This window comes from Myotis nattereri (assembly GCF_964212035.1).
Source record: "Myotis nattereri genome assembly, chromosome: 2".
Lineage (NCBI taxonomy): Eukaryota > Metazoa > Chordata > Mammalia > Chiroptera > Vespertilionidae > Myotis > Myotis nattereri.
Window position 1 is genome coordinate 2,321,379 of NC_138076.1, and position 127,952 is coordinate 2,449,330.

The 127,952-nt window shown below is 56.6% G+C and overlaps 3 protein-coding genes and 2 long non-coding RNA genes across 9 annotated transcripts; 2 read left to right on the plus strand and 3 right to left on the minus strand.

The window, feature by feature from the left end:
- Positions 1-19,275: 19,275 nt before the first annotated feature.
- LOC308514782 lies at positions 19,276-22,817 on the minus strand. The gene is made up of 3 exons (XR_013995615.1): positions 22,610-22,817; positions 20,667-20,806; positions 19,276-20,229 (listed from the first exon to the last, which is right to left on the minus strand). It is a non-coding gene; the product is annotated as an uncharacterized lncRNA (long non-coding RNA).
- On the plus strand, positions 22,303-40,088 carry ERICH1 (glutamate rich 1). The gene is made up of 6 exons (XM_081085085.1): positions 22,303-22,364; positions 26,656-26,787; positions 30,710-30,877; positions 37,630-38,085; positions 39,092-39,283; positions 39,697-40,088. Exons 1-6 carry the CDS (start codon positions 22,343-22,345, stop codon positions 39,798-39,800), a joined length of 1,074 nt encoding a protein of 357 aa, XP_080941211.1. The 5' UTR covers positions 22,303-22,342; the 3' UTR covers positions 39,801-40,088.
- On the minus strand, positions 38,108-45,496 carry LOC308514783. The gene is made up of 3 exons (XR_013995616.1): positions 45,473-45,496; positions 38,243-38,354; positions 38,108-38,122 (listed from the first exon to the last, which is right to left on the minus strand). It is a non-coding gene; the product is annotated as an uncharacterized lncRNA (long non-coding RNA).
- Positions 45,497-49,120: 3,624 nt separating this feature from the next.
- On the plus strand, positions 49,121-65,148 carry TDRP (testis development related protein; the record flags this gene model as incomplete). 2 transcript variants are annotated; one of them, XM_081085087.1, is made up of 3 exons in its annotated part: positions 49,121-49,251; positions 62,520-62,617; positions 63,302-65,148. In XM_081085087.1, 3 exons carry the CDS (start codon positions 49,147-49,149, stop codon positions 63,642-63,644), a joined length of 546 nt encoding a protein of 181 aa, XP_080941213.1. In that variant the 3' UTR covers positions 63,645-65,148. The 2 variants fall into 2 exon arrangements, with proteins under 2 accessions (XP_080941213.1, XP_080941212.1); XM_081085086.1 differs by having other exon boundaries at positions 49,147-49,281.
- Positions 65,149-66,765: 1,617 nt separating this feature from the next.
- Positions 66,766-97,718, minus strand: FBXO25 (F-box protein 25). Of its 4 annotated transcripts, XM_081085081.1 has the most exons (12): positions 97,623-97,706; positions 96,460-96,543; positions 89,025-89,162; positions 85,530-85,633; positions 83,433-83,482; positions 80,703-80,795; positions 75,299-75,392; positions 73,641-73,825; positions 72,188-72,367; positions 70,008-70,151; positions 68,368-68,394; positions 66,766-67,516 (listed from the first exon to the last, which is right to left on the minus strand). In XM_081085081.1, the coding sequence occupies exons 3-12, from the start codon at positions 89,156-89,158 to the stop codon at positions 67,427-67,429; spliced, it is 1,101 nt and encodes a 366-aa protein (XP_080941207.1). In that variant the 5' UTR covers positions 89,159-89,162; positions 96,460-96,543; positions 97,623-97,706; the 3' UTR covers positions 66,766-67,426. The 4 variants fall into 4 exon arrangements, with proteins under 4 accessions (XP_080941207.1, XP_080941209.1, XP_080941208.1 ...); XM_081085083.1 differs by lacking the exon at positions 68,368-68,394 and having other exon boundaries at positions 97,623-97,718; XM_081085082.1 differs by lacking the exon at positions 96,460-96,543 and having other exon boundaries at positions 97,623-97,710.
- Positions 97,719-127,952: the final 30,234 nt, after the last annotated feature.

Here is a 127,952-nt window from a genome sequence, read left to right on the forward strand (position 1 = left end):
GGACCGGGCGCAGGAAGCCGGAGTCCTCTCCTCGCGAGCCAGGCTCCCCGAGCCACCCGGGTCCTGGGCCCGTCCCCGGAGCAGCTGCGCTGGTGGCACGCAGCGGGCCTCACCCACAGGGCCAGCCCCCGGGAGGCGGGCGCCCCCAGCCTCAGCGCTCCGGACGCAGCTCCGGGGTGTTTGCGCTGGAGCTGGACGGGCGCAGCCCCCGGAGCCGAGGGCGGCACTCCCTGCAGCGTTTCTCACCTGCCGTCGGTGAGCTCCTCACCTCGTGGCAGTGCCCCCATCTCCTAAGCTGAAGGTAACTGGCGGACGAGGAGAAACGTGAGGCAGAGGAAAGCGAGACCCGGTGGGAGGCCTCGGGACCGGGCAGCTCCGAGTTAGACAGAATGGGGAGCAGCGTTTTGTGCAGAGAATGTGCAGGACGCCCTCCTCTCTAAGAGATGCGCCTGCTCCCTGGGGTCAGGCCCCTCCACAGGAGGCAGGGATCCCGCTGAGAAGACGCTGAGCCGGGGCTGGGCACCCTCCTATGGCTTCACAGCCAGGAGCTCTGTGACCTGCCCTCGTCCTCACTCTCCTGCGGGAGGAGAAACTGAGGGGCCGAGGGGGGCGGGGGGGGGGGGGGCAGGAGGCCGCAAGTCCCAGAGCAGCGAGCGCCAACTCGGTGCCAGGAGGGCAGGGGCGCAGAGGAAGCACAGGCGGCCGCGGGCTCGTAGGCCAGGGCTCAGCGTGACAGCGAGGCCACCGGGCACCCCGCACAGCCCACCACCCGGCGGGAGCACCGAGCACGGGTGGCGTCGGTCACGCGCTCACTCGGCCTCGCTCAAGCGCACTGAAGGGAGTCCACGGAGAGGGAGACCAGAGGCCTCCCCGACATTCCTCCAAGGACGCGCTCCGCCCCAAACGCTGGGCAGGCTTACCGGCGGGAGGACGTGCTTGGGGAACACGGGTTAGACGGCGCGGGGGGTCATTTACCGAGGGCGTTCCTGCCTTCCTTCCGTGGGGCACAGTCACTGACCGCCGGGACTGACCCCCGAGGGATGACTGCCCAGAACTGGCCCTCCAGGACTGACCGCCAGGACTGACCCCCACGGCTGAGCTCCAGGAATGACTGCCCAGAACTGACCCCCAGGGATGACTCCCCGGGAATGAACCCCTCAGACTGACCATCCCGAGGTCTGGATGCCAACAGGACACGAACTAAACGAGACCCCATGGCTCGGCAGGACGGAGAGCCTGCTGACACTCACCAGCCTGGGGACTCCGTGACACAACAGGAAAGACTCTGTCCTGACATGGGGGGCCCGGTACCTGGACCCGCACCCAGGCCACCTCTCGCCCAGCACCTGGACCCGCACCCAGGCCACCCCTCCCCCAGCACCTGGACCCACACCCGGCCACCCCTCCCCCAGCACCTGGACCCACACCCAGGCCACCCCTCGCCCAGCACCTGGACCCGCACCCAGGCCACCCCTCCCCCGGCACCTGGACCCGCACCCAGGCCACCCCTCCCCCAGCACCTGGACCCACACCCGGCCACCCCTCGCCCAGCACCTGGACCCACACCCGGCCACCCCTCGCCCAGCACCTGGACCCGCACCCAGGCCACCCCTCGCCCAGCACCTGGACCTGCACCCAGGCCACCCCTCGCCCAGCACCTGGACCCACACCCGGCCACCCCTCCCCCAGTGCCTGGGCCAGCACCCAGGCCACCCCTCCCCCAGGGCCTGGACCCGCACCCAGGCCACCCCTCGTCCAGCGCCCACGGTCAGAGTCCCAGTCTGGGACCGGGAACGGGGAGCATCCTCGAGAGCACTGGCCCTGGGAGCTGGTGCAGGAAACCCCAGGAGGCAGTGGCGCCCTGTGACTCAGCTCGCGAGGGGACAGCGAATATAGAAACTGAACGGGCGGAGGCAGATGGCAGGCCGTGGACGGAGCAGGCAGGCGGCGCCTGTGGGTGCTCCGGGGGCTCGGCCACCAGATGCACACAAAGGAAGCCGGGCTGTTGCCACAGCAACCGTAGCCGAGGCCCAGGAAACAGGACCAGCACGCGGCTCCCCAGACACACGCGGGAGCCCGAGGGATGGGGAACAGGGAGACGCTGGTCGGGGCTCAGCTTCCTCCGCGTTCCCTGCACAGACTGCCTGCCGCTCCTCAGCGGGTGGCCGGGACAGAGGCCAGGGTTCCCGACAGAGCGCCCCCCAGGCGGGGGGGCGGGGGGGGCACACCGTCCCGCCCCCAAGCCCTGGGGAGGGGCTGGGGCCAGTGGCCATGCAGACTTCGCTGCTCTCCCCGACCTGGGCAAGGCTCCACGGAAAATCCCAGGACCCACCGTCTTCCCAGCGCACGTCCATCTTAAACACTCACACCAATTTTGCCTCTCTCTCCAAAGTATTTGAATGTTCTCCTTAACTGAGAAGGGCTTTCGGTGTGTGGTGTGTGTGTGTGTATTTCTCATTTTGAAGTCCTCATGTGAGAAACCCTGTGTCGCAGACAGACTGCTAGATTTAAACAAGAACCATCAGAAAGGGATTAAATCGCGTTGCAGGCCCTGGCCGGTGGCTCCTTGGTTAGAGCGCCGTCCCGATACACCTGGGCTGCGGGTTCCATCCCCGGTCATGGTCACGCACACACAGGAAGCGACCAGTGAGTGAATCGGTAAGTGGAACAACAAATGGATGTGTCTCACTCTCTCTCTCTCTCTAAAATCAACAAATTTTTTAAAAGACTGCTTTGCCATAAAAACGGGAAACATACTAGTACCTTATAAACACAGTTCTTTCTACAGTAAAAACAACCTGTGTGCGAACTAAACTCGCCGAGGAGCCGTGTGCTAAGGACAGGCGGTTTCAGGGGACAGGACCGTCGGGGGGCCAGGCGGGGGCCCTAGCTCACGGCCCGCACTGGGACCTCGGCCCGCCATTCAGGCCTCAGGGACTCAAGTCCACTCCACCTCCACAACGTGAGGAGGTGAGGAAATGACCGTCTCCCCCTCCCACCCTCACAGGGAAGTGGAGCTCAGGGAGTCAAGGTCACATCAAGGGCAGGCAGCCCGCGCCCTTCCCCACACACCCGCCATCGCGCCTGGCGGGGGCCCCAGCACCGTGGAGACAGAGCCTCGGGGAGACACAGCTGGGAAACCTGGCAAACACGCGAGAACAGCCCAGGCCTCGGTCGTGGTGTTTTTTAAACGTGCTTTTACTGATTTCAGAGAGAGAAAGGCAGAGGGAGACAGGAACATCCATGATGAGAGAGAATCGGGGATCGGCTGCCCCCTGCAGGCCCCCCACTGGGGATCGAGCCCCCAACCCCTGACCGGGAATCGAACCAGCAACCTCTCGGTTCCTGGGGAGACACTCAACCACAGAGCCACACCGGCCGGGTCTGGAAATGGCCTTTTGAAGGATGCTCACCGTGGGGTGAGTCCCCGTCTATCTGTTGTAGCTGCTCATTACATAACGGCTCGTTGGCTGGATTCAGACACCTTATGTAAGACGTCTTCTGCGTGTTAAGAACCGATACCTAGTTGCTACAGGGACCGCCAGAGCTTGGGCGGGACGCCTCTGGGAGTCGGCGGCAGTAGGAAGGGGTCCCGGGTCAGGCAGGAAGGAGAAATGGACATGGGCCACCACGGGGGCGGGTGGAGAACGCTCCAGGTGGGCAATGGGCACGTGCCAGCCCCGGGGCAAGGGGCGGGAGCCGGCCCAGGGACTGGCACACCAGGGGCCAGCGCTGCACACAGGCTCCACCCAGGGGAGCAACGTTTGGCAGCAGAGCTGGGGGGGGGGGGGAGGGGCAGGCGGCAGGGAGATCTGGGTCTGACAAAAGGCACAGAACGCAGCCTGCGGGGATGCGGGTGATGAAGGGCTCCAGAAGGTTCCCCAGCAGCTGCGTGTGGGAAGGCTCCTCGCCAGAGAGACTGGGGGCGGGGGCCCAGCTGAGCGCATGTTCTGCTAATTCGGGCGCAGGGGAGGGTGTGGCCGTGCCGGGTGCTCACGGGGGCGGGCGGGGCGGGGCGGGCGGGGTGATGCTGGGCCAGTCCTCCATCCCCACTGTCCACCGTGAGGCCTCACCCCACGGCGTGGCCACCTGAGCACTTCCAGGTGCACTGGCCTCGGTCCTGGGTGACACGTGACTGCGGGCGAGCTCTCCGGCCGCACGTGAACATGGATCCAGGGAGACGGACAGGCTACGCCCACCCTGGGCGTGAACCACAGGCCCGGTCCGGCAGACGACAGTTCACGAGTGTTTGTATCACACACGTGTCTTTAAATCCTCCCAAGTGCATAAGACTGTACCCATGCAAGCTCAACTCAAACCAGGATACGCGTCCGAGTTCCAACCCAGCGAGGCCCCGGCCGGGCGGCTCATTGGCTGCTGGCCCAGCGCCCAGGCACTCCCGTCGCCCGCCCTGTGGCCCACTCTGCTGCCTTCACTCCCACACACCTGCACCCTAACCCCCCTCACACCCCCCCCCGCCGCCGCCCCTCGTCACCCATCACTCACAGAACCAGCGCTTCTCCGCGGCAGGCATCACCCCGAATTAGAACCATCGTTTTAAAGGTGTTACCAACTCAACTGTTTGCCTGCTTATTTCGCGTTACCTTCCTCCCGGACGCACTTCTCATCCACCCAAACGTGAAGAACCCGGCACCATGCGGCCCACTGGGAGCTTACGGAGCAGCACATCACATGGACGGTTAGTCATCGGTCACGACCGCGACAGGTCTGTCCCCTCTTGCGGCCATCACGTGCACCAAACATTCACGTTCCCAAGCACCGGGTGGCCAGCGGCTCTCTGCGAATCCAGCCAGGGTGACCCAGACTGTTCCCCGTTGCCCAGAGGACGCGCCCGGCGGAGTGAGCCCGTGCCTCCTGGCCTGCACAACCCACCCGGCAGGCGTTGCCCGGGACGCCTTCATGGGCAGCCACGGAGGAAGCTGGGCCGCCACCCTTGCTCCTGACGGCATCGCACCCAGGTGGCGGGAGAGGACGTGCATCCCCGATGTCCACCAGGACCCTCCCTCCGTCTCGGGCCTGTGTGAGCCCCGAGGAGCTAAACCTGGGCGAGATCCAGGCGCCTCTGTGGGCGGGGCTGCCACCTGCCTGTGCTGCAGCCACGGGCTGGCCGTGACCCCAGGCCGCTCCATCCCCCGCCTCCCCCGCACCCCCGTCAGGGCTCCTGTGTCCTGTTTGCGAGAGGGGAGTGCCCGTACCTGACCCAGGCTTCCTTGTCTCCTCGCTGGTGGCATCACTGTGCCTGGTGTTGAATCGTGGGCCCTGAGCTGTGGCGAGCAGCTTCAGCGTTTGGACAGGTTCAAGCCTCAGACTAATGAGAGGGCACGGAACTCTCGTGGTATAGCCACGTGCAAGTCCCAGCCTGGAGGGCAGAACCCTCCCAGCACAATGACAGTCAAAGGCTACAGCTGTGAGCTTGACCTGATGGTCCGAACCTGTGGCCCCACGTGGCTGAGTGGTGTGGGCTGCGGGAGGTGCAGCAAGTAAACAAACCTTGATCAGGTGCATGTGACTGAGTGGATTCGAAACCCCCGAGAACGTTGTAAACATCTTGACCCGCCCTTGCTTTGCCTTGTGGGATCTGCTGTGAAATAAAGACTCGGCTTACAGGCCGTGGCGCTGTCTCCATCAGAGAGGAGCGTCCCCCCCAGACCCAGCGTTCTCCTCTTGTCTGTCTTTCCTCCATCCTTCACCGCCCCCTCTCAGGTTCGCCCATGGCTGTGCCGGCTCGGCACATATGGCGCCCAACGCCGAGCAGCCAGGCCAGGAAGGTGGACGGACGGGAGGCTGTCCTCTGAGCCACCACCGGCTGCCCAGTCCCCGAACTCCCGGAGCATGGGCCCCGCACATCCAGACAGATGCGGACACCGGGCCCGCTCTCCGCTGCAGCTGCTGGGCGCTGGGCCCTGCCCGCCTCTCTGCTGGTCCTGTGACCCCACCCCCAGCCCCACCCGGGGTTGTGCTCCTCAGCCAACTGGGACTCTCCTCAGGGGACAAGGACTGCCTCTCACTGCCCATTCTGACAGCCACCTGTGACCTGAGGGGGACACGCCAGCCCCGGGGGCAGCCAGCGGGTGGAGTGCGGAAGTCCCGGTCGGTGCCACGGCAACCACTCTGCCACCTCCCTGGGCGAACCCGCTGGGAGCCTGTGTCACAGCTCCCGTGACGGGACAGGAAAGTGCCCAGTGACGGTGCCGGCGCTGTGGGCAGGGCAGAGAGCCGCGCCCTGACTCTCCCCTCACCTGCGGGCGGGAGGAAGGGGGGGGCGGGCGGCGCCGGGGCTGGCCCAGTGCGGGTCCTGTCCGAACGTGGACGGCCGCCTGTCCTAAGCTAAGGGTCAAGCTGCCGCTTTAGGAGAAAACAAGAACCGTGAATAAATGTCAGTTGCAGCAGAAACGTGGAGAGTAGGAGAGGCACAGGAAACCAGGAAAAGGCAGACATTTTTAGCCCCATGAGTCACCTTTTTAATTCCTTCAACGGAAAACAACAAGGACTGACGGGGCCCTGGAGGTGGCCGAGCTGAGGAGTGAAGGGGAGGGGGCGACAGCCATGCGGACGCGTGTCCCAGGCACCTGGGACCCTGGCCTCGCCACCCGCCCACGTGGCCAGGGCCGGGCAGCAGGCCCTGGGGATGGTGGCTGTGAGGTGGAGCCGGCCGGCGACACCTGTTTGCTGCCGGGAGGACGGAGTTCGGGAAGAACGTCCGCTCACCTTCTCGGAGGAACCGGCTGGCCGGCCAGAGGTCTATTTCCGGCCTGGCCATTCTCAGACACTAAATTTAGCCTGAATTCCTTCTGTGAGAGGCTGGCCATTAACCTGTTGAAACAGGACATCTGCATTTGATTATGGAGTCGGAACACGGTGTCCGGTGACGGCTGTGAGCCCGTCCGTGGCCGGGCGGCCCATGCAGATGCCATCCGGGCCACGGGGATGACGGGAGGAAGCGCGCCAATAGGCTCCCGCGGCCGGGAGAGGGAGAGGTGGAAGATGGGTGGCCAGTGATCTTGTTGAAGTAACAACTCATTCGTGCCCTGGCCAGTGTGCTCAGTGGGTAGAGCTTCGGCCTTCGGACCGAGGGGTCTCAGGTTCGAGTCCCAGCCAAGGGCACAAACCTGGGTTGCAGATTTGATCCCAGGCTCTGGTCAGGGTGTGTTCAGGAGGCAACCAATCAATGTGTTTCTCTCACATCCATGTCTGTCTGTAGGTCTGTCTCCCTCCCTCCCTGCTTTCCACTCTCTCTAAAAATCAATGGGAAAAATATCTTTGGGTGAGGATTAACAAAATAACAGTAGTAATAATTTATAATAATAAAAGTGTAATATGCTAATTAGACCAGACGACCTTCCGGACAAAGCTGGATGGCGCAGGCCGAGCCCCTTGCACAAATTGGTGCATCAGGCCTCTAGGAATAAAACTCACTCAGTGGGTCAGACAGTGATTTCCATGGCTTTTGCTGTCCGTGAGTGATCCTGACCACGACACAGACTCATTGTCACTCCTGTTTTTCTCCTGGTCCACGTTCATGCGCGAAACTCAGGAGAAATCTTACATGGACGGGGACTGACCAGGCTCACCAGCTGCACCCCCAGTTCACTCGTGAGCAGGGAACACCTCCCCACGTTCCAGTTGGAGCTGAAGCTCCCCGCCTTGGCCCTGTTCTGCTCTGACACGGGCCCTGGCCTCTCCTGGGGCTGAGGAGAGCTGCGAGGGGATCAAATGTACCCGGGAGACAAGTTGCAACAAGTCTAACAACTGTGCCCCAGCCCGTGTGGCTCAGTGGATACAGCGTCAGCCTGGAGACTGAAGGGCCCCGGGGTCGATTCCCGGTCAAGAGCACACGCCTGGGTTGTGGGCTCCATCCCCAATGTGGGGCGTGCAGGAGGCAGCCGATCCATGATTCTCTCTCATCATGGATGTTTCGCTCTCTCTCCCTCTCCCTTCCTCTCTGAAGTCAGTATTTTTTTAAAGACAGTGTCACAACCAGAAGGCGCCTGGGAGCCACGGAAGGTCTGGGGCTGGACCGGGAGAAGGAACCGGCTGTGCAGTCCTGTCCCTGGGAAAGCATGGCGCCCACGGGAGGGTGAGGTCAGTCAGCCCAGACGGAGGTCCCACGTGCACGGCGATGAGCCTACGGCCCGACAGGAAAGCGCAAGGGACGGGCCTGGGTCCGGGCAGCGCGTCAGAACCACCGTGTGCGCAGACGCACAGCAGCAGGAGGCGTCCAGTCGTCGCTTCCTACACGTGTGTGCGAAAGTGTCTTCGTTAAAAAGCTCCGAGGGACTGCCGGGTGGTGCGGGGGTCACGCCTCTCACACTCACAGCTGGACGCCTGGGCTTTGCTGGGGGCCCGGGGGAGGGGCACAGGCTTGCCAAGCGGTGGTCACGGCCCTCGGCCCCCAGCCCCGAGCCTGCACGCCTCTGGCCAACGCGCCACGTGCCGGGAGCTCGCCGGCTCCGTGGAAGCTGACCCTCTGCGGCGAGGTCCCGGCTTCCTGCTCGTCTTCCTGGCTCCTCTCCACTTCCCCATCCGGTCCCCCCAGCGGGCTCTCCTGGCTGGCGTCGGCAGGGGCTTGCTTCTGGGACTGGGACCGGCCTGAGAAGCCCAGGGGTGAGGCCGGTGCCCGGAGCAATGGTTTATCATCCAGGCTCTGCGGGCCCTCCTGTGACCTTCAACCCGTTACCTGACCTCGAGTCCTGGCCCATAGTAAGTGCCCGGTGGACACTGGTTATTATTTAGGGGGGGAGGTGGCAACAAACATTGAAACATCAGCAAGTCCAGGGGGTGGGAGACGGGAGGGCGGGTGGGAAGAGATGCATAGAGAACTTGTATGCACATACGGACGTGACAACAGGGTGGTGAGGGCCTGGGGCTGGGCGGGGGGGGGGGGGCGGGGGGGGTGGAGGGGGTCAATGGGGAAAAGGGGACATAGGTAATACTTTCCACAAAAAAAGATTTAATAAGTAAATACATCCCATGGTACACTAGAGGGTAACTGGGGAGACGGGTGCTGGAGGGACAGAATGGCTCCCTGACATAGCACCACACCGCACACAGCACTGGACGCCAGCTCGGCGAGGAGAGAGGCCGAGGGGAGCTCCGAGGCTGCCGGGGAGGGGTCAGACGCCGCGGGGAGCTGGCCTTGACCGGGAGCGGGTGGAGGAGCCGCCAGGTTAAACAGGCCTCCCTCGGGCGGGACTCGCGTCCACCTTCCCTCTGTGCTGCCCGCCCAGGAGTTCCGGGAAGTGGGGCCCCGGGCATTCTGCTTGTGCCCTGCTCTCTCCACGCGGCATCGTCTGGACGCCTCTGCAGTATCGCACGTCCGACGTGCCTCCGTGGGACGCCTGTGGCCACATCACAGTGCACCTTCCCAACCCCCTGCGGCTGCTACTTCCCAATATTTCACCAGGAGACCACGCCGAGTGGACATCAGCTCAGCCGGTTTCCTGGAAACTCGTGGTTCTTTCCTGAGGACCCGTTCCCAGGCCTCGTTCACTGAGCGACGTGGCTCTTAATGAACTGCCATCGAAGAGCGCGCTCGTGGGCGGCCGGCCCGAGCAATCCGGTCTGGTCCGTGTAAGGACTGCGCTGCCGTCCTCCGCGACGGAGGGAAACGTTGAGTCTGTCTCCCTGACAACGGGGGGTGCGGGGGGGGGGGTGGGGGCCGCTTAGGCGCGGGTGCGGACATGGCGGTGGCAAGACAGGAGACGCAACCCTCAGCCGCTTGTGGAAACGGCTACCTCGTCACAGTGCGGACTCCACACGAAGTTTGTGACCGAGTCAGAAAGCAGACCTTCGGGAGTGTCTTCAGAAACGGCACACATTACAGAGAATGTCGGGAAACGGGAACTGTTTATGAAGAGCCAGAAGCTTCACGTTACCGGTCAATACCCAAGGCCCACGGCCCCGCGGCCCTGCCCGGGGTTCCTGTCCGGGCACCTCACACCCAACTAGCGAAGCCTGAGAAGTGGGGGGCACGGGAGGACGGGCCGCCAGGGCACCCCCAGTGTTGACGGGTGTGGATGCCCCTGTTCGTGGAGCAGCTACTGGTGTAACAGGACCCAAAACACTGCGGGGGAACCTGAGACCACGCATCCGCCCTGGTCACGGTCCGTCCTCAGCACCAAGGACAGCGCCTGCGCCTGCAGGAGGCCTGTCCACCGTGGCCCACAGGATGTCCCCCAGGGAGGCGGGGCCCAGGGACACTCACACCGGAGGGCTGGGAAACGGGCCGCAGTGGGAGTCGCAGCTCCACGAGGTGCAGAGGAATAAATGTGGGGACATGCAGGAAGGAAAAGCTGAACAGTGCACGCCAGGGCTGCACGCCCAAGTCGGGAAGGCAGAAGCACAATGGCCGCGAGAGGCCAGGCGGACACCAGGAGGGGCCACGGGATGAGGTGGTCAGGTCCGGGGAACCTGGAGCACCCAGCTAGGAGCTCGCAAGTTCACCAGGACAGACAGGCAGACAGAGGGGACTCCTGGGCCAGGACCCACGCACCAGCAAGACAAGGCCCCTCCCCCAAAAGCCGTCACTCTAAAAGGGGAAGCCAGCCTGGCAGTGTGGCTCAGTGGTTGAGCACCGACCTGTGAACTGGGAGGTCAGAGTTTGATTCCCGGTCAAGGCACAGGCCCGGGTTGTGGGCTCGATCCCCAGTAGGGGGCGTGCAGGAGGCAGCCAGTCGATGATGATGGTGATTCTCTCATCGTAGATGTTTCTATCTCTCTCCCCATCTCCCTCCCTCTCTGAAATCAATAAAAACATATTTTTAAAAAATAGAAGAAAAGGGGAAGCCAGGGAAGAGTGCACTACAGCTGGCGTGAGGCGTCACCATAGGTAAGAGCACAGAGAACGTCGCCACACTAAGCGCGAATGGGGGCGGCGGGGGGGGGGGGGCATAGGCAGCTCCTGAAGCCACTCTGAGGCTCACAGGACGGAGGCTTCTCCCTCAGTGCGGAGGGAGAGACGCAGGGGTGTGGGGACGGCTGCTGGCCGCGGCTCTCCCACCTCCACTCAGGCGCTGCCACACTCAGGACAAGAGGGACACCTGCTTCCTCGAAGCCGGGGCAGGGCCTTTCCTTAGAGCCTTGTGGGAAAGGAAGCTGCGTGGGGCCTAAGGACCCCGAGCTGTCCGCGGGACACACGCCGTGCGGCCCCGTGTGAGCGCCCTGCCCCGGCCGGGGTGGTGAGGCCTCCTCCCCACCCGGAGCCCAGCAGCGTGAAGTGAGCGCGGGGAGGAGGGAGGCCACTGGACTGGGGTGCATGCGCTGCTTCTGGTTTCTTTCAAACTCAGTTACAAGACTCCAGCCCTAAAACACGTCTGTGCCTGACCCTGTTGCTAGTACAAGGCCCGAGGGAGTCCATCGCAGGAGCATCTTCTAAACCCCAGCGAAGGGTCCGTGGGCCGGTGGGGGGGGGGGGCGCGCGGGTTCCTGTCTTGTGGTTGACTTGGCCTCTGGGGAGTCAAGATTTCATGCTCAAAGAACTGTGTTTACTCTCGTGGTTACCGGCCTTGTTTGCTTGAATAGTCCATTTCTCTTCTAATAACGTTCCTGCCCTTATCTTTTTGTTGTTGTCCTGTTTTTTTTTTTTTTTTTGGAGCAGGGGGTGGCGAGAGGGGGTTGTGGTTATGTCAAGTCAAAGTTTTTGGCAAGAAGTAGCAAAACGGACATAACAAGAGAAGACCAGGAACAATCCATCGCTAAGCTTTAAGGGAATGTGGAGAAGGGGCCCAGTTTGTTTCCTGGTGGTAAAAATAGTCCACATTTGTTGAGCATCTGCTATGGACGCGGTGGCCACGCTTCCCGCCTCGGTCCGTCGGAGCCCCGTGCAGCCCCGTCGAGAGAACACTGCGCCTGTCCCTCTCCTGGGGTTGACGGGACTGACATACTCTGAGGTCAAACAAGTGGCCGGGTGTGACCCGCCCCCCCCCCAGGCCCTGGGCGTCCAGCACCCGCCCCCGGGGGGCCTACCCCACGGAAGGAGGAAGCTGCTGGTGGGTGTCGTGCAAACGCAGGAGGAGACATTTTAACGAAGCGCAGGAGGCTCGTCTTCTGTTTCCTGGATTGACACATATGCCCGTGGGCCAGTGTTTTCTCTTCTGTGTCGAGCGTGGCACATTGTGCCAAAGACACAAAGGTTACTTTTGTTTTGGGGTGGGTTTTTTTTTGGTTAATCCTCACCCGAGGATATTTTTTCCATGGATTTTTAGAGTAGAAGAGAGAGGGAAAGACAGAGAAACATCGATGTGAGAGAAACACATTAACACATGGATTGGTTGCCTCCTGCATGAGCCCCAACCAGGGCCCGGGCCGGGGCAGAGCCTGCAACCAAGGTACACTCACTTGATTGGAACCGAACCCGGGACCCTTCAGTCCACAGGCCAACGCTCTATCCACTGAGCCACACTGGCTAGGGCACCTTTTCAACTTGAGCTACAATGTTATGGATGGGCTGGTTGCAGCTGTGTATTCCCTTTCAACGACATTTCATTTTGATTTTTTTTTTTCCTGTGGAGACACACAAAGGAACCCGGGACAAAAGCATCCCTGACGTCTCGCCCCACGAGAGCGTCAAGTGCAGATTCGTGGAGAAACACAGCCCTTCCATCCACTGGGTCGTCGGGGACAGAAAACTGGCTCACAGAGAGGCGTTTCTGGGTTCACACACGGAAAATCAACCCGCCATGACGGACGGTTTCGGGCCGGCCTGACAGGGCGTCAGCACCCTGCACTGGTGGACAGCGCCTGTTGTCCCCTCCCTTCCCAAGCCTTTCCCTCCTCCAAGCACAGGCAGGGCTGGGCTGGCTGAAATGTCAGCTCTTCGCTGACCGGAGCGCTCCTGAGAGAAGGCTGGGCTCCGGGACTCCTCTGAACACGGGGGGCCCCCCACAGCCACGCCTGCACGTGGGCTGGGGCAGCTCTCTGAGGACCTCAGTGCACAGTGACCCCGAGGGCGGGTGCGGGCCACGGTAAACGCCACAGGAGCCAGAAGACAGATGGCTCGGGAACAAACCTAACCGACTCCGGGCGGGAGAGCTGCAGCAGCCACCCCGGGGGGCTGTTCACTTCTGAGCACGGCAGCGGTGCCTTCGCGGAGGTCAGACATCGGAGAAATGGGCTGAAGTTGGGAGAATGGGGGCTGAGGAGAGGCCTGTCCATGCACCGAGGCCGGCGCCCAGAACAAGGACATGGAGGAGAGGGAGAACTGCGTTGACCCATGAACTCCAGCCGCCTCTGCCCAGGACGCGAACACGGACTCCACGCCCGACAGGTGGAGAGGTGGCTGTACAGGTGACTGCTCTCCTCCCAGCAGAGGCAGGTCTCCCCCCTGCACCCCGCACGCACCACGACCCCACCCCATGGATGCCAGAGCCCGCATGCTCAGCTCCCCGAGAACGCATGTATGTTTTCGTCATGGACACAATCGACCACGCTCCGCTCTGCACACAGAACACACTGGGGACGTTGGCGGCCAGCTAGGAGTGTGGTTACGGGATAAAAATAACTTGCAGGAGGAACTGCTTGATTAAGAGTGACTCCAAGCTACACGGGACACTCTGCCCACTAACTCCCTGCCCGGAACCTGTGATTCTCCCGAGGCCGCAGGCTGGCTGTGCGCTAAACACGCGCCCGTCTGCCAAAGGGTGAGTCACGGCCACGTCTACCGCATCCAGGGAGTGACCGGCACAGACACGCACGGGCGATGCCGAGTGCATGTCATTACTTTCCCTCTACAATCGACAGTCCAAGTGCACATCCTTCACCCCCGGGCTAGCTGAGGACGCGTGGCGTTTCCTGGCACGTGGCTATAAAGCATCGCGGCGTCTCTCCAGGTTCATCGCGTGGGCACATCGCGGAAGGTACTCTGGTCAAAAGCGAGAGCGTGATCCTCTAAAAGTACTAGAGCCCTGCCGGGCCAGCCCTGCTCGGAACCTGGGTGTGGGGACTCCGCTGCCACTCAGGTTTTGCAAAGCACTTTTTTTGCTTTTAATATTTCATTTGCAATTTCTACAATTTCAAAACTGGAACATGCAGAGGTAGGAGAAGCAATACATTGCTGTAACATGACAGATTTATGTCACAGGGAAGAAATCATCTAAATTATTTGCTTTCAAAGTTATTAAATCTTCCATATCACAAGTGACCCAAGGCCTAAGAAAATAGCATCAAAATCCCAGGCGGGGCAAATGCAGGCTTCCCTGTTCCACGGGAGGAATACAATAAGCCTATATAACACAGAGCTAATATGCTAATTAGACCGAACAGCAGAACGACTGTCCTATGACCTTCCAGACAAAGTCGGGGCTCCGAGGGCCGAGCCCCTTGCACGAACTTCATGCACCGGGCCTCTAGTTACTAAATAATACCAGGATGAACTCTGTTTCCTGTATGCACAACCATAAACACATAAAACAACTATAAACATTTAAAACAGCAGGAATACTGGTGAGTAGACACACGCTTGCGTCTGCCTCACGCCAAGCACGTCGGATGGGTAGGCTGAGGGGGCACAGGTTCCTGGAAGGAAGGTATTGGTGACAAACAGTAGGACCCGTTGGCTCAGAACACTTCTCCGGGAACCACCTTTGTGGTGAGAAAACCTTCATTTCAGTGACTTCCTCACTGTGGGTGGGTCAACGGTTTGTTTTGCTCACAAAGCGCTCACACCTTTTACCTCAAGTGGAATGTGCAGACTGGACGTGAGAGGGCTGACAGGCTTCTTAGCCAAAAGCAAGCCATTTCGCAGGAGAGCGGGTGAGAAGTGGGTTGGGGGGGGGGGAGTGGGGGGGTAATGCCAGGACCATGCAGCAGGGGTCTGGGGTGGTGATAGAAGAGGGGGTACTTGGGCCCAGCTGTTCTCACTTCTGGGGATCAGCGGCCCATCACGCTCCCAGCCAGGTGAGCCTGACCAGCAGCACCCCCCAGGCCCGCCAGCCAGGTTGCCAGAGGCGGGAGGTGAACCCTTCTAACCTGTTCTCTTTGGAGCCATGCAACGGTCAGGCCATCTAACAGGAAACGGCCCGCACCCTCCCGCTCTATCGGGCCAGATCCGTGAGTCACCCGGCGGTTTGCTGCTGGAAACTCCTGCTTAACTGGCGTTGTTTTAAACACCAGAGTTGCAACTTGACCTGCCATAAATCACCTTTTATTCCCTTCATCATTCCATCGTGTGTCTCCTTAATTACCCATGACCTTTCGCCAAGAACAGGAAGCACAATGGGAAAGGTATACCGCGCACTAACCTCAGGTCCACACAGTGTTCCTTCCCGGGGGAGGGGGTAAGGGAGGGAGAGGGGGAGGGGCGGGTCCGCCGCTGCGCTCAGACGCGGGGACAGCCCTCCTGGAGCGGTGCGCGGACCCCCCACACCGTGCGGAGACGCAGGGTGGCCCCCTAACATCCAGTACCCCGGAGCCGCCGCCGCACACAGGTCTTGAGCCCCTGGCTGCCGTCGGGGCTCCGGGAGGGCTCCTGGAGCGGGACGCTGGAGGCAAACCCTTGGCCCCAGACCCCGGTCCTGGCGGAGGCGCCTCCCTGCGCCCTGCCGCCCCCTGGCCCCGGGACCAGAGGCTCCTGCGCTCAGTCCCGGCTCCGGCTCCACCCGCAGAACCAGTGGCCGGAGGAAGACCCGCGGCCGAACGCTTCGTTCTCCATCCACGCGACAGAGCCGGTGGCTTCCAGTCCCGCATCCCAGCCCCGGAGCAGGGAGGCGCGGGCGGCCGGAGTTCGGTTCGCGGAGAAGTGCCGGGAGCCGGGGAAGGGCCGGCGCCGCCGAGTTTCCCGGGAATCGTCACCGGCTGCGCGCCCCCCGCACCGCCCCCCGCCCCGGCACCTGCCGCCCCTCCGCCTCCGAGGGTCTCCGCCGGCGCCCCTCCACCTCCCACTCCGCGCGGGGCCCCGCCGCGTCCCCTCCGCTCGCCCCGCGCCCCGCGCCCGCGCCCGCCACCCCCGCCCCCCGCCACCTGGCCGCCGGCCCCCGCCCGCGCGGCTGCGACAGTCACAGCCCCTCATTTCCGCGCGGCCGTCAGCGAGAGAGCCGAGCGCACAGCAGCCGCCGGGGGAGGTGGTGACGAGCCCCGCGCCGCGAGCGCTCGCTTAGCAACCGCCCGAAAAAGCCCCGCGCCGCTCACACCCGCCGCGGCCACCCCCTCGCGGCGCTCCGCCGCCCCGCCCGCCCGCCCGCCAGGCGCCCGGACCCGCGACCCCGCGACCCCCGCCGCCCCCGCGCGCAGCTCCGGCCGCCGCACCCCGTCCCTTCCCGCGGGTCCGCTCCCCCTGCGCCCCCCCCCTCGCCGGGTCCCTGCCGGGCCGAGCGCGTGGGTCACAGCTCCGCGCCCCCCGGGGCCCACGGTCCGGGAGGCCGCCCGCCCAGCCCGGGACCCCGCGCTCCCTCCCGACGGCTCCGCGCCCCGCGCCCCGTCCCCTCGCCCGGTCCCCGCGGCCCCGGCCGCTCGCACCTTCCTCAGCGCGGACATCCTCGGCGCTCCCGGTCAGCAGGCGCGCGGACGCATGGCGATCGGCCTCTTCGGCCGGACGGCGGCTCGCGGGTCGGCGGGTCTGTCCGAGGGTCCGTCTGCCGCCGCCGCCACCGCCGCCGCCGCCGCCGCAGCCGCGCGCTCCGACCGCGCTCGAGCCCGGTCCTCCGGCGGCGCCTGCGCACTGGGCGCCCGGGGAGGCCCGCGCACTGGGGGGCGGCCCGCGCGCGGAGGCACCCGGCGGGCAGCGGGGCCGCGCGGGGGCAGCGCGGGACCTCGGGGGCGACCTCCGCCGCCCTTCCCACCCCTTCCCGCCGGCGCTCCCTGCCAACCCGGGGAGCGCGCACCGCCCGGTCCGCCAACTGTTGCGCGGGGAGCGGCCGGTCACGCGGGGACAGCGGGGACACGAGGGTCCGGAGCGCTCCCGGCGGCCCCGGCGCTGCCCCTGAGCAGGTGCCCGAAGCCCTGGGAGTCGCCGCGGGTGCCACACGCCCCCGAACGCCCGGCCGGGGCAGCGCGCTCCGGGCGCGCAGAGGGACACGCGGGCGCATCGCGCGAGGGAGTCGCGGACGCGGGACGGTCTCCTGCACGCCCGGGCTCCGCTGGGGGACCGTCCATCCTGCTGCCGCGGGGCCCCGGCCGAGCCTCCCACGCCCCTTCCTGTCCTCGCGGGGCAGCGTCCGCCGCGTCCCCGAGGCAGCGCGCACCGCCCGCGGGCAGCCGCTCAGACCACGCAGCCGGGGGACGAGGGAGGGAATGAGCTCCGTCCGGTGGTGCTGACAGCCTGCATCCGCAAGGGCCGTGTTTGATGGACGGGACTGAACTCCTGGGGACACCTTCCCAGGCGGGACGGGGGCGGGCGGGAGGACGGCCGCGCTGTGCGGAGCTGGGTCCGTTTTTATCCCCGCTCCGCTAGGCCCTCACCGCCGCTGTGGCCACCGAGCCCCACCGCCACCACCTCTGCGCTAGAGGGCTTTCTGCGGCCCCGACCCGACCGACGGTGGAGCGGTTCCAATGAGATAAAGGACACGAAAGCTGACAGACAAGGAAACATCTGGGTACGTTTTCAAGGAAATGGATGGGCATCTGAGCAGGAAGAGAGATCAGGAGATGGAACGACTTGGAATGGGACACGGCGACCTTTTCCAGAAACTGCAGGATCCTTCACCAAAAGCCGTATCCCCACCAGGTCTCTCCAAGTGTGATGGTTGCTCAGCGAAGGTCTGCGTGCTGACACGCGAGGGTACAGCCTGCAGCGAAGCACCCCACAGCCCAGATTCGGGGGGACCGAGCGCCCTTCAGTGTTGTCCCCACGTCAGAAGCCAGTGGGCAGTGTGTACCAGACCGCACCCCGAAATCCAGACGCAAGATCGATTTTTTATTTTTATTTTATTTTATTTTATTATATATATTTTTATTGATTTTTTGCAGAGAGGAAGGGAGAGAGATAGAGAGTTAGAAACATCGATGAGAGAGAAACATCAACCAGCTGCTTCCTGCACACTCCCCACTGGGGATGTGCCCGCAACCAAGGTACATGCCCTTGACTGGAATCGAACCTGGGACCCTTCAGTCCGCAGGCCGTCGATCTATCCACCGAGCTAAACCGGTTTGGGCCGATTTTTTATTTATTTTAAAATTTACTTTCCTCCGCTTCGTCTGTGTCCTCATGACTTCGTCTTTCTGAGACCCATGTATATACTCATTCATGCCACCGCACAACACGCATGACCCGAGTGTGCTGGGTGCCGTCAGGGGCTCTCCATGTGTGAGCTGGGTGCTGGGTGCTGGGTGCTGGCCACGGGCTCTCCATGTGTGAGCTGGGTGCTGGGTGCTGGGTGCTGGCCACGGGCTCTCCATGTGTGAGCTGGGTGCTGGGTGCTGGGTGCTGGCCACGGGCTCTCCATGTGTGAGCTGGGTGCTGGGTGCTGGGTGCTGGCCACGGGCTCTCCATGTGTGAGCTGGGTGCTGGGTGCTGGGTGCTGGCCACGGGCTCTCCATGTGTGAGCAGAGCACAGAGGAACAGCCAGTGGCCGGAGGGGCCAACAGCACAGTCCACGGCCAGTTCCCCGAGGGAAGGTAGCGGGCAGGCTGGAGAACTGCAGGGGCCACCAGTGGGCTGGTGGGTCAGGAACAGCCTAGGGAGCCCTCACTGAGACGCACCTTCCTCTTCCTCCGCTTCTCCAGAGAGCAGGTCCCAGGCGTGGGTTTGGGCTCAGGCACTGGTGCGGAGGGTGCCTCCAGGAAACAGGAGAGAGGACACCGGATGGACGGGTTTCCAAGCTGGCCACCCGTGGACAACGGGGCTCAGACTGGCTGGGCCTCGGGAAGGCCCGGGGGATGCACCCGGAAGGCTGGCAGGCAGACAGTTTTTGTCTGACTTCCATCACCCAATGATTGACACTTGCACTCCCACCCCTATCTCCTCCTCCCCCCAACCCCCAGGTTCCTCTGGCTGAGCAGCTCCCAGAGCTTCAGAGAAAGCCTGGAGGCCCACCCACGGGGTTTGAGGTGCCAGCAGGGAGGTCAAGGGGACATTCAGCACCAGACTGAGGACAGTTTCCACTTCTGTCAGAGCAGGAAAAGCCAGGCAGGGAGGGCTGCTGGCCAGGAGAGCGGGGGAAGGTGGGGTGCGGGGCGTGGAAGGACTTGGTGCTGTGGGAGTCGGAGGAACCAGGAAAACATGAGAAGGGGGAGGGCAGACGAACACATCTGCAGTGCACGTCTGCGGGCTTAAAGGACATTTACAGGCTCCGAATTATACCCTGGACACATGACAGTTTGTTTAAATAATTCTTTATTGTTGAAAGTATTACATGTCCCCCCCTTTTTCCCCCATTGACCCCCTCCAGCCCACACCCCTCTGCCCCCCAGCCTTCACCATCCTATTGTCTGCTGGACACAATGAAATTTGATGTAGGGTTCTGAGCTGGGAAATCAGATGTTCTGCATAGACAATCATTATATACCTTTTATTCCTTCTACTGGTCACAGTGCATTAGCCTCGACTCCCAGCCTGACCTGGGAAAGGGGTGGAGGGAGGAGCCATGATGGCCAAAGGAAGCATCTCATTTCTCCTGGTAAACGTGGCATTCGCGGCAGGGTTTCTGCAGATGTCCTTTATCAGGTCTAAAATGTCCCCCCTACCCTCTTTCTAGTTTGCTGGGTGTTTTTACCTTGAACTTTGCATTTTGTTGAATTATGTCAAATGTATTTTCCTGCACCTATTGATATGATCGTGTGTTTTTCTTTAGCTTGGAAATGTGACTTTTGAATGAAAGTCACATCCTCGTGGCTGCTGGGAGGAGAGAGGGAGATGGTTGGGGGTGAGGAGACGAGTGTGGAATTGGGGAGGTCGCATTTGAAATGCCTGGACCACTCCTAGCTAGTGACCCTGCAGATGTGAGCCAGCGGGAGCAGGGGGTGCTGCGGGTGGCACGCAAGGGTTGCTGTTTCGGGAGGGGCTGTGAGGAAGAGGCAGGGAGGAGGGCACACTGAGCCCCAGGCCGGGCTCGGCAGGTGCTTGGCAGGTGGTGGATGCTTCTGGGAGCCCAGTGAGCAGCTTGAATGCAGGGACTGGTGAGTGGAGCCCTCCGGCCTCAGCAGGAGCAGGACAGCCCCGGAGGATGCAGAACACACTGGGCAGCAGAGCCGATTGCAGAGGACAGAGTGGAGGCAGGCTGTCGGGACAGGAGGAAGCACGTGGGTCCTGAGGCCAGAAGGTCGAGGGCTGGAGGGCTGCTGGGGATGCAGAGGAGAGAATGTCAGACTCACAGGCAGCCCCGCCGAGGGCAGGGGCCAGCTCGAGTTCCCTCTCCTCTGCACCACTCTCGTTTCTGAAGTTCTCTATCACAGTTTGGAGAGTTTTAGGCTCACAGCAAGCCTGGGGTAAAGGCAGAGATCTCCCACACACTCCTACCTTCCCATTAGCAACATCCCCACATCTGTCACAATGGACCCGTGGTCACCCAGAGTCCACAGTGGGCATCGGGGTTCCACTCTGTGTCCATTCTTTTGGTTTGGGCAGATGTATGATGACGTGTGTCTGTCATGATAGTATCACACAGAGTTGTTCCACCCATTCATCCCTCCTTTCTCCCACCCCTGTGGCAACCCCCGATTTATTACTGTCTCCGTAATTCTGTCTTTTCTAGAACATCGTAGGGTTGGAGTCACACCGTGCGGAGCCTTTTCAGATTGGCTTCTGTCCCTCAGTCACAGGCATTTCGTGTTCCTCTTCGTCTGTCCATGGCTTGATAGCTCATTTCTTTTCAGCTGAAGAATCCATTGTCTGATGGTCCCACGGTTGACCCGCCACCTACAGAAAGGGCATCTTGGTTGCTTACAGGTTCTAACAATTATGAGTGAAGCTGCTGCCAACTGTTGTGCAGGTTTGTGGACAATTGTGTGGACAATCGTTTTCCCCTCACTTGGTTTGCTGGGTGGCATGGTAAGAGTATGTTTCGTTTTGCAAGAAACAGTCAAACGGGTAAGTGGCTGCACATCTTCGTTTCCACCAGCAGTGAGCGCCGTCCCCACGGCCCCTCTCCTCCCCAGCACCTGGTGTGGTCAGGGCCTGGAATTTGGTCTTTCCAATCGGTGTGCAGGGGTGGCTCACTGGGGCTTTAATTTGCATCGCATTGCATTTGCCCGATGGTGGCACATCCTTTCCTATGCTATTCACCACCTGCCTATCTCCTGTGTCTGTCTATTAAGGTCTTTGGCGCTTTTGTTAATCATGGTCCATTTTTACAATCTCAACCTGACCAGATACTTCGGACACAAATTGGCTGTGTATGCGGTGTGTGTTCCGGTGTGTTTTTTAACCCTCTTTTGATTATGTACGTGGCGTGTGTTCTGTCTTTAAAAGCCCTCCAGCTCCGACCCCACTTCCCCAATCCCAGTGGAGAGGGATCTACGTTCAATGTGCTCAGTTTCTCTCCTGCGACTCTCTCTTGAATTCCCATCAAGCTTGGGCCTCCACCAGCCAACAGAATCACTGCCGTCAAGGTCACTGACAACTGCACTCGACACATCCGATTGTCTGGGATGGGCCTCACCTCACCCATCAACACCCCGAGAGACAAAGGACTTCTGTGGCTTAGCCTAAGGCGGACGCCCTCCTGAGCAAGCCCTGGAGTCTGACCCCATCCCTCCTCCCTCCCCTGCCCGGCACTGTGCCCTCACACTGGCCACGGGGGGGCGCTGCTCCCCGACACAACCCTCAGGGCCTGGGGACACGTGCTGGCCCTGCTTCGAGCCCCGCTCAGATTCTCGGAGGCTCCCCGATTCCCCCCCGCCGCCCCTTCCTACTGCCCTTTCCCCCCATGCTCTCATCTCCCTCACACTGTCACCCCACCATTCGCGGGGGCACCCCAGCGTGCACAACAGTGACCGACACAGCTCGGAAATACGTTTCCCAAGGCGTACACCCGGGGAGGGGGGCGAACCCAGGTCCCCGGGAATGGGGCAGGGGGTGTGCACCTGGCGGCGGCCCTGCCCAGGTGTGCGGGCGGGCGCCGGCTCCTGTGGGACCCCCTTCCCCCTCGGCCCGCGCAGCAGCCCCCGCTCCCGGGCGCCCCGCTGATCCCGCCCGGGGACCTCTCTGGCCCCGACCGCTCCGCCGCGCGGTCCGGTCCCCTCGGGGTTCACTTTCCTCTGCGTGTGCGCGGAGCAGAAGCGCTCGGAGGCCACGCCCACATATCCCCGAGAGCCAATCCGGAGCAGGGGCGCGGCTGGTGGCACCAATGGTGGAGGCCCTGGGCCCGGATTGGGCACGCCGCTGTTGTGGGCGGGTCCACAGGGGCGGATACGGAAGCGGCGCTGGGAACTCGGAGGCAGGTCGGGGACCCGCATGGCTGCGGCGCGGAGGCACGGTAGGCGCGGGGCGGGGGGCGCGGGGCGCGGGGGAGGCCGCCGCTCGGACAGCTCTCGGCGCAGGCCCGGCCCACGTCCCGCCGGACTCCACACCCGGTCCCCGGTCGCGTCCGGATCCGCAGCCCAGCCCTGGTCCGAGGGGCGGGGACGGGGGTTCAAGGCCCGTGGGGACCCCAGGACCGGCGGGCCCCGCTCAGGAGTCACTGTCCTGGGGGCGGAGGCCGGGACTGCAGTGGTGACTTACCTGGACACTTCGCGACTTAAATGGCGGTGCTCGCATTTCCCTGCAGCTTAGGTGCCTCGCAGGGCACCCAGTAGCGATTGAGTGACCGTGTGTTTACCCAGCGCCAGCGGCGGCGCGTCGTCGCCATGACCCCGCGACCACCGTCACCATGGAAAAGGGACGCTTCCTGGGGCCCGGCGTCCGAGACCCATGGCTGGCAGCCCTGCCTAAGTTTAAGGTCGCGGCCTGATGACGCCACGGGCGTGGCCGCTCCAACCACCGCCTCCTGTGGTGGCAAACGTGTCTCGTGGGGTGGCCGCTGTGGAGTTCGCTCCGCAGCCGCGACTTAGGCAGCACAGGGTTGTGAGCGGCCGTCCCCGCGCTGCGCCCGCCTCCCGGGACCTGCTCCCTTACATCTGGATGTTGGTGCCTCTCCACCCGGTGCCCCCCTGGCCTCCGGCAAACACCAGCCTGTTCTCACCCTTAAAACGGAGGATGGCATTCTGGCCCTTTGAAATGAAAAGCCAGGGGCAACTATAGTCAATAAGCATTTGGTTAAAATGAGAAAAGGAGACTGATGTGTCAGCGAGGCAGAATGGGGAGCAGGAAGTGCAGCTCCCCACCCACCCGCCCACCGGCCTCCGAGGAGCCCCCTGTGCTCCCTGCCCCCCCAGGAGCACAGAGTCGTGGCTTTCAATTGCCCGGTCCGGTGAGGCCCCGGAGCGGACGGACAGATGTGAGTGACACCCACCTACGTGTCATGTCGCACCGTCCGCGGGATGGCTGTGCAGTCACACGGTGCGGGCCCTGGGAGCAGGCCTGACCCAGGGGCTGGCGCACCCCCACCTGCTTTCCAGCGTTTTGATCGGGGTTCCCTCTGCTTCACCCAGGTTTTCCTTGTTTCTCGGACTTCATTGTTTCCTGCCTTCAGTGCTCGGCCCTGTGCAGGAAGTTACTGGAATCTGAATGCACCTGGTCACCTCAGCGGGGCGTTGCTTTAGACCGGTGGTCGGCAAACTGCGGCTCGCGAGCCACAGGCGGCTCTTTGGCCCCTGGAGTGTGGCTCTTCCTAAGCCTTAGGAACACCCTAATTAAGTTAATAACAATGTACCGACCTATATAGTTTAAGTTTAAAACATTTGGCTCTCAAAAGAAATTTCAATCGTTATACTGTTGATATTTGGCTCTGCTGACTAATGAGTTTACCGACCACTGCTTTAGACCAGTGGTTCTCAACCTTGGCTGCACATTAGAATCACCTGGGAATCTTTTTAAAATCCTGATTTCTGGGCCTCATCCTCCGGAAATTCGGTTTCTGTGTTACTAACGTTGTGGCCTCACCCCATAACAAAGACACAGAATTTCCGGAGGATGAGGCCCAGAAATCAGGATTTTAAAAAGATTCCCAGGTGATTCTAATGTGCAGCCAAGGTTGAGAACCACTGATGTAGAGAGAGGGAGAGACAGACAAGACAGACAGAGAGAAACAACAGTGTGAGAGAGGAACATTGTACACACTGCAGCGGGGACTGAACCTGCAGCCAAGGCACGTGCCCTGACCAGGAACCAAACCCGCGGCTTTTCACGGCATCGATCAGTGCCCCACCACTGAGCCACACCAGCAAGGCCACACCTGGTCTACTTTTTACAGCCTTGGCCAGCTCACTGAACTGAGATGACTGAAACCTTTCTTATCTTCATCAGTCAAAGACACATCTTCCCCAAAACCAGCCTTCTTTTCTCTGTTGGAAATGGGACAGAATTGTGGAGTGGAGTTAGGCTGTTTAAGAACATTGTGTTTGGAAGCTTGGATTCATATGTTTTCAAAGTGTAAGGTGGATGTGGGAACCATGTCAGTGCTGTGTGTCTTCTCTCTTCTTCTTTTTTTAATTAATCTTCACCCATGGATATTTTTCCATTGATTTTCAGGGACAATGGAAGAGAGAGGGAAAGACAGAGAGAAACATGGACGTGAGAGAAACACATCAATTGGTTGCCTCCTGCATGTGCCCCAACCAGGGCCCAGGTCAGGGAGGAGCCTGCAACAAAGGTACGTGCCCTTGACCAGAATCGAACCCGGGACCCTTTGGTCCACAGGCCGACACTCTATCCACTGAGCCACACCAGCCAGGCTGTCTCCTCCTCTTCACAAGCCCCCTGAAGAGAACTCTACTGGGGCCACACTGGGCTCTGAGCCACACTTACGGGAGTTTGTGGTCGGAACGGATTCGAGTGCTTGGGCTTTGTTGAAGTGTGAAAGCCTGAGGCGGCCTGTCGTCTGTTTTCACACCTTGTGGCTCGGGATGACTTACAGTTAGGGAGATGTGTGACGGGAAGGGCGGTGGCCTGCACTTGCCCTGCTCTCCGAGAGCGCTGGGTCCCACACGGCGGGAGGACACGGGCCACGTGGGCATTTACGGAAGGGAAGCGAGCACGCGCTAACTCCCGGGAAGTAGACACACAGAACCCGTATTAACCGGTCCACGCGGGAGCTGGGGATGCCACGGGACCAGCCAGCAGCTTGGCTCTGCCGTTCCGCCGGTTCCCTTGGGGGAGGGGGTGGTTGCATCTCCAGAGCAGCACTTTTTTGTGTTTGGAAAGGACAGACCCAGCCCTGGGCCCCTTGCTCAGGGCGGTGCCGCGCATTCCCCAATCGGTGCCCAGCTCCGGGCTGGCGGGAGGTTGGGCCTGGCAGCAGCACGCCCTGAGTAGGAAGTACGTGTGTTTGAAATGTGCTCTTTCGCGCTGGAAAGTGTATCGCCTGGGAGGTAACTGAAGTGAACCCGGAGGGCCCACGTCCCAGGTGTGGGCAGTGGCTTCCTTCCTGCTCGGACTGCGGGGGGACTCAGACGGGACGCAGGGCTGTCGGGCAGGCCTCGTGCTGGCACTCAGAGGAGGCAGAGCGGAAAGAACTCCCTGCACTTGCATCCCGGGGTGGGGAAGGCGTCGGGACCCTGCCATCAGGCGGCAGCTGCCGGTGGGCCTGGGGCTCCTGCTGCATTTTGTGGGCGCGCCCCCGCGCCCCCCCCCCCCCCCCCCCAGCTCGCAGGTGCTGGCCCTGGGTGACTGCACAGTTAACTGCAGAGTGAATGACCCAGCACAGCGCCCCTGCCACCTCCTCACGGGCCTCCTGTCCTATCCAGACACCTGGGGGTCCTGGGGGACAGGGCTGGGGGTTCTGTGGGGACAGGGCTGGGGTCCTGGGGGGACAGGGCTGGGGGTCCTGTGGGGACAAGGCTGGGGGTCCTGTGGGGACAGGGCTGGGGGTCCTGGGGGGACAGGGCTGGGGGTCCTGGGGAGACAGGGCTGGGGTCCTGGGGGGACAGGGCTGGGGTCCTGTGGGGACAGGGCTGGGGTCCTGGGGGGACAGGGCTGGGGGTCCTGGGGAGACAGGGCTGGGGGTCCTGGGGAGACAGGGCTGGGGTCCTGGGGGGACAGGGCTGGGGGTCCTGGGGGGACAGGGCTGGGGGTCCTGGGGAGACAGGGCTGGGGTCCTGGGGGGACAGGGCTGGGGTCCTGTGGGGACAGGGCTGGGGTCCTGGGGGGACAGGGCTGGGGGTCCTGGGGAGACAGGGCTGGGGGTCCTGGGGAGACAGGGCTGGGGTCCTGGGGGGACAGGGCTGGGGGTCCTGGGGAGACAGGGCTGGGGTCCTGGGGGGACAGGGCTGGGGGTCCTGGGGAGACAGGGCTGGGGGTCCTGTGGGGACAAGGCTGGGGGTCCTGTGGGGACAGGGCTGGGGGTCCTGGGGAGACAGGGCTGGGGGTCCTGGGGAGACAGGGCTGGGGTCCTGGGGGGACAGGGCTGGGGTCCTGTGGGGACAGGGCTGGGGGTCCTGGGGGGACAGGGCTGGGGTCCTGGGGGGACAGGGCTGGGGGTCCTGGGGGAACAGGGCTGGAGGTCCTCTGGGGACAGGGCTGGGGTCCTGTAATTACAGTCACCTTTCTTTCTGGTGTTAATATTAGAATATGTCTTTGTTTTAAGTAAATTCTATATGCAATTTAAATAAAACTGCTTTAAGTAATTCTCTTTTTCTGTTTTGTTTTTTTGTTAATTGGTTACATTTTAGTGTTTGTTGAAAAAGTGCTGAAGAGACTTTTTCCTCAGGATCCACGTGGCCAAGAAAAGAGGGCATGTCCGCCTGCGGCCTCCGAAACCCCTCCCGAGAAGGAGCGATGCCGGCGCGTCCCCCCGTTGGCAGGTGAGGGGCTCGTAGGTCACGGGGAGTCACAGACGCATACCTGGCTCCACCACGGCCGTCTGTCTGCAAACTGGTCGGATGGACAGGACCGCCGGCCAGCCCTGCGGGAGGGACGAGGGCTTGGGACTGGGTTCTCACTCTTCACAGAATGTGCCTGTTGGGGGCTGAATGGTGTCTTCAGAAACTCACACGAAATGCACACAGAAGGGCAGCCCTGTGAGGACACGGGGGAGACAGCCGTCTGCACCCCCAGGAGAGGCCTGGTCTCCACTTCCAGCCGGGACAGAGGGATGTCTGTTGTTGGGGCCCCGGGACATGGGTTGTCGCTCGGAGCTCGGTTCTCCGTCCCATGTCCGTGTGGAGCCTCAGGCCCCTGAGGCCGGGGCCAGGGCTGGGCGCTCAGGTCTGGAACGTGGCCTGGACGGTGAGCGTGTTCGTGCCACAGACACGGAGGGGCAGCTGCGCCGCCTCCGGGAGGAATACTCCGAGCCACACTCTCTCTCAAGACGAGGCCGGGTTTCACTCTAAAGTGTTGAAACTGTCGGGGACCGGGGGAAGCTGGGAGCTCTGCCCTGAGGGCCTTCGGACAGCAGCGGAGCACAGGGCAGGAGACTGTAACTACCTCGTGAGGACTAAAACCCTGCCCGCAGCGAAGTCGGAAGGCAAACAGTCAGCTGGAAAGATGTGGCAGCTCGGGCCTGGGTGAGGGTTCCCTTCCGTCGTGAATCAAGAGCTCGTGTGCTAGTAAGAACATGAGCCACAGCTCCAAAGAGACACGGGCACAGGAGAGTGACGGGCGTCACGGAGAAGATCCACGTGGCTCTTCAGCATCACGCCAGGCTCCCTCTGCTGGCACCGCGAGGCCCACGCGAAGGCTGTCGGGAATTTGCTGACACATGTTAGGAAGGGCGGGCAAGCACTCGGTCTGGCTGTGGGGAGAATCGCTGCGGCCCGTCCACGGAAGGCCGTGGGAACCCATGAAAGGTTACAGGTGCACACCAGGGCTCGGCAGTCACACCTGAGCCATTTTACCTGAACTTGAAGCTCCAGGGCCGGGAACAGGCGTGTTCAAGTTATTCATGACATCATCGCTCAGAGCAGCAGGAGCATGGCGGGAGTCTGCATGTCCGTTCGCAGGAGAAGAAGAGCAGCCTTGTCCCGGGGAAGGCGCTCGTGCCCATAGGAAGGGGCAGCGCCGGCTGATGCCAGGAGGGGCAGCAGCATGGAGACACTGGCCGCAGGGTCTGGGAGGGGAATGGCGTGTGTTGTTGGCACCCACATGAGTCGCCTGAGGAACAAAGGCAGGAGGACATGACCGCGGGAGCTGCCTCGCGGAGGGGTCAGCGTCCCGCACGTCCTGCGTTTACCTGGCGCCGGGTGGTTTCAGCACCTATTAGCATATAATAAATAGAATCCTCTAAAGTTGTGTTCATTTTACAAAGCTTAAGGGATCTCACCACCCACACCTCACTGAGAGAACAATAAAGCATGTGTTTCACAGAAACAAAAAAGGAGCCTCGAGAGGAGGTCTGAGATAGTGGAGGAAGCAGCGAGGCCGGAAGGGATCTTTTTAAGTCTTGGTAACAGAACTGCTAACTGACGAAGAAGTCATGACTTTTTGTGTTTGGCGAAACTTGGAAGCCTATGTGACCAGAGGCTTGTGGGGTGGGGCCCAGCGGAAACAGAGTCAGGGGCAAAGGGCATGGATGGGTGCACGGGGAGGGGAGCCAGGGGCTTGCTGTGTTTGTGTGGAGGTTGGAGAAGGCACTGTGTTTGCACACTCTGGGATTTGGACTGGAGAGGAGAACTTGATGAGAAGACTGGCCTGGGAAGCCAGCAGGCGTAAAAACCATGACCAACAGCGACTTGGCAGGGATGAGCTCACCGGGCCAGAGGGCGGCTCTGCCCCTGCACAGCCACGCAGCCACCCGGCCCAGGCCTGTCCCTCTTCCAGGTGCACCCACTGCAGGAAGGCGGGCAGGGTGCACAGGCACAGCCCGAGTGTGGCCGCTATGAAGACCCTCGGGCTGGGCGCCAGGGCGGGCCTGTGAGAGAGAGGCAGGTCGGTATTAAGTTGGGCCGGCATGGTGGTGCCCTCCCAGCTGACACCAGGCCCAGGACGTGCAGACATTCAGAAACGTGTGGGAAGCTGCCCACAGCAAGGGTGGTCACCAGCCATTTCTGACAGAAATTTAGAATCGGCCTCCGTGTATAAACTTTAAAACAGTGGTTAAGATATAATTTGCCAATTCTGTGGATTATTATGAAGCTATTGAAAGATTGTAGATTTACAAAATGACAGTGAGGTACCATCTCACACCTCAGAATGGATACATCAACAAAACAACAAATGACAAGTGCTGGCGAGGATGTGAAGAAAGGAACCCTCTTGCACTGCTGGTGGGAATGCAGACTGGTGCAGCCTCTGTGGAGAACAGTATGGAGTTTCCTCAAAAAATTAAAAACGGAACTCCCATTTGACCCAGTAATTCCACTTCTAGGAATATATCCCAAGAAATCAGGAACACCAATCAGAAAGGATTGATTCCTATTTTCATAGCAGCACAATTTACAATAGCTAAGATTTGCAAACAGCCTAAATGCCCATCAGCAGATGAGTGGGTTAAAAAACTGGTACATCTACACAATGGAATACTATGCTGCTGTAAAAAAGAAGGAACTCCTACCATTTGCAATGGCATGGATGGATTTGGATAGCATTCTGCTAAACGAAATAAGCCAGTTGGAGAAAGATAAATATCACATGATCTCACTCATTTGTGGAATATACTGAATAACATAAACTAATGAACAAAAATAGAGTCAGAGAAAAGAAATATTTTAGAATATAATAAAAGTAATCCTGTTATTTGCAGATTTTTAATATCTCTTACAACTTTTGTGATATTATACTATGTTAGTACAGTTTGGTAATCCGATATATAAAAGGCTAATATGCAAATCCACCGAATGGCAGAACGACCGGTCTCTATGATGCACACTGACCACCAGGGGGCAGATGCTCAGTGCAGGAGCTGCCCCCTGGTGGTCAGTGTGCTCCCACAGGGGGAGTGCTGCTCAGCCAGAAGCTGGGCTCACAGCTGGTGAGTGCAGTGGTGGTGGCGGGAGCCTCTCCTGCCTCCATGGCAGTCCTAAGGATGTCCGACTGCCGGCTTAGGCTCGGGGAGCGGGCCTAAGTCGTCAGTCAGACATCCCCTGAGGGCTCCTGCACTGTGACAGGGCACAGACCGGGCTGCGGGGGCCCCCCCGCCTGAGTGCACAAATTTTGTGCACTGAGCCTCTAGTATTATTATATTTAAAATCTTTTTTTCTTGAAAAAAAGACTGTAGATTTAAATATAATTTATAACATTCACTTTTGAATGATATTGTATGTATAATATATAAACAATATTAATATATATACAATCTTATTCAAGCGTATGATATATAAATGTTTTATAATAAAATGTGCACATGATCCCATGTATCTGCATGTGTGTCTATGTCTGTGTCTGTGTACACACACACACACACGCACACGCGCGCGCACACACATGCACTGTGTATATGGGTTGTTAGTGTCCATGAAGTTCCAGAAGATTATGCCACCAAAATGTTGAGACTCATGTGATAAGGATGGGTGTGTTCTGTGGAGTATTTTCTGCTTCCTACTCGTTAATTAGTTATGTCTTTATGTCATAAGAGCCTGGAAGTTGACATAATAAGTGACCTGATGTGAATGTAAATGATCATTGAGCGTGCCTTTCCTGGCCACATGGGTCGCCGACTCGCTCTAGCGCTGGGGGGGCAGGGGGAGGTGGGGCAGCGCTGAGCTGGATGGAGCTCACTGCTGTGGGGCTCCCAGGGAAGGGTTTGGAGGTCAGTGCGATGACCCCTGTTGTGCCCATTTCCTCCTGCAGGTGGCGCCACTGGGCCCCCGCCTGGCCGGCGGCTCTACACTGTGGCTTTGCCTCCTGAGGGCTATGTTCCCGTTGCTGCCTCTGCCCAGCCCGAGCCTGAGCCCGAGCCCCCCAGTTGCGCGGACTCTGCGGATTCCGAGGGCTCCTCCAGCAGCGAGGGCGTGGCAGGTGAGAAAGCATGCTTTCCCGACCATCCTGTTTGGGGCATTGATTTCATCTCAGTTCATCGTTAGGGGTGAGCCTGTCCCCGCACAGCCACGGTGGGCGGGCGAGATTGCAGCCCTCTGCAGTGTGATCTTAGCTGCATCTGTGTCACTACTGTCTTGGTTTCCTGTCACTTTTTTCTTGCTTCTCCAACACCTGACAAGGTCTGGGCGGGCATTTCCGCTCTGTCTGCTCTGCTTTCGCTGCCTGGTCTCCGGTCACAGGCGGATGCTGCCCAGGAATTGTCTACCTGAGAAGCAAAAGGGTAGCTTTTCCTCTGAGTCATCATCCAGACTTGCTGTAGAGCAATGGTTCTCAACCTTCTCTAATGCCGCGACCCTTTAATACAGTTCCTCATGTTGTGACCCCCAATTTCATTGTTACAAATTGAACATAATTAAAGCATAGTGATTAAACACAAAAACAGTATGTAATTATCTATGTGTTTTCTGATGGTCTGAGGCGACCCCTGTGAAAGGGTCGTTCAGCCCCCAAAGGGGTTGCGACCCACAGGTTGAGAACCGCTACTAGAGGAGCGCGTGTTTTCAAACAAAACCTGATCCAGCTAGTTTTCACCAGGTGGAAGCTGGAAACTGTGCTCGGGCCCTAATTAGCTTGAGTATTTAAAATGTGGTTTTCTAGCTCATTGATCTTCCTGACTTCCCAATTAAAGGCTCAGAAACCACAAAACCGAAAATGGAGTCGCCAAGGAGTCACAGAGTCATCTTTCCGGGTCTGGTTGAAAATCTTTAGAATATAATTATTAGGTAAATAGATGATGCCATACCACACTGCACTGTTTTTATGAGGATAAATGGCTTTGGTGAGCAGGCGTCGGCCCGAGGGCAGGTGTGCAGGGCCCCGGCTGAGACCGTGCCAGCTGTCCCAGACCAGCGCCCCGTCCCAGCCTGCTCCGCGGACTGAGCTAGAGTGACGGCCTCGTAGGAAACGGGACGATGACGGTACCAACTGGACACATGGATCTCCCATAAGCTGTGTGCTCCAACCCCTACCAGCCATCACGCTTCCTGTTCCAGGGCGGGGCACCGCCGCCTCCAGGAAGGGGGCTAGGGGCCAGGGTGGGCCTGGTGCCCGTCTGCTCTGACAGTGGGCATTAGAGCAGACGATTCCTCTAAAATGTAAAGAAAAGGGGAATTGAGTACCATCTATTCCATTTAAGTTGCCATAGTAACCTGGCAGAGTCAGTGGTAACTTTTGACTACACCGTTATTACAAGTTACATTTTTATATGCTGTTTGCGAGGCAAAACCTTCTGTTAATTGATTTCTTCCTGTGTTGCCGGGTGCGCGGGGCCGTCAGCATGAGCCTTCAGCGTGGTGTCTTCTCTCCCCGGGGGAGCGGCCCGTTTCCCTCCACAGGCCGATTTCACAGCTCAGGACACCTGAGGGTTATTTTTCTAAAATGAAAAGAAGTTTTCTTCCAACAGCAATGTTATTTTTGAAAAGTCCCATTTTATAGACGATGACAAGATGGAACATGTCCCCAGAGGCCCACAGCCCAAGGTAGCTCAGGTCCTGTACATGCCTCCCCATGCATGTGGTACACAGCATGCACGCCTCCCCATGCGTGTGGTACACAGCATGCACGCCTCCCCATGCGTGTGGTACACAGCATGCACGCCTCCCCATGCGTGTGGTACACAGCATGCACGCCTCCCCATGCGTGTGGTACACAGCATGCACGCCTCCCCATGCGTGTGGTACACAGCATGCACGCCTCCCCATGCGTGTGGTACACAGCATGCACGCCTCCCCATGCGTGTGGTACACAGCATGCACGCCTCCCCATGCGTGTGGTACACAGCATGCACGCCTCCCCATGCGTGTGGTACACAGCATGCACGCCTCCCCATGCGTGTGGTACACAGCATGCACGCCTCCCCATGCGTGTGGTACACAGCATGCACGCCTCCCCATGCGTGTGGTACACAGCATGCACGCCTCCCCATGCGTGTGGTACACAGCATGCACGCCTCCCCATGCGTGTGGTACACAGCATGCATGCCTCCCCATGCGTGTGGTACACAGCATGCATGCCTCCCCATGTGTGTGGTACACAGCATGCATGCCTCCCCATGCGTGTGGTACATAGCATGCATGCCTCCCCATGCGTGTGGTACACAGACTTAGAGATTGCCCCTGGGTCGCGGCCGGTGTTGTAACTGGATGTTGCTCTCAGTGTTATGCAGGTTTTCCCTTTCGGTGCATAGAGATGTATTGATACCACTTTTTAAAACAGCTGGGACCTATTTTATGAAACCAGCTTGTTAACAACTAGCCCCCCTGCCCAGTTGAAAGCATCCAGAAGTTTCTGAGGTGCCTCAGTGAGTGCCTGTGCGTCACTGTGCGGTCGGAGGTGGGTCTTGGATGGGAAGCTGAGACCCCACACGGCAGCTCTGCCCCTGGATGCGGGCTGTTGACAGGCTCTTTGGGCACGCGAGCGAGTGCGCCCCCGGAGGCGGGGCGAGGAAGTGCGCTTCCCAGCAGGGACACCGCCAGTCTCTTACGTTTTAGCCCAGTGATTCCCAAAGTGGGCGCTACCGCCCCCTGGTGGGCGCTGCAGCAATCCAGGGGGGCGGTGATGGCCACAGGTGCATTTGTTTTAACTTTTTTGTATTACCTTTCTATTCTGAGTTCAATAAATAGTTTCATAATTTCAAACTTTAATGTTTCTAATTTACACCTTTCTTTACTATATTTTACGAAAAAGGTAGAAACATTAATACATATATCTTTCTGTTTAATTGCTATTAAAATTTTAAAAAAATTAATTTCCAGGGGGCGCTGAGTAGTATTTTTTCTGGAAAGGGGGCGGTAGGCCAGGTAAGTTTGGGAGCCACTGTTTTAGCCGATGGCTGGGGAACATGCCTGTTCCCTGTGATGTGAGGAGTGCGCGTTAGCCTAAGAGCTTCTCACACAGGCTTCGCTGTGGGTCTCTTCACACTTTTTCATGGCAGAAGGCACAGTAAACAGGGTTGAAAACAAAGGAGCAAGGTGGGAAGTGATACTTGCACATTCCCTGGTCGATGAGCTAATTTCCTTAAAACAGAACAAACCGGGGAGGCAAGGCTCCCCATGGGCTGGGCAGCCGGCCCCAGATGGGGAGGCGGAGGGGGAGCCGCCGGAGCGGCGAGGGCCCCGGGCCTCCTGTTCCAGCTCTACATGGTTTCCAGTTCCTCTCAATGCATTTCCTTAGAAGGCAGACCCGCCCTTTAAAACAGCGCTGCCCTTTATCCTGTGCCTTCTCTTGAAGCAGCTGTTCCTTTCCCCGATGCTGTTATAACCACTCCATAGCAGACCAAGTTCCCGCGCACACACGGCCTCGACTCTGCACCTGGCTCACCTCTCAAACCCCGTTTCTCGCCGCCCGCCGGCCTTGGGGTGGGCGGTCCTTCCTGCAGGACAAACCTTCGTGCAAGAGACGGCCGTTTCCCGTCACAGCGCAGAGGTTCCCCATGCGGGTCTTGTCTCCAGCCACTTTCTCCTTCCCCGTCCGAAGTGGGGTCAGAGCAGGCGCCTCCCTGGCGGTCGGTCACAGGGCCCCGTGTCCCTTTGGCCCTTCTCTTGTCACTCACGTGCCTTCCATGGCCACCGCTGTGAATTCACGTCCCTCCTGAGTCTGCCTCCTGCGGACCGTGCCTGGGGCTCCTGCCCTTTCACTGTCCTCAGCTGCACTGAGCCCCACGGGCCCTGCCGCCCGGCTCCCCACCCTTTGTCCTGTGTGGATCTCACGTCCATCCTCAGTTCCTGAGGCTGGCCCTCCCCACCAACCTCGGCTCCTTCCTCGCTCAGTGGGGCCTCCCTCCCTCCCTCCCTCCACCCCACTTCCCTCCCTCTCCAAACTGTTCTAGCTCCCTCCCCAGCCTCCAGCAGACATGGGCCTGCCCTCTGCTCTCTGTCGTGGTTGTAATCGCTGCAAGCACCTCTAAGAGAAAGCCGCCCTCGAGTTCTGCCTGATGCCAGACAGTCCAGTTTCTCCCCGTATGAGTCCTGGGTCCCCAGAGACTTCCCGGAACTGGAGTTCAGAGCAGTCGGGAGCTTGTGTCTCCCTCCCGATTGAAAAAGACAACCACATCCTCAGTTGCCAGCCCTTTCCGCCCGCGCGCCTCTGTACCTCTGCACTTTACTTCTGCACCTCCTCTGAGTCTCAGTGTGCTTTTCTCTTTCCTTCTAGTTGTAGAATTTCCACTCAGCCAGCCTTCCTGTGGTTCTGGATGATGTCCGTTTTGTCTTTCAGTTGTATTTTTGAAATGGTTGTGCGAGGCAGCAATTTCAGGTGTTTACCTATGCTTCCATCTTGGTTTCTCCAAAAGGCAGCATCTAGTCCAGCCCGATGGATCGGCTCAGTGGATGGAGCACCGGCCTGCAGGCTGAAGGGTCCCAGATTCGATTCCCGTCAAGGGCACATGTTCTTGATATCCCCAGGGTGGGGCCTGCTGGAGGCAGCCGACCAATGATTCTCTCTCATCACCAATGTTTCTGTCTTCCTCTCCCTCTCCCTTCCTCTCTGAAATTCACAAAAAAATATATTTAAAAAATAAAAAGGTCAAGTCTCCGCCCCAAGCTTGGTCCCTGCCTGCAGGCGCCGTCGCCGGAGCCACTCAGTGAGAAGGTTCAGTCCTCGGCGCCACCCCAGCTCGCCCTCCTCCCACACCTGTGCCTCCAGCTGGGCCCGGTCTGTGGGCCCCAGTCTGACCTCGCTAAGTGCCTGTGACAGGATGCGTGCTGAGTTGTAAGAAGGCAATAGATTGTCCATCTGAAGCACCTGATGTCATTATAGTTAACACCTGACTTGGTACACGTGGTTTCGATCAAGGTGGATGTCGGTTCCTGCTGTTACTGGCCCCTGGAGCACCTGGAGGCTGAGGGACATGCCACGCGCCTTGGAAGCCTTAGCGCTGAATCCAGAATAAGCTCTTCCTTTAAGTCGCTGCGCCGTGTCCGCGTGACAGTGCAGCTGCAGGGCGGCTATTTCGGAGTCTGTTTCCACTACAGCCTCATCAGGCGTGGGTGCCAAACAGTGGCAGAGAGACTTCTGACAAACTGCGGGTATTTTTAAAATTAGCACGTGTGTGAGGAAAGGTATGTTTGGGGATGGCAGCTTTTCAGAATGAGTGAGCTCCTTGGGTTATAAATAACCAGGCCTCTGGCTCCCTGAGTAAATTTCCGGTAGCTTCGCTGTGGCTGCGGGTCCCAGGCAGGTGACAGGCCGGGAGGACGAGGGGGTGTGGGTGCTGGAGCACCTGGGGCAGTGTGACCTCCTGTGCTCTGGCCGGAGGGAGGGATGCCAGCGAGGTCAGCGCCTGGGCAGTGGCTGGAGGAGCCTGTGTTTGAGGGCAGGGCCTTTGAAGGGCAGAAACGATAGGAATAAAGATTCCAGGCTGATCCTGTGAGGCGTGGTGTCCCCTCCGGGCTGAGCGGGCTGTCCAGTCCCATTCAGAGGATCTGAGGGCACCACGGCCTTGTGGGGACAGCGCCACCTGCTGGCCATGGCCGTGACCTTCCTCTAAGGCAGTGGTTCTCAACCTTCCTAATGCCGACCCTTCAATACAGTTCCTCATGTTGTGGTCACCCTCAACCATGAAATTATTTCCGTTGCTACTTCTTCACTGTAATGTTGCTGCTGTTATGAACCGTCATGTAAATATCTGATATGCAGGATGTATTTTCATTGTTACACATTGAACATAATTAAAGCATAGTGATTCATCACAAAACCAATATGTAATTATATATGTGTTTTCTGATGGTCTTAGGCGACCCCTGTGAAAGAAAGGGTCATTCGATCCCCAAAGGGGTCGCGACCCACAGGTTGAGAACCGCTGCTCTAAAGTCTGCTGGAACCTGCTGACAGAATTTGGGAGGCACTGGGTGGGCGGGGCCTGTGCTTCGCTCAGGGGGGCGAGGGCAGGGGCGTGGCTCTCCCCCCCATCCCCATGCCCATCAGGTCGGGTCACAGCCCAGGTCACAGCAGAGCGGCTGCAGCCACGCCGCTCCAGGCGGTGGACGTGGAGGGCCCAGGCCCAGAGCAGGAGCCGAAGTGCAGCAGGTGCTCACACCCACTGTTCCCGCCGTGGGTGCTGGTGGTACAGCGCATTGTTGTTGGTGTGGGTGGCCGCAGGAATGAAGTTTACTCCCAACAAAACTGCAGCAACTGCATCCTTAAAACCACACTGTACGTCACGATTGCATTAACTGTGCACATATCTTTTCAACTGATGGCCTTTGGGGTGAAGAAGGAAACTTTATTCAGTGCAAAACAGCTCAAAGGTGACACAGCACAGCTGTGAGCGGCCGGGCCAGGCCCTCTCCCGTGGCCTGTGCTGCGCTGCTCCCTGAGACGTCCCGCCTCCCCGGTTTCCCTCCGCCAGGGACTCGGCCAGGGCCAGGGAAGGGAAGCTGCACTCCGGCCGGAGGGGCTGGCCATCGGCTGAGCCCCAGCCGCTGAGCAGGTGTCTGTCCCTCCCTCGGTGCAGGTCTGACAGGCCTTCTCTTTCTAAGAACAAGACGGCTGTTACTTAGCCTCATTGCACGTCTCAGAATCCTGGGTGGTGTAATCGGTTGAGATACAGTTGAGAACTAAATGTTTTTAATTCCTGTTCTGCTAAAGTTACAAGGTCCTGATGGGAACTGTGCTTAACATGCTGTTGTGGTGCATCAGGCAGAACATTGTTGACTTGAACTCGTGTTTTATAGATCGGGATCCTCGTGACCAACCGAAGAGAAGAAGAATTAGGAAGCATAAATCAAAGAAAAAAATTGGACGTCCCAGCAGCGCTCACGTAGAAGAGGTGGAATCAGAGAAGCAGCAGAGCCTCTCAGAAGGAAGGCTGCGGCCGCGGCACGCGGACGGCCCCGCCATCAGCAGAAACAAGAGGAGGAAACTGAAGAAGAAGCAGCAAATGAAAAGGAAGCGGGCAGCCGGCATCAGCTTCCTGTACGCGCCCGGCGAGGGCGACGTGGAGCCAGGGGACTCCAGCCAGGGGGCCGGAGGGGGCGGCTCCGAGGCCGAGGACCCGGGGGGCGCGGGGGACCAGGAGGACCGTGAAGACAGCGTGGACGCCGAGCAGGACGGGGGCAAAGGCTCCGACGACCAGGCAGAGGGTGTCCTCGATTTTTTGAAGTCAACACAGGAAATGTATTTTTATGATGGTATGTTTTCCCCTGTTTTTCTTTTGGATAATGGCATCTACGTATTTGGAAAAATAAGCAAAAATAGTATAATATTTAAATGTTTAAAATACAAAATAACCGATATTCAAAACAACCATTAGTTTTGAGGCAGAAATGAGAATATTGAAGTTCTTACCAGGACCCGCCAGCGCTTAGCTCAGCACACGGCGGGAGGCACAGCGCGGCCGGGCTCCCAGCATGGTCTCCTGGCGCGTACCCCGACGTCCGCGTTGGAATCGGCTCTATTTCTAAAAAAAAGTGCAATACGCCCAATGTTATCAGGCAAGGAATTTTAATTAAAATAGCTATAATCATGATGTTCAAAAACAGAGGGGAAATTGCAGAATTTCACCAGTTCATTTGAATCTATTAAGATAATGAAATGGAAACCCTAGATCTGAAAAATGTAATAAATTAAAAACTCAAACACAAGTTTAGGCAGCAGATTAGATTCAGCTAAAAGACAGTCACTGGCAGGCCGGCCCCAGCAGAGCGACAGGAGGAGGGGGCGAGGGCCAGGCCTGGCTCCGGTGACGGCAGGGAGGACGGGCTTTCAGGAGGTCACGCTTGGGAGTTCTCAGAGTCCCTAGAGGCCATCAGGCCACGCCCTCAGCACGTTCTGGGAACTGCACGCAGGACCCATGCAGGAACCCGCAGCCGGGGGCGCGTGGACGGTGAGGAGAGGACACGCCGTCCTCAGGCGGCAGCGGAGCGCCGGTCCCGCGTCTCCTTGCTGCTCCGAGGCCTGACCGTCTGCAGGGCCGGCGGCCTGTCCTGTCCCCCCGCGGCGCCCAGTGGCGTGGAGGCTGCCCCCCTGACGGTCCCGGAGCGGCGCCCAGTTCCCGGAGCGGCGGGGTGCGAGTCTCCTGCGGGCTCTGCTCCGTGGCCTCCGGGCCTTGCTCCCCTCGCGGCCTCCGAGTAGGAGCCGTTCTCCTTGGACGGAAGGACAACGCGAGTGCGTCTCCCGGGTCCTGCCTTTGTGTAGGTGTCTCCAAGGGCTCGGACCCCGCCTTCCTGGCCGCCTCGGAGGCGCTGTTGAGGGGCCTGGGCGCTGGCAGCGTGCCCGCCTCCGACCTGCAGGCCCTGGGCCACATGAAGGCGCTGCTGCTCCTGCAGGATCCTGGGGGGCTGCGGCGCGCCCTGCAGGCGTTCGAGGAGCACTGCACCCTGCCGCCAGGTACGCGCCCATAGGGCTGGGGTCACCCGTGGTCAGGAGTCAGGGCCCAGCACTGAGTGATCTGCGGGGAGGCGAGGGGGGGCGGGGGGACAGCTCTGTCAGCCGTGCAGACACCTGTGCGCTCCCTACTGGGGATCAAGCTCGCAACCCAGGCATGTGCCCTTGACCGGGAATCGAACCCAGGAGCCTTCAGCCCGCAGGCCGGCGCTCTATCCACTGGGCCACACCAGCCAGGGCTCCCGCTGTGCTCTTCATGTGATGTGGTTCCCAGCGTGGGCGGCTCCCTCGGCATCTTTGTACCAAAGCTGCGAGTCCTAGGTGTCTGAGCGGCCACGCTGGGCCCACGGGCTGCTGTCCACAGGGTAGCCTGTCCAGTGCTCCCTTCTCTGTTGTTCTGGTTTTGTTCTTTGCAGACCAAGCCCGGGTGGTCTCCGCCTTCTTCAGTTACTGGCTCACCCACGTCCTTCCTGAGAGAACGGGGGGTGACCCGGAGGCAGCGGCTCCTGAGCAGAGCTGACGCGGAGCAGGCGGCCCTAACAGACGGCAGGCTCTGCGCTCACGCCCTCGACACAAAGACACGAGGCCCCGGTCCTGGGAGGACGTTGCTGCCACGAAGCTTACCCGTGTCCCGTGTTGGGCCGGCGCGAGGCCCCCCCGCACCACACAGGCACCGACCAAACACGCCTTGCACCACCGCCCAGTGATGCGGGCGGTCTTTATCCTGTGAAAACGAAAGTGCGCTGTAAGGTGAGGAAGCCGGCAGTGAGGCTGGGGCTGTTTTTATAAAGTTTCAAATTGTCTCATCCCTGAAAGTCTCTCTCGAGAGTGCCTGTGGCTGTTAAATGCTGTGGTTCCAGTGAGAGTGCCTGTGGCTGTTAAATGCTGTGGTTCCAGTCGTGCGATTCTAGCTGCTGGTTTTGTTTTTTCCCTTTCGCACTCGGAGAAGGAATGGTGTCGAGCGCCGGCCTGCGTGGGGAGCAGGCAGGCTAGCAGCTTCGCGGCCTGAGGCCCGTCGCCTGGTGGTGCGACACTCAGGAGGGCCCTGGCCCCATCCTTGGAAATGGGTGCATCGGGTCAAGTGTCCATAACATGAGGGTCGGGTCCGGGGTATTAGGCTCAGCCACCGCTGTGCAGCCGTCGCTCTTTTTGAGGCTGAAGGACGGCCGGGGGGCAGGACTCCCTGCTGGGAAGTCCGGACGTGACCGGGGCGCCCCGTCACCTCTCCTGTCCTGTCCCGTGTGCGTTCCTCGCAGAAGCCAGGCCTCTCCGCAGATCCACACGTGGGGTGACCCTTTCTGTCCCCGGAGCAGCCTTCTCACCAGAGTTTTCAAATGTAGAGCCCAGTTGGCCCGTCCCCTGGGGCCGAGGGTGCGGGCAGTCGCTGCGGGAGGCCCAGCCATGGCTCCCGCCCCCGCTGGGGGTGGGGTGACTACAGTGCTCTCACCGGCCGGCGTGGCTCAGTGGTTGTGTGTCTCCTGTGCACCAGGAGGTCAGGGCGCAGGCCCAGGCTGCCGGCTCCATCCCCAGTGGGGGGCGTGCAGGAGGCTGGTCCATGTTTCTCTCGATGTTGCTATCTCTCTCTCCCTCTCTCTTCCTCTCTCTCTCAAAAAGTCAATAAAAACATTTTAAAATTAAAAAGCTCCTCTCCAGGTGCCCAGCCCACCTTCTCTTTGACCTCACGGCAGGCAGGCCCCCCTTCCCCAGAACCCTGCGCTCTGTGCCCTGTGCCTGCGCCCCCTGCTGCCTTAGAAGGGGCAGCGTCATTCCTGCGGCTGTTTCCAATTTGTTCAACATGCTGTGCTCTGGTGTCTCCCGTCTCCTTCCTCCGGAGCCAGCGCTTATTACACTGACACGTGTTGCTATTGGCCCGTCTGATAGGGTCTCACTGCCATCTACTGGGTCCCTGCTGCCCTTGCCCGCCCACCGACATCCCCCACGCATCCTCCCTTCTCCTCCCGAGGGTGTGAGCTGTAACCGCCGCTGTGGTACCAGCCTCCTGAGCTTCCAGGTCTTTGGGGGATGTGGAGGGTGTAGCTTGGGGTGGGGCGGGGGGGGGGGGTGAAGAGGGGAGCCTGTCCTGTTGGTCTGTCCCTCACCTGGGCTGGAGGGTGGCTTCGGGGCTGGAGGGCCCACAGTGCCCCTGCAGGTTTCCTGCTGCCTCCATGTTCCGGATGCAGATGTCTGTCTGTCTGTCTGCATGTCTGTGTGCTGTGCTTGTTGTCTCTGAGCACGTGCACCCGTGTTCTGCTGCATGATTTGTAAAAATTCCTTTCCCGTTCTCGGATCTCCACTGTCTGCACTTGCTTCTATTGCTTTTCACATGTCCATCTGACCCAGTGGTTCTCAACCTTCTGGCCCTTTAAATACAGTTCCTCATGTTGTGACCGAACCATAACATTATTTTCGTTGCTACTTCATAACTGTGTAATGTTGCTACTGTTACGAATTGTAATGTAAATATCTGATACGCAGGATAGTCTTAGGCGACCCCTGTGAAAGGGTCGTTCAACTGCCAGAGGGGTCTCGACCCACAGGTTGAGAACCGCTGCTCTGACCCATTGAGGTCCACGTTTCACGGGACCACATTAGGGACCCGGCTCACCTTTCCTCCATAGAAAGAGCGAGTTTCTCAGCCCCAGCGGCAAATGTCCGTAAGCCGTGGGCCTGATGACTTCTGGGTCTTATTTTTTTACACTTCGCTCGGCGAACCAAACGTCTAGGCTCATGACCGCTCTTTCTTGAGATCTGACTTTACTTTTAATTTTGATACTTTAACAGCTCCATCAGGGTATACCTGCTATTAAAAACCATTTAATAGGTAGGATTCAAGGAGAGTGGACAGAGAGGGACACCCATGAAGCCATCGGTCAGGGAGCACACGTGTTGGGCGCGTGCGCTTTCCTCCCTAAGACTCCACGCGGAAGTGCTGAAGGACCGTGTCCTCCCTCCTCCGCCCGGGACCCCCAGGCACGCGGCGCTGGCTGCGCTGACGGCTCCTCTGATGGCTCCTCGCGGCTTGTCCTGCAGGGGCACCCCCACGACTGGGCCACGTGTTTCCGCACAGGTGCGACTCGGCCCTGAGCACAGACCACGGTGCTGCGGGGGGAGGGCAGCTGCCCTCCGTGCTGGACGGCGGAGAGGCCCATGCCTCCCAAGGCCACGGAGGGCTGTTCACCCACAGGGTTAGGGGCCTGTTTTCTCGGACACGGTGGCTCCGCAAAGGGGCGTCTCGGCCAGCAGGGTCGGCGCCCAGCCCTGCGCCTCAGCCACAGGCCTCTCTCCAGTCGGGCTCCCCCTGAGGTGTCCCCACAGGCCAGTGTGGAGAAGGGGACAGGGGAGACGCTCCCTGCGATGGGGCGGGAATCAGAGGAACCTGCCGGAGAGGAGGCCTCCCAGGTGAGCCCCTGGGGAGGAGGGAGGGCTCTCCTGGCAGGATTAAAACACGCTCCGACCATGTTATTACATTAAATTCAAATAATCTTTGAATGACAGTCCCGTGGACGGGGACAGAGGGGCCTGTTAGGAGACGCCTGGGGCACAGCTCTTCACCTCCCCAGGGTGACAGCTGTAAACAGCCGCTTTGCCTGTTTCCTCCGGGATTCTGCTTACGGGGGATTTCCTTTTTTTTAATTTTGAAAATACTGCCCTCTCCACACTTTATATTTAGCCACTAAAGGGCTTACTAAACAGCTGATGGTTTCATAAAGGCTGATCCTTTTGTCATTATTATTTACAAACAGGTTTCTGCCAGGGCCCCCCCCCCTCACCCCCCCATAGCCCTTGAGGTCCCTGCGGGCAGCTCCCCAGGTAACAAGGACAAGGCTGCGGCTGGGGCAGCAGGGGAGGGGTGGGGGGGAGGGGGAGTGTCAGCGGGAGCCCACCTGCCTGAGGCCGGTGGCCCTCCAGGAGCAACAGTGCCTGAGAGAAGACCCCCGGCCCTCAGCTGTCTTACCCAGACCCCTTTCCCTAAATCTGTTCTTGTCTTCAAATTGCTAGAGTTCAGCCACTTTTCACAGACCCTGGGAAAGGCTTCACAGCATTCACTCAGGAAACGGAGGGGGGGGGGGCGGAGACACCGACCCCTGCAGATAAGGAGACAGGCCCAGCGGACCCCCCCCCCCCCCCCCCCCCCCCCCGCGGCCCTGGGCGGCACAACTCGGAGTGCTGCTGGCCCAGGCGGATTTGTCTGAACAAAAGGAACTCTCTGGCGGCAGAGATTGTAGCAATAACTGCACTTCTTTCGCCTGGAAACAGCCTCTCTCCCCTCCCCAGACCAAAACATCCCCTCCGCGAGGAAGGAAGGAGCAGGCTCCGCAATGGCAGGCACAATGGGCCCGCGGCCGGATGTCCACTGAGTTCAGAAACGGGGCAGCGCGGCGGCCGGGGAGCTGGGGGCCGTGCGGGGCTGCCCCGGGCTTCTCAGGGTTCTGTACATCCTGTCCCCCCGACGGCTGAGCCCGTGACGCCTCCTCGCGCCTGTTCTTCTAACTGGCTTCTAATTTTGCTGGTTTGGAAGCAACGTGATCTGTTTCCAGTTACAACCTCGGGTTTCAGTTAACGGTGCCTCCCAAGTGCCCGGTGGCCGGCAGCACTCGCTCCCCGCGCTCAGGGTGACATTCGGTGAATGTGGACATATCCTACCGGAGAGTTCCCTCCCAGCCGCTCTCACATACATGTATTAATCAGCGAGCGCACTGGGTTCCACTCATTTACCCTCAGTTCCAGAAACAGGACATTCAGTTTGCTGTCACCGCCTCCCCCAGGAAAACCGCCCCGGGTTGGGCACAATCCAGTAACTAAGATACTGAGAAGCTGTGGGAGGGCCAGCCTGGGCATTTTTTAAGTAAATATATTCTTATTGATTTCAGAGAGGGAGAGAGATAGAAACATCAGTGATGAGAGAGAAACAATCATTGGCCGCCTCCTGCACACCCCACACTGGGGATGGAGCCCACAACCTGGGCATGTGCCCTGACCGGGAATTGAACTCTGACCCCCTGGTTCATAGGTCGGTGCTCAACCACTGAGCCATGAGGGCCAGTGAGCCAGTTCTGGGTATTTTATTCTGTTACTAGGGGCCCAGTGCACGAATTCATGCACCTTGAAAGCAACTGTGGGCCACGAGGCTGCGGTAGGCACAGGGGCAGGTCTCGGCCTATCCTCCGTCTCCCAGGTGCTGACGGCGCCAGCAGCGGGTGCAAGCGCTGGGCAGAACCGCAGTATGCGGGAGCAAAGAATTTTCAGTAACCACCAGAGGCTCACCCTAATGATAGCAATTGGCACCCCCTTGGTCTGGTGCCCCTGCTCACCTGCTCCACCATCCCAGCATGACCAACCCCCGCCATATTCCACACACGCCTCCTGGTGGCCAGTGCACATCATAGCGACAGGTTGTTAGGCTGTTCAGTTCTGCCATTTGGTCTATTTCAATATTAGCCTTTTATTATACAGTGGGGCCTTGACTTACGAGTGTCCCGGCTAACGAGTTTTTCGAGATACGAGCCGTCTCTCGGCCGATTTTTGCTTTGAGTTGCGAGCTAAAATTCGGGTTACGAGCCAGCTTCAGATACCCCACCGCTAGTTGGCACAGCGAACGTCACAGTGAACGCCACATCAGCCCAGCATCATGTGTCTCAGTCATTCACTTTATGATTTGACGTAAGAGTAATTTGAGTTAGGAGCTCCGTCACGGAACGAATTAAACTCGTAAGTCAAGGCCCCACTGTATAGGATTATGCTCTTCTCAGATCCCCCCCCCCCCCCCCCCCCACACACACACAGGAATGAATGATAAGGCACAGACCTTAGGTCTGGGACAAGGAGGATGGACGGATGAATGGCCAGTAACTAGCGATGGGGGGGGGACACCAGTCCCGGAAGAGTGAGTGTCCTGGTGGACGCCTGGAAAGGCCCTCCTGGCAGGGGGATGGGGTGGGGCTTACCCTTTCGCCCAGTTTCGGACGTGAGGGGTGAATGCTGCCCTCATGAGGAAGCGAGGCTGTGTGGGCACAGCTGCCCAAGACCAAGGCCTCACTCAGAGGGACCTGTGCCGGCTGCAGGGGCTCCCGGAGCTGGGGTGGGGTGGGGGAGGACTTAGGCCCAGGAGCAGAGGAAGCCTCTGGGGTCAGAGGCTGCTGGCCAAGCTGACCTAACGGGCTTCCCGCTGAAGGCAGCCCGGGTCAGGCTCACCTGGGGCAGGTGCATAGCGGGCGGGCTGACTCAGTGGTTCCTGCAGAGCTGGCCAGACAGGACGCAGAGAAAGGCAGCCCAGGGGCCAGGCTGAGGGCCGCCCGGAGCGGGCTGGGCTGTTTCTCCTCACACAGGGCTGCTCCTTCCAGGAGCGCGTTCTGACCAAGAGCACAGCTTGCAGGCGGTACCTCAGCGCGTGCAGGGAGCTTCCTGCTTGGAGGTCACCATGGAAACCGACGCGCAGTGTGGGTCGGCCAGGCCCCCAGAGCCTCCCAGCATGCTCTGCGGAGGCAGCCTCCCCTCCACCCGCCCTGACCCTGCGAGGGTCCCCCTTCCCAGATGACAGGGTGAGCACGGCCCACAGTCACCGTACAGGGAAGGGCGCGGCTGTATTTGCCCAGGAACCTTTTAATTTGAATATACAGGAAGGTAAAGAGCCGGGAAACACATTTCACATGATCATACATGTGATTGTTAGTAATATTCACAGCGTGCCTTATGGTTAATGTCAGGAATGTGAGCTTTATTCATTCACCAGCAACGTGCAGATTTGGATACAGTCAGTGGGGTTACGGCAGGGGTTTTAACATAAAAAAAAAACAGGAGAAATAGCCCTGGCTGGGTGGCTAGTTGGTTGGAAGATGGTCCCATCCACCAAACGCTGGCAGGTTCAATCCCTGATGGGGCATGGGCCAAGGGAACCCATCAATGTTCTCTCTCTCTCTCTCTCTCTCTCTCTCTCTCTCTCTCTCTCTCATCAATAAAAACATCCTTGGGTGAGGAATAAAAACATAAGAACTAGCCGAAACCGGTTTGGCTCAGTGGATGGAGCGTCGGCCTGCGGACTGAAAGGTCCCAGGTTTGATTCCGGTCAAGGACATGTACCTTGGTTGCCAGCATATCCCCAATAGAAGATGTGCAGGAGGCAGCTGATCAATGTTTCTCTCTCATCAATGTTTCTAACTCTCTATCCCTCTCCCTTCCTCTCTGTAAAAAATCAATAAAATATATTTTTTAAAAAAACATAAGAACTAAATAAGAACAAATCAGTCTCATTTCATTTATATCTGTTGTAAATTCCCTATCGTGTTAATGTAAAAAAAAAACATTGAAACCTGTAAAGAATTTTTTGTGACAAACTGTGTCTGCCTTGGTTGTCCCTGCGCCGTTTGCCTTGTGCCTGAGGCCGTGTTTCCACCCTGGCTGTGTTTTGTAACCTGTCTCAGGGGTTTTTGCTGCCTCAGCGTTGTGCAGCAGAGCGTTTATTTCACGTCGGGCCCAGGTACCAGCTCGTGGAACCCACTGTGTAGTGGGTAGCCACTGCCCGTCTCTGTATCCAGCCCATGAGCCTTGAAGGCCAGAAGCTAAGCTGGTTTGACCTGGTTTGAAACGGTGTGTCTACGCACATTGTTAACATTCTTACACACTGCCCTGACGGAGGAGCTCTCCCATTCACTTCCTGCCCGGTAGGGTATTTTTCGCGGGTGTGTTCTGTGGATTTCATGAGTTTGTCCTATTTGTGCCTGGGGGGTCCAGAGCTACTTGGGGGCCTGGTGTGCGTATCTCAGGATCCCTGTAACTGGCTGAGCATGTAAGATGTCTGGCTTCCCACGTGCCTGCTGGACAGTTAAAGTTTGGCTAATCCCTCCCAGCTCTGTGGCCCTTCCAGGTCCCACCCCCTCGCCCTGCGGGGGCCAGTGCCTGTCACCGCTGGTCTGTGCCGGTCTGCGCTGGCTCCCCCAGGCCTCTCCCTCCCCCAGACCAACTCAGAGCCTCTTTTCAGTTTAAAAGTTTTACTATTGATCATTTCGGGGCAAAACCCAAAATGTACATTTTATTTTCTTATTTTTACAGTTCCGGGATCTCTTTATAAACATTTAAATGACTCAAGTAACACAGAAACATAGAGCTAGTGTGAGCATATAAGCAATCCTGAAGGTCGTCAGTTAAAACGTTTCTCTGTAGAAGGTAGTTTGCTTGGCGGGACGATGTGCATGTTAAAATTTGATAGATACTCAGAAATGAATCCAATTCGCCTCCAACTGCTTTTTTTTCCTTTACGATTTTTTATTGTTGTTGGGTTTTTTTTTGGGGGGGGGGGAGGGAGGGAGAAGGAGAAAAATATCGATGTGAGAGCGAAACATCCATCAGCCGCCTCCTGGGGATGGAGCCTGCAGCCCATGCACGTGCCCTGAGCAGAAATCACACCAGCAACCACCCACAGGCTGGCACCCACCCGGCTGAGCCTCACCAGCCAGGCTCTGGTCCCGACCCCGGACACACCTGTACCCTTTTGGTAGATGGGGGAGAGGCATTTCATGTAACTTGCATTTTTCTGATTATAATGGAGGTGAATGTCCTTTTGTATTTTATTGTTCAGCTCTTTCCGAGACAGGAAAGAAGTCATTTTGTGCTTTAGGGGGCGTGAGGTGCCCCTGCTCAGAGGCTTGGTGAGAAGGAAGAGGACCCACTGCTCCAGGTGGGGTGCAGGCTGGGGTCCCCCAGTTCACTGACAGGAGTGTAACCTTAGCTAGAAAAGCACCAACTACAGACTCTCAGATTCGGGTTCACTGGGCCACGTGTGGCGCGCTCACCTGCGTTTGGATACAAACCCTCCAAACGGGTTACACTTTCTCCCGCCCCAGGAGGGCGGCGCTCCGGGGCTGCCTGGTCCCAAGGTGGCTGGTGTCCGCCGGGCCTGCCAGGTGTTGACGTGGACACATGCAAAGCCCCTTCCGTTTCCCCGCGTAGGTCTGGACACAGGCCACCGCCCCCCCACCCCCCATCAGGGCCGAGCCCAGGTCGCGCGGATGCTGGTCCCTGGGACGCACCTGCCGGCCTGGCTTTCGGGGCTCCCCCGCGCCTGCAGGTGCCCACCCGCCACGTCCCTCCTCCCAGACACGAGTGCCCTCGGTTGGGTCGGAGGCGCTGCGCGGGGGCCACAGAGACCAGCCCGCCGGTGGGCGGGACGGCTGCCTGTCGGGGCGCGGGCACCGCCGGACACCTGGGGCCCCAGTGTCGCCTCGTATGCACCCAGGCCCTGCGCGCGGGTGGGCTTCGCTCCAAGGACACAGGGGTCACTGGCCGGCGGGGTCTCCGTACGTCCCAGCGACCGCTTCTCCGGCCTCGGGAGCCCCCGCGCCGAGCCGGCTGTGGGCATGCGCACTGGCGCGCCCCGCGGCCGCAGACGTTGCCATGGAGACCGGAACCAGAGTGCCCCGCCCCCCGCGCCAGCGCCGGTGGACCTGGCCGCGCCCCACGCCAGGGTGAGGGGTCGACCGGGGTGGGGGCGGGGAGGCGGTGGGGGCGGGGCCTCGTCCTGGGTGGCCGGTGGGGGCGGGGCCCGGCCGGGGGCGGGGTCCCGGGTGGGGGCGGGGGCGGCCTAGCCGGGGATCCGCCGGGTTAGGTTCGGGTCCGGGATGGTCATTGGAGCGCGGGGGCCGGGGCAGTGGGCGGGGACCCCGTCCCGAGTGGAGGTGGGGACGGAGGTGGGTCGGGTGCTGATGGAGGAGGGGGCGCAGGGCGGGTCCGGGTCGCGGCGGGTGATGTGGCCCCGCCCGACCGTCCCGCCCCCTCGCCGCGTCCGGGCCTCGCTGGAGCCGCCGCCCGAGCTTCCCAGCGCTGCGGGCCGGCCCGAGAGGCGCCCAGACCCGCGGACGCCGGGCCCGACCAGCATGTGGAAGCTGAGCCGCAGCCGGGTGCTCCTGGACGAGCCCCCCGAGGAGGAGGACGGACTGCGGGGGGAGCCGCCGCCCGCCGCGGACGCCAGCGCCGCGCAGGTGGGGGGCGCGCCGGCGGGGGGCGCGCCGGCGGGGGGCGCGCCGGCGGGGGGCGCGCCGGCGGGGGGCGCGCCGGCGGGGGGCGCGCCGGCGGGGGGCGCGCCGGCGGGGGGCGCGCCGGCGGGGGGCGCGCCGGCGGGGGGCGCGCAGGTGGGGCCCGGGCTGCGAAGACGGGGGCGCGCAGGTGAGGCCGCGCCAGGAGGGCGGCGCGGGAATCGGGGCGCGCAGGTAGCGGTGCGCAGGTGCGGCCTGGGCCCCGCGGCCCGTTAGGAGCCCCAGGCGTGTCCCGGGTCGCCGCCATCGTCTGTGTTGAGCACCCCACGCGGGGTCGGGAACGCGAGACAGGTGACAGGGCACCTGCGACGCTGGCGCGTGGCCGTGGCCTCCCTGCTGAGCTGGGGGCTGCCCAGGACCTTAGCAAGCCCCCCCACGCGGGACGGAGCAGCGGGCAGTCCTGGCCCCGGGAGCGGTGCCCGCCGGTGGAGACCAGAAAGCTCTCCACGACCCCAGCTTCGTGCCAAATGGGCGAAACCCTGGTTTGGATAAACAACTGTTTCCTTCTCTTAAACCTTTGATTGCCTGGAGGAAGAGGGCAGATGACCTTTCTACGGAAACGGAGTCACCGGCCCTGCAGGTTCCAGACACGCTTGGAATGCGCAGAATTTGTTAATTAAAAAGGATCCCAGGTGGATCCTGCGTGCGGCGCGTGCGCTCCCCCTCCCTCCCCCCACTGTCTTTTTCCGATGCCCATTCGCGTGTTCATTCCTGTGCCATGGGCTTCGGGTCAGAAATTCAGTGCTCGCTCGTTCTCTTTGGAAGGTGGTCAGAAAGGTTATTTTTGTTAAATGTTGGGACGCTGCTGCTAAAGCTGTTAGGGAAGTGTCTTTCTCAGGACTTGTACGTGGTTCGGGGATAGTTTCTATGAATCTATTCATCTGATGACGCCTTCAGTGAAGGTTCCTGTCTGAACTTCTTTCAGAAGTTACTTTCTTGATAGTATTGGTGCACACCCGAGTTTTCAATTTTTTTAAATCTCAAAATGGTAGGGTTCCTCTAAATAGCAGCTCTCTTGAATAGAAGGATGAGAATGTATTTGTGGTGACGGAGTTACACTCCAAGTAACTATGGTTGATCAGAGATAAGCAGGATCTTTTTTTGGATGAACTTTAAAATTTTAAATTGATCCTGTGTCCTGCCTCCATTTCTCCTGATGAATCCCACAACCTGTTTTTTTCCTCTTGTTTTAGTCTCAAGATTTTCTTACATAAGAAAACTGTTGCAAGAATAGGAGCTTGAAGGGCAACTGGGAGTCAACCATTAGTAACATTGTTTTCTTTCCTGATTTTCTAGTTTACAAGTTGGTGTCTACATTCTTTTGTTAACTGTGTTTTGGTGTGTGTTTTAATAGGTTATTATTTTTATATGTTTTTATTGATTTTTAGAGAGGAAGGGAGAGGGGAGAGAGAAACATCAGTGATGAGAATCATTGATCAGCTGCCTCCTGCACGCCCCCTACTGGAGATCAAGCTCACCACCTGGGCATGTGCCCTGGCTGAGAATTGAACCCTGAGCTCCTGGTTCATAGGTCAAGCTCAACCACTGAACCACACCGGCTGGGCTTAAGAGATTATTTTTTAGGTGCCCAGCAAAATTGAGTGGAAAATACCGAGTTCCCATATATGCTCTGTCCCCAAATGCACAGCTCCCCCTCTATTAGCATCTCATTGGCTGCGATTGGGGCACTGCAGTCCCTCATCCCAGGCCCCCAGACTGTGTCCTACCGATTACAACAAACGTACCATGAAATGTGTTCGAGATTATAGTGTCACCTCGTTCCACTGCCCTGAGAACCTCCTCTGTCCACTGATGCTCCCTCTCTAGTCCCTGGTAACCACCGATCAATTTACTGTCTCCATGGTTTTGCCTTTTCCGAAAAGTCATGGGTTTGGAATCTTGCAGCGGGTGGCCCTTTCGGACTGGCTGCTGTCACTTAGTCATGTGGGGGTTTGAGAGCTCAATTCTTTTTAGGTGAGTAATATCCCATCACCTGGGGGACCGCGGTTTATCCCTCCATCCCGTCGGGGCACTTTCAGGCCTTCCCAGTTATGAGTGAAGCTGCTAGAAGCATCCGTATGCAGGTTTTGTACGGACATGAGTTTTTAACTTGGATGCATACACACCGAGGAGCGTGCTTGCTGAGCCGGGTGGTGAGAGTGGGTGTAGCTTTGTGGGGCACCCCCACACTGTCTTCCTCCGCGGCTGCGCCCCCTGTGTCCCCACCAGCAGTGCGTGCGGTTGCTGCTGCCCCCCGCGTCCTCCCCACTTGGGTGGTCGGTGCCTGGACTGTGGTCTCCAAAGGTGGCAGGGCCTCCTGTGGCTTTCGTGTGCATGTCCCTGACGCCGCCTAAGAAATCGCCACCACCAAAGCCACGTGGATTTTCTCCTGTTGTCTTCTAGGAGTGAGATTCGGCTGGGTGGTTTTTAGATTACTTTATTAAGGGTCTCTGTAGTTTCATGTGTTGAAAAACTTTACTATCGAAAAACAGATTTTTATTTATTTTTTACTCTGAATTGAATTCCTTCTGGAGGATTGGTCTTTATCCCAAGGCCAGTTTCTGTTAGAATTAAACTAGACAATTCATGACAAGTCTACCATAAGACTTCTGCCTACAGATTTTTATTTTACAGTTGAAAGAAGGAGGAATTAGTGGTGAGAAGGGTGCACCGAGTGTGTGCTTGCGCATCTCACCTCGCCTCTCAGCCCCATGCCCAGGCGGTCAGCTGTGCCGCGGAGCGCACTTCGTCTGATTCTGGAAAGTGTTTAGTTTGCACTCAGATCTGAGTGTTCAGCTTCCTTGAAAATCAGGTCACACAGCTATAATCTGCTGGGTTTTTTTTTTAAAAAGAAAAAGTAGCTTAATGTGAGGTTCTAATAAGTTTGAAATGTGAGGCATGTGGAATCATTATTTGGATTAAGGAACACTTCCTTGTTCCTAAAATATTTTTCACACTGAAAATAAATTTCTCTGGGCTTCTCCTTGCACTTTTTTAAAAAGTGAATTTGTAATAATATATATATATATACATATATATATATACATATATATATATGTATATATATATATATATATTTTTTTTTTTTCAGAGAGGAAGGGAGAGAGAGATAGAAACATCAATGATGAGAGAGAATCATTGATAGGCTGCCTCCTGCACGCCCCCTACTGGGAATCGAGCCTGCACCCCAGGCATGTCCCGACCGGAATCGAACCCGGGACCCTTCAGTCCACAGGTCGACGCTCTATCCACTGAGCCAAACCAGCTAGGGCTGTTGAGCTTTTTTTGGTTATGAATACACAGCTATTTTGTATTATAGTAAAATAGTGAGGTTTATAAGGTGAAACACTCATTGCACTAGTTTAATAACAAAGACTAACACGGTTCAATGAGTCTAATGCTTATTATTTTTTAAAAGTCTGCATATATGGTAGAAGAGCTCTGGATATTAAATGTTAGGTCTTACCTTCGTCCTTCTTTTCCGTGGGCAGCGTTGTTACGTGTTTTGTACAGCTACCACGAGACGTGCCTGCGTGTGCACACCTGAGTGTGTGTTTAAAGCCACCCTGTGCTCGCCCACTGCGCACACCCGGGAACCTTGTTCCCTCATAGCGTGGGTCCCGAGCCCTCAGCTCAGCCCGCAGCTGGAGAAGGCGCACCCTCCGGGCCGGCGGTCGGTGCCAGCGTCTCCTGGGGCCTCTCCCGGGCCTGCCGCTGCCGCAGGTTCCCCGGGGCCTCGGAGGGACCAGGAGATGCCGGGCGGTTGCCGCGGGGCCGATGGGCGGCGGGGCCCGGACTGGATGGGATGCCGGGCGGTTGCCGCGGGACCAGGGGGTGCGTGGGGACTTAGCCAGCAGCTACACTGACGCCTCGGAAACCAGCCTCGGAGAGCTCTGGGCACAGGTTCCCGTGACCATTTGAAGAGGCTGAGACACACTCAGGCATCGCCCCTAAAGCAGCCCAGGAACAGTCACATGAGCCTCAGTCTGCTTTGGGGTCGGAAGGGCCGGGGTGACCTTCCTGTGGGTGACAGGCTCAGCCTCGGGGCGCGGAGCGTGAGCGGCTGAGTTTCGCGAGGGGGGCGGCCGGCGTGGGGTCAGCTGGACCGTGGATGCTCCACCTGAGCTCAGGGAACAAGCCCTGGAGGCCTGCATCGGGGTGGGGTGCGGGGTGCGGGGCGGGGGGCGGGGTGGGGTGTGGGGCGGGGTGTGGGGTGCAGGGTGCAGTGCGGGTTGCGGGTGGGGTGCAGGGTGCGGGGCGGGGTGCGGGGGGTGGGGTGCAGGGTGTGGGGCGGAGTGCGGGGTGGGGTGCAGGGTGTGGGGCGGGGTGTGAGGTGGGGTGTGGGGCGGGGTACGGGTGGGGTGCAGGGTGTGGGGCGGGGTGTGAGGTGGGGTGTGGGGCGGGGTACGGGTGGGGTGCAGGGTGTGGGGCGGGGTGTGGGGCGGGGTGCGGGGCGGGGTACGGGTGGGGTGCAGGGTGTGGGGCGGGGTGCGGGGGGTGGGGTGCAGGGTGTGGGGCGGGGTGCGGGGGGTGGGGTGCAGGGTGTGGGGCGGAGTGCGGGGTGGGGTGCAGGGTGTGGGGCGGGGTGTGAGGTGGGGTGTGGGGCGGGGTACGGGTGGGGTGCAGGGTGTGGGGCGGGGTGTGAGGTGGGGTGTGGGGCGGGGTACGGGTGGGGTGTGGGGCGGGGTGTGGGGCGGGGTGCGGGGCGGGGTGCGGGGGTGGAGTGCGGGGTGGGGTGCAGGGTGTGGGGCAGGGTGCGGGGTGGGGTGTGGGGCGGGGTACGGGGTGGGGTGCAGGGTGTGGGGCGGGGTGGGGTGCGGGGCGGGGTGCGGGGTGCGGGCTTTCGCAGTAGAACGAGGACTTGAGCAACATTTAAACACTCGCCACTGCTGCTTCCCACTGAGTCGTGGGGCGGCCTTAGCGACAGGCGAAGAGCTTCCTCGCACGCGTGGGCATGTGTGTGCATGTGTGCGTGTGTATGTGCATGTGCGCGCGCCGTGCGGTGCTCCCTCGTGCGGACGCGCAGACTTGAGGAACGTCCCCGGGGGTGACGGTGAGCTGGGCAGTGCTGTCCGTTACCGCCAGCGGCCCGAGCCCTGCCTGACCCTGAGCACACGTTTCCGGGCCGCGGTCAGTGGCGTGTTCCTGGGTAGCTGGTCGCCGTCTCCGTGGCCCCTGCGGGGGCCGTGCCGACACCCCCCAGCCGCGTGGGGACGACACACGGACGGCCGGTTCCCTGCGGACGCCGAGGTCTGATGGTGATGGGGTGTCGCCCGCGGGTAACTTTTCATGTGGTCACAGTCCTGATGAAGACCCAGACCCCCACCAGCCCGGTGTCACCCTCTGGTGATGCCACTGTACTCGCAACCACGGCGTTGCCCTGGCCAGCGTGGCCCAGGGGATGGAGTGTCGGCCTGCAGACCAAAGGGTCCCGGGTTCGATTCCGGTCAAGGGCATGTGCCTCGGTTGCAGGCTCCTCCCCGCCCCCTGTGTTTCTCTCACATGGATGGTTCTCTCTGTCTCTCCCTCTCTCTTCCACTCTCTAAAAAATCAATGGAAAAATATCCTCAGGTGAGGATAGAAAAAAAAGAAACCATGGCATCGCTCTGGGGGAAATGCAGCCGGAGCTCGGAGGTGGCGGGCGTGGAGGGCGGCGTGTGGACCCTCATGGAGCCGCGCCTCTGCCCCTGCGAGCCCGGGACCTGCTGAGCCTCCGCTGTGCCTCCCACCGGGACCCCGGGGGAAGGGCGCCAACACGGGCGTCGGTGTCGCGGGGGCCTCGCAGGGTCCTGCCGTCCTGCCGTCCTGTCCTGCCGTGGCGTCACCAGGACCTCGAGGCGGGAACAGGCGCAGGCGGCGGCACGGGGAGGCTCGCAGCTGCCGGTGGTGACCCAGACGCGCCTGACGGTCCAATCAGCTCCCGGGCCCGCCCGTCCGCTGTCACTTGCGGCCCTGAGAGTGTCCTTGGGTCCTGGTGGCTCGGCCAGGGAGGGACGTGCGGGCGGTGACGTGGTTCTGAACATCGGGACAAGTGGAGTCCAACTAAGTCGCCAGCCTCTTGCTTTGCACACCTCCCTCCGGCAGCACTTGGAGACACTTCCTTTACCATCCTGACCCGAGGGTGTTTCCCATTGACTCAGAGAGAGTGGGAAGGAGGAGGGGGAGAGAGAGAGACAGAGAGAGAGGATCATCCATGTGGGAGGGACACATCTGTTGGTCGCCTTCCGCTCACGCCCCGGCCAGGGCTGGGAACCTGCAACCAGGGCACGTGCTCGTGAATGGGAATCAGACCGGTGACCCTTCAGTCCGGTCAGTGATTCCGCCTCATCAGTGATGTTTCTCTCTCTCCCTCTTCCTTTCTCTCTGAAATTAAACACAGAAAAGAAAGAAACCCGTGGTTCAGTGTTACCACGTGTGGATGGAGCACAGTGTTGTGTACAAGGCGGCTTGTCGAGTGAAGCAGAGGTAGTGCCTGGTCCTGGCCTCTGAAGGCGCGCGGAGTCCGATTCCAAGAGCTGGCGGCTTACAGCAGGGACTGTACCCGCGCGGCTGCCGCGGGTCATCGCAGAGCCTCACGGTGACCTGGGACAGGCACCAGCCACCGTGGGCTCCGTGGTTCTCCGTGGGCTCCATGGTTCTCCATGGGCTCCGTGGTTCTCTGTGAGCACCGTGGTTCTCCATGGGCCCTGTGATTGATTCTCCGTGGGCTCCATGGTTCTCTGTGGGCTCCATGGGCTCCGTGGGCTCCGTGGTTCTCCGTGGGCTCCGTGGTTCTCCATGGGCCCTGTGATTGATTCTCCGTGGGCTCTATGGTTCTCTGTGGGCTCTGTGGGCTCCGTGGTTCTCCGTGGGCTCCGTGGTTCTCCATGGGCCCTGTGATTGATTCTCCATAGGCTCCGTGGTTCTCCATGGGCTCCGTGTTTGGGAATTCACCCCATTCCAGGGCTGGGGAGCCTTCTTGACTTCACAGCTGTGAGGCCCACGTCTGGCTGAGGTTGCGTGTGCCTGGCCCACGGTGTCAGCTGTCACACTGGCCGCGTCTTGTTTGCAGTCTTGGCTCTACGTGATTCGAGTTGAGTGCTTTTTGGTGCTGATGCTGCTGTTTCGAATGATCCCGGGCTTAGTGCCCGCGCCTGGCTCCCCCCCCTCCCCCCGTGGAGGCCGAGCGTGTCAGGTGGAGAAAGCGCGCTGGGCGGGCTGAGCCCCGGCCGAGTTGGTGTGGGGGCCGTGCCGTCAGCAGCAATACGGTGCCTGTGCATAAACATGTGTGACACAGGTTGGGATTGACTGACGAACACGTATGACCAGGGCTCACAGGTCCCTGCCCCGTGTTGCCCGCGAGAGCAGCGAGTCAGGACTTGTTAACTCCGTGTCCCCGTGGCTCCCACAGCGCAGCTGCCCCCAGGGAGACTCGCCCCATTTCCCACGGGGGCCTCAGGAGTTAGAGGGCCTTCGTGATATCATGGGGCCACTAGCAGTGGGAATCCACGTTTCTCTGAGTTTAAGATTTTCGGGATACTTTCTCTTACGCCACAGGTCGTGAATTTGCAACGTCATTTTTCTTTATTTTTCAAATATTGACATTTTGTCTTACAAACATCCAGGGCCACCCATCAGTGCCTGAGAAAAGCACTGACTGTTTCGGCTCAGATTCCAATACAGCGGCGCCCACAGTTTGCTTTCACTGCCGCGTGAGTGTTGGAGCAAGGAGGGTGTTGGTGGGAGCTGCCCGGTGGGGGGAGCTGCCCCCTGGATTAGGAAGTGATGCGTGAGTGTGCGAGCCTGCCTTCTGCCTCCTTTTCTCCTGGGCTTCTCCCAGGGCCCCGCCTGGGACACGGGATCGCCTCAGGAGGGCTCCACCTCATGACCTCCTCACCTCCACAGGCCCGGCCTCCTCCTGCCATCACCTTGGCGGGCAGGGTCTAGGCAGGTGGATTTTGGGGGGACACAAACACACCCCGGCAGCTTTGCAGACGTGAAGAGCAAGGTTTCTCCAAGCTTCCCAGGAGTTTTCTGGGAGTTTTCTGGGAGGGCCGGCAGAGGAACCCGCTGTGGGAGCCACCCGTGCGCACAGGCTCGTGCGGGCTGTGCAGGGCGGTCGGCGCGCTCACGGGTTAGTGCTTTCACACTGCGCGCGTGTCCAGCACAGGAGCGCTTGTGCCCAGGGCGCGGCCGGCTGCGTGCTGGAGACCCATCCCCATTTGGTGGTGTTTGTGGGTTGTTTTTTGTTTGTTTGCTTCTTTTGTGAATCCTCATCCGGGGATATTTTTTCCATTGATTTTGAGAGAGAGTGGAAGGGGGAGAGCGAGACAGACAGACAGACAGACATCAAGTGGTTGCCTCCCGCACGTGCCTGACCAGGGCGGGGGTTGAACCTGCCACTCAGATACACACCATTGACTGGGACTCGAACCCTTGACCCTGAGGTGCCCAGGCCGGCGCTCTAACCCCCGCGCGACCGGCCAGGGCTGTGGGTTTTATGTCAGGTCAGGGCAGGTCCCCACGTGGGGGGGTGTGTGTTTCTGTCAGGCGTGCAAGGTTATGTGAAGGTTATCGTTTATATCGGCACATCAGTTAAATGTTAGGTCGTCACTAAAGAGCCTAGTTTTCACGTTAGTGAAAGAGCGCATGGAGAATTTACTGTGGGAGGTGAGGACTCCCTTCCTCGCTGCCCAGGCCTGCTCTGAGTGAGGCTACCGCTGTCAGTGTACAGCTTGCCGGTCAGTGTTCGGACGGACATGTTAAAAGGACCGAAGGTGGAGGTTCTTCAGGTGGGAAGCGATGGAAGATGCCGCGTGAAGGCTCCGAGTGGGTGTAAGTTCAGCCGTGAGACGTGGCCGAGCGAGAGCAGCTCCCTGCTGTCGCCCCTGAGGTCGGCTCTTGCTGCGTTCAAGGTCAGAGGGCGCGAGGCTCCCGAGATGGCCCGTCCTGAGATAAGGGCCCCAGGGCCCCGGATGGAGGGAGGGTAACTCAGGTCACGGGGGAGACTCCTGGGAGTGACGTCCTGTGAGGCTGACTTGACCTCCGGCCCCGACAGCGTGTGGGTGGGAACCCGGCCCTGTGCGTGCGAGGTCGGGGGACGGGGTGGGCCATCCACCGGGACTCCCCTCCCGCCTTGCTCGGGCTCAGGACTCAATAAACACTTCACTGCTGCCTACAGGGCTCCACGGGAGAAAGAGCCCCGGGCGGTTTGCTCAGTGGTTAGAGCATCGGCCTGCAGACTGAAGGGTCCCGGGTTTGATTCTGGTCAGGGCACAGGCCCAGGTTGTGGGCTTGATCCCCAGTGGGGGGTGTGCAGGAGGCAGCCGACCCATGATTCTCTCTCATCACTGATGTTTCTCTCTTTCTCTCTAAAATCAATAAAAATATATATATATTTTTAAAAATAGGGGAAAGAAAACCAGAGAGAAAAAGGATGCCTGCCTCAGCGGCTGCAGCAGGTGGAGGGGACCCGGGGAGCCGAGGGCAGGCAGGGCCAGCCGCTCCCTGAGGCCTCCACAGGCTCACAGCCTGAGGCCTCCCTGGCAGTGGAGGGCAGGCAGCAGGCACTGCCCAGGCCTCACCCCCCGGCCGGGCAGCGCGGTTTTGCTGCCTGGAACCTGTTCAAACAGCCGGGGCCCGGGCGTCGGCAAAGAGCGCTTTGTGCCTCTGAGGCGGCTGCCGCCCGCCCGCCCTCGGGGACCAGGCCAGGCTGCCGAGCCCGTCGTCTGCTGACGCATTAAAAATGCAGAGGCACCCGAGCCGGGAAGCTGAGCCGCCCGTGTCGGCGTTTCTCCCGCAAACACGGGGGCACTTTCCACGTCCGATTCTCCTGTTTCCTCACGTTTTGCTCATTTGTCTGCTTGGCCTTTTCTGTTGTTTCGTGTTGAGGAGATCGGATTTTCATCGTTACATTTGGCTGTTGCTTTGCCAACTTCATAAAGAGCCATAGAGTTTGTGATTGAAAGAAGCAGCGCCCTCTGCCCCCTGCCCCCCGAGATTCTGCTGGGAAGTTATCCTGGGGCCGTGGCTTCCCTGGCCCGGCTCTCCTCCCGTCAGCAGGAGCTGCTGGGGGTGACTGGCGGTGGTTCTGGGTTAAGAGAGGATGGGGGCCTTGTGGAGCAGGTGACTGGAGAACCAGTAACCAGCGAGCAATTGGCAGTGGGTCAGAACCAGCGCGTGGTTAGCCGGTACCCAGTGCGGTGCCGTCGGGGAGCGGTCCGTGCTGCGCACGTGGGATGCACAGCGTTGCTTTAGCAGCCGGTCCCCCACGAGGAGCAGCCGGACAGACAGGACCCTGCCCCGCCCGGGAGGGGCCTGTGGAGCCCTCCCTCCCGGCTCCGGCTTTAGTCTCTGGACAGTGACCCCTGTTGGTCCCTGTGTTGGAGGTCATCAAGCCGGCGCCGCCCGCAGGAGGGAGGAGGCTGCCCGTGGCCTCTGCAGGCGTGTGCCCAGCGTGTGCCCGTGGCCTCTGCAGGTGTGTGCCCGTGGCCTCTGCAGGTGTGTGCCCATGGCCTCTGCAGGCGTGTGCCCGTGGCCTCTGCAGGTGTGTGCCCGTGGTCTCTGCAGGCGTGTGCCTGGTGTGTGGCTGTGGCCCCTGAGCGGACAGACCGATGGACGTCCTGCCCAGGTGCCCCTTCCTGCTGGGAGGTCCTCCTTGGGGCTCTGGGCCCGGGGCCTCCACTCTCCGCTGGGCTGGCAAAGGCCGGGCCGCCGGGCAGCTCTCACCTGACAAGAGCCTGGGATCAGGTTCCACGGGGGGCCGCCTCCTGCACGGGGTGGAGCCTGTTCTCTAGACGCAGAGGACAGTCAGCCTGGTGCACTCTGCCCTTCAGCGTGGGCAGGAGGAGAGCTGGGCAGGGCGGGGACCTCGCCCGCCCGGAAGCCTCGCCGACCATGGCTCACCGCTCCTCCTCTGCCTGCGAGAACCCCATCCCCAGGGCTCCAGGCCGAGGGGACAGTCGTCACCACGTCCCCTGAGGGCACAGGTGGTGCCTTTGTTGAGGGTCTCGGTCCCCTCCCCTCTGGAGCCCCAGGGGCCGGCGTAGGGGCATAGCACGTGGCCGACGCTGCGGGGGTTCAGGGGGTATATGTGAGCCAAGCTGGCGACGTGCTTGGAGCAAGAGCTGAAATGGTCCCGAGAGGAGCCGTTCTCACTCCTCTTGTGCGTTCGGGTCGGGAGGGCAGGAGGGGAGATCGCGTGGGGGCGGGGAGCCCGGCGGGATGGGTGACAGGGAGGCAGGGTCTGTGCTCTGGTGGCGGCTCGTCTCCGAGGTCTGGGGACCTGGATGCACAGCAGCAGGGGCAGGGCTGCTTCAGGCAGAGACGGGCCGGCTCCTGGCGCGGACTCCCGCAGGCCCGCCCAGCGAGGACGTGGGCATCCATCCGGCGGCTACTTCCTTAGCCACCGGAGGCAGACGTGGCCCCCGGCTTCACGTGGCGGGTTCCACACGCTCACCTGTCTGTCAGCCACGCAAGGAAGCGCGTGACCCTGCAGTGACTGCGGATGGGGCCGCGTAGTTCTCGTGGGCCTGGCACACACGGGGCTACACCTCTCACCCGCCACGGAGACCAAGCCCCACGCAAGCGCCACAGGCGTCTTCGGTGGAACAAGTTTCCCCAATAACACCGGTTGGCCTGACCTAAAGCTTTAACTTCACTCCTGGCCTGTGAACCTAAATACTTGGAGCTGTACACGCGTAAGCAGCTTGTGTTACGCGCTGATGTTACGTGGGATCTGGGCGGGAGGGTGAGGGCACAGGGACCGCCCGGAGCGGGGCCCGTGGGATCTGGGCGGGAGGGTGAGGGCACAGGGACCGCCCGGAGCGGGGGCGTGGGATCTGGGCGGGAGGGTGAGGGCACAGGGACCGCCCGGAGTGGGGCCCGTGGGATCTGGGCGGGAGGGTGAGGGCACAGGGACCGCCCGGAGTGGGGCCCATGGGATCTGGGCGGGAGGGTGAGGGCACAGGGACCGCCCGGAGCGGGGGCGTGGGATCTGGGCGGGAGGGTGAGGGCACAGGGACCGCCCGGAGTGGGGCCCGTGGGATCTGGGCGGGAGGGTGAGGGCACAGGGACCGCCCGGAGCGGGGCTGTGGGATCTGGGCGGGAGGGTGAGGGCACAGGGACCGCCCGGAGCGGGGGCCGTGGGATCTGGGCGGGAGGGTGAGGGCACAGGGACCGCCCGGAGTGGGCGCTGCGGTCCCTCGTCCTCTGCGGCCGTTCCTGCTGCTCAGGTCCTCGGTGTCCTGTTTCCGTGTGTCGCCCTCAGTGTCCCGTGGCTGCTCTCGCCCGGGTAGAGTCTGTGTTTGGATCATTGTCTGGAGCCGGGGCTCCGGCAGCCGGGACACAGGCGGGGCTTTGTCACAGGCTCGAGTGTGTAAACACGGCTTCGGCTGCTGGTGGCGGTCAGCGTGGCCCCCGGGGCTGCTCAGACCGAGGGCGGGTGGGCCCTCGCGGGGCGCGGGGCGCGGGGCGCAGGGCATGGGACTGGCACACACTCCTGCCTGGCTCTGCAGGGACAGGACGGGGCTGTCAGGTGGTCACACTCCATCTGCCAGGTCCTCGTCCATCCGGGACCCACTGTCGCGAGCCTGGCCCCAGGGGTGGCCTCCGGGTTAGCTTTTGGGGACAACGTTGAGCTCTCGCTCCCTGGCCCTGGGTGGCCCGGGGTGACCTCGGGAGCCTGACACACAGCCCTTGTTCCCTTGCCTTTCATGTTGCAACAGGAACATCTCAGAGTTCTGTAAGCGAGGTCTGCCCCACGGGAGCCGCCCTCTGCTCCCCTCCCTTCCCATCCCGATAGAGAGAGAACCACCCACAGAGGGGCTGCAGGAGGCACCTGGTGGACTCGCGGAGTCTCTCCCTTTCCCGGCCCTGCTCTGACAGCGCCTGCCTCTGGGTCCGAGAGGCTGGGGTTGGCACAGGACTCGCCCCGACGGCAGAAACGAGGCGTCCCAGGATGAACACCAGGCCTTCCCTCTGCAGCCTCCCATGGGTTGGCAGGGCCTCTGACCTCCAGGGAACCGTCCTGGGGTCACAGCTTGGCGCCCCACCTGGGTGGGGGCAGGGCGAGGATGGGCAGTGACTGTCCTCACAGCAGGATGGCAAAGGTCATCTGCCGCTGAGGGAGGAGGAGCCGAGACCCCAGGGGAGGGGCCCAGCTCCACAGCTCGTTACAAAACCCGGTCTGTGTGCTTGCTGCCGGGCCTGACCTCTCCTGACCTTTGCTGGTGCAGGGAGCAGGTTTCCGAGGCTGGAAGGAAGTGACTTGGCTGTTCAATGATGACGACGAGGAGCACCTGCTGGGAAGATGCACATCTCCCAAGTCCAGGGGGTAAGTCCCTGCGGGAGGGGGGACGCAGGCCACAGGCCAGGCCCCCGTGGGTCCCCCCTCCTCTTGGCCCCACCACCCGTCCCTCCGTCACGTGGGGAGAGCAGGCCCGTCAGGTGACACCCCAGGCCCCGCCCCTATGAGGAAGGTGTGCAGGGCCCCTGATGTCTGGGGAGGAGAGGCCGGGGCTGCGGGCGGAGGAGTGTGGAGGCTGCAGACCAGGGCCCGCCTCCCCTGGCACCAGAGCCGCGACCCAGAGCTGCCTCGATTCGCTTCACGGGCCAGTGTCGCCGTGGCCGCCTGCTTCCCCGGGAGGCGGGTCCTGCGTGTCGGTCCCCTGGGCCCCGTGTGCTGGCTGGGGCCCTGGGGACCCCGGGGGATAAAAGGAATCCTCCCCGTACTGGGCCCTGGGCCCTGGGTCCCTCCTGCCGACTGGCAGGCCCGTGAGCACCAGTCGTGTCTTGTGCACGTCCACGTGTGGGTCTGAGAGGCGGCCTCACGCGTGTCAGCAGCAGCACGTGGGGACGAAGTCTCCCTCGTTGACTTTGCTGTTTCAAGTTTTACACATCGATTGGCGTTAGCGTCCCACACACCTTCGATGGTTTTAGAAAAGGAACCTTTATTTACAAAATGGACAGCATCTGAGGCCCCTGCATCACCCCAACCCCACGCCTTTGTCTCCCACAGAACCAGCTTACGGTGGAAGGAAGAGCTGAAGACGGAGAAGAAGTCTGGGTTTTGGGACAATCTGGTCTTAAAGCCGAACACACAGTCCAAGAAGCCAGATGAGATCGAGGGCTGGGAGCCCCCCAAGCTTGCTCTCGAAGACGTGGCGGCCGAGTCGGGCCCCCTGAGCGACCAGGCGCCCCGGCCGGGCTGGGAGGAGGGGGCCAAGGGCTCCGGCAAGTACACCAGCCTGGCCGGCCCGGGGGGCAGCTCGCGCTGGAGCCTGCGCGCGGCCGGGAGGCTGGTGAGCATCCGGCGCCAGAGCCGCGGCCACCTGACCGAGAGCTGGGAGGAGCTCGAGTGACGGCTCGGCCGGCGTGCCGCCCAGAATCCGCCTGCCGCTGCCGCTCTGGCTCCCTCCGCTCAGCATTGGTTTCCCGTCTCAGGTGTTTTCAATAGAATTGTTCGTCTCTCCGGGTCTCACACCCTGGTGAGGCGTTTCCAAACACTGTGACCGCGGGTGCCTGCATGCTCCTGCCCCTGGCGATGCAGTCTCCGGTGCTGCCCACGGGTACCCGCTGGCACGCCCCACCGTCCTCAGCGGTGACTCCCGCGTGGAACCGGGGAGCTGACGGTGACCCCGAACGCAGCCGCCGGGATGGACACGCGCCAGCCGGGGTGCCGTGAGTCTGGCCAAGGCCGCGTCAGGTCGTGTTTATCCTGGAAAATCAAACTTCTTCTCAAATTAAAAATCTGTCAGCAAATCAAATTCTAGAGAAGCGAACGCTGCCTGCCGCCGGCAGAGGCCCCCGTCCACGGTGGGTGCAGTCGGTGCTGTGTGTGTTGAGGTTTTATTTTGACTGCTGGGCTTTTAAACATCAATCTGTATTTTCTTTTATAAACTGGTCATGCTGTTCTGATTACAGATTGCAGGATGCCCTAAAGTGTGGGTCGATTTCAGTCACTTGATATCGTCATTTTGCTTGGAAATTGTTAACTTGCTCACTGTAGAAAACTTGCAACTGTAGAAAACACTGGAAGTGCCTCCTTTCTAGAATGCCCAGCGTTTTGTTTTCAGGGCGAGATGCTGCGCCTGCGGTGGGACCCTAAGGGCTGCGTCCGGCCGTGGGCCGCGTTTTGTCCATTTTGTCCTTGGCCCTGCAACCGCGGGCCAGGTCCCCGGCCAGCTCTCGCTGCGGGTGGCCCGGTATCCAGCCGGGGCTGGTGTGAAGGACCAGGCATCGCTTTTTGTCATGAACGACGTCTGGCTGCACTGGATTCTCTCGGGAGGAACATCCCGGTTGCTCAGGGCTCACGGTGCTGCTCCCCGGAAGGGGGCTGGGTCGCTCCCGGGACCCGCCGCACACCCCACGCCTGGAGGGTCAGACGTCTGTCTGTCGTCTGCCAAGCCTCCGTCCGTCCACCCTTCTGTTTTCCAGTAGAACAAGAAGTTTACTTGGCGGAGCCTGGACACGGATGTGCTCTACGTGGTGCTGGGGCTGTGGGCCAGGCTCAGGGCGAGATGGGACTGTAAACCGCACGCTCATCTGCAAACATTTATGCAAATGCGATGTTCTTCTGTATGGGATCTGGTGAAAAGGGCTCTGTGGGTCTTACTATAGATATTTATTGCTGTGCTTCAGGAGAAAAGTAATCTACCAAAGCAACGTTTTGTGCAAATGTTGAGATTGATTCGGTTTTGGTTGGGGGGATCGTTTGAGTTCTGTGTACAGACAACTGTGCGAGGAGCGAGGTGTCTGCTCCTTCTACTGATGCTTTAGTATTTTTCATACAAAAGCGATGGCTGCAGAGGTCAAATCCATCCTTAATGCTGAGGTTTTAAGAAATAAAGTATCATTTATATTGTCCTTGGTCGTTGGCCTGTCACTGGTGCCACGTGAAGGTCACTGCTCACTCACCTCAGGCCTGGAGCCAACGGCCGCCTCTCCACACGTAAACCCTGTTTTAAATGCAAACTACGTGCAGATGTTTCATAATCCATGACCGACGGGGACCTGAGCTCCCGGTGTGAGCTGCCTGGCTGCTGTCTGCGAGGCGGGTCGGTGTGGGGCTGCGGGGTTTTGAATCAGTTGTTCCGTGAGTTGGAGACTGAGCTGCCTCCCAGCTCCGGCTGAGAAACAAGCACATCCCAGGCCGGGTCGGAGCTGGGGGAGGGGGGTGGACCCTGTGGGGATTGGAGAGTTGTGGAGCCGTTTCCATGACAACAGTGGCATCGCTAGGAACCTAGTGTGCCCCTGTGAAAGGAGTGGGAGCTAGGAAAGCTGCAGGAGGCGCCAACCAGAGACGCCTCCCCGAGCAGCCTCCTCTGGGCACTGACTTCCCACCCCTGCCAGCTGCCCAGGTCGCTGGCCGAGCTGCCCCTGGAGTCGCGTCCTGGTCCCTGAAGCGGGGAGAGCCTGTGGGGACCCCGCGGCTCCCGGGCAGGAGCTCCGATTCCCCAGGAGGAGCCTGCGTCACGCTTTGCCCTCCGCCCTCTGCCTGCAGCTCTGAGTGGCTGGGACAGCTATTTCAGTGAAAAGTACCATGTCAGCGTGCAGGAGGCAGTGGTCAACGACTCATCATCAATGATTCCATTTCTCTCTTCCTCTCTCCATAATAAAAATACACTTAAAATAAATACTATTTCAACCCACCAGGCGTGGCTCAGTGGTTGAGCGTGGACCTATGAACCGGGAGGTCATGGCTGATTCCCGCCAGGGCACATGCTGCGGGCTTGACCCCAGGTGTGTGTGTGTGTGTGTGTGCGCGCGCGCGCGCGCGCGCGCGCGTGCGTGCAGGGGGCAGCGGCCAATGGTCTGCTTCACTGATGCTTCTCTCTCCCCCGCACCCCTCCCCCCCCCCCCCCCGAAGTCAGTTTTAACAATGCAGCTTAGATAATGTAATGCTTTCAAGAAAGCTGACCAACCAGGCAGGGAGTGACAGGAGAGGCCACTGGCCTTGAGGTTTTGAGGATGATTTGTTTCTTTAGAGACCAGGGCTTCAAAGGGCTTCCCTGGCTGTGGCGGTGGCGGTGGCCACAGGCGCCAGGAACCCTGATCCCTGAGCCTTCAAAGCTCAGCAGCGGAAGCCTGAGAGCCAGGGGACCAGGGGGGCCAGGGCAGGGCCAGAGTGCAGCAACCCGAGGCGGTCCAATCTGAGTCACTGCTCCACGGAGACGTGGACTCCCAGGGTGAGGGCAGGGCGCTGCCCTGACATGCACTGTCTCTCGGTGTATGTTTGAAGGAGGGAGATAGAGACGATGCTGCCGGCCCCCGACCCTCATGACTCACAGATGAACATGCGGCAATGCTCACCCTGGCCGCTGGGCAGCCAGGTTACAGGTGACTTTATGCTATACACCTATACACGTGTTCTAAAATGGACTTGCATTATTTTTAAAATAAAACCATCTTTTAAAGGTTTCAAAGGCTTAGGTAAGTATGAAACCACTCACTACAGTTCTCAGTCAGAGCGAGCCTGAGGAGTGTCAGTAAACATGGTTTATTGTCTGTAAAGCAGTTTCCACACAGAGACGTCAGGCTGCCCCATTGCCGCTCGTCATGTTGCCCGTCCCTCCAGCGCGCCAGGGACACCAGACGCCGGCGTCTGTCCAAGGGTAGCACGTGCGTGGCCGGGGCTGTGGCTGGAGGGCGGCCACGCCACTCACACCTCTGCTGGTCACAGACACTTTGCACAATTCACAACTCAATCGCCAAACACCAGGACGGACACACAAATATTCCCCTAGGTCATTTGGTCACAACCAGTGTGGTTAAAATACATCTTAAGAAAAATAAATATTCTGCACAAGGTATTTACACGGAATGCTGGTCCCCCGCCCTCCCCCCGCTTACGCAAAACTTGGAGACAAGTGACCACCAAGCGTGTCACTGACTGGTGTCAGCTCAGCACAGCGTGTGGCGCTCAAAACCCAGGGCCCTTCGGAACCGTATTTGTTAGGAGGCAAAGTTGCAAATTTTCCAATGCTCAGAAGAAAACAAGTTCTTAGAGAAGGAGGCGGAAATGACTTCACTGGGTTCCCTGACCCTTCAGAGGTGAGCACACAGCGCGGCGTCCCCGCCGGAGCAGGAAGCGGCCAGCGGATGCTGGGCTCGGGGGCCGACACGCCGTGGGGAAGGAAGGGCCTCAGAACTTGAAGAGGTCGATGAAGTGCTGTGGGGACACGGGCGTGAAGCAGCTGTCGGGGTCGGTGGCCGTGCAGGGGTGTCCCGAGTCCTGCGGGAGGAGGCGAGGGTGACACAGGTCGGTTACCAGCTGCCTAAGCATCCCAAACCCGTCTCTAAGCCACGAGAACATGACACCGGCACACACGTGGTCTCAGCGCAGAAACCTCCCGCTCCCGTGCTGGACGGACAGCGAACCCCGAGCTGGTCTGAGCTGGCCCTGCTCAGAGAAGGAGACCCCAGGTTTCTGCCGCCCTCCTCCAGCCATGCTACCAACTACACCCATGCCCAAGCTCCCCTGGGCCACGCCCACACCCCCTGACCATGCCCACACTCCCCATGACCATGCCCACGCCCCCTGACCGCGTCCATGCCCACGCCCACACTCCCTGGACCACGCCCATGTTCCCCATGACCATGCCCACGCTCCCCTGGGTCACGCCCCCGCCCCCTGGACCACACCCATGCTCCCCATGACCTTGCCCATGCCCTGACCATGCCCACCCTCCCCTGGACCACGCCCATGCCCCCCACCAGGCCCACGCCCCCTGACCATGCCCACACTCCGGGATTGTACTTAACAGGAAAAGTGGGTTTTGTGTGAAAGGGCTGAGGAACTTGAGAGAACGAGTGGCCTGAACGTTGCAGCCGCGCATTCGCTGGGCCGTGACCACCAGGCGCTGAGGGTGCCTTTTCCTGAAGGAAATGCTACTGGACGCGCCTGGAGCTTCCCCTAAGGCCGAGCCTGGCGCTCAAGTGCAGGCCTCGGGCATCTCACGCAAACCCTTGCCTGGGGCTGACCTAAGCCAGGCCGTGCACCCGGCAGGCGGGGCTGCGATGGGGGCGGCTGCCTCGGGGGGCAGGCGCAGGGCTAGTCCCGAGCAGGGCGGGAGGTGTGAGTACCTGGAACAGCAAAGCGAGGCGGCAGTCCTGGAGATGGAGGACAGGTCGGAGGAGCGGGAGGAAAAGCGAGAGATTAGAAGGGCGGGCGGCTGGTGAGCTGTGTGACCACAACTGAAAGGAACCAGCAGGAGACGGGCGACAGCCGGGCGCTAAGGCAGCACCGAGACTCCAGCCCACACCCGGCACCCGCAGCTGAAGACGCACGTCTCAGTGCCCCACGCCCCGTGACCAGGCTGCCGGACACCACCCTCCGTGTTCCGGCAAGACGGGAGCAGAGCCGCCATTACACGGGAGGGGACACTGTGCCATGGAGTCGTTCACAGCCTTTCGGGTCGTCTGGGCCACCAAGTGCAGGCGCCACTGGAGGGACCATCCGCCCTCCGCTCGCTCCGCCCGGTCACCAGGTCTGCGCCCGGCGTGGGGGCCGTGGGGGCCTCTCTCCTGCTCCTGCGTCTCCGGCTGCGCCGCTCCCTGTGCTGGACTTGGCCTCGCGCAGGCCGGGGCAGGACGTGCACTGAACCAACACGTGTGGTGTCACAGGCGGAAGCCCAGGCCCACAAGGACGGGCAGGGGCCGCAGGACGCCCGGGGACGGGCTCACACAGCTTTAGTTTCACCACTTTTTACCCGTGAATCTCACAGGAAACACGAACTCAGGGCAAAGCGTGGAAAGCACTGCAGGTGAAACAGCTCACTTGCGAAGAAAATAAAATTTAGTGAAGGAGACACGTGGAGTCAGCCCTGAGCGTGGAGAACCTGTCCTCAGAGACGTCTGGGGGGGAGCAGACAGGAAGGGGACCCATCAGACTTCTGGGGGGGAGCAGACAGGAAGGGGACCCATCAGACTTCTGGGGGGGAGCAGACAGGAAGGGGGCCCATCAGAGACATCTGGGGGGGAGCAGACAGGAAAGGGGCCCATCAGAGACATCTGGGGGGGAGCAGACAGGAAGGGGGCCCATCAGAGACATCTGGGGGGGAGCAGACAGGAAGGGGGCCCATCAGAGACATCTGGGGGGATAGACAGGAAGGGGTCTCGGCAGAAGGGCCCTACGTGCTCTGGATGGAAAGTGAGTGTCCAGGTACAGATTCCTCACTGAAGGGCTAGACTTGATAAGCGACCAGAGTCTGTTAGGTTCTGACCAAACAATGAGAAAATGCACGTTTACTTGTGTGTGGAGCTCTGAGAAGAGAAGCCGGGAGGCACATGGGCGGGGGGGTGGGGGGGGTGCCCCGAAGCAGCTCTGTGGGGGGAGAGGACGGCTGTGGGACGAAGGCCATGTCTGGGGAACAGGTAAGCGGAGGTCGTCCTTTCTAGGTTGAGGGCTCGGGAAAACCGCCCGCCAGGAGCAGTTTCTGCCCGGGGAGGCCCGAGGGCGCCGGCAGACCTGCTGCCTGCCCCCCCAGGACGTGCCCCACCCAAGTCACCACAGGGAGGACCGCCATCCAGGGACAGGCAGAGGCCAATGGTCGGCTCCTCGTCGCTGGGATCCGAACCCCAGGGCACTCTGTTCACGAACCTGCCTGCCCAGCGTCTGGGACAGACAGCCCCGCACGCCTCCGCCACAGCTGCCTGTTTGCTCCCCTCTGTGCTCCGTGCAGATGGCAAGCTGTCCCTGCCCGCCGCCCGCGCCCGCAGCTCACCTTCCAGAAGAGGGTGCTGCAGTGCCGGCAGAAGAGCAGCGTGTCCCCGTACTGCTCCCGCGTCGGGTAGCACTTCTGCAGCGCAAAGTACATCAGCTTCCACTCCACGTGGCCCTTCTCCGAGAGGATCAGGTGTCTGCAGAACTAGACGCGCACGCTCGGCTCAGGCAGCGTGGTGAGCAGAGCGTGACGAGGCGCAGACTGTTAAAGAGGCAGGTGGCGCGGGCCACACGGAATCACTGGACTTAAACTACCCGGGTTAAATCCAAGCGACTCATCAAAGGAAGCGCGTGTCCCTACTCTGGGACCCCACACAGCCAGACGCAGATCTCACTATTCAGATCTGGCCTGATGCCCATAAGCGGTTCAACTACCAGTAAGTCCAACCACGATCTGCACACCTGACACTGATATAACGCTGTACGTCAACTGCACTTGACAGGTCAAATCAGAGAGGCAGGCAGTTACACACATCATCTGCCCGACATGAGCACAGGCCCCGAAAAGACATTTCTGCGAAGATGTACAAACGGCCAAGAGGCCCAGCACCTGCCCTGAGTCGGAAGGAGACACCGTCACACCCGCCGGGGGTGGAGTCGCTGCCAGGCGGCACCTGGGCTTTCCCTCTGGTTGGCACAGCATGCAGACAAGATGCACCTGTGGTGCCAATTCTGACACCTGACATGAAACTCTGTGCGGACGACAGAGCCTCTACAGGGGCCCTTTAGGTCTGAGCTGGTGTGGTTCAGTGGATAGAGCGTTGGCCTGCGGACTGAAGGGTCCCAGGTTCAATTCCGGTCAAGGGCACATGCCCGGGTTGTGGGCTCGCCCCCAGAAGGCAGCCAATCAATGATTCTCTCTCATCATTGATCTTTCTCTCTCTCCCTCTCCCTTCCTCTCTGAGATCGATGAAAATATATTAAGAAAAATACAGTAGCCCTTTACGGAATGCATGCAAGGACCTCACAAATGGTCAACCATGTTCCCGAGACGCCCGCCATACACTTGACCCTCGAGCTGGGGAGCAGCCAGGGCACCTGGGGAGAGGCCCCCAGGAGCTCCGGGCCGCCACCCAGATGCACGTCACCCGCTCGTTCCCTAGGCACGAGCCCGCCCTCAAACACGCTGTCCCCACAGCTGTGCCGACTCCACAATGCAATCTCGCTCTTCCCCTTCAAGTAACTCTGACCCTGTGCTTCTCCCCAAGACCCCCCGGAAGTTTTCCTGGGGTCGCCCACCACCACAGGACGCAGTCTAGCAGGCGTCCTCTGGGAGCCTTGGCCCCTCCTCTCAGACCCTCAGGAGCCGTTAGCCGCTGCCCGAGGCCCGCCGCCTCCTCGAGTCCTTCAGACACCCGGGCCTCTCGACGGGCTGCACTCGGGTACTGGGAGGCATCTCCACCCACCGTCTCCACCTGTGACTCCCAACCCCCAGGGACCACGGTACACAGCTGCGCCCACCCCAGCCAATGGGCCTCAAGTCCCTGGGTTGGTCCATGTCCACACCCTTCCTTCTTGGCGCCACCTGTCATCGGCTCCCTGTGCCACTCCTCTGCTCTTCACACGAGAGCTGCCCTTGTTCCAAACGCGGCCAGGCAGAGGAGGGTCTGCAGGGCTCATGATGCGCCTGCTTGTGTAGGGCCCTGCCACGCGGACCACGCCCACAACTGCCACAGCCCGTGACCTGCATTTCCTCCAGGGGCCCTCTCAAGTCCGCCTGCAGCGTGGACGTGCTCACAGCACACCCACCTCTCCACTTCCCGCGTCCGTCACCAGCTCCGCCACACCCGTCTCTGCGGACTCGGGCCGCCCGCCTCCCCTCCCGCAGACCCAGGCGGCCTCGCGCACAGGCACAGCCCTGACCGCGGAGCAGAACGCAGGGAGGCAGGGAGGCAGGGACGGCGTGGACAGCGGCATGCCGCCCAGGAAACCAAGGCTGGCGGGGCCCGGCCATAGCGGACACGCAGCCTGAGCCCACAGGGGAGACGGCGACACGGTCTGTCAACAGAGGGGGGAACGCCGCCCTGTTCTGTGCTCCGTGTTGGGTCATGAGTTCACGGTCCTTTTGAAAGATGAACAGGAAACTGCACCAGCTGTGGGAGAGGAGCCACACAGGACCTTCCTACGCTGGACGATGCCGAGGCCGCAGGCTGCGCCGGGGCCGGCGGGGCCGCCGCTCACCTGCTTCTCGGCGAAGTGGTACTGGCACAGCTTCTTCCAGAGCCGCCGGTCCTCGCTGAGCGTGCGCAGCGTGGGGCTCACCTGGCCCAGCGTCACGATGTCCCAGCCGTCGGAGAGCCGGTACAGGATGTTGTTCAGCATGTGCAAGGGCAGGTCACTGAGCGTGAGGCCGTGGTTCTCCTGCGAGAAAGGGGGCGGGACACGGCGCCTTCAGGCCACGGACCGACCTAACGTTCCCCTCCCCCACCTGCCGGGGCGTGATGCCAGCGTCCCTGGCCCCACGCCTCCTCTGCTGGCCACCAGGGACGCCCGGAAGTGGAGCCGGAATGGCCCAGGCTGCTTATGGCGACAGCCCCTCCACTGCATCTGCACGAGGGGACCTGTTTACCAGACGACACGCAAAGGGGCACCTGGAAGGGGCAGGTGCCGGGGACGTGTCAGCCACGGAGTGTGCACTGCTCTCCAAGCCTCTGCGCTCGGCCTGGGCAGCTCAGTGGCCAGGGGCGTGGATGAATCCTCCACGGAGGCCCGTCTAGCTCACAGCTCTGTGATTTCAAGTACAGAAGCCACACCCTCCCTCACACAAGCCGGCGAGGGAACCGAACTGTCCCTCAGGAGGGCTGGCACCACGTGGTGCTGTGGGAGGCCTGCGCCAGGGGCTGAGCCGTGCAGGCCCTCACTGTCCGCAGGAGTCTCCCACGGACAGACGGACAGACGGCAGGGGTCTGCTGGGCTCCACCCAGCCCTGCCCCCGCCGCAGAGGCAGAAGAGTCCCCGGCGGTCAGAGCCTCAGCCCCAGCACAGCTGGTCCCGTGTGCTGCTCTTCTCTTCCATGACCCAGTGCCCGAGACAAGGGGCATGTGTGGAGGGCGGGTGCAGGGAGAGGTGTGGAGGGCACAGGGCGCCCTCACTGTCCCCTCAGAGCGCTGTCACCGTCCTTGCTGTGCAAACCCTTCCTCAGACACAACCACAGGGGAGCGAGGCCACGTTTCTGCCTCATCCAGTGCCTCAAGCTGCAGGCACCATGGGCCTTGGACACTGTGACAGTTTGGATGTGATGGCACGTCTGTCACGTGGGCCATCTTGCTTACAAGCCACACATGTGTGCATCTGCCTCCACACACCGGTGCATCCGCGTCCGCGCAGAGCGAGCAAGTGAGGGGAGTACAGGCCCTGCACGAGCCACAGGCGGGGAAGGGCGGACTGCGCACACGGAGCCGTGGTTTCCTGATGTCATTCGAGCCCAAAGCACCTAATTCCCTTGCAGGGTGAGCGAGCTCGCCACCTCGCCGCCTGCGGAGGCAGCCCTTTCCAGCGGCAGCCAGAGCCCACTGACGGCTCTCTGGTCTCACCCGTCTAAAAACAACTTCATTCACACGGAAGAGTAAGACGAGCATCGTTCTCCAAGCCGGGAGTCTGGAGAAGAGGTCACGACTTCGTGCTAAGGTCGTACCTGCGTCATCTGCAGGTTCTGCAGCTGCTGCTGCCAGGCGAGAATCGTCTCCAAGCGGCAGACCCAGATGTTGATGTTCCCCACCAGCACGGACTTGCCCACACCTCGGATCAGGATGCAGAGGGTGGAGCTCAGGTCTTGGAGCAGGTCTTTGATCAGCCGAGGGTTCTGGTGGTCGTCGAGCACTGGAACAAAAACAGCACGGCTGTGCGTGGACAGCTGCCACCTGGGAGAGGGCCGAGCTGCTCCCCGATGTCACCTACAGATGAAATGGGGTGCACGCACACAGCCGACTGCACTCAGCCTCGGAAAGGAAGAGACTCCACTCCCGCCACACGCTGCCACGTGCTGAGGGAGACAAGCCGGACAGACAGCGGCTGTGGGCTCCCTGTCTGCGGACGGAGGAGTCGGAGCCTGAGACAGGAGTGGACGGTGGAACCAGGGGTAGGGACGGTGGGAGTGAGTGTCTGGGTCAGTGATGGCGAACCTTTTGAGCTCGGCGTGTCAGCATTTTGAAAAACCCTAACGTAACTCTGGTGCCGTGTCACATATAGACATTTTTTTATATTTGCAACCATAGTACACCAAAGACTTATATTTTTGATATTTAGTTTATATATTTAAATGCCATTTAACAAAGAAAAATCAACCAAAAAAATGAGTTCGCATCTCACCTCTGACACGCGTGTCATAGGTTCACCATCACTGGTCTATGGGGACAGAGGCTCAGTTGGGAAGATGAGAATGTCCTGGGGAAGATGGTGGTGGTGATGGTGGCACAACAGAGCGAAAGGACCTAATGGTACCAAACTGTCAGCTTGAGTGAAACTGTTAATTGTACATTGTCTGCGTTCTGTCACAATGAACAATGACCTCATTCCGCTGCGACCCCACCTGGTTTCTGAGATACCGCAGATATGACGAGACTTAAACAGACTTTAAAATGTTTCCTGACCAAGCATTTCTGGTCGAGTCTACTTTTTGACTTTAAACTGTCAGCCTCCATGTTCTTTACATTCTGCCATAAAGAGAAATGGTGTTTAAAAATGGCTGCACTCAGCCATTCACTCAGATATAGGGTGCCCCCAAAATGTACACACACTATGAAAACACAAGGGCAGTGCTTACTCAAATACACTGCATTTTCCAAATGGAGCTATCAGCTGTTAGAGTATGTATACATTTTTTGGGGACACCCTATACATGCATAAACCCTATTGTGAAATCTAAAGTTCGACCTATTTGCCACTAATCAATCAATACATTCACTAAATTAAAAAGAAATGTATAGGTTTATTTGATGCTGAAACAACTAAGCCCCAACCCTGATGATTATGGAAACATGTGGTAAAGTGAGTGTGAACGGCTAGCCACGAAGAGGTGAAATGTCCTTTCACTTATCTTTCTATCTTATGATAGCACAGTGATATATTTCTTGTATTAATGTAATATACTCCTTCCTCTGCAAACACAACTTTAAAAACATAAACAGCACGCGGACGTGAGAGCCGGAGGCCCTGGCACGGCTGTGCAGCCACGGCCACGCACCGGACGTCATCGTTGGACACACACACGGGGTGGGGGTCAGAGAAAACCCCTCTCCTCACACTAAAGCTCATTAAGATTCAGACGATGGAAAAGGTCAGTCATCCTCTTACCCTTGTGAACGATTTTATCCAAAATGTTGAAGTAATTCTTTTGTGCCACACCACTCAGTGAGGTTAACTGGGATTTTGCAATTAGCTGCAATAGCTTAAAAGAAAGAGGGAAAAAGCTAAGCATCAATCTCCTCACATGGAAACATACACCGCAGTGACACGCACAGGACGGACGTGTGCCCCTCAGGGTCCTCGGTGAGAGGCACCCGTCACGCCACCCCAGGATGTGACGCCGACTGTGCGGTCGCCCCGCACGCCCTCCACGTGCAGACCCGCGCCTGTGCCCCAGGCGGGCCTGCTGGCATCGGACCCCTGGACCTGTGCTCAGTCCGTGCTCCGTCTGCTTCCTTGAAGACTCCAATTCCAAGTGTGCAGGGCCTTCTCCTGTCTGTCCTTCCCCCACAGCTCTCTCTTTCCAGTCCTTGTAAACTCAGAGTCACGGTCCTCTCACTTCTGCCCCTCAGACGCTGACCGCTCCCAAGTGCCCGCTCTGACCAGCTCCCTCCAGGTCCTGTCCCGGCTCCAGTCCTCACAGCCTGTCTCCTCCGTCAGCCTTGGCTCGCACTGTCTGTCTGCTCCCAGCTCCCCGCCACCCCCAAACGCTTCCCCAGCCGTCAGGCTTTCACTCCTGACAAGTCTGCTCTCCCCCCTCCCCCCCCGCCACCCGCCACCGGGCAGGTCTTGGTGCCTCACCACCCTGTCCACACCTCTGGCCTCACCCGTCCTGAGGCAGGTGGGTGGGCAGAGCTCCTGCCGAGGCCCCAGGAGGAATGCAGGGCTCTCCCAGCTCCTCCACCCGCCCGCCTGCTCCTCTCTCTCCAGGGAGAGCCGCTGCCCTCCCACAGGGCTCACGCCACCACCTGCCTCTGCAATTCCCCACGTGCTCTGAGCAAGGAATTGAGCCGGGACTTCGCCGGCCTCTCCCTGGGCCACGTGTGGCTGCTGGTGTCGCCCAACCTGCCGTGTCTGTGAACACCTCCACTCACACCATCCTGACAGACTCTGCCCAACCGTGGCTGCTTCTGGCCAGCCTCACGCACTTCAGACTCTGCAGGGACGCCTGCTGCCCAGCCTCTGCCAGTGGACTCTATCCCTCCTCCCTCCTCCCCTGCCTCCTTGAGGAACCGGTTAGAGACAAGAAATTCAGAGATTAAGCAGCAGCTTTCCTGCTAATGCAGCCGGACTGAGATGTGATGGACGAGTCTGTAGCCAATGGGGCTTCTGGGAACCGACCCATGAGAGACTCACCACCCTGCAGCCTGAGGGACGCAGGCCAGACATGAGGTTCACTGCATCTGACCCCTCAATGGCAAGAGGAAAAGGAGCCGTTCACAGCCCTACTCTTGCCCTGAGAGACATGAGGGCAGAGCTGGAGTTACTGTAATGCAGCGATTCTCAGAGTGCTGCCCAGGAACCCCAAGGGGTCCGAGGTCAAAGTCACTTCTCCAGTCACCCAGACACTAGCCACACCAGACAGAGTCGGTTCGGCTGTTCAGGCTCCTGCAGGATGTAGATTTACAACGCACAGAAACACGGACTGCTTGCTGGACAGGCACGGTTTGGAGTACGTGATGTGATCAGCCTAACGCTCAAAGCACCCCTACGAGGCAGTACTACGATCCCAGGCGACAGATGAGACCGAGGCCCAGGGAGATGCAGAAAATGACCCAAAAGTCACGGCTCGGAGGGGACAGAGGTGGTCGCAGGTCTGCATGTCCGCCCCACCAGGCACCTCCCACCCACCGTGTGCTGGTCAGGGCCTGGTGAGTAGCTTCGAACAGCATCACTGATCTGAAATTTCTTTCTCTCACTTTAAAAAGCTTCTCAATTTTACTGCATTTAGTAAAACAAAGTGACTAAACCCTACAGAAGCAGGACGTTCCTGAAGCCAAGCAGAACCCCCGTCCTAACCTTCTGGCAAACCCTGCAGGCGTTCCTTCTCTGGAGAGCTCGGCGGCCCGACTCTCCTCAGTCCGGGACCCGTGCCTCTGCCCGAAGGTCCCTGGCGCTACCCAGACAAAGTCAGGCTGCCTTAGAGGCGCTTCCCATCCTGGAACTCGTGAAGCAGATGGTCTGTGAGACGGGAGCCCCACCTTCTGGACTGTCCCTCTGGCCCCCCTTCCCTGGGAATGAACACTCCATGGGCCTCACCCCTGTCACCAACTTCCAGTGCTGGCAGAAAGGAAGAATGTTAGTTGGGCCCTGGCCGGTAGCTTAGTGGGTTGGAGCATCTTGCCGATACGCCAAGGTTGCAGGTTCGATCCTCATCAGGCTCATACAAGCAGCACCAATGAATGCATCAGGAAGTGGAACAAGTTGATGTTTCTCTCTTTCTCTCTCAAACCAATAAAAAAAGATGCTAACGTTTATATAAATTGAATTGCTGCATAATTTACAGTTTTAGTTTTGTTGGAAGAATTCTTGGTTGCTGCACGGAGCCATACTCCAAGCTGACAGGATAAATACGCTGGAAGCTGAAGAACAATAAGGAGTACTCGGTCCTTGCCGGCCCTGTGAGAATGGCATTTACAATTTCTAAGTGACTTGGATGTTCACTTTCGCTGGCAGTGCCTCTGACTGAACAAAGGCCTCCACCACCACGGCGCTCACCCAGCCGACACGCCCACCACGACCATCGCTTCCGTTGTTTCTCTCAGACGCGTCAGAGCGACAGCACTCGGCCTCTGCTGGCTGAGGAGCGTTCCCCTGGCTGTCAGCAGGCCCCACACTGTGGCTTCTCACACTTTCCTCCTCCATCTTATTTTCAGGGGCATTAACATCATTTCACCCGGACACTTTGTCCCAACACCTTCCGGGGAAAATGACAGGAAATGCCTGGAGTAGCAGCCAACCGCGATGCCTGCACCGACAACAGGTTTTTAACTGAATGTGAGCACGCCTCTCCGTGCTGAGGGACGCGGGAAGGACTGTTTTACAACAAAGAAGGGACGTCCCTCATTTCCAAAGAAAGCTTTCCTGCAGAGGAGGTCCTACAGGTTTAGAAAACAACTGGCAAACCGTGACCGTTTGAGAGCCCTGCTTGCCAGTTCACGCTGCTGGGGCAGTCTGTGGAGCACACTTGATGGTGAAAGTGGGGAGACTGCCCAGCTGGTGCGGCTCAGTGGGTAGAGCATTGGCCTGCAGACTGAAGGGTCCAGGGTTTGATTCCGGTCAAGGGCACATGCCTGGGTTGCAGGCTCAATCACCAATAGAAGGCGTGCAGGAGGCAGCCAACCAATGATTTATCTCATCATCGATGTTTCTATCTCTCCCCCTCCTTTCCTCTCTGAAATCAATAGAAAAAATAAAATAAATATTTTTTAAAAGTGACTCACAAAACAAAGTGTGTAAAGATGGCTCATTCTTCATCCTTCTGTTCAGTCCTGCACGGGGTGCCCGGGGTGAGGATGTGACAATGATCTCGCCACAACTGGGCCCTTCACAAAGCTCAACACAGCCAGCTGCAGCTCCATCAGAAAGGAGCAGAACCCTCAGGACGCCCTGGACTCCAAGGCCACGCCTTTAAGATGTCATGTGACACATGTAAGCCACGGGGTTCCACGAGAAGAAGTCTGTAGAACCATGGAGGTCTGAACAGAAGCACTTGTCCGTTGTCAGGCCTGCCTGTCGACTCCCTGGGGGCACACTGTCGCACGTTTGCTACCTCTGTCTCCATCATGCCCAGAGCTCATGCCCACGTAGGCGGAGGAACAGAGCACAGTGCGTTCCACCTGCTCCGTGACTCCGCCTGTGTCACTGTCCTGTCAGATGGCGAGGTGTCAGGTCTCGGGAGAAGCACGTGTGCTGGGAGGGCAAAGCAAGCCTCAGTGAAAAAATCAGAGAGAGGCAACTCCCAGCCTCGCCCGCCGCCCATCGCCTCATGCAGGCACCTGATCCTGTCTGTTTCTAGCTCCTCTGTGCACCGTGGAGGAAGCTGGTGACGCTGCTGACGTAACACAGTCCTTAGGAGAAAGTTTCAAAACTTCAAATAACCAGACAGTCTGGTCACTGTGTCCTTCCATTGTTTTCATGGCTTCGCTGTTTAAAGGATCCATGAAATGCTCGGAACGCAGGGAGGATCATCTCCAAAAGAAGTACCGTTGGCAACAAACCTCTCGAGAACTCAGGCAGGCGGCCTCCGTGCAGGCCCGGCTGGTGCCAAAGGAGCCCCCGTACCCATCCCATGAGGTGCCCGGGAAACCAACGGAGACCAGCCAGTAGGTACGACTACCCCAGGCTTCCAGTGACCTACATCGTGTGCTCCCTAACATTTCTTCCTTCTTAGCTGCCAAGAGAACATTTTAATCAAGATAAATATCCTCTAACTGGTACTAAAACCTTAAGCCTAAGCACACAGATACACCTAGATAGGGTTTTCCCCAGGAACAGGGCCTTGCACCCTGCCTGGCAGCCATCCCTGAAAAACGGATCCTACGGGCAGTGACGTCATGTCACAGCCTCTGAGGAGCAACGCTGATCAGAAACCCCCGGACAACTGCAGCCCAGCCAGGTGTTCCATGCTCCCATCGCCACAGAGCATCGGGGAATGCAAAGTACCAGAGCAGTTTCCCGGAATCCAACCCGCCTTCCTCGGGAAGAGAAGTTTCGGTTCCACGAGAGAGAAGTGCCTACCTATGTGCTAAGCTGAAAATTCTTCATGAGCACAACCACGCTGTGACGCCCCTCTGCCACCTCCACCCCGCCCTCCCCCCAACCCACCCGCCCTCACGCCGACGTGCTTCAGCTAACACTCCGTCTTCTCTCACCCAGGCCCTCCCGCCCCACCTCTGACATCCGTATCTGTTCTCGTAGCGTTTCCAGAGGCTGAAAGCCACTACGAGATGTCTTCCCATCCCGCCTCTTCCCATCCCGCCCCTTCCCATCCCGCCCCTTCCCATCCCGCCCCTTCCCATCCCGCCGAGGCGGCAGGAGCCTCACTGTCCCCTGCACCAGCGGGAGGCGAAGAAGCCGCAGAGCAGGCCTCTTACACAAACAGGACAGGCGAGGCCTGGCCCAGAGCCCTTTCTGGAAGAGGCTGAGACACAAACCCCGTCCGGCCAGGAGCCAACAGCATAGCAGCCCTGTGAGCTCCCTTTGCCTGAAGTCCCCGTTCCAGGCTCTGCGGTGACCCGTGAGGTGGAAAACGCAGGGACCATCAGGTAAACCCGCAGGGAAACGGCTGCTCCCCTGGCACCTCCCTGGCACAGTGCGCGAGCACACGCATGGCGCGGAGAAACCCAGAAAGCCCAGAGGCCGGCCCGGTCCCGCCCGCGCCCGCGGAGCCGGTGCTGAGCGCACCGAGCCGTCTTCTGAGCCCACTCCTGGGATATTTCTGCACCGCGAGGGAGCGCCGCTTTCTGCAGCGGCCAAGGCATCGAGTGTCCCCGGGACAGGAAATACTCACTCTGACCACGTAGCTGAACCTGCGCACGTCCTGCACGGCGCTCGAGAAGTCCAGGCGGGTGAAGGCCTCCCCCAGCGTGCAGTAGCCGTGCCGCTGGAAGACAAGCAAACAGTCAGCGCGGACGCATGCCAAGCCAACGACGCTCAGTGTGGGCGAGTCTGTGCCAACTGTTTTTTAAGCGTCAGCAAAGGACAGTGTCTACTATGATGCAGACACACCCAGGTGAGTGGCGTCAATCACACCGAAGCTGACCTACCATCATGCATCACTGAGGCAGCACAGACACCCTCACCCCACGGGCAGGACGACAAAGACGGACCCATCACGCATCTCGCCGATTTCTTTTGTTGGGACACATTTGGGGGGAGGGCCAATGAAGCCTGCAATCATACGATAAGTGGGAATACTCTCAGCTACGACACTGCGAGCACGCCCAGCAGGCGGCTGCTGTGAAGGGCCTCTATGAACACGACCGCTGAGAATGTGACTGCTCGCAGGAGTCCCGAGGTCTGGACGTTTGCCCAACACACAGGCTGAGGGCAGAGGGGGAGGGTGGAGGCGGGGCGATGTGACTACGGTGCAGGGCCTGCTCAGCACCCAAACCCCAAAGCTGGAATTAGACCCAGGTCCAAGAGTAAAAAAAATGAACAAAGTCAGTCTTTTATTTTTACTACTTTTTAAAACATATATCTATATATATATTTAATATATATATTAATGATTTCAGAGAGGAAGGGAGATAGAAACATCAATGATGAGAGAGAATCATTGATTGGCTGCCTCCTGCACGCCCCCTACTGGGGGTTGAGCCCACAAGCAGAGCATGTGTCCTTGACCAGGACCAAACCCAGGACCCTTCAGTCCGCAGGCTGATGCTCTATCCATTGAGTCAGTCTTTTAAAGAGTGAAACACCACTCTCTGCATAGATGGTTTTCTCCATGATGCACCTGCATTCCGATTGGTTTGTACATTAGGTGTCACTTTAAAGTCTACCTTCAGTATTTGAAATATGAAGAGTATAGAAAGAGATTTTCAATTCAAAGTCCTGGGACAGACAAACTGGGGGCCAATCACAGAAAACCCCAGGGTGGCAGGGGAGGGTCTAGAAGAGGAGGCTCGCCCTAGCGCAGCTAAGACACATGGGAAGGGCTTGTGGTTTGTGCAAGTCCCAAGAAGAGTCCTACTGGGTGCACAAACCAACAAGATGCATTCACTCACAGCACTCAATACCTATTTTTATGGAGTATGTACTGTATGCAAAGTATTTTCTGGGGGGCTGTGGGGAGCAAAGCCTAGACAGAGAACCTGAACTTGATTCCAGCTGGTACTTCTCCTCCAATGTCTTCTCAATGAACAGAGCTGTGTGCTGGTGTAGGAGACGCCTGTCCAGGCAGCCCCTTCTCACAACAGCCTCTTCTGTTGGGGGACTTAAATCTGATCCACAGAGCACATTGCCCGTCTGAACCACATGAGCTCGCCACCTGGTGGGGGCCTGGAGCCATGCAGGCAGGCGCTCAGTGTCTGTGGGCGGCCAGTCGGCCATGTAGACGGGCAGCAGAGATACCTGGTCCATCCAGGTGAGAAGACTGACAGCCGAGTGAGGCTGAGACAGCTGGCGAGAGAAGTGCCAGCTCTCAGTCCGTCCCTGCTCCCGCCCTGAGCTGGTTACCCTGTGCTCCTGGGATCGACAGATCCACCGGCACCTGCAGACTCACATAAGTTTTGTTCGGTTGCTTGCGCTGGCCTAAGTTGGTTCTTTTTTCTGCCATCAGTGTGGTAACACAGAGCAAATGAAATCTGAAAGAGTCTTAAGTCAGCTCAAGTTATGTTAGATTCTGCCAAACATTCGTGTAACGGTGCATTAGACTGTATGCAAAGGATCAGTCCCTCCATACCCACTAACAATGTTAACCGCCACCAAGTAGTCAAATAACGTTCTGTCTCAGAAGCTGGGCCAGTTTCAGGTCACCCACTACTAACGCCTCTGGAACAGGTAACTTACGCCAACGGAATGTATACTAAACAATTACTCCCCAAATCATTCCCCAGTGGCTGCAAAATAAGGCAAGTGCCAAGTTCCTCAGACTGCAAAGCAGGTAAGCTTCCCGGACGCTAAGCAGAGAGAAAGGAAACAGGTGGAAGTGAGTGGACTGTTTCATGGCTCATAGCAACACTTCTCCAACTTGGCAAAGCAAAGGAGGGGAAAGGTTCACTGCTCTTTGCCCAGTCACAGTCAGTTACGACATCACGTCAGCTGCCCGGCCTGGGAAAGGAGGGTGAGAGTTCTCCCCGTCCCAGCCCGGCAGCCCCACGCAGCCCCACGCAGCCCCACGCAGCCCCCTGCTCGCAGCCCCCTGCTAGCAGCCCCACGCAGCCCCACGCAGCCCCCTGCTCGCAGCCCCACGCAGCCCCCTGCTCGCAGCCCCACGCAGCCCCCTGCTCGCAGCCCCACGCAGCCCCCTGCTAGCAGCCCCACGCAGCCCCACGCAGCCCCCTGCTCGCAGCCCCACGCAGCCCCCTGCTCGCAGCAGGCTCCGGAGGAGCAGCTCTGGGGAGAGCAGGCCCACCCTTGTTCTGCTTGTTCAGGTTTGTGCCGGGGCATCGACCACACACACACACACACAGACGTCTTCACAGGGTTGATGTTGCAAAAGAAGTAACTTATTTACTGTGAAGTTACATGTTCAACAGGACAAAACATATACGCTTACTCACAACAGAATACTTACTTCTCTTGTGCTTTCTTTGTGGACATAGATCCATTTTTCACGAAAAAAACCTAGAACAGAAATTAACTTTGTTTTTAAAATCTGGGGAATAATTTCAAAATGAAGATTTTCAGGAACTTAAAATAGTTGCATAAGTTAACAAAATTATCTGATATACAGATTGAGATGCCTTTACTTGTTAATGTGAACAGAATTCTTTGTTTCTTTTTTTCTAAATTTAACTTTATTGATTTCAGAGAGGAAGGGAGAGGGAGAGAGAGATAGAAACATCAATGATGAGAAAGAATCATGGATCGGCTGCCTCCTGCACGCCCACATTGGGGTCAAGCACACAACCCAGACATGTGCCCTGACTGGGAATCGAACCATGACCTTCCGGTTCATAAGTCAATACTAAACCACTGAGCCACACTGGCTGGGCAAATTCTGTTTCCTAACGTTAGTTTAAGAGGTGCTGAAACACATCTTTACATGAAATATGATTTTCAGACAGTGCCAACTTTTAGTAACTTAGAAGAAAATTAGTTACTAATGACTATAAATACGAAAACATAATTATAAAAGTACAATCAATAAAAAGTCCTATTTTTCCGTCCTTGCCTTTAAATTGTATTTGATTAAATTTTTTCATGTAACTGAATCCTAAAGCTTCAAGGGTCATGATAACTCCCCCCCACACAGGGCCCGACCTTCCTCAGCAGACTGACTACACGGGAGCACTCCTCACAACTTACAGAGGCGCTCAGGGCAGAGCAGGGGCGGCACAGGGGAGTGCCTGCCTCCCCCAGGGGCTCACCAGCTCTGACCACCTTTGTGTCTTGCTCCGAACAGCAGCGCCTCCTGCACAAAAGTCCAAAGTCAAGACGCTTCAGGCTGGGCCTCAGTGCCTGGCAGCAAACTGATGGCGACCACTGTTCAGTCGTTCGATGTGCGAGCTCTGTAGTGGGTTTGCTACCCTTTGTTTTGTTTCTGCCAATCTTACTAACAAAATGGTTGAGCATTAACCCATGAACCAGGAGGTCATAGTTTGCTTCCCAGTCAGGGCACAAGCCCAGGTTTTGAGCTCAATCCCCAGTAGGGGGTGTGCAGGAGGCAGCCAATTAATGATTCTTTCTCATCATTGATGTTTCTATCTCTCCCTCTCCCTTCCTCTCTCCGAAATCAATCTATATATATAAAAAGCCAGCGACCATAATGCCATAACAAACGGTCGCCATGATGCCCACTGCAGCCAGTGAACCAGCCCGATCAGGGGGGCGGGGCCAGCCAGCCAACCTCCTGCAGCCCCTCCCCCCACCCGGCCTCACCCCAGATCTCCCCCGCCCCCCACCCTGATCAGGGGCAGGGCTGGCGGCCAACCACCCATGGCCCCTCCCGCAGGTCACTGATTCCCCAATTGGCCCCCCCACCCCATTCGGGGGCAGAGCCAGCCAGCCCACTGCTCATAGCCCTTCCCCATGGCCAACCCCAACCCCAGTCAGCTCCCACTATCCCGATCGGCCTGCAGCCCCTCTCCCCAGCCAGTTCCGCCCCCAATCGGCCCCCCTACACCAATAGGGAGTGGGGCTGGCAGGCCAACCTCCCACGGCCCCTCCCACGGCCACTGACCCCCAATCGACCCCGCCACCCCATTTGGGGGCGGGGCCGGCCGACCCACCATTCACAGCCCCTCCCCAGAGCCACCCCTGCCCCCAATCTGCCCCCTCACCCCAATCAGGGGCAGGGCCTGCTGGCCAATCACCCATGGACACTCCCCCCAGCCGGCCTAGCCCTGATGGGGCCCTGATCGGCGGGTGGGCCGACCAACCACCCACAGTCTCCTCCTCCTGACAGGCCTGGCCCCGATCCGCCCCGATTGGGGGCAAGGTCGGCAGGACCCCACCCGTACACAAATTCGTGCACTGGGCCTCTAGTAAAAGCATATTTTTTAAAAACACAAAAAATGATTGAGCTGCAAAAGCTTTGACCACTAGTCCTGTGGGCAACACTGGAGAAGGACTATTAAGACCTCTGGGCCGCCTTTCCTGTGCGCGTGTGGAAGTGACTTAGTGTGCCAACGTATTCCAGTAAAATATAACATGTTAAACATGATCTTACATTGAGTATTGCTGTCATTTCTAAAATGGTCCTTTTTCCTTTTCTTGGATGCATATCCATGCTCCTCACTAGTAAATATGTCGTCATCTTCACTATTTAGGATTCTGAAATAAAGATAGATTTTATTAAAACGTATTTATAGGGAGATCTTCATTTGGCTTATCTTTTTAAAAAATGATAGTAAGTATCTGGCTTGCAATTTAGGAGATCAAAATAAAAAACTTGATGAATTCTGAAAGCAAGCTGTTCATTTTCAAAGCGACACATCACAGCTCGGCATTACACAGCTAATGTCTAATGTATTCTTTTTCTTTTGGGAAACCTAAGGCTTATCTCGGTTCTTCTGAGAATGTTAGCCCAGGAGTGCGAGGCATGTTCCAGTGTCCCAAGGGTTTTCATGTGCTCATGCGGTTTCAGACTTCAAAATGCTTCAGTAAAACAGGGAGATTACAGCCCTAACCGGTTTGGCTCAGTGGATAGAGCGGTCAGCCTGCGGACTAAAGGATCCCAGGTTCGATTCCGGTCAAGGGCATGTACCTTGGTTGCGGGCACATCCCCAGTGGGGGGTGTGCAGGAGGCAGCTGATCGATGTTTCTCTCTCATCGATGTTTCTAACTCTCTATCCCTCTCCCTACCTCTCTGTAAAAAAATCAATATTTTTTTTTTAAAAAAGAAGTGCCTTCCTTTAAAAACAAAACAAAACTGGGAGATTATAAACTAAACTGGAAACACTCTGGGAACGTTAATGTGAAGGGTCATACCCGACAATGACTAATGATTTGCCACATCCCCCGATCCAATGTGAACACTGGCCATAAAGGACCTGTTAGCGCAGATGGACTTCACATATACGGAATTTTCCATGCAAAAGCAAGAGAACATTCTGCTCAAGCACACAGGGAACATTTTCCAGGACAGATCATATGTTGAGCCACAAAACAAGTCTTTAAGAAATTAAGATTGCAATCATATCAAGCACCCTGGTCAGTGTGCTCAGTGGTTAAAACATCAGTCATGCATAGAAGTGTCCCAGGTTAGATTTCCAGGCACGGGCGCGTACCTGGGTTGTGGGTGTGATCCCCGCCCCAGTCGGGGTGAGTGCTGGAGGCAGCCAATCCAGGTGTCTCTCTCACATGGATGTTCCTGTCTCTCTCTCTCTCGCTCACTCGCTCACTCGCTCTTCCCCTCCCTCCTCTTCCCTTACACTCTCTCTAAAGATCAATAGAAAAAATATCCTTGGTTGAGGATTAAAAAAAAGAAGAAATCATATCAAGTACCTTTTCTGACCACGATTTATGAACCTGAAACCAATTAGAAGAATAAAACAGGAACATCACAAATATGTGATTACACAGCACGCTATTGGACAACCAGTGAGTCAAACAGGAAATCAAAAGAGAAATTATAAAAATACCTTGAGACGAATGAAAATGGAAATACACCAAAACTTACAGGATGCAGCCAAAGCAATTCTAAGAAAGGGTTCCCATGATAAAAGCCTCAACAAGACACAAGAAAGCTTTCAAATGAGCACCTAACTTCACACCTCAAGGAACTAGAAAAAGAAGAACAAAGGAAATGAAGAACAGAGCAAAAATAAACAAAATAGAGATTTAAAAAAAATGAATGAAACTAGGAGCTAGTTTTTTAAAAAACATAAAACGGACAAGCATTTAGCTAAGAAAAAAAGACTCAAATAACCAGAAATGAAGGAGACGCCACAACTCAGACTCCTCACGTACAAAGGACAGAGACCGGATGTGAACAGGCTGGGCAACCTCCAAATGACAGCGCAGGTCCGAAACCCACCACCTGCCCACTCTGAGCCACCGACCAGAACCTGAGCAGACGGACTCCCAACCTCCCAACAAAGTCATGTCCAGGGCCAGACGCCTCCTGGTAAATCCCAAACACCGAAGACCTACCGTGGGCCCTGTCGCACTCTCCCAAACACGGGAGCCTCGCCCGCAGGCCAGGCCCAGTCCCCTCCCCCCGACTTCCCCAGGCCCTGGGCTCGGCTCAGCGCAGTCCTCTCTGGCGGCTCCAAGGCGATTTCTCTGAAGCAAATGTTTTCATGCCTTTTCTTTGGTAAAAAAGGCGCTTGCTCATTCTTATCCATGTCATTCCTTTTCACCCTCTCACGGCCCGAAGCCCCTCAAACATTACACACAAGCTACATTTCTCCTGTGCAGAACAGGATCTCTGCTGGAGAAGAACTCTCCCTTCTCCTGCCACACAGGTCAGGACGATGATGCGCCTGCTGGCTTGTCACTGACACAGGCGGCAGGACAGACCTCCGAGTCCAGATGCATCCCCGCGAGCAGGCAGGTACACAAATGCCCTGGGCGTGTGCTGGTCTGACGCCGGTGCCAGCTTTCTAACCACATTTTCCTTCCTAGTCACTGAAGAAGACAATGGAAGGAAGGCATCAGGCTGTCACTGAAAGCCGCACATCCCCCAGCAGCCCGCGGGACACCACCACCGCCCGCAGAGGCCGTGTCGGAGTAAAGGAGCGGGACAGGAGCGTCTCCCGGGCTGAGGCCTCGGAGCACAGTTCTTATTTCCAGGGCTCGTGGGCCCCTGGATTCTCTGACCTGGTGGTGACCAGAGACTGTTTTTGCATTTTTGTAAGGGAACCAAAAATGCAGTTTCTTTCCTTTTTTCCTTGGGAGATGCACAATTTAAAAATGTTTGTGTGTTTTCTTAGAGAATCCCACTCTTGGGATATCTTGGGTACGACTAGAGTTGAAGATAATCCTCATGGACTCCCAGGTCTCCGATGACCTCCACTGCTATGCCCAGTGAACCAAGTAACCAAAATAAATCATAAAATATTCACATTCGGACAGGAAGCTGAATGCTAATGAGATGTAAGTAAAAACAATGCAGTGAAGATTCAATAAGTTAAACGCAAAGGGGAACCCTAGAAGGGTCCTGTTCGGGCAGCGCAGGACACAGTGCATGTGGCCTTGCGCCTCGGTGCCATCTCAGCTTCCCAGAGCCCACAGGGAAAGCACTGAATCCCCGGGCAACGCCACGGACTCTGCAGAGACAGGACCCCACACTGCGCCGCAAGGCCCCTCCTTCACAAAAACCAAGCCAAACCGCAGACAGGGGCCTTCTGGTGGAATTCCAAAAACACGCCCACCGAAACCTGCCCGCCAGCGCTCCCGCAACCGCCTGTGCCCGTGGCCCTGAACCTTCCCTGGACCGGTCGGGGGACAGAGAGGAGCCTGGCTGGCCGGCCTCACCACGGAAGGTCTTTTCTTTCCTCACAGCACTGGCTTCCACGGTGTCGGGCAGTGACCCTCGCGCGGTAACAATGCAGCGTCCACGTGTGGGAACCAGGCAATGTCCTGGCTCAGACCTGAGCTACATAACGTCCTCCCTCCCACCAGCCTTGGGCGCGGGCAACTCGCAGCCAAACGACAGTGACAGAGCTTTGCAGCGCCTGGAGAGGAAATGAACCCTGGGGGCCGGCAGGGCTGCGCGTACATGCTGTGCGGGACGCTGCGCTGGGCGCTCTCTCGGTCCAGGTCCTGCCGCCAGGGCTCACAGCGCTTCCAGCCGTCCTCCGTTTTAACCCAGCTCCATCCAGGAGATCGCCAGTCCTGGCCCAGAAACGGCATCGCTCTGTAAAAACAGTTGATTCACGTTTAAAAGTGAGTAATTGGCAAGTTTCGCTTCACTGAGATGACTTCTCATTAGTCTTTAAAAAGTAAGTGCTTACTTAATATTTAAATGTCTGCACAGGCATTAAGTGCTGGTGTGACATGGGGGATAAAGTGGTGGCGATAACAGTGCCTCCACAGCGCTGAGTGACAGGCTGGGATGCGGAGTGGTGGGTTTACTAGCTCCATGCTGCTCAGTCAGGTCACCAGGGGCTGGCTCCCAGCTGGAGAACAGGGGGGGGGAGGGGGGGGGGTAGAGACGGGAGCGTTATCCCACACGAGCGCTCTCTTCGCCAGAAATCGGAGCACATAAAGGAAGCATGTTCATGTCCATCACCTGTAGGCAGTTTGATCTGGTTGAAGCTTAATGAGCAGTTGAGGGTGGAGAAGTGATGGGGGCCAGTCAGGCAGAGTCCGAGGGCCCAGAAAGGAACCTCCGGTGAGTGACTGGCTCACACCTGAGCTTTACATACAAACTGGGGTCACACTGGGAAGGCCAGACTGAGGGTGCGCCTGGAGGAAACAGTTAGGACTGAATATTGGCCTGTAAGCGGTGAGAGGGCGTGGCTGCAGGAGGAACAGCGGGAGGAGGAACCACTGAGGAGGGGGAGGCCATGGGGGGCTTCTCTCTGTGCTCCCCCCAACTCCCAGGGAAGCCGGCGACAAGGATGTGAGCTCCCAGCAGAAGGACCCGGTGCCCGACCGGCTGGAACAGAGAGGAGGGCTGATTTCAGTCTGGACGTGGGCATGCCTGTGGGCTTTGCTGTGCCCGTGGTGACCGCCACTACACTGGACTCCAGGTATAAAAATAGGACTTAAATGAACCCTAAAGCTTCGGAACCGATGAGAGTGAGGCCTGGAATACCAGCTCTCCCACTGCCTCCAGCTGCCTGCCCTGGCCTTGCTGGGCACGAAGTCGGGAAGCGTTCACAGCTCCCGCGCTGCCCGCTGCCCCGCCCAGGTGTCTCGGCCGTGACGAGTGATGGCACAGCGGGAGGCGCTGTCTGGAACACGTATGCGGTTCCTGTCTGTCTTCCTCCGAGAAGACGCCATGTCTTGTTCAGCTCTGTGATCCGCCTACAGTGAACAGTGCCCGCACACGCAGGGGCTGGGTAACACCGAGTGAGCACATGCACCGCAGACCCATGGCCCGGAGACAGCAGGCTGGAGAGCGCAGGACGCCAGCACACGCGGCCACCAGAGCCCCAGGTGCGCCATCAGAGAGGAACAGAGTCCGCAAAGAGACTGCATCTAGAGGACACGCAGAGAAAGATAAGCCCAGAAAGGAAGCTGAAAGGAAGAGGCTTTCAGAGAGGGAGAGCAGGATGTCAAGAGAACCAAGTATTTTAAGAAAGAAATGATGTACAAAGAGGAAAATGTTATAAAGAAGCCAGTACTGTAAGAATTGAAAGTTATACACTGAGTTTAGCTACAACACAGTAGCTGATCACTCAACCAAAAACAGTTTCACCAGAATAATGTGTTATATCAATCTGAGGTCCCAACGCGGACTTGGTGTATTTCACGAATGTGGAGTATTTACAGGGCACATGAGATGGAAATGTTCAAATACAATCTCCAACTACGTTCGGTCTGACTCACGCAGGTTATTAAATAGGCGTTTACAATGGCTCAGAGGAGACAAAATTCTCAGAAGGAAATGGTAAGTCTTCCACAGGATTCCTGGGTCAGCTACCAGTGCTCAGTTCCTGAACGGATGTACGAAATGTGTGATGAAGAGCATCCCCAAACCAGCTAAACTGATTTACAACCAGAACACATCTCCTTCAGTCATATATTAATTTAAGTTCCTGCTTTAGAAGACACTTAAAATCACTCCTTAAGTCTTAACACTATTTTGACAAGCCTCACCTTTCAGACTGGCTTCACAGCCCAGCCCCACTGACATGCAAAAGCCGCCAGCAAGCCCAGCCATCGGCAGGATCATCTAGGGCAGCGGTTCTCAACCTTCCCAACGCTGCGACCCTTAATACAGTTCCTCATGTTGTGGTCACCCCCAACCATAAAATTATTTTCGTGGCTACTTCATAACTGTAATTTTGCTACTGTTACGAATCGTCATGTAAGTATCTGATATGCAGGATGTATTCTCATTGTTACAAATTGAACATAATTAAAGCATAGTGATGAATCACAAAAACAATATGTAATTATACATGTGTTTTCTGATGGTCTTAGGCGACCCCCATGAAAGGGTCGTTCGGCCCCCAAAGGGTCGCAACCCACAGGTTGGCGACCCGCAGGTTGAGAACCGCTGCTCTAGGGCATGTGCTGTTTTATTTTCATAAAGCTTCAGGTACAGGCCAGAGAAGACTCTACAAAAGGCAAGTCCTGCAATGTAGTCTCATAAGTAACATACCAAAGAAAAATGTCTGTTAGGACCATCTTTGACTGTCAAAGTATCAAAGAATCTTTCAATATCATTCCATGGATTCAGAATCTGTGATTAAAAACGAAAAATCTGGTGGCAACTGTGCAGAATATTGCTAAACAGACCAACTAAATACAGGATTACTCCAATGACAAACCTGTAAGCACAGAACAAATGTATTACTATGCTATCTGCACCTTCCCTGAGTGTGCACCATCTAGCTGAGAAACTAAAAAAAAAGAGAGAAAACCACACACAATAATATTAATACATGCAGATATATATAAAACATAAACCAATATATACATACCAGAGGTCCAGTGTGCACAAAATCGTGCGCAGTTAGAGTCCCTGGGCCTAGCCTGGCCTCCGTCGCATGGCCTCTGCCACCCTGTAACGCTAGGTGAAGCTCCCCGCCCCAAGATGCTCTGCAAACCTGCGACTGCTCCGCGAGGCTTGCTGCCGCCCCGCGAAGCTCACTGCTGAATGCTCTGTGAAACTCCCTCTCCCCCGACCCGTGACTGCTCTGCTAAACTCACAGCCACCCCGCGAAGCAGCCCGCCACCGCCACTCAACAGTCCCCAGTCCCACCCCACCGCCAGCACCCCCCATAGTGAGCGGCTCGGGGGCTTGGGGGGACCGAGAGGTGCTCCATGCACTTCATGGTGACCAGTTGCCCGTTCAGTTGTGACGGCACCTAGCTCTTTATATATATTAGGATGTGCAATTCTGTAATGTGGGTTCTGAATGAGTATTAGAGAGGGAATAACTGACAGAAATTCAGAGAAAAAAGCAACCCCCTGGGAAACCTCTGAAGAGAACAGAACATGAGCTCAGCCTTGAAGCTCAGCGGGGCCTTCGGTGAATGGAGAGGCAAAGACAACATACCAGTCACCAAAGCGGCGGCGGGAAAAACCTGCAGATGGGAATGTACGTGACTCGCGTGACAATACTGAGCAGAACAGGTTGGCTGAAATAGAGAAAGCTACAGGAAGGTTGCTAGAGAGAAACCAAGATTGGTGACTAGAAGCCACATCAGAGAATGTTGACTGTCAAAAGTATTGGGACCTTATTCTCTGACTGGAGGCCCGGTGCACGAAATCCGTGCACGGGTAGGCCATCAGGGCTGATTGGGGCCTTCCAGCTGCTGGCCGGGGCCTTCCTCCCCCCCACTGCTGGCTGCCAGCTGGGGCCTTCCCTCGTTCCATGCCACCCCTGGTGGTCAGTGCACATCATAGTGAGCAGTCAAACTCCCAGTCGGTCAAACCCCCGAGGGGACAATTTGCATATTAGCCCTTTATTATAGAGGGTAATCAAAAGTTTTAAAGCCATGTAACAACATACACAGAAACTGTTTTAAGAATTACTTGCCGCCTTAACTGGGTTGGCTCGGTGGATAGAGCGTCAGCCTGTGGACTGAAAGGTCCCAGGTTCGATTCCGGTCAAGAGCATGTACCTTGGTTGCGCTCACATCCCCAGTGGGTGGTGTGCAGGAGGCAGCTGATCCATGTTTCTCTCTCATTGATGTTTCTGACTATCTCTCTCTTCCTCTCTGTAAAAAATCAATAAAACATTAAAAAAAAAAAAAAGAATTACTTGCCAGGGCCTATAGATCAAATGGGAAAATAGAGGCAGAAATAACAACTAATCAGGCAAAGGAACTGCTTGCTGACATCTCAGGTCACAAAATACTCTAAACTGTATGACATACAAACATTATACTTGGCTGTTTGGAGGCTATGCCCACTCATACTCAGTACACGTATATTAGGCCTCACGAGCCATTTACGTAGCATCTGCACTGTGAGAGTCAGCTGGGTGTTCCTAGTAAGACACTCAATTCCTTTACAACTACCAAAACACTACAGATAATTCATTTTTACTTTAAAAACTCTTCATAAATTAACACAGTTGGTCTGAATTTTTCAGCTGCTAAGTAGTTGTATTTCCATGGGTTGGAAGAGTGAAATGCAGCTACATGGACAATGGAAATAAAATTAGCACATTTCCAAAGTTTTCTTTTTAGAAGAGGAAAATATTTGTTTCACTGTAGATGTGTGCATTCCATAGATTTGTCATGTTAAGCTCTTTGAATTACAATATGCTCTTTGGATTACTTTAAAATATAATCTACAGATTGTGAACTAAAAAGCAGCCTTCATAAGCAGTTATTATAAACAGTAGAAAAGCTATGGGGTCGGGGAGGGGGACAATCACAAATTGAAATTTCAAAGACGTGGGTCTCAAATTTCCAAAAATATTTTTGCCCAGCTGGGTGGCGCAGTGGTTGAGCATCGACCTATGAACCAGGAGGTCACGGTTCAATTCCTGGTCAAGGTATATGCTGGGGGCTGTGGGCTTGAAGCCTGGTGTGGGGCCTGCAGTAGGCAGCCAATGATTCTCTGTCATCACTGATGTTTCTCCCTCCCTCTCACTTCCTCTCTGAAATCAATTAAAAAATACATTATGAAAAGAAATTTCCAATCTAACTTTGCAAATCAGTAGATATCATGAACTTTTAGAATGAGGATGAGCCCAGCCAGTGTGGCTCAGTGGTTGAGCATCAACCCATGAACCAGAAGGTCACAGTTCGATTCCGTCAGGGCACATGCCAGGTTGGGGGCAGCCTCTCTCTCTCTCCCTTGCTCTCTCTGAAATAAAAAATAAGTTAGAGCCCTGACTGGTTTGGCTCAGAGGATAGAGCGTTGACCTGTGGACTGAAGGGTCCCAGGTTCGATTCCGGCCAAGGGCATGTACCTTGGTTGTAGACACATCCCCAGTAGGGGGTGTGCAGGAGGTAGCTGATCAATGTTTCTCTCTCATCAATGTTTCTAACTCTCTATCCCTCTCCCTTCCTCTCTATAAAAAAATCAATAAAATATATATTAAAAATAAATAAATAAATTAGAATGAGATTGACCCATCACTTTTTGAGAATTTATGTATCTGTTCTGCCACAGACCTGAATCGCTAGAGTTTTATAATATACGTTTATTTTAATTAAAATTACCTTTGAGATTTTCAAAATGCAGAAATAAAAACTAGAAATCACTGTTGAAAATTAAATGTGTAAGAGCAACTATTGAAAGGGTGGGGTTCAGCTGTGAAACAGCTGGTACAATTTCCAATTTTATGCAAACTGATGCGAGAGAGCACACGGGCTCAAACTCAGCTAAACCACCTCTTCATCTCGACTTCACGGGCCGAGAAGAGGGTGGGGCGCGAGGGACAGGGCCTCAGGAAGTTCACTTGCAGTGGAAATTCCTGACGCGAGAGCGTCAGACTCATCAGGAAACGCCTCTCCTGCAGCAAGCATACTTCTTGTAACTAATGCGAACAGCAGACATTTATTAGATCTTAGTCCGGGTAAGGCCTTACTCTAACCGTTTACCTGTCTGATCTCCTGTAGGCCTCACACCACCCTACAAGGCAGACAATGTCTCACCCTCATCTCACAGGTTAATTCTCCCATCTGTCGGTGAAGACACGGGGCGAACAGCTGGCGGGGCGGCATTTACACTGGTGGACTGCCACTCCAGGCTCGGTGCGTATTTTTGTAACAGCACAGCCTGAAGGCCTTATAACAGAGGTCACAGAACTGCGGAGTTTTTCTTCTCATTCACCTTTTGTTAGACATATACCAGAAATAAGCTAAGTAACCACTGATCCTTCCTATATAATAAAAGGGTAATATGCAAATTGACCGAATGGCGGAACGACCGGTTGCTATCACACACACTGGCCACCAGGGGGCAGGCACTCAACACAGGAGCTGCTGCCTAGTGGTCTGGGAATGCAGCTCAGCCAGAAGCCAGGCTCATGGCTGGTGAATGCAGCAGGAGTGGCGGGAGCCTCTACGGCAGTGGTTCTCAACCTGTGGGTCACAACCCCTTTGGGGGTCGAACGACCCTTTCACAGGGGTCACCTAAGACCATTGGAAAACACATATATAATTACATATTGTTTTTGTGATGAATCACTATGCTTTAATTATGTTCAATGTGTAACAATGAAAATACATCCTGCATATCAGATATTTACATGACGATTCATAACAGTAGCAACATTATAGTTATGAAGTAGCAACAAAAATAATTTTATGGTTGGGGGTGACCACAACATGAGGAACTGTATTAAGGGTCGCGGTGTTAGGAAGGTTGAGAACCGCTGCTCTAGGCAGAGCTAAAGACCCCTAAGGGGGATGCCTGACTGCCAGCTTAGGCCTGCTCCCCGTGGAAGGCAGACATCCCCCAAGGGGTCCTGGACTTCCAGAGGGCGCTGGCGGGGCTGAGGGACACCCCCTCCTGCCCCCCCTACCCCCAGTGCATGAATGTCCTACACCCACCAGGCCTCTAGTGTGCTCAGGAGTTAGAGCGTTGGCCCTCGGACCAAAGTGTCTCGGGTTCAATTCCTGGTCAAGAGCACGGACCTGGGTTCAGGTTTGATCCAGGGCCCAGGGGGCAACCAGTCAGTGTCTCTCTCTCTCTCTCTCTCTCTCTCTCTCTCTCTCTCTCTCCCTGCCCCCATCCCTCCCTTCTACTATCTCGAAGAAGAAGAAAAATCAATGGGAAAAATAAAAATATCCGCAGGTGAGGGAGGATTAACAAAAAAAAGACAAGACTACGGATGTTTTCTACTTGTTTTCCGGGAAGAGGAGCGACTCAGTCAGGCATCCATCAGTAAGTACCTGTGAGTGTGGCAAGGAGCCACACCACGAACATACCGCCACCAAGGACAGCGCGTTGCAGGGCAATGTGAAGGCGCTTTCGGAGCGAAAAACCTGGCAAAGGAGCCCCCTTATGTGTCATTTTCATCATCGGTTTTGAAAAAGTCAGTTTCGTTGCTGTCAGAGTCACCGTCCGCTTACCATCCGGCCTTTCTCACTGCTCTGCGCTCCCCACAAAGCTCCTCACTGCGGACCAAATGCTGATGGGGGTTCCGAGTGCAGGTCCTGGACCGGGAAGGACGTGAGGACTGAACCGAGGGCTGGGGCCGCGCTGCTCGCTGCCCTGGCCCGGGAGGAACCCCCGCTGGGTGCGGCCGGGAGGGACCCCCTCTGGGTGAGGCCCCGGAGGGACCCCCGCTGGGTGCGTCCGGGAGGGACCCCCTCTGGGTGAGGCCCCGGAGGGACCCCCACTGGGTGCGTCCGGGAGGGACCCCCTCTGGGTGAGGCCCCGGAGGGACCCCCGCTGGGTGCGTCCGGAAGGGACCCCCTCTGGGTGAGGCCCCGGAGGGACCCCCGCTGGGTGCGTCCGGAAGGGACCCCCTCTGGGTGAGGCCCTGAAGGGACCCCCGCTGGGTGCGGCCGGGAGGGACCCCCTCTGGGTGAGGCCCCGGAGGGACCCCCGCTGGGTGCGTCCGGGAGGGACCCCCTCTGGGTGAGGCCCGGGAGGGACCCCCGCTGGGTGCGTCCGGGAGGGACCCCCTCTGGGTGAGGCCCCGGAGGGACCCTGCTGGGTGCGTCCGGGAGGGACCCCCGCTGGGTGCGGCCCGGGAGGGACCCCCGCTGGGTGCGTCCGGGAGGGACCCCCTCTGGGTGAGGCCCCGGAGGGACCCTGCTGGGTGCGTCCGGGAGGGACCCCCGCTGGGTGCATCCTGGGGGCGGGGCGGGCGCTGAGGAAAGGGGGAGGATGACGCAGGAAAGGGGGGGAAGAAAAGGCATTTTCCGACGGGGCGGGACGGCCGGGGTTGGAGGAAACGGAACCTGAGTTCCGGGACGAGTCTGCGCGGCCCGGGGAGGCGGCGGGGCGGACGGAAGCGTCCGCGGGAGCTACGACGGGGACGGAGGGCGGAGCCGGGGCGGCGGGAGGCTGGGCGGGGGCGGCCCCAAACGCCCCGGGACGCGGGTCCCCAGGCGGGGCGGCGAGGGGCGGGCCCTAGGTCGGCGCGGCAAGCGGGACCCCGGCGCCGGACGCCGGGCGGAGGGGGCGGGCACGGAAGGCGGCCGAGCACGCGCAGACGTCTCCCCGGCATCGTCAGAGCCGAGCCCCCAAAGGCAGCGGGCTCCGGGCGGCCACACCCCGTCCCTACCTGCGCGCCGAGCGTCCCCGCTCCCACCTGCAGCGCCGGCCACCGCGGAGCCCACCTGACCGCGGCGGCGCGTCCGGGTTTATTGCCGGAAGTCGCTGCGGAAAGCCGCGCCCTCAATCCTGATTGGCCGACGCGGGCCGCGTGACCGTGTTGCTACCCGGGTCGGGAGGCTAATGCGCGGGCATGCGCAGTGGGGCATCCTCCCGCTCTCCCCGCAGTGTAGTCCTTGCACCGAGCAGAGGCGGTGCACCCGGCCGGGGCCTCCTCCCTCCTCCCGCCCAGCCTGCGCGGGGCTCCGCGAGGGGAAGCGGAGCAGGGCCCGCGGTGGTTGCAGCAGCAGCCCTGATCCCGGTGGCGCCGGGGCTGCGGCCAGAGGGCTCCCCACCGAGTCGGTTCCCACCCCAAGCACCGAAACCCGCGAGCAGCGCGAGCGACCGAGATTCGCTTTCCGACCTGTGCGCCGGGTTATTTTTTATACGTAGTTTGAGGCGCAAGGGCTGTGCACTTACAAGCAATTCAGGGTATTGTTCAGATCTTTCTAGAAGGTGGCCATCTCCCCGAGGAGAAGGAACCCCTCAGGCTGCCGGGGGGCCGAGTCCAGCTGGAAGCAGGGCCGCTGAGGCTGGGTCCGGAAGGGCTGCCCACGAGCCCTGTGAATGCACGGTCGCCTTATCCCGTCTGGCCTCATGGCCTCACCATGCAAATATTTAAAGCAGTGCTTGGTGCATGGTGAGCAGAGGCTGGTATCTGATCTTAGTACTTTTCTTTACCAAATGTGGTTTTGTATTTGGAACACACTGCAGGAAGCATATTTTTAAATATATTTTTATTGATTTCAGAGAGGAAGGGGGAGAGAGAGAGAGAGAAACATCAGTGATGAGAGAGCATCATTGATCGGCTGCCTCCTGCACACCTCCTATGGGGGATCTAGCCCTCACCCTGAGCATGTGCCCTGACGGTGCTAGGGGCTGGGGCCTGGCAGAGAAGAATTACTGAGTGGGCTGAGGGGCAGGGACCATGGGAGAGAAAAATTGCTAATTGTCTCGCTAGAAAAGCAATGTGTTATGATTAACCCCCGCCAGGTGTGGCCTTGCTTTCCTCCCGTTTGTACTTGTAAACTTTACGAGAACTTTTACGCAGCCGGTATCAGAGACGGCTAATGAACCGCTTTGCAGTTTGTTTTTTTCTTTTCAGAAATACTTTGTAGTATTGCAGATAAAAGGCTTGCTTTGCTGTACTCTCGGTCTGCACTGCAAGCTGCGAGGCTCTTACGCGGCTGTAGTCAGCTGGCCAGCTTAATAAAGGCTCTTAAAATTTAAATTTTGAGTCGGTGGTCTATCTTGCTGATTGAACCCATAACATTTGGGGGTTTGCCCAGGATCCCCAGCAGGGGTGAGAAGGACCCCTTATTTAGGGCAGGAGGCTCTCCCTGAGCAGGGGTGAGAGGGACCCCCTATTTAAGGCAGGAGGCTCTCCCCCACTTGTCGCCGGGCACGCAGTGAGATACCCCACATCCCTGTGGGGAACAACTACCAAGGAAGCCTCCACTCCACCCAAAAACTTTCAATTCGGAAACCGAGCCACCTGGACTCTCGAGAGAGGTAAGGACCGGTCGTTAAACAGGAACTGGGACGTCCCACGGAAGGACCTATACGGAGGGCTGGACGCAGCGGTACTCCTGGTCCTGACCCGCAGCCACGACGGTGGCCAGGGTTCCTGGTTCGTGCGGCTGTAGGCTGCACTGAATTTTTGTCTGTCTGGTGTTTGTTTGTCGTAGTGTTTGTTGTCTTGGTGTTTGTCAAAATGGGGCAGTCGTCGTCTGCTTCTGTGTGCACCCCGCTGCAATGTTTTCTTAAGAAGAATTTTCAGGACTTCAAGAAGAGAGCTGGAGACTACGGATATGATGGTAATGCTTTTGATTTGCAGAAATTCTGTGAACAGGAGTGGCCCACTTTCCAGGTGGGATGGCCAGACGTAGGGACTTGTGATTTAACCACTGCTTATCGGGTTCACCATGTTATCTACGGCCGGCCGGGTCACCCCGACCAAATTCCCTATATTCAAGTGTGGGTTGATATTTTGGCTGAAAAACCAAGGTGGTTAAAGAGTTGTCAGAGATATGTCAACAGTTTGGCTCAAATAAACTCACAAAAATTCAAAAAAAAAAAAAAAAGAGTTGTCAGAATAAGAAAAAGAAATTGGGACAGAGATAGACAGTCCTCTTGGCTTCGGCCCAGAAGGGCAAAACTCCCCCTGTTCTGCAAGATCCGGGTGAGGAGGCACTCCCCGGGGTCAGGCCGCCTCCCTATGTTCCCCCGGCGCTGGATCCAGCTGAGCCCAGGCCTCAGGCCCAGGCCACACCACCGACTCTTGACCCGGAGCCCCTGCCTCCCCCGATGCCACCGGCGGGAGGGGCTTTGTCGTCCTCCAACCCCTTCAGTCCGTCCCATAATAGACAGGGAACGGAATATGGAGCTTTCGGGGGTGTTGGCCGGCGGCCCCAGCGCCTCTCCTGCCCTTGAGGCAGGCTGGGCCACCGGATCTGGGCCTGGACGGCCAGGCTTTCATGATTTATGTCCCTTTTTCAACTAGTGATCTGTACAATTGGAAGAACCAGAATCCTTCTTTCTCCCAGAACACACAGGGGTTAATCTCTCTTTTGGAGTCTGTGTTTTTTACCCATCAACCTACGTGGGATGATTGTCAGCAGTTATGGCAAACCCTTTTCACTTCAGAGGAGAGAGAGTCAAGGCAGAAGGGAGGAGATTTGTGCTGGGTCCGGATGGGCAGCCTACCTCTGACCAAGACAGATTAGAGGCTGTGTTTCCCTCCCGGCGGCCCAACTGGAACCCCAATAGTGAGACGGGAAAGGAGGCTCTCGATCGGTATCGCCAGACTCTATTGGGGGGCACCCGAGCTGCTGCTCTGAGACCCACAAACCTCTCTAAGGTGACAGAGACAGTCCAGGGGCCTAATGAGAGCCCGGCAGCTTTCCTGGAGAGGCTGTGCGAGGCCTATCGGGTGTATACCCCCATTGACCCTGATGCCCCGGAAAGTCGGAGGGCTGTCATTGTAGCATTTGTTTCCCAGTCGGCCCCAGATATTCGGAAAAAATTGCAGAAGTTAGAGGGCTTTGAGGGGAAATCAATCTCTTGAGTTGTTTGAGGTGGCCCAGAAGGTTTTTAACAATCGGGAGGACCCGACGGCAGGTTTAAATGCCCGATAGCAAAGGTCCTCCTGGCAATAAAAGAGGAAAAAGGCCAAAGGGGCCGGGGAGACAATAAGAACAAAGGAGAGATCTCTGCAAACTGTTTGGGGAAAACGGGGGAAATTCCCATGGCCAAACCATATCGACCAGGTATGGCTGGAGGCGGGGGGGCATCCCTGGGTCATTGGAGCCAGGGGTTATGGGTACAGAAACTTAGCCCTAGAGCAAGAGTTATGGCACACTGAACATTATGTCTGCCCCCGGGAAGGGGGTAGTAACTGTGGAGGAGAGGGTGACTGTGCCTCTTGGGGCTGTGCGACCCTAGCCCTATGGAAAAAACCTCCCACCGACAAGCTCCTCCGTCTGAACAGAGGTTCGACCTGGGGCCCCAAAGAAGAACTGCGCTGTCGGAAATTGGAACCCCGTCCTCCTCATGCCTCTCGCCTGGTGGACTGACCAATGGGAAGGGGAAAGACGTGGGGACTGAGACTCTATGTCAGCGGCCGAGACCCTGGCCGGCTCTTCACCATCCAACGCCGGACTCTTCCCCGTGGCTCAACCCGATCGGCCCCTTGCGTCCCCTAGACAAGCCAGAGAGGCCGACCCAGCCACAGCACCCAGTCCCAGCCAAACCTCCTGGTTCCCCTGAGTCACAAAAGCCTGAGAACTCCAGCCCTACTCCCCCTGCAGCCCTGGAGGACCTACAACAGCTTTGGTACAGGCGCGGGAAAACCAAACCGGCAGCTGCTGGGAACCTAGACTTAATGTTTTCTTTCCTGAGTCACACTTCCCCAAACCTGACCGCGGATTGCTGGCTGTGCCTTAACCCTGAACCCCCTTATTATGTTGGGGTCGGGGCAGAGGCCCAACTCGGGAAGGACGCCTCTGCCATCAGGTACCTTTCGGCAGAAAGTCTGCCAGACGGACTGTGTATGTGGGGACACAAGCACCCAGGACTCACTCTTGGGGACATCCTAAACCCAGGGACTTGTGTGTACCCTATGAACTACCCCCTTGGCAGTTCCACCTATGCATATTTATGTAATTCTTCTATCATACTTCAAAAAAATCATACAGGAGGGACCCCCACCTACTTAGTAGCGCCGGCAGGAACTTGGTGGGCATGTACACCTGGTGTAACCCCTTGCATCTTCTCTCCAGTCCTCCAGAATCCGACGGACCCTGGACTATGCATTCTAACTCATATCCTCCCACAGGTGTACTACTATTCGGGAGAAGGAGGCCGAGAACATTTGAACCTCGAACCCAGAAGGGTTAGAAGGGCCCCCATCCTAGTCCCCCTCCTTATGGGAATAGGACTAGCAGGATCCACGGCCGTCGGAACAGCCGCCCTAGCAACCGGCCACCAAAATTATAAAGAGTTAGGCAGGTAGATCAAGATTTAAGCTCGCTTGAAAAATCCATTAGCCGCCAGAACCGGTTTGACACAGTGGATAGAGCTTCGGCCTGCGGACTGAAAGGTCCCAGGTTCGATTCCGGTCAAGGGCATGTACCTTGGTTGCGGGCACATCCCCAGTAGGGGGCGTGCAGGAGGCAGCTGATCGATGTTTCTCTCTCATCGATGCTTCTGGCTCTCTATCCCTCTCTCCCTTCCTCTCTGTAAAAAATCAGTAAAATGTACTTAAAAAAAAAAAAAAAAAGAAAGAAAGAAAAATCCGTTAGCCAATTGGAAGACTCCCTCAGTTCACTCACAGAGGTAGTATTACAAAACAGACGAGGGCTAGATCTCCTTTTCCTGAAGCAGGGAGGCCTCTGTCTGGCCCTAGGGGAGACTTGCTGTTTCTACACCAACCACTCGGGGGTGATCAGGGAAAGCCTTAGCCAGCTGCGAAAACGGCTGGCTGACCCAGAGGAGGCTAGAAGGGCTGAAGGCAATTGGTACAAGAATTTATTTTCCTGGTCCACCTGGCTAACTACCCTGCTCTCCTCCTTGGCAGGACCAGTCATTCTACTCCTCCTAGGGCTAATATTTGGCCCCTGCATTGCCAGATGCCGCCTCAATTTCATACAAAATCAAATACAGGCTGTAAAGTTAATGGTTTTACACACCCAATACTCCAGAGTCTTAGAGGAGGGCGCTGAATCAAGGATTTGATTCAGGCATAAGACCAGTAGGGAATGTGCTAGGGGGAGGGACTGAGGCACGGAAAGGTTACCGATTGTATTAGGGTCCGAGATCGTGACAGAGAAAAATTGCTAGATTGTCTCAGAAAACAATATATTATGATTCACCCCAGCTAGGTGTGACTCCGTTTACCTCCCCTTTGTTTTTGTGAACTTCTAAGGAACAGCTAATGAAATGCTTTGTAGTTTTTTTTTTTAAACATTATGTAGTTTTTGCAATAAAAGATTTTGCTGTACTCTCGGTCGGCACTGCAGGCTGCGAAGCCCCTTACTGAAGGGACGCACTGTAGTCAGCTGGCCAGCTTAATAAAGGCTCTTCAATTTAAATTCCGAGTCGGTGGTCTATCTTGCTGATTGAACCCATAACATAAGGAGCCATGATTGCTCCCTGGCTTCCAGCAGACAACAGGCTGTCAGTCAAATGCAGAGTGATATTGGGGGACAGGCTTACTGAAATGGGGACCTGAGGGCCGGTGGTCATAAGGGAGATCACTGGGGGTGTGGTAAAGTGAAGGGGTGCCGTGAGGGCAGAAAAGGGGCCATGAAGACACTATGTAGTGAGGGAAGGCACTTGCTACGTGGGAAGGGTTCTCTGTGGAAGAACCCCGACACGCAGATAAACGTCACCTCGTAGCAGCTGCCATGATGTGACAGGGTTACCTGTGATTGGCCCATGTTTAATTTCTCCCGGGCTCCAAGATCCCAAAAGAGCCCATGCATCTGCCTTCAGTGCCTCTTGGGCTTGAAAATGTCTAACTCCCAGGCCTGGCCTCTTTCCCTCTAATCACATTCTTAGATTTAATGTTCTCCACCCAGTTGCTGAACTAATCCCTTCTCTCCCAGCGGAGACCCACCCTTTCCTCCTGGGAGGGACAGAAGATGGAATCTCTCCCTGTGCCCTCCAGGAAGGCACTGTCTGCCCTCCAGCTTGTCTCCTTTTAAGTCCTAAATTCTCCCAGAGAAGAGTCTTTCCATCTCTCTTCTCTCCAGTGAAAAACATCCATCTGTTGCATGGCCCTTGGTCATTCACAGGGTTCCATTAGGATGGCTCAGCCCCACTCTGCCCAGCCCTGACCCCTGCTTCTCATGGTGATTCTGTCCTGACCTCCCTCAGAGAAGCCTTGTGGTCTGAAGGGCCCCCCACATCCTCAAACGACGACCACCTGCTCCCTGAAGGAGCTCATGAGCTGCTGTGTCACCTGACATAAAACCTAAGTGACAACTAGATGCATGGACACATGTCTTTTTTTCTTGCGACTGCCACCATTGTCTTCTCGCCTGTTTTAGCTGTGGATAATTTGGATTACTCTAATGTGGCCAAAGATCCCAGCAACCATGCTCTCAGGTTGTGTTTTTTTCCTTTCTTACATCAGGAACCCATTACACCCTTCACTCTCTCACACCAAGTAGGATAACTATGGGCCATCTGTCCACCTCAGTCAGTGCCTTTGGAAGGAATCAATGAGCCAGTCTTCAACCTTGTCCCTCCCTAACCTTCTCTTTCCTAAAGGGATATCTGGGTCATTTAATTAATAGGGAGAAATGCATAAATCCCATCAGGATTATGGGGTTTAGACCAGGGGTTCTGATTGGATGTTAGCATTTGAGAAGGTGTATAAAAACCTCAGGCACCAGAGGAGATATTCAGAGTGCTCCAGCTCTGCAGTCAGTGCCGTGGTTCTCCACCAGGTCTGAGATCTGAGCCCCAGCCAACCCGGTCACAGCAGGTGAGTTACCGACCTCAGCTAAGGCAGCCGGCCTCACGGTGCATGAAGCCTGACCTGGCATGACGAGCTTTCCATTTCCTTCCTTCCTTCCTTCCTTCCTTCCTTCCTTCCTTCCTTCCTTCCTTCCATCTTTCTTTTGTTTTATTTTCTAGCTTGAAAACTTGTAGGTTCAAATCTATTTTTTTTTAATTTTTTTATTAAATCTTTATTGTTCAGATTATTACATTTGTTCCTCTTTTCTCCCCCCATAACTCCCCTTCACCCAGTTCCCACCCCACCCTCCGCCCTCACTCCCCACCCACTGTCCTCATCCATAGGTGCACGATTATTGTCCAGTCTCTTCCCACATCCGCCACACCCCATTCCCCCGCAAGAATAGTCAGTGCACTCCCTTTCTATGCCCCTGATTCTATTATAATCACCAGTTCATTCTGTTCATCAGATTATTCATTCACTTGATTTTTAGATTCACTTGTTGATAGATGTGTATTTGTTGTTCATAATTTGTATCTTTACATTTTCTTTTTCTTCCTCTTCTTAAAAGGATACCTTTCAGCATTTCATATAATACTGGTTTGGTGGTGATGAACTCCTTTAGCTTTTTCTTATCTTTGAAGCTCTTTATCTGACCTTCAATTCTGAATGATAGCTTTTCTGGATAAAGTAATCCTGGTTGTAGGTTCTTGGCATTCATCACTTTGAATATTTCTTGCCACTCCCTTCTGGCCTGCAAAGTTTCTGTTGAGAAATCAGCTGACAGTCGTATGGGTATTCCCTTGTAGGTAACTGAGTTTCTTTCTCTTGCTGCTTTTAAGATTCTCTCTTTGTCTTTTGCTCTTGGCATTTTAATTATGATGTGTCTTGGTGTGTGGTCCTCTTTGGATTCCTTTTGTTTGGGGTTCTCTGCGCTTCCTGGACTTGGAAGTCTATTTCTTTCACCAGGTAGGGGAAGTTTTCTGTCACTATTTCTTCAAATAGGTTTTCAATATCTTGCTCTCTCTCTTCTTCTGGCACCCCTATAATTTGGATGTTGGTACACTTGAAGCTGTCCCAGAGGCTCCTTACACTATCTTCGTATTTTTGGATTCTTTTTTCATTTTGCTTTTCTGGTTGGGTGTTTTTTGCTTCTTCGTATTTCAAATCTTTGACTTGATTCTTGTGATCCTCTGGTCTGCTGTTGGGAGTCTGTATAATATTCTTTATTTCAGTCAGTGTATGCTTAATTTCTAGTTGGTCCTTTATCACAACATTGAGGGTCTCACTAGATTTCTTGAGGATCTCACTACATTTATCGGTGGTTTCTAGAAAATTCTTGAAAAACCTTAAAAGTGTGGTTTTGAACTCTATATCCAGCAGTTTGCTTTCCTCCATTTCTGTCATTTGTGTCCTGTTTCTTTGTCTCTGCATTTTTTATGCTTCCTTGTGTTGATAAAGTGGTTTTCTGTGCTAAGTGTCCTCTGGGGTCCAGTGGTTCAGCCTTCCCAATTACCTGAGGAGAACACTCTTGGTGCTCCCCCTTGTGGTCTTTGTGCACAGTCTTGTTGTAGTTAAACCTGGATTGTTGTAAGTAACACTGGGAGGGATTGGCTTCCAGGCCAATTGGCTGTGAGAATCAGCTGTGTCTGCAATGGGATAACTTCTGTCCTGGAGCTCTAGGGAGGTGCTAATCTAGCCTCTGCCTGAGGCTATCCAGCAAACACCTCCGTGCAAGGCTTGGGCAGGGTGGGTCCCAAGGGAGCAACAGGGCTGGCGGAGCGAGCAGTTATGGCTGCTCTCAGTCCTGCCTTCAGAGGCCCCGCTTCTCAGTGTCCCAGCAATTGCTGCAAGTACCTCTGAGAGAAAGCTGCCCTCGAGTTCCGATGGATGCCAGACAGTTCCGCCTCTCCCATATGAGTCTAGGCCCCCAGAGACTCGCCCGGAACTGGAGGTCAGAGCTTGAGACTCCCTCCCAATTGAAAAAGACAACTACGCCCTCAGCCGCCAGCCCGCTCCGTGTGCCCCTCTGTACCTTAGTATTTTACTTCTGCACCGCAGCTCCTCTGAGTCTCGGTGTGCTTTTCTCTTTCCTCTAGTTGTAGAATTTCCACTCAGCCAGCCTTCCTGTGGTTCTGGGTGATGTCTGTTCTGTCTTTTAGTTGTATTTTTGAAGTGGTTGTGCGAGGCAGCAAACTCCGGTGTTTACCTATGCTGCCATCTTGGTTTCTCTCATCTTTCTTTCTTTCATCTTTCTTTCTTAAAATGTATTTTTATTGATTTCAGAGAAGAAGGGAGGGGGAAAGAGAGAGATTGAAATGGAAATTATGAGAGGGAATAAATTATCAAGTGCCTCCTCATTCCTCAAATGGGGATGGACTCACAACCTGGGCATGTGCTCTTGGCCAGAATCAAACTGGGGACACATCAGCCCATAGGCTGAACCAGTATTCACTGAGGGAAACCACCTAGGGTCCTTTTTGTTTCATTACAGTCTAACAGATTGAATGCTTTGATTTCACCTCTTAAGTGTAGCTTTACCTGAATTCCAAACATTGGATTTGGGCTTTGGTTTATTTTTAAATGTCTAAACAAGCTGATTCCCTGACACACACCCCCTACTATCCTCAATGAAAACATCTTAACTATTGGGGGTTTTATTTTTGGACATTTTAACTATTTAGTTTGTGTCCCAAATGGGTCTGAAACTTACCCCCCAAAAAGGTAGGGGTCAGCTTTTAGGCCCCTGAGTACCCACGTGCTAGTCAGACTGGAATGAAAGATGTGGGTGCTTCTGAGATGCTTGTCTGGGGGCCTGCAGGGGAGAGCTATGGCTCAGTGGCCACCAAGCCCAGAATGGGACTCACTAAACTGAGTCTCTCACCATTGCCAGGCAGTGGCTTTGACCCTGAGTTGATTCCTCTGAGGGAAGGGGTGTGAGTTGATGGGGCTCAAAGGCTTGGCCTGACAAGGATGTCTTGTTCCCTAGACGTTTCTGCAGGATTCCTTTCTGAGAGCTTTGAAGATGAGCATCCGGACGCCACCCACACTCCGGAAGCTGGCAGCGAAGCGCCTGCTGAGGGACCAGGCCTCAGCCATTGCCGCTCTGGAGTACCTGCCCGCCGAGCTCTTCCCATACCTGTTCGAAATGGCCTACCGTGGTGGACGCCGCCCCCAGCTCCTGAAGGCGTTGGCCCAAGCCTGGCCATTCACTGTCCTCCCTCTGGGGGTCCTGATACAGCGTCCCCCTGATCATGCCCCAACCAGAGCCGCGGGCTTAAAAGCCGTGTTTGACGCGCTTGACGTTCTGCTTGCCCAGGAGGTTCGGCCCAGGTAAGGCTGCTCCAGGTGCCTGGCAGGGTCCTGACTGAGCATCTGGGAGACAGTGGAGGTCAGGGTGTTCAGAGGGCCTGAGGGTGGACCTGAAGCTTCTGACCGTGCCAGTGAGGCTCCGGGAGCCCTTGCACACTGCCCAGCTCACTGTGGGAAGTGGAGGCATGCCTACTGGGCAGGGGCACCAGCAACACCTGCCCTGCCTCCTCCCAGTGGGACTTAAAGGTACTCCAAGTGCTGAGCAGGAGAGAAGCTGCCCCTGAGATTCAAAGTAGAAGCTCAGGTTGGGGGTGCCGTCTGATTGGTGCCTCAACTCAGACGCTCAGTCTCATTCGGACCTGCCCTCACTGAGCCGATCCTTTGAAAAATATATAATGTTTATTGATTTCAGAGAGAAAAGGAGAGATAGTGATAGAAGCTTCCATGATGAGAGAGAATCATTGATCAGCTGCCTCCTGCACACACACACACTCCCCCCACCCACTGGGCATTGAGCCTGCAACCCAGGCATGTACCCTGACTGGGGATTGAACTGTGACCTCCTAGTTCATAGGTCGATGCTCAATCACTGACACACACAGTCCATCAAGCACCTCAGCCAATGCCCTGTTCACCTGGAGGAATCTCAGCGAATGTCCTCTTCTCCCCACAGGAGGTGCAAACTGCGGGTGCTGGATTTAAGGAACACGGGTGCCAACTTCTGGGATATGTGGCTTGGAGTCAGCACCGAGACTTGCTCACTTAGAGAACTACTGACCATGCACAGCTCCGGCCCTGGCATGGAGCACCCACTGGCTCCCTTGGAGGTGTTCCTAGACCTTACCTTCGATGAAAGGGACCAGGATGAGTTTTTCATGCACATCATCCAATGGGCCCAGCAGAGGGAAGGGTCGCTACACCTGTGCTGCAAGACGCTGAGGACTTTTGGGGTGCCCTTCCAGAGGGTCAGGAGGGTCCTGGATGGGGTGCGGCTGGGCTGCATCCAGGAGGTGTATGTGAACTGCACCTGGGACCTGTCCACCCTGGGGGCTTTTGCTCTCTACCTGGGATCGATGAGCCACCTGCAGGAAATCTTTCTCCTGGGAAACTTGACTGAGGACTATGCGGAGGAAGGGGATGAAGAGGAGGAGGGGGAGGAAGAAGGACAACAGGAAGAGGAGCAGGGGTTGAGGGGGGAAGAGGAGTTGGAGAGGGAGGAGCAGGAGAGGGAGGGTGAAGAGCTGATGGAGTGGCAGGAGGCAGAGGTGCAGGAGGAAGGGGTGGAGGAGTGGGAGGAGGCAGAGGTGCAAGAGGAAGGGGTGCAGGAGTGGGAGGAGGAAGGGGTGCAGGAGTGGGAGGAGGCAGAGGTGCAGGAGGCAGAGGTGCAGGAGTGGGAGGAGGCAGAGGTGCAGGAGTGGGAGGAGGAAGGGGTGCAGGAGGAAGGGGTGCAGGAGTGGGAGGAGGAAGGGGTGCAGGAGGAAGGGGTGCAGGAGTGGCAGGAGGCAGAGGTGCAGGAGGAAGGGGTGCAGGAGAGGGAGGAGGCAAAAGTGCAGGAGGAAGTGGTGCAGGAGAGGGAGGAGGCAGAGGTGCAGGAGGAAGGGGTGCAGCAGTGGGAGGAGGCAGAGGTGCAGGAGGAAGGGGTGCAGGAGTGGGAGGAGGCAGAGATGCAGGAGGAAGGGGTGCAGCAGTGGGAGGAGGCAGAGGTGCAGGAGGAAGGGGTGCAGGAGTGGGAGGAGGCAGAGGTGCAGGAGGAAGGGGTGCAGCAGTGGGAGGAGGCAGAGGTGCAGGAGGAAGGGGTGCAGCAGTGGGAGGAGGCAGAGGTGCAGGAGGAAGGGGTGCAGGAGTGGGAGGAGGCAGAGGTGCAGGAGGAAGGGGTGCAGCAGTGGGAGGAGGCAGAGGTGCAGGAGGAAGGGGTGCAGCAGTGGGAGGAGGCAGAGGTGCAGGAGGAAGGGGTGCAGGAGTGGGAGGAGGCAAAGGTGCAGGAGGAAGGGGTGCAGCAGTGGGAGGAGGCAGAGGTGCAGGAGGAAGGGGAGCAGGAGGGGGGAAAGGCAGGAGCAGGAGGGGGAGCAATCCTTTTCCGAATTCCTCTCTCAGATGCTCAGGCTGTGGCACCTCCGGGACCTCGAGATAGGTTCTCTTTCCTTCCTCCCAGGCCGCCTGGACCAGGTCCTCAGGTGAGTGGGGGAACAGTGGACGCAGCTCCAGAATGGCAAGGGAGGGCCTGGTTGCTGCTTTGAGGGTGGTGGCCCATGAGCACCTTAGAGAGGCGTGTTTTAAAATCTGCCTGTCAGGAGGGGTAGCAGAACTGGCTCAATGAGTGACCCAGCGAGCTGGGGTCTGTGAATTCTTCCTTAGGGAGACATGTCTAAGTGACCGGGACTGAGGAAGGGGGAGGGAGGAGGAAAAGCCACATGGGAGGGAGCATTTCCAGACAGAAGCTCTGCCCACCGGCCATGTGAACACACGTGAGCCTGTCTCAGCTTCCCCATCTGTCAGAGGTGGTCTGGGCTCCAGGAAGGTCATTAGTAGGAAGGAAAGGCAGGATTCCCCAGCTAAGGGAGCGGGAGGGAAAGGACTGCTAAGAGTGACAGGTGGTTTGTGGTAGAAGTCGCCCCTGCAGACTGGCCTCCCAGTTGTCACTGCACGATCTCTCTCTCTCTCTCCCTTTTTTAAATCCTCACCTGAGGATATTTTTCCCATTGATTTTTAGAGAATGGAAGGGAGGGGAAGAGACAGTGAAACATCTATGTGAGAGTGACACATCGATTGGTTGCCTGAGGCTCATGCCCCAACCAGGGCCAGGGATTGAGCCTGCAAATGAGGTGCATGTGCTTGAGTGGTAATCAAACCTGAGACACATCCATGCAAAGGCCAACGCTCTATCCACGGAGTCAAACCTGTTAGTGCCATGTTTGTGGTGTATGTATTACATGAACTAACCTCATGTTGCCCAGATATCTCGGGCCTGGAGCCCAAGCCGTGGGCAGAAGGAAGCCTGAGTCGACAGCATTCTTGAGTTTGTCTCCCAAACTTAAGGTTCAGGGATGCCCACCCTTAACCTGGACACTGGGCCGGGTTCTCTGAGCAGGTTCCGGGGTTTTCCTTCTGTGCAGCGCCCTCCAGAGTGCAGTGCGCTGCTTGGCAGCTGAGGACAGGAAGCTCTGGCCATGTCGTGAACTTGTCCCAGCCTAAAAGGAGATGGGTGTCCTGGCTGCTGGCCTTCATCAGATTGTGAAGACAGCCCTGGGCTCGGGCAAATCCATCTCTGTCACCTGCAGGACCCCTCTACCGGCTACCTCATCTCCAGGCACTAACCGCTCTTTCTCTCCCCAGGTGCCTGCAGATTCCCTTGTACAAATTCTGCGTAATGTGCTGCCCCCGGCTGACGCATTCAGACCTGACACACCTGTTCCAGTGCCCGAACCTCAGGGAGCTGAGGGTCCTGCATCTACTTGGCGTCGACCTTGCGGATTTCAGTGAGCCCCTCCGAGCTCTGCTGGAGGCAGTGGCACCCACCCTCCAGTTCCTGGGTCTGGATAAATGTGGGATGGGAGACTCCCAAGTCGAGGCCATCCTGGCTGTCCTGAGCCACTGCCACCAGCTCAGACACTTCACCATCTATATGAACAACTTCCCCGTGGCCACCGTGGAGAAGCTGCTGCGCCACACAGCCGGGCTGCGCAGTTTACAGCGCAAGGTGTACCCGGTCCCCGTGGAGGGTTACAGGACCCATGGGACCATCAACAAGGAGAGACTCGCCCTGATCAAGGCTGAACTCGCGAGGGTGCTGAGGGAGTTAGGACAGCCCAGGACCATCCAGCTCGCCACCAAGCGTTTTCGACATAGGAAGGTTTGTGAGGTGGCATTTTCATGACATGGCACCCGTGATGTGCCCCTGTAGTGACCGTGCTCACTGGGTGCACCCAGAAAAGCCTTCTTTCTGCGCCTTTGGAAGCTGAAACCTCAGACCGGGGTGCGTTATGCAGGGGGCACCCACGTTCCAGGTTCATGCTCAGTGTGAATGGGGAAACGGAGGGACCCAGCCCGGGTACAGGATTGCAGGGCCAAAGGTTGGGAGTTCATGGGACCTCAAAGGCAAAGTGTCCTACAATCAGAAACATGGATCTGATTTGCTTGGGGACGGGGAGAGGTATTTGGCCTCCAGCTGCATGTGTGGGAGGCAATCCTGGGTGGATGGTTGGAAAGGAATGTTCAGAAATAAAGACAATTTCAAAGGCCACCATCTAGTCCTCTGTCACGTATTAACCTGTCTCCCAGTTTACACCTCAGGACTCTCCAGTGACTGAGGAAAAGAGCTGTGCAGGGTCAGGATCAGACACTGGAGCTGCTGGGATGCGGTTGGGCTGTAGGGCTCAGCACCAACTTGTCACTCCCTCCAGGTCTTTCCTTCTCTCTGGGCATCTCTGCCTCCTTGTGGCTGCTCAGTGGGTGGATACAATGGGACATGCTAAGTGACCCACCAACCCGCGAGGTGAAGGGGACTCGCTGCTGGGACTGACCCTGGACACAAGACGTCCTCATGGTGCTGCTGGTGAACCCCCAAGTCAGGACTTGTGCCAGGAGGGGTTCAGGGCACAAGGCAGGGCCTCCAGTACCACAAGGTCTTGTCCACACAGCAAAGAACCGAGCCGCTGGGTGCTGGGTGCTGGGTGCTGGGAGCCGGTCCATCCTTGCTGCTTGACACAGTCGCTGCAGGAAAGAAACACCTGCACAGCATATGTTTCAAGGGACCTGGCGTATATGGCATACTGTTTTTAATGTGTTTGCTCCCCTTCTTGGCGCTATGTGTTTTAACCAAGGTCACCTCTCCGAGAAAGGTTGTTTCCCCAGGTAGGGATTTTTCCCCGAAGTTAGGGAGGGAATAAAACCCCTTAACTTAGTGCCAGGTGGGTAGTTAATCACTTTAACTACGAACAATCATGCTTAAGCTACATAATCTTTACTCCCTGGAATGGAGGTAAGAAATGCCCTAACTTTTGGAATACAGATTGATAGGATTAAAATCAACTGGTATAAATACAGATGTAACAAAACCTAGACACAGAACCTAGAGACAGAACCTGGCTACAGAACCTGGATAGAACATGGCAAGAGAACCTGACTAGAACCTGGTGACTGAACCTGGCTGGAGAACCTGGACAGAACCTGGCTGGAGAACCTAGGGAGGGAACATGGACACAGAACCTGGCTGAAGATCCTAACCAGAACTTCACTGGAGACCCTGACAAGAGAACCCGGCTATAATGATCACCTGAACGCTGCCTCTGTGTCATTCCTTCTTCGCCGACTCCGTCCACACCTTTGGGGACCCCTGGACCTGCTGGGGTTGGACCCCGGCAGCTGGGCCTCCCAGCCCATGCCTGTCAGCCTGGTGCGGAGGAAGTAACGTGCCTGTGGCCAGGGGAATCATCCAAATTCCTTTGATCGAAATATGAAAGTCACTCAGGCACATAACACTTTTTCTTAGTATTTCTACACCACATAAGATGTAACCCTGCAGACAGGTTATATCCATGGGAATTGGCTTTATTCCCATAACCCTTCCTCTGTCTCTCTCTACAGAGGAAGGCTAGAGTAGCGTGTTTTAATTCAGCCTGTCAGGATGGGTAACAGAAGGAGTGGGTAAATGGGTGAGGTGCTGCCTGTGCTAGGTCCCTCTGTTAGGCAGTGTTCTGCAGACTGACCCATATGGTCTACATGGAAGCATGTAAGACATTTCTAGGAATAGGCTCATACGTTGAGCCCTATTATCTGTGCTTCGCAAACTGGAGAAAGTCAATAGTATAACTAGTCCAAGTGTGGAGGCCTGAGAACCTGAGGAGCCCGTGGGTAACCACCTCCCTGAGGTGTGGTGTTCCCCCGCTGGATCGGATGGGTGGGTACGGGCGGCAGGAGTGGCGGTGTCCGTGGGAAGGGACCGGCTGTGCTCAGCTGTGCTGAGGGCACGTCACTCTCCTGGACTCTCAGGATTGTGCTTCAGAGGCTGAGAGAGCATCTTGCATCAACCCCGAGAGGCGGGAGGTTCAAGCGGCCCTGTGGCCCGGGTGGCTCAGTGGTTCAGCATCGCCCAGTGAACCACGAGGTCGCTGTGGGGCCCAGCACTGACTGGGGCGGGCGCTGCCCAGTAAGCTCTAGAGACTCTTCCATCTGTTCCTCAGACTTCCTGCCCAGCGTGACCCCCTCCCTCCCCTCCCCCAGCCCAGACAACCACGTTCTAATCTGATTCCACGCCCTGGACTGTTGCAGGTGCCTCCGGTGCGTGGGGCCCCCGCAGCGCCTGTCCTGCTGCGATGCCATGTCACTGAGCAGTGTCCTCAGAATGCCCCTGTTGAAGGAAACACCAGGTGCCTCCACAAACGTTCGTTTTTTTACAGAAGCTAGGTCTTCCTAATAGTGAGCACGTGGGTCCATATAGATTGAAAAGGCCTGGGAACCCTCAAGCACCCGTAACACAGCTTCCCTTCAAGCCCCCTTCCTTCTGGGAAATTATGCTAATTTAATGGTCACCGCCCACATATATTTCTACCGAACGGCAAGCTCTCATTCTGACCCTTCTCAGGGAGGACCAGCTCAGATAACCCTGAGGACAGCTCACAACCGGGGGAACATTGAGCGGTAGGAAGTGGATTTTATTCCTTTCTTGTATCTGCTTCTGAGAACCAGACAGCATCATCAGAGGTCTGTAGGCGGCCTCACCAGGGTCCCTCCAGAGCTTTCATAGCACGGGCAGACTCTGGGCACCCCTGGGTCTTGTATCGGGGCCCCAACTCCTGGGGGCTGGGCCCACTAGTGGGGCCTGGGCGCTTTTCACCTCTTGTCGGGAGTCCTGGCTTCACTGAAACCTGTCTCCAAGCCCAGCTGTTATCAGGGTCTCGGCCTTCATGGTCCTGCCCCAGCACCCCCACCTCCTCAGAGGCCTGTGGGGCCCTGTTCACCCCTAGAGCCTGTCCCATGACCCAAGCCCTGCCTGCTGGGACTGTCCAGGGGTCTGGCCTTGGGGAGGGGGTGTTTCAAGTCCCAGGACTGTCCCTGGACCCGGCCTTTTGGATCTGGGGTCCCAGTCCTCTGAGTGGGTGTACCCCCTAGTCCTGACCTTCCCACGGCCAGTCCCAGGTGCAGACCTCCCAGACAACCCCTCCCAGGGTCCGCCCGCCCTGGTCCTGCCCTGTCCCACGGTCTGCTGGGTCCCAGGTCCCGCACTCCCCGTGGCCCGAGCTGGTCTCGGACGCTCCTCAATGCCCATGGCGTGGGAGGCGCTCTCAGAGACTGTCCCGAGCCCAGCGCTCACTGGTCCGGCGGTGCCCTCCAGGCGGCGGCGTGTCCTTGGGTCCGGCCTCCAGGGGCCTGGGGGCCGGGCCTGGCCGGGGTTCGGAGCCTCCTGGGCCCGGACACGGCCGAGGCCGCGGCCGAAGCGGCGGGTGCTGCTGGCCAGGCCAGGCAGGGCGCAGACTCACTGACCTGCCCCAGTCTCAGCTGCTGATGAGCTGAGCGCACGTGGGGGCAGGGCCGGGAGGGGAGGGGGTGCCGCTCCCTCCGGGTCCCCCCAAGAACCGGAGAAAAAAAACCCAACCGGGGTTTAAAACAAAGAGGCCGAAATGCCCGAAGGTGTGGGACCTTGGTAGATAGAACTGTGGGTATTGAAAGATGTTAACGTAAAAAAAAAACATTGAAACCTGTAAATTATTTTGTGAGTTTATTTAAGCCAAACTCTGGGCATGTGCCGGGAACCAGAACCTCAATGAATTGAGATAGTGCTCCAGAGAATGGAGAGTTACAGCTGTATTTAAACATTGCAATTAAAGGAAATGGACGTAGGTGGGTTACATGAAATTCATTGGTGATAGAGTAAGGAGGTGGGATTGAGCAAAGTGGGGAAACCTCTGGGATAGGATAACACAGCTGTGGGCAAACTACGGCCTGCGGGCCGGATCCGGCCCCATTTGAAATGAATAAAACTAAAAAAAAAAAAAAAAAAAGACCGTACCCTTTTATGTAATGATGTTTACTTTGAATTTATATTAGTTCACACAAACACTCCATCCATGCTTTTGTTCCGGCCTCCGGTCCAGTTTAAGAACCCATTGTGGCCCTCGAGTCAAAAAGTTTGCCCGCCCCTGATCTATTGCCTTCCTACAACTCAGCACGTTTTGTCCTAACGCATCCTGTCACAGGCACTTAGCGAGGTCAGACTGGGGCCCACAGACCGGGCCCAGCTGGAGGCACAGGTGTGGGAGGAGGGCGAGCTGGGGCGGCGCCGAGGACTTAACCTTCTCACTGAGTGGCTCCGGCGACAAGTCTGCAGCCAGTGGTGGATCATCATCCAGAACAGGGGCCCTCCAGACCCTTGGAGGTCTAAAGGGATGGAGCCACAGCGTGACAGGAGGCAACAGAGTCTAAAACACTAGACCATTACCTTCGCAGGGTGAGGATGGGCTTGCCTCTGTGGGGGACCTGAGGACGTGGCACGGATGACAGGGACATGTTTTGGACATAGAGCCAAGTTCTGTGCCTCTATGTGGAGTGTCCTTTCCCATGCAAGCATCCCCCGTCCTAAAACATCCTCACCAGGCTGGCCTCCGCATGTGCACACAGATTGCTGGCATATCTGCCCCTATCCATAGCTCTTATTCAGATCTTTGTTTTGCTCGTTGTTTAATTTTATTTATATTTGATGATGAAAACATTCTAATGTGAAAAGAAACCTCTATGTTATGTCTCCCACAGCGTCAGACCCAGCCGAGTCCCATCCCCACCTCCAAGAGGAGGCGTGTGGCAGACCCCAGGCCCAGCCCTGGGTCACCTGGCAGGAAAACCGGGGAGACATCCCCAGCGACTCCCTTCAGAAACCCCGAGGGGAGCGCCTGCTCACCTTCTGGACGACATAGTGGGCAGGGAGTTCCTGTCACTGACACCCCTCAGCCAGCAGGTTCACCCTTTGTCCGGGATGCCACCCACAGTGTCCAGGAGGCGCACCACAAGCCCCATTCTGTCTCCAGCACCCATGGCCTGGGCCACACCCTCACATCTCAGGCACCAGCCAGGTTCCCTGATGGGAACTCGCCCAGCGTGGCACATCCTGCTGCACAAAGTGGGTGCCAGGACTCCAAACTTAGCACCAAGGCACCCAGGTAAGAGAGAGGCCCCGACCTCCATCCAGCTCGGCCAGGCCAGAAAGAAACGCAGACTCAGGCCCTGCGTGTCCAACGGAGAGACCATACATTCAGCAAACCTCCAGCCTCTGCACCTGGGCCCTCTCACCAAGACCCTGCAGGCCTGCCAGCTCCCACCAAGTCCCTGATTCCACGTGAGCCCATCAGCATTAAGACATTACATGGAGGCCAGTGGACCTGCAGGCTGGTGACAGCTCCCTCCCTTCCTCCTGCTGAGAAGCCCACGTGAGGTCTTCAGTTTTATTAAGAAACTAGGGGCCCGGTGCACGAAATTCGTGCACTGGGTGTGTGTGTGTGTGTGGGGGAGAGTGTCCCTCAGCCCAGCCTGCCCCCTCTCACATACTGGGAGCCCTCAGGCATTGACCCCCATCACCCTCCGATCGCCTGATCGGCCCCTTGCCCAGGCCTGACACCTCCGCCAGAGGTGTCAGGCTTGGACAGGGGACTCCCATCTCCCCCTGATCACTGGCTCTGGCCCCCGCCCAGGCCTGAGGCCTCTGGCCCAGGAATCATGCCTGGGCAGGGGACCCCCATCTCCCTCTGATCGCTTGCTCCACCCCCCACCCAAGCCTGACGCCTCTGACCCAGGCTTCAGGCCTGGGCAAGGGGACCATCATATCCCCCCAATCCCCGGCTCCGCCCCCCGCCCAGGCCTGATGCCTCAGCCAGAGGAGTTGACCCTCATCACCCTCCGATCACCAATCACCGGATCGGCCCCTTGACCAGGCCTGAGGCCTCCGGCAGAGGTGTCAGGCCTGGGCAGGGGACCCCCAGCTCCCCGCGGTTGCAGGCTCCGCCCCTGCCCAGGCCTAACGCCTCTGGCCTAGGCGTCCGGCCCAGGCAGCGGGGACCCGCAGTGGCAGCGGGGGGCGCCGCTATCGTGGGCTTCGCTTTAGGCCCAGGCAAGGGATCCCTAGCTCCTGGGACTGCCAGCTTCGACCGTGCCCAGCTCCCATCGCTGGCTCCACCCCTACTTCCTGCTATCACTGGCCAGGGCGGCAAAGGCGCCTGATTCTCCGATCATGCCTGGGGCCGCCTTTGCCCTGCCCCCCAGCTCTTAGCTCCCCCCTGGGTTTCCGATCACTGTCAGTGGCAGGGGGCTTCTTCCTGCTTTCCCTTTCGCCTCCCTGCATTGTGCCTACATATGCAAATTAGCCGCCATCTTGTTGGCAGTTAACTGCCAATCTTAGTTGGCAGTTAATTTGCATATAGCCCTGATTAGCCAATGAAAAAGGTATCGCCGTACGCCAATTACCATTTGTCTCTTTTATTAGTGTAGATAATGAATACATTTAATAAATTTATTTATTATTAATACATTTTTAATAAATTTTAATAAGTTTTAATAAATTTCATTTTATATAGTTTTTATTCCTGTTCATAATAAAATTCTGAAAAATATGTCCTGCTGTGATTGGGTTTCATTTCTGATCATTCCACACCATTTTTGCAATAATGGCAGCACCACAAAGCTCAGGTCCCTGAGAGGAGTCTGATGTACCTTGAAATGATAGTAATTTGGGCTCCACCTGTAGGTCCCTGCCTAATCCCCTTTTCACAGTCAAGGTCGTCCCCACCCTAAAGGGCACTAAAAGCGCTTGGGAATTCACCCTCCAAAGGTGCCCCTCCCTTGTGGTCCTTCAGCAGCCTCAGGGCCCCCCTCAGAATCCCTCAGTCCATGCCCACCCCAACCCCATCCGGGGAGCACTCCCTGACCTGTACGACTTCAGAACATGTCCAGAACCCTAAATCTACCCCCACCATGCTGTGAGAATGAGAGCTCTGCCCAGCTTCTAGAAGAAGGGTCCGGAGAGTTTTTGGTTGCATGCATCATAACTGAGAAAACACTAATTTTCATAGTTTGAGATGTTATTATTCAGCTTTCAAGAAACTGATAAACATTCAGCATGACTTCAGAAGAGGCGATACTTTAAGTGTGAATTAGGAAGGGTGTGCTGTGGACTGAGACAAACCCCCCTTCACCTCTGTGCGAAGCCTTCGGGGAAATCTAGATCGGCCATTAATGTGAATGAGCTATTTTTAAAAACATTAAGAGATATTTAATCAAGAATATAGGGAGCATAGAATAGAGATAATTTGTTGTGTCTCATTTTCTATTATCATTGCAAAGGTAAATCTTTGAATGTATTTACTATTTCCAAATTAGAGAAATTCATCTGTTCTTGCTAAAATTATGAATGACTTTGTGTTCTGACACCAACAGTTAATAGCAGTTTTCAATAATGTCCATGAGAATATAGAAATTACTTGCTTTTATAATGTATAAAATTGCCACCCTAAAATTCTACTCAAACTTCTATCAACTATAGACAAAAACCTGTATTGAATTATATCCTGATACAGTAAAATTTACAGCAATGCTATCTACTTTTATTCACTTGTTAGGTGAAATCACTACTTACTGAAAATTTAGTAAACCATATTACAAGTAATGATATGGACCAAACAGATGATCTAACCTCTTAAATTTCACTATCAGAACAGGCACTTCAATTTGCTTAGCTGAATTTGCTATTTTATACTAGTGGCCCGGTGCACGAAATTCGTGCGGGGGGGGGGGGGTGTGTTCCTCAGCCTGGCCTGCACCCTCTCCAATCTGGGACCCCTCGAAAAATGTCCTGCCAGTTTACAGGGATCAGGCCTAAACCAGCAGTCAGACATCCCTCTCATAATCCAGGACTGCTGGCTCCTAACCGCTCACCTGCCTGCCTGCCTGCCTGATTGCCTCTAACCACTCTGCCTGCTGGCCTGCTCGCCCCCAACTGCCCCCCTGATCACCCCAAACTGCACCCCCCCTGCTGGCCTACTCGCCCCTACCTTCCATCCCCACTGGCCTGCTCATCCCCAAATGTCCCCCTGCTGGCCTGCTCACTCCAAACTGTCCCCCTGCTGTCCTGATCACCTCCAACTGACCCCCACTGATGGCCTGCTTGCCCCCAACTGGCCCCCCTGCTGGTCTGCTTACTCCCAACAACCCCGCCCCCCACCAGCCCGATCACCCACAGCTGTCCTCCCCTCTTGGCCTCTAACCGCCTCTACCTCGGCCCCACCACCATGGCTTTATCCAGAAGAACACCTGGAAGGTCTCCCAGTATAATTAGCATATTACTCTTTTATTAGTATAGATATATTTGTATGTAAATATGATTATGATTGCAGATATGAGTAGGACCAGGTAAAATTTTATAGAATGGGCCTTTTATTACAGATGGTTTGCCATGTATGCATTTTTTCTAAAGAAGTAAAAATTACTTTAAAAAATGCTTCAGGAAGACTTTGAGAAATTTACAGTATCTGCTTTTCTTCCAAGAAAGTTGCCACTTTTATGCCAGAGTGAAAATTATTTGTATGCTTTGTATGTCAGCATTGGGCCACTGTGACTGGGGGGCACTTAGCTTGAGTTGAGAGTAATTATCTTGCTCACTGGCTGGGAGGGAGGGTGTGTGGCAGAGGAGATAGATACTTGGTTCTGGATTATTCATAGATTGCTGACTTTCTGGATTGATTGTGCAAGCCCCCCCTTTTATTGATGTCCACCTTCTGTTGACAGACATCTACCCTGGGAGAGAAATGAGATGAAACTCTCTTGTCATTGTAAAAAGCATTTGAATTCCTAAGGTGTGATAAGACCACCCAGCCATCCAGTCAAGGTACACAATTTCATGGAGGATGTTCCCACTCTTGAATAAATTAAATCAATTTTTTTCTTTTAATTTAAACTTTCTTCTATAACTGTTTTCTTGTTACTTAAAAGCTAGTTTTTTTTTTTTTAAACTGCTTCCAAAGCTTTTCAAGCTGTATATGTCCTTGGAATGAATTTATAAATAAAAATTGAACCCGGTGGGTGTGACTCAGTGGTTTAGCATCGACCTATGAACCAGAAGTCAGTTTGATTCCAGGTCAGGCCACATGCCCAGGTTTTGGCCTGATCCCCACTACAGGGCATGTAGGAGGCAGCCGATCAATGATTCTCTCTCATCATTAATGTTTCTATCTCTCTCCCTCTCCTTCCTCTCTGAATCAGTAAGAATATATTTTAAAGAGAGAGAGAGAGAGGAGTGTATATGTTTGTAAAGAAGAAAATGTATTTGATGCTCTTAGAAAGTCTTATTTTCTTTCATTAAAACTTGTGCGGTGTAGGGAACTCCATAGATTCTCTCAGTTTGAAGAAAGTTAGAGGGAAAGGTACTAATTCAGAGTTCCTTGGGAAAATGTATCACTTATATATTTTTAATGTATTTTTTAAAATCAAAAACTGAAATATTTTCTATTCAGAAAATATATCTGGATCTAAATATCGTCTATAATTTTAACCTTAAAATATCAATTTAAATATTTTTAAAATGGTTGGGATGTTTTTTTAAATAAGTTAGGTTGCTGGAGTTCTACATGTTACTGGATCACCTAGGGTAATTTCCTGATTGGAAAATTAAGAATTATAGTCAGAGGGAAGGACATTAGAATTTTAAAAGAACATATTCAATTTACTTTAGAAGCCCAACCTATCTTATCATGTGACTTGTTTTGTATGTCTGTTAAACTATATTATCACAGCTGCTATTGGGACAAATAGTGACAGTTGATTCAGGTCATTTGAATGTCCACTGTCTGTTTTAATTTGTATGCTTGTTTTGACTCTGTCATATGCTCAATCTTCAGTGGAAGTCATGAGAACCTATTATTTTTGCCTGCTTCCTCCTTTATGTTGGAAATATTCTTTTTTTACCCAGAGGGACCTTAACTTTGATGTAAGGGATTGTTTCCGTTGCCGACTTTTTTCTTCTTTGCCAAGTAAGAGAGTTGTGAACTCTTCAGTGATGCCTTCCCCAGGATATTTGCAGATGTGGTTGGGAAAAGTCATTTCATCCCCGACCTTTGCATGTCAGGTGTTGGGGTGCCTGGGTGCCACTTGGCCTGCGCCCGGCTCTCCCACCCTCTGATTGCCATGGCGATCACAGGGCCGCAGAGTTTTCTTTCTTTTCAGAAGAGTATAAATTATTTAAGAATTAAAGCTATGTGCACTCGGCCAACAAAAAGAAAAAGAAAAAACAATCGGCTCCACCAGTCCCATCTGTCCCACCGGCCCCGGCAGGGACTGACAGCAAAGCCCCTCTCCATCCCGAGCCCTCCAGCTCCATGCAGACGGAGCCCCCCTGGGCGAGAGCCGAGCAGCGTGGACCTGAGGGCTGTGCACCTGGAGCGACTGCAGAGGGAGAGGGGCAGGCAGGAGCAGCGAGCCAAGGAGGCCCCATGGGCCGCGGGTCCGGGGCTGCGAAGTTACAAGAAAAAGAAGAAAGATGCAAAAGGACCCGCCCTGGATCTGCCCTCCACGGAGGACTTCGAGGCCCTGGTCTCGGCCGCCATGAAGGCTGATAACACCTGTGGCCTCGCCAAGTGCCGGGCCAGCGTCGTGACTCTGGGCCAGCTCTGCCCACACTGCAGCCACCGCTACTGCCTCAGCCACTGCCTGCCCAGAATCCATGGCTGTGGGGTGAGGGCCCTCGCCCATGCCCGGCAGAGAATGAGCCGGGAGGGAATGCCGTACGCCGGCAGTGGGGCCAAGGACCGGTCCCTGGACCCGGCCAAGAGGGCCCCGCTGCAGAGGAGCCTGGCTAAGAAGCTGGGCGAGCCGAACAGCCAGAGGAGCAGCAAAAGGACGGAGAAGGAGATGTGAGCGGCCCTCACGCCCTCCGGCCTTGTCTTTGCAAATGCGGGTGGGGCCAGCGGCCGTCCCTCGTGCTGTCTGCGCCTTGCAGCTGCTCCGGTGACGTGACCAGGGCTGCATGAGCGAGCGAGGGGCCTCTGGGGGCCACGGGAGAGTTCATCACACGCCCATTACTTCATCCTCACACCCCCCTTTCCTCTCACAATCTTATCTTTTATTAAAAAAGGAGACCCTGTTCTCAAAAAAGGTGCTTTCTGATATTTGACCAATACAAAGAATGTCTGTGGTAGGTTTTTATAAGTATTCATTACCAGATTAAGTACATTTCTTTTTTATTCCTAGTTTAAGAGATTTTATTACTATTATACATAAATACTGTTATCAAATGACTTGCTGTATCTTTAGGACAATAGTATGATTTTTCTATGTTATTTCATTAATGGTTCAATTCTTGGTCAGGGCACATGCCTGGGTTGTGGTCTTGATCCCCAGTGGGGTGGCATGCAGGAGACAGCAGATCAATGATTCTCATGGATGTTTTTCTCTCCCTTTCTGAAATCAATATATTCTTTAAAAGACTATGTTTCCTAAAAGTGAACTGAAATAACAAACATGTATAAAGGAAGAATATTTTCAAATTATCCTGGAAAATGGCCTTGTTCTCCATTGTTTAATCAGATGTTTAACTTTTTGTTTGCTGAATCCAATCAACATGAAGCCTGGGGGTGTCCCAGGGAAAGCACTATCAGTGGTTCTCAATCTTCTGGCCCTTTAAATAGTTCCTCACGTTGTGACCCAACCATAAAGTTATTTTCGTTGCTACTTCATAACTGTAATGTTGCTACTGTTATGAATCGTAACGTAAATATCGGATATGCAGGATGGCCTTAGGTGACCCCTGTGAAAGGGCCGTTCGACCGCCAAAGGGGTCGCGGCCCACAGGTTGAGAACCGCTGCACTAGGTTTAATGCTTGTGTGATTAGGGTGAGTCTATGAAATTCATCTGTGACTAGGTTTTCCCTTATGTCTCTTTATCCACAAACAGCTGGAGTGCGCAGCCTTTGGGAGAAGAGACCAGAGCTCCTTCCCTGTGGGATGTGTATCAGGGTGTAGTTGGCCATGTTGCCATTTGGCGACCGGTGAGTCCTCCATTACACCAGAGGTCAGCTACTTTCACCGACTGCCATTGTACAAGGCTTATCAAGCCGTTTTCTACAACAGTAACTTAAAATATATAAACTCTATTAGTACCTACTTTTTATTTCCCATTAACTTCTCCAATTCTACATTCTGATGCAGGGGGTTTAAGGGGTAAATATGCACAATGGGTGTTGATCCGCCAAATTGAGAAAGTCATTGAACTGATCAATCATTTCATGAAATAGAATCTGAGGTCACTTGGTTGACAACCCAATCTTTGCAGAGATAACGCGTCATTAGCAACATTCAGTCTTTACTCTTCACCGTGGGCAAGGAGAGCCCCCCTGCTTTTCCCACTTTGCTTGGCAGCAGACAAGCCTGAGTCAGTAAGGGTGTGGCCAGAGAGGGGCCTCCCCCTGAAATGAGCAGAAGCAGGGTGGGGCTTCAGCCTAATAGATTCGGGCCTGGTAGGGTGGGACCCTGAAAGGTGTGGTCAGGATGAGTAGGCTTATGCCTCCTCTGACCGACTCCAGGCATTTCTGGGTGTGCCCCTCATTCCTCCCATGTTTGCCTTGGGATTGTTGCTTCAAAATGGCTTTAGTTCTCCCCACTTGTGGAGAACTTAGCATCTTCAATTGACAAACTTACCAGGCTTTCTACCATAGATCTTTGTGACTCAGTCCCTAATCTTTAGCCCCAGTCAGTGACACAATCACTGATATCCACAGGTCCCTAACCTCTGAACCACTCAGACCCTGGATTACCTGGCCCCTCCCACTTCTAATCTTGGCAGGGCCCACGGGCGTGACTCCACGGGTGCTCCACGGGTGATGACTGTTGACTGATGCCGGGCAGACAATGCTTCTCACCTCACACACCCTCTGAAAGGTAATGACAACACACACTGAGCCAACACTTATCACACAACCCTTTCAACACAGGCAAACCTTAACACACAGTCCAAACGACGACATGTAAAACAACAATGTTCAATCACATGTGGACCTTCCATAGTGAACACTTACTTTCACAGAGGCCTTTATGGAAACACTAAGGAAACACACCTCTATGTAGATCACATAAGAACCACATGCCCCCTGAAAGCATTAAAGAAGAGCCTGGCTATGCCTATGTGAGCTTTGACACGGGGCTTTTCACACTTCAGCAGTAAGGGAGAAATATGCGGCAGAGGAACAAAAGGTGTGATTCCCATCAGGGCCAGCAGTACCATATGGTAAAAGAGACAGGTCATGAGAAAGGATCTACATGTGGTTGTCTGATACAATTGCATCCACAAAAAATTAGGGAAGTGCAGATAATTAAAGCAGGTTCCTATGAGAGACCACCAAGGTTTTAATGTGATTCCATGTTTTTCACTGTGGAGAATTTTTACGTCATTATTATCATCAAAATTCTTAAAAAAAAAAATTAATCCTCACCCCAGGATATTTTGCCATTGATTTTTAGGGAGAGTGGGAGAGAGAAGGAAAGACAGAGAGAAACATTGATGTGGGAGAAACACATGGATTGGTTGCCTCCTGCATGCGCCCTGACCAGTGCCCTGGCAGAGGAGAAACCTGCAACTAAAATATGTGCCCTTGACTGGAATCGAACCCAGGACAAAGGGTCCACAGGCTGACACTCTCTCCACTGAGACTAAGTGGCTAGGGTGTCAAAATTCTGATTTAAACATTTTATATGTAAAAATAGAGGTAAATCATTCTTTCATTTAAAATTTCAATGAATATAACATTAATAATACAGTTAGAATATGGTTTTGTATCCTCTAAATTTTAACTCACGTTTAATATTTTATAACTCACCCAAATACATGTGTTTATACCAGTGTAAGCAAACGAATTTAAAAATCCTGCTTAATTTTTACCAATTAATACTTTCATTTTTTCAGTACTAATCATTTTAGTTTGACCATATTATTTCTACCAAAATTGTGCATTCTACACTCCCAGAGTGCTTCACAATTGTGAATTTTATCTTACGTTTTCAGGAAGAAGTCTTTGGCAAAATTCTGGATATTTTGCTCCATTGTTTAGTTAATGGTCCAATAATTTTAGCCAGTCTAAAATTTCTAATGTGAAATCCACCTAAAAGTTTATCCCCTTTCTCAGTGAGATAACCAGTGCCAAGCAATGAGAAGTCACTGAAGATTCCATCATTTGTTACACTGAGTATTCAATAATGTGAATCCTCACCTGCTTTACAAGTGCTGATTAATAAGTAACATTTTACCACTTTCCATAGAATTTTCCACATTATCTGTTAAGCTTAAAGAGGCTTTTGCCCTTCTGCTATTGGATTTTTTCCATTTATTTCTTGTTTTAGCAGTTAACTGACATTAAATTTTTTTGTGCTCACCAAGACTGGTGCTAAGTTGAATAGTGCACAATGATTACAGAGCTAGAATTTTTCTCCTCTGCAGTTTGCTCATTTGTGTAAAGGATAAATTATAAATAGAGGCACTCCTGCACTGATTACATACATAGACTTCCTCTGATCTGATTCCTCTATTCATTCATGGGTTAGATCCGTGGTCGGCAAACTGCAGCTCGTGAGCCACACGTGGCTCTTTGGCCCCGTGAGTGTGGCTCTTCTTAAGCCTTAGGAGTACCCTAATTAAGTTAATAACAATGTACCTACCTATATAGTTTAAGTTTAAAAAATTTGGCTCTCAAAAGAAATTTCAATCATTGTACTGTTAATATTTGGCTCTGTTGAGTAATGAGTTTGCCAACCACTGGGTTAGATGAACTAGATCTTTTGTCTAGCTGAGAAACCCCAGATTCTGGTTCCTGCCTCATCATTCCTAAGGCAAAACACAGCAAGCAGCTTATAAAAGCACTTGCTCAGAGACCATCTCAAGCCACGAAGGGTCTGCTTCATGCCAGTTGGCTTCACCTTAATCAAGATAGTACTTACTTATTCTCATCCCATCCCACCCTATTCCTGTTTAGTCCCAGCTCAGATCAAGTGCTTGGGCTAATAGATTCCCATTCCAGAGTCTTACTTAAGATCTCAATGATGTTTAGAAATGGGTTCTGGATCCTGATGTAGATCAACTTCCAGCCCAGACCTTGCTGGCATGGAGTATCATTCAAATTGCATGGTGGTGGCAGGAGCCAGGAAGGAACTCATGTGGTCTCCAGCTCTCAGACTGAGTCCTGACTGAGGACAGGAACCAGGGGTCCGGTCAGCCCCAGGTCAGACTCAGAGCCAGTCCAAGTCACTCAGTGATGCCGCTGATGGGGTACATCACAGTGCTCCGAAATCCCTGCCACCATGTGTGTGGTGACAGTGGCTCTAGCCAACAGTGCCCCCTGGTCCAGGCAGGGGTCCAGATCCTGCTGTACTGAGGACCTGCAGGCCCCCACCTCCTCATCACAGTTCACCAGCCCTTGCCCCACTGCAGTCTCCCACTCTGCCAGCTCACCCCCTGCCATACTGCTGGCACCATGCCCCTCTAACTCCATCCACCAAGCCATTTTTTAAAACAGAACTGTGTAATAAAGATCCCAACACATTTGCTGCTTTAAGTTTTTCTCTAAGTCAGCCCAATGTGTATAGAGTTTGTCAAGTGGCTGCCATACATATGGATTCTCCCCATTTATATTTAACTTCAATTGAATGAAATTAGGATGAATAAAGGCTCTTCCACACAGATTACAAACTGCTTTTTCCCCCCCAACGTGAGTCCTTCACGGGTGTTTAGAGTCTGAATCAACGGGTAGTGAATCTTCCATATTTATAACCTTTACAGTGTGAGTTTTTTCATGCTGTCTAAGGTTAAAATATTTACTGAAGACTTTTTCACATAGATAACATTTGTATGGTTTCTCTCCAGTGTGAACTCTCTTATGCAGTCCAAAGTTATAGCTTCTGTTGAAGGCTTTCCCACATATATTGCATTGATATGGTTTCTCGCCAGTGTGA

Bases quoted from the DNA above. Each gene is read 5' to 3' on its own strand.
- ERICH1 (XM_081085085.1), top strand. From the start codon at position 22,343: ATGGCTGCGGCGCGGAGGCACG. The intron at 26,788-30,709 runs GTGAGGGGCTCG...TTCCTCCTGCAG, and splicing joins GCGCGTCCCCCCGTTGGCAG to GTGGCGCCACTGGGCCCCCG. The intron at 30,878-37,629 runs GTGAGAAAGCAT...CGTGTTTTATAG, and splicing joins CAGCAGCGAGGGCGTGGCAG to ATCGGGATCCTCGTGACCAA.
- FBXO25 (XM_081085082.1), bottom strand. From the start codon at position 89,158: ATGCCGTTTCTGGGCCAGGACTGGCGATCTCCTGGATGGAGCTGGGTT. The intron at 85,634-89,024 runs GTACGCGCAGCC...TCTTTATTTCAG, and splicing joins CGCAGCGTCCCGCACAGCAT to AATCCTAAATAGTGAAGATG. The intron at 73,826-75,298 runs GTAAGAGGATGA...TTTTTGTTCCAG, and splicing joins GGATAAAATCGTTCACAAGG to TGCTCGACGACCACCAGAAC.